General features: G+C 39.3%; 1 protein-coding gene across 2 annotated transcripts; it reads right to left on the reverse strand.

The window, feature by feature from the left end:
* Positions 1-29496: 29496 nt before the first annotated feature.
* On the reverse strand, positions 29497-82486 carry TMLHE (trimethyllysine hydroxylase, epsilon). 2 transcript variants are annotated; one of them, XR_003509653.1, is made up of 9 exons: positions 82311-82471; positions 70811-70992; positions 63385-63561; positions 48780-49059; positions 45230-45299; positions 44797-44916; positions 35255-35491; positions 32316-32454; positions 29501-31521 (listed from the first exon to the last, which is right to left on the reverse strand). XR_003509653.1 is itself a non-coding variant. In XM_027533958.1 (8 exons), exons 2-8 carry the CDS (start codon positions 70989-70991, stop codon positions 31390-31392), a joined length of 1266 nt encoding a protein of 421 aa, XP_027389759.1. In that variant the 5' UTR covers position 70992; positions 82311-82486; the 3' UTR covers positions 29497-31389. The 2 variants fall into 2 exon arrangements, 1 of the variants encoding a protein (XP_027389759.1); XM_027533958.1 differs by lacking the exon at positions 45230-45299 and having other exon boundaries at positions 29497-31521; positions 82311-82486.
* Between the last annotated feature and the right edge of the window lie 61693 nt (positions 82487-144179).

A 144179-nucleotide genomic window follows, 5' to 3' on the forward strand; every position in this document is an offset into this window, starting at 1 on the left:
CAGACCTACTCTCATAATTTACATTTTAAGATAACACTGTCCTCAGGCAAGATACATCCTTGTAAAGACCAGGTCTACTCCCATAATTAACATTTTAAGATAACAGAAGGTTGAATCCAAAGACTGTCCTTAGGCAGGATACATTATTTTTATATAATCCTAAGGAATGTAGAGAAAGAAAAAAAAGTTTGTCCTTTCTTCCTCCTTGAGAATTCCAGACCCCTCTCTCCTTGGGGACCCCTAGACTCCCTATCAACCTGCCTAGGAACTGACTCTCTCAATAGCAAGTAAGTAACAGAACTGTAATTCAAGGCCTTACTTTTTATGTCTAATCCATCACTGTATATATATTCTCTTCTCAAAGTTCAATAAATAGAACATCTATGTGTCAGGGGTAAAATAAACATTTTATTGGTAAGTTAAAGAATTAAACTTTTTAAAATTTTGTAAAATTCATTAGTGGAAATGATAACACATTTATGTGAACTTCTATTCAGTAATTTCTCTCTTTTCCTTCTTCACAAGAAACTCCAGGATGAGTGCAAGGACAAACGCTGGTGTCAGATATCTGTGAATAGTCAAATGTTTTGACAAGATCCATGTCCTGGGATATACAAGTATCATATGCTGCTGCTGCTAAGTGGCTTCAGTCGTGTCCGACTCGGTGACCCCATAGACGGCAGCCCACCAGGCTCCACCGTCCCTGGGATTCTCCAGGCAAAAACACTGGAGTGGGTTGCCATTTCCTTCTCCAATGCATGAAAGTGAAAAGTGAAAGTGAAGTCGTTCAGTCGTATCCAACTCTTAGAGACCCCATGGACTGCAGCCTACCAGGCTCCTCCATCCATGGGAATTTCCAGGCAAGAGTACTGGAGTGGGGTGCCAGGGCCTTCTCCACAAGTATCGTATAGTATCTTATAAATGTAGATCAGGCAAGTTTTACAGTGGTGTTTAAAATCAAGAGGCAATTTACCAAAAAGGATGGGACCTATATAGTTTGTGGGCTCATTTCTAAGTGTTGTGTCTTTGTTTTCATGCTTAGCAATTTTAAAACACTGTATAATATCTTAAGCTGTATTAACCCAGAAACACAAAATACTTCTTGGTGATAGAGGCCTATTTCTATTCTATAACTCAAGATTTGAAATTTACCCAAAAGTAAGAGCTACTTCCACTTTAACCCTCCTCTCATTTAAAAATTTTTCATGGAATCCAAAATTTGGATTGCAGTTCTTCTGACAGCTGATTTCTACAAGTTCAGATGACTTTATTATATATTTTTCCTCATTTTAAGGAGGTTTAAACTATCAGTGCTTTAAAACAGTTTAAAAATATACATATTGGAATATAATGTTGAGTTTGAAAGGGAATCTAAAGTATCAGCTTTGTTTCCTAGTGAACTACTGAATAAAGACAGTGTGTGAGAATGGTACACTGAGGCTTCGATGCAGAAATAAATTTGTCTTGACAATTTTCTCTGCAAGTTATGGCAAATTCATGGAAGGAAAACAAGAATGTGATGTAACGAATAAAAACGGACCTGTCATAGGTATGTTGGAAATAGAAGACACACAAATCTACAGTAGAAATTTCCAAATTCTCTGAACTTTAAATAATTGATTAATATATTCCAGATCACCATGGTATTAAAATACTAGCACTGAGTATATAATATGAACATTCTCAACTGGTTGCAACTATTTTATGAACAAGAGTATAATCATGATTAGCTAGTGCAGAGCCACAGAAATGTTTCTTTTGAAGGCTATGCCTTATATGTTTTCCAGAGACAGCGTAGGTGTAAAACTAAACAATGCTTAGCTTTAAAATGTGCAAACTCAGTAGCCTCTGCCTACTCCAGTTTATCCGGGAGTATGTGCCACAAAAATTAACATCCTTAAGAATTTGATTGGAAAACTCTCTTACATTGACATATTCTCAGTTAATAATGCAACACTGTATCACATTATTGCTGAAGTAAGCTGTAACTTTAGTACAAATAAATAGGGTCTGTGTGCAATTTCCACTGCCATAATTTCTGTCTTTGGCCTAAACTGATCTCAGTTTCAGTGCTGTTGCTCTGTGATTATTGCTGCATTGTGTTGCTTTCTGGTATATTTATGGTTCTGTAGAAGACATGCCTCTTGAATGCTTCAGATCAAAAAAGCTTTGAATAACCTTTGTTGATTCTCATAAACCTTGGCATAGTTCAGGGAAAATCATCATAAACCTTTTTCTTATTAAACATTATTATGCACAGGATTATTTAGCTTAACCTCTGTCCAGTGATTGTCAATCAGCAGTGATTTTAACCTCTTCCACAAAGACACTGTGTCTAGAAACATGTTTGGTTATCACAACTGGGGTCAGTTGTTCCTGACGTCTAGTGGGTAGAGGTCAAGGATGCTGTTAAACATTATACAATGTACAGGACAGCCCCCTGCAACTGAGAACTATCCAACCTTTAAAGTAAATACTTCCAAGGTTGAGAAATTCTGCTCTAGTGATAGTGCATGCTTGTGCTTAGTCATTCAGTCGTGTCCAACTCTCTGCGATCCCATGGACTAGAGCCTGCCAGGCTACTCTGTCCATGGGGATTCTCCAGGCAAGAATACTGGAGTGGGTTGCCATGCCCCCCTCCAGGAGATCTTCCCAACCCAAGGATCAAACCCAAGTCTCCTGCATTGCAGGTGGATTCTTTACCGTCTAAGCCACCAGGGGAGCCCAGTGATAGAGTACAAGATACCTCTAACTTGGCTCCCTCATCTACACTTCAATTACTTCTTCCATAAAAGACAGAAGAAATTTAGTATTTGTAAATTTGTATTTTTCAAAGTCACTAAGCTGTACTAATATCTTTAATTGCCAACTACTCATAGATACTGAAAATCTAAAATAATACATTGTAAACTACATATTTAGAGCAGTAAAAAGAATTTGAGCTGTTAGGAACTTGGAGAAAATTTTAAATCTTTATAACTCTTGGCAAACAAAAGTTGTATTGCATTTTTTTTCCAAGTACAAAAATGACAAATCTCCTTCATGCATTTCAAAGGAAAGAAGACCCAATATTCGGCAGTATTTGATATCTGCCAAGAACTTGGGAGATCTTATGGTATGGTTTTCTAGGGAAGATAAGACAAGACGTCAGCTTCTTTCTAAGTTAAAGACAATTCTGGACCTGGTGTGCTGTTAAAGCCTGCCAGTATGATGTGATAGGAAAAAAAAAAGAAAATCAAGATTGCTCTTTCCATCCAAGAATAGTGTGCATTTGTAGTGTTTACCTAAGATCTATTTTCCCATCCTACTAACATCCTGAATTTCCTGTTAGGAAATTATTAACATTGACTATAGTCTAAAGGGACAATGCTCTTCACTAGCCAAGGAGTGGGCATGCTAGCCAAGTCAGGCCAAGGTAATAGGTGTTCCTTCCGTGATTGTTTGTATCTCAAATAAAATGACAAAGAGTATAACAGTATTCAGGTTCATTCACCCCAGTGAAGGCATCCTGAATAGACTATTTTGACTGCAAGACCACCCTTTTAGTTCTATTTCCTTGAGATCTTAAAGTATTTTGCATATTTTAAAAAACTCTCAAGCCTGCATTGCAGAAATACCTATTCTGGTTCTTCTATGCATTCTACTTCTTTTTTTCTTCCCCAACTCAAATCATTTGTTTGTTTGAATCATAACCAACAGAGTGCTTAGCTCCTGACGCTCTACAAGGAGTCTTGAGACAGTGTCAAAAGAGAGAAAACTGTACATTGTTTGCAGATACAGCTACTTTTGGTGAACCTTGTTTCCCAGGAGTGAAGAAACAGCTGCAAGTTTCCTGTATATGTAGTAATAAAAAGAGGGTGTCCCTACCAATTAATAAATTACTGTGGAAAGCTACAATATTATAACTCTCATCCTACAATTACAATAATAGCTAAAATCTTTATAGCACTTTTCAGTTTTCAATTTTTTTATATCCATGTTTCTCATTTGGTCATTACAATAATCCTGTGAGGCGTTGCTGTTATTGTTCAGTTGCCCAGTCATGTCTGACTCTTTGCGACCCCCATGGTCTGCAGTACAACAGGCCTCCCTGTCCCTCACCATCTCCCGAAGTTTGCCCAAGTTCATGTCCATTGCATTGGTGATGCCATCCAGCCATCTCATCCTAGGACATCCTTTTTTCCTTCTGTCCTCAACAGATGAGTCGTCTATTCGCATCAGATGACTGAAATACTGGAGCATCAGCTTCAGCATCAGTACTTCCCAAGAATATTCAGGGTTGATTTCATTTAGGATTGACTAGTTTGATCTCCTTGCTGTGCAAGGGACTCTACGGAGTCTTCTCCAGCACCACAGTTCAAAGGCATCAATTCTTTGGCACTTTGCCTTCTTTATGGTCCAGCTCTTGCAACCCTTATGTGACCACTGGGAAGACCATAGCCTTGACTTTACAGACCTTTGTCAGCAGAGTAATGTCTCTGCTTTTCAACACGCTGTCTAGGTTTGTCATAGCTTTCTTGCCAAGAAGCAAACGTCTTCTGATTTCAGGGTTGCAGTCACCATTTGCAGTGATTTTAGAGCCCAAGAAGAGGAAATTTGTTGTTACTTCCACCTTTCTCCCTTTCTATATGTCATGAAGTAAGGGGGCCAGATGCCATGGTGTGCTCAGATGCTCAGTCATGTCTGACTCTTGTGATCCCATGGACTGTAGCCTGCAAGGTTCCTCTGTCCATGGGATTTCCCAGGTGAGAATACTTGAGTGGGTTGCCATTTCCTTCTCCAGGAGATCTTTCCAAACCAAGAGGATTGAGCCAGCATCTCTTCAGTTTTCTTCATTGGCAGGTAGATTCTTTACCACTAGTGCCACCTGGGAAGCCCACCTTTTCCCTTTCTATTTGCCATGAAGTAATGGGGCCTGATGCCATGATCTTAGTTTTTGTAATATTTAGTTTTAAGCTGGTTCTTTCACTCTAAATGTTGCTTCTTGACTCATACAGGTTTCTCAGTAGACAGGTAAGATGGTCTGGTGTTCCCATCTCTTTAAGAGCTTTCCACAGTAAGTTATGATCCACACAGTCAAAGGCTTTAGCATAGTCGATGAAACAGAGGTAGATGTTTTTCTGGAATTCCCTAGCTCTCTATGATCCAATGAATGTTGGCAATTTCATCTCTTGTTCCTCTGCCTTTTCTAAACCCAGCTTGGACATCTGAAAATTCTTGGTTCCCATAATGCTGAAGCCTAGCATGCAAGATTTTAAGCATGACCTTACTAGCATGGGGGGCTTCCCTGATAGCTCAATTGGTAAAGAATCCACCTGCATTGCAGGAGACCTTGGTTCGATTCCTGGGTCAGGAAGATCTTTTGGAGAAGGGATAGGCTACCCACTCCAGTATTCTGGCCTGGAGAATTTCATGGACTGTATAGTCCATGGGGTGGCAAAGAGTCAGACATGACTGAGCAACTTTCACTTTCACTTTACTAGCAGGGGAGATGAGTGCAGTTGTCTGATGGTTAACATATTCTTTGGTACTACCCTTCTTGGGAATTGGGATGAAGCTTGACTTTTTCAGTTCTGTGGCCACTGCTGGGTCTTCCAGATTTGCTGATATATTGAGTGCAACACATTGACAGCATCATCCTTTAGGGTTTTGAATAGCTCTACTGAAATTCTATCGCATCAAATAGCTTTACTGACAACAGTGCTTCCAAAGGCCCACTTGACTTCACACTCCAGAATGTCTGGTTCTGGGTGACTGACCACACCATCACAGTTATCCAGTTCATTAAAATCTCTTTTGTACAGTTCTTCCATGTATTCTTTCCATCTCCTCTTGATCTCTTCTGCATCTACTAGGTCTCTACCATTTCTGTCCTTTATTGTGGCCATCTTTGGGCAAAATGTTCCCTTGATATTTCCAATTTTCCTAAAGGGATCTCTAGTCTTTCCCCTTCTGTTGTTTTCCTCTACTTTTATGCACCGTTCATTGAAGAAGGTCTTCTTGTCTCTCCCTGCTACTTTGGAACTCTGTGTTTAGTTTGATGTAACTTTCTCTTTCTCCCTTGCTTTTATTCCATTCTATAGAAAAGAAAACAGAGATTCAGAAAGGAAAAGTAACACGTTCAAGATTATACAGGTATTAAGTGACTTTGATTCCATGCCTGTGAGATATTCAGGAGAAAATGATAAGTTAGCATATATATATACACACATATATGTGTGTGTGTGTGTTGATTTGAGTATGGGGCCAGTACTGAAGGTATTAGGAGCTGTATCAGCTGGGATGGTTAGATACCTGCAGTAGAGGTCAATCTAAGCTGTTTTAGCATAAAAGTAGTTTATTAAAAGGGCAGTGGATATCTCATAGAAGTTGCTGAGAGGGATGTATAACCTGGCTTAGCTATATATCTAAGAAAAATGCCCCAAACTGTACTTTGGAACTTTCTGTTAAGAAAAATGCTTCTTCCATTAAACAGCTGCTGCCACTAAAGAGAGAAAAGTTTTTAAGTCATTAGCTTCCAAGTCCAGGTGTCACAGACACATCTGACTGGGCGAGCTTAGATCATGTTCCAAATCCCTAGTTGTAAGGGAGATTGGGAAAGTCAGCACTTGAATTTTCATCCCCTGTGATAGGAGGTAAAGTTTTCTTCCTACAAAAACCTATAATGTGGGTTAATACTGCAGTCATATTAACCCACTGCAGAAAGGGGCTAAGGCTTTGAGTAGCCAAAACAGCATAGTTGTCATTTATATTTAAAATATGATTATATTCTTCCTAAAAGGTTAATGATACTTATCCTACTAATATTTGTAGAATGGAGAAATCTCCAAACAAAAAGTTGACATAGCAGGATAACTGCTGTGTATAGTTTGAAGAGGGGTTAGAACAAAGTCCAAAGGAATGTTAGCACTTAAGAGACTTGCAGAGAAGAAGAAAATTTCAAAGGGGACTCAGTTCAGTTCAGTTGCTCAGTCATGTCTGACTCTTTGCGACCCCATGGACTGCAACACTCCAGGCCTCCCTGTCCATCACCAACTCCCGGAGTTTGCTCAAACTCATGTCCATCGAGTCAGTGATGCCATCAAGTCATCTCATCCTCTGTCCTCTCCTTCTCCTCCTGCCTTCAATCTTTCCCAGCATCAGGGTCTTTTCCAATGAGTCAGTTCTTCGCATCAGGTGGCCAAAGTACTGGAGTTTCAGCTTCGGCATCAGACCTTCCAGTGAATGTTCAGGACTGATTTCCTTTAGGACTGACTGGATGGATCTCCTTGCAGTCCAAGGGACTCTCAAGGGTCTTCTCTAACACCACATTTCAAAAACATCGATTCTTTGGTGCTCAGCCTTCTTTATGGTCCAACTCTCATATCCATACATGACTACTAGAAAAACCATAGCACTGATTAGACAGACCTTTGTCAGCAAAGTAATGCCTCTGCTTTTTTATATGCTGTCTAGGTTGGTCATAGCTTTTCTTCCAAGGAGCAAGCGTCTTTGAATTTCATGGCTGCAGTCACCATCTGCAGTGATTTTGGAGCCCCCCAAAATAACATGTGTCACTGTTTCCACTGTTTTCCCATCTATTTGCCATGAAGTGATGGGACTAGATGCCATGATCTTAGTTTTCTGAATGTTGAGTTTTAAGCCAGCTTTTAAACTCTCCTCTTTCACTTTCATCAAGAGGCTCTTTAGTTCTTTGCTTTATGTCATAAGGGTGGTGTCATCTGAATATCTGAGGTTATTGAAATTTCTCCCAGCAATCTTTGTTCCAGATTGTGCTTCATCGAGTCTGGTATTTCTCATGATGTACTCTGCATATAAGTTTAGGTAAGCAAGGTGACAATATACAGCCTTGATGTACTCCTTTCCCAATTTGGAACCAGTCTGATGTTCCATGTCTGGTTCTAACTGTTGCTTCTTGACCTGCATACAAATTTCTTAGGAGGCAGATAAGGTGGCCTATTATTTCCATGTCTTGAAGAATTTTCCAGAGTTTGTTGTGATCCACACAAAGGCTTTGGCATAATCAATAAAGCAGAGTAGCTGTTTTTCTGGAATTCTCTTGCTTTTTTGATGATCCAATGGATATTGGCAATTTGATCTCTGGTTCCTCTACCTTTTCTAAATCCAGCTTGAACATCTGGAAGTTCATGGTTGACATACTGTTGAAGTCTGGCTTGGAGAATTTTGAATATTACTTTGCTAGCATGAGAAATGAGTGCAACTGTGTGGTAGTTTGAACATTCTTTGCCATTGCTCTTCTTTGGGATTGGAATGAAAACTGACTTTTCCAGTCCTGTGGCCACTACTGAATTTTCTAAATTTGCTGGCATTTTGAGTGCAGCACTTTAACAGCATCATCTTTTAGGAATTGAAATAGCTCAACTGGAATTCCATCACCTCCACTAGCTTTGTTTGTAGTGATACTTCCTAAGGCCCACTTGATTCCACATTCCAGGATTAATTCAAAGGGAACTAAGAAGAGGTGAAGTATGAAGAAGATGAGAAGAATGTGGTGTGAAAGCAAAAAGGGAGAAGACTGATGGAAAGGAAGAATTAATCAGCTGTGTCTATAATGTTATGAGGAACAGTAAGATGAAAACTCAGAGATAGTTCTAGGGGGATGTGAGATTACAGATATCTTTTTATTTTTGATTTAAAATATGCCAACATTTTTCTAAACTGAGAGGAAGGAGCCATTCCATACATTAAAACAATGGCTTCATCTTCTTTGGTGTTTGGTAAATCCTTATTTTGAAATTGCTTTAATTCAAAGTCTTCACTACATTCCATTTCAAGCATCCTTAGTACTTTAGTGTACACTCCTTGCTTCTGTGCTTTGAAATCTCCTTAGTTCATTTATTCCTTCCTCTGTTCTGTGACAATGCCTAGACCATTACTTGATTCAATACTCAGGATTTATTCCATGGAAATAAATAGGTATGATAAGGCTGTCACTTTAAAACTTAGATTAACACTACTTTAATTTAGTCTCTCACAATATATTACTTTAAATGAAAGTATGCCAAATATCAACTTTTTAACCATCCCAGTTGTATGAACAGTAATTGGAATTCCCATGCCAATTTTCAACTCTTTGATGTTTTGCATTTCAGTGCCTGTAAAGCTGCTGCAAAAAATTGACCATAGCTCACTGGACCCATTTACACTGTCTGATTATATATATATGGTAAGTATCAGAAGACACTCTGCATAGTATGCCTACAGGTGAATGATTAGAAACAGAATAGCTAAATAGTCTTATTTAATACTAAATATTCCTTTCTTCATCCTTTCCCCTCTTAAAAACTTGGGTCTAATCTGATCTACATACTGCCTTCCTATAAAATATCTCTTTCATTCTCACACAATCATGGGAATTTAATCTAAACTAAGACTAGGCAGTTTTAGGTGGAAAAATAAAGTCTCATAAAAATGGAATTTAGTATTTGAAATGGTGCTTTATTGTCTAAGTCTATTGGAAAGCTTGCTTAGAACATCTAATGGTGGAGAGCATCTTCCATACATACAGTCTCACAGAGTCAGATTTTGTACCATAACTATATATATTTAAATTAAAGAGTTAAATTATAGAGTTAATATATAATATCAGAGTCTAAGGTGATTAGTCCAAACTCCGTTAATCTTTGACTCATTCTCAAATGGCAAACTTCCTTCAACAAGTTTTATCTCTTTTTTTTTTTTGCAGACTTTTGAAGGTATAGTTTATATATCATAAAATTCATCCTATTAGGCATACAATGAATGCTTTTTAGTATATGCAGAGAGTTGTGTAACCATTACCATGGTCACATTTTAGAACATTTTATCACCTCTCCCCAAAGAAATCTTGTGCTCATTAGTAACTTACATTGGATTCACCAGAGATCTGTTGATGCAAAAATAGTTAAGAATGTAGATATATTATCAGTCCAATGCAGTTTTCAAATTATGCTAAGTACTGTTGCTCTTTTTGGTGAAAGTATGTGTAGAAGGATAACTTTTTGAGCAGGTCTCTTATAGATGGTCCTAGGTGACACTGCCTTGCCAATATGCCAAAGCAGGCCAACAAACTGGTGAGAAAGAATAGGTTGCCACTCTCTTGAGACCTATTTCCCATAGGGTTGACATACTTTCTATATGGTCATTAGGAAAAGAAGTATGACTGCTCCATCTTATACACATTACTCTCACAAACATACATTTAGCCTCATTTCTTGAGGTTTGTGGCACATGGGTGACTATTTTCCTTTCTATAGTAATGGGTGAAGTTTTCTGTTTGTGACTATTAGATCAATATTGTTAATTGTGTTAAACCAATATTTCATATCTTCATTGCATTTATGACTGTTTTTACTGGGAAAAAAAAAAAGTGAAATGTTAGTCCTGCAGTCATGCCTGGCTCTTTGCGACTGCATGGACTGTAGCACAACAGGCCCCTCTGTCCATGGGATTCTCCAGGCAAGAATACTAGAATGGGTTGACATTCTCTTTTCCAGGAGATCTTCCAGACCCATGGATCTAACCCGGGTCTCCTGCATTGTAGGTGGATTCTTTATCATCTGAGCCACCTTGCTTTCTCCATTAGTTCTTAAAGGAGGTAATATAGTGCTGAATTTTCACATTCCTTCTTTACTCCTGTAAATTTTTGATTATGGATGTTGAAGCTATGTTATCACTTGCCTACGATGTTATATCATCCTGGCATATTGACCTTTTCATTTGAATGTTGTGACCATTTAAATCTTCAGTAAGTTTTATTACCTTAATATCTATTGTGCTTGATGCTAATAGAGTTATACCAACATTTTATGGTTTGCATTTTCCTGTTGTATCTTTAACCATCCTATTGATTTCTACTTTTGGGACTGGCATTTTTTCATCTTTATTCTCTTAATTGGAACATAATTGCTTTACAATGCTGTGTTAATTTTTGCAGTACAACAACATGAATCAACTATATGTATAATCAACTATATAAATCTTCTCCCTCTTGGATCTCCCTCCTACTCCACCTCCATCCCGTCCCTCTAGGTCATCACAGAGGACCAGGCTGGGTTCCCTGTGTCATATAGCAGCTTCTCACTAGCTATTTTACATATTGTCTTATATATATGTCAATGCTACTCTCTCAATTTGTCCCACCCTCTCCTTCTCCCCTCCCCATGTCCACAAGTCTGTTCTCTACATGTGCATCTCTACTCCTGCCCTGCAAGTAAGTTTATTGGTACCATTTCTCTAGAGTCCATGTATATGAGTTAATATACAATATTTGTTTTTCTCTTTCTGACTTACTTCACTCTGTATGACAGACTTTAGGTTCATCCACATCACTACAAATGACCCAGTTTCATTCCTTTCTATGGCTGAGTAATATTCCACCGTATATGTGTATCACATCTTCTTTACCCATTCATCTGTCTCACCAAATAGAGAATTTCAATAAAGAGAAGCTATAAAAATTAAGCTTGATATAAATTCTGGAGTTGAAAAATATAACTAAAATGAAAAGTTTACTAGAGAGCTCAAAATTATATTTGAGCTGATAGAAGAAAGAATCAGTGAAATTAAAGATAGACCAGTTGAAATAGAGGGACAGGTTCTCTAAAGAAAGCAAGTTGAGAGAGGAATAATAAAATAGGTGTAGGTATAGATTAATTCAGATTTAGGAAGATGAGGGAGTTTCTGTCAGATGGATTCTGTTCTTTTTTGAGAGTGGAGATAAAGATGAATAGGTGGGGCACAGGGCAGTTTTAGAGAAGTGAAACTAATATATATATATATAATGGTGAACATAGAACATTATGTGAAGTGAAGTGAAAGTCGCTCAGTTGTCTGACTCTTTGTGACCCCATGAACTATACAGTCCATGGAATTCTCCAGGCCAGAGTACTGGAGTGGGTAGCCTTTCCCTTCTCTAGGGAATCTTCCCAACCCAGGGATTGAACCCCAGTCTCCCACATTGCAGGCGGATTCTTTACCAGCTGAGCCACAAGAGAAGCCCAAGAATACTGGAGTGGGTAGCCTATCCCTTCTCCAGGGGATCTTCCCAACCCAGGAATCGAACTGGGGTCTCCTGCATTGCAGGTGGACTCTTTACCAACTGAGCTATCTACATGTATCAAAATCCACAGAACTGTACAACAGAAAGACTGAATCCTAATATAAACTATGGACTTTAGTTAATAATAATATATCAGCATTGATTCATCAATTGTACCAAATGCATTGCACAAATTACACAAATGCAAAATGTTAATAATAGGAGAAATTGTGTGTGAATGGGGTGGAGGGAGTAGTGAGGGGAGGTACATGGGAAGTCTCTGCTTTCTGACAATTACTCTGTAAACTAAAAACTTGTTCTAAAAAACTTTAAAAGTCTTCAGTCTGTTAAAAATAATAAAAATATAAAGGAAAATATGGATGTTGATAATCTAAAATTTTTCCTTTAGAGGCATAAGAGCAATAGAAATTTTCAAAAGGAAAAAGAACTTATCCATTTGGCTATTCACAATGGAAGTGAAATATATTGTGGTGGGAAATAAATCTCTAATTATTATTATTATGATTCAAAAACAGGAGCCACAAGGAAAAGAGTTCTAGATTTGAGTAAATTAATAAAATTAAGCCTATGGACATCAAAAATTGCTACAATTAATGTTGAGGCAAATTACAAAAACTGTTTGTAATAATCCTGACAAAGAGCTAATAATAACAATGTATAAGAGCTCTTTGAAATCTATAACAAAATCACTTCTTTCAATTAAGCAAAAGATAGTAATAAAAAAATTGACAGAAAGGAGAAACATAAATGTCTAATAAAATTGTCAAAATGTTTAACATTACTGGAAATCAGAGTCATACATAATTAAACATTGTGATAACGTGTCTTGTTAAAGTGGTAACATAGAAAGTGCAATACTCCATGTTGGTTAAAATGCCAGTGGTGTGTATTATTGGTATACCATTGAAAGGGAGTTTGATAGTATCTACTTAGAGTTTTAACAAGTTTAGGTCCTATAGACTATAATGCCATTAAAAGAAATTTAGAAAAATATTTGAAAGATCTAAATCAAACAGTTAATAGCATTCCTAAGTGATGGTATTGTTGGTGGTTTTTTCCATTTTCTGTATTTTCTAAGGTTTTTTCATAATATATCTCACCTTTATAATAAAAACATACAAAGAAAAAATTTAATCCAACTCTCAGAGGGAAAGAGAGGCTATCTGGTCATTTCATGAAAAAATCATAATATTGTGCCCATAACATTGCTCTAAAAAATAAAGTCATTTAAAAAAACAAAAGAAAAAGAGATAATATTGTACATAATGTCAACTGCTTTTTTCCAAGTAAACTCTCATTAGCAGTTTCCCCTGTCATAATAAATAATTTTTAAACACCCAAAAAGACAACTAGTGATAGGTAAAGGTCATAAAAAAGATAAATTCTTCTTTCTGAATTGATAGTAAGGGGAGAAATAGCGATAGTTAAAGCAACATTGTTATTTTAAAAGAGTAAATGTCATAACATTAAATACAAGGTGATAGAGATTGTTTTTATATGATGATAACTAGCTTGTCATCTCAACCAATACAGAGTTTTCAAGGGAATTTTTTTCACTGGATGTGTTTCTCTGGTGCAGTATGTTGCATTTAATACAGAACTGGTGTGAAATAAGCCCATAGTTTGAAGGTAGGAATAGGAAGTGTAACATTTTATTCTCTGTATTTTCAAGTTTGACAATGGAAAATGCATATACAACTACTATTTTTTGCTTGAGACGTTAGAAAAAAACCCACTAAAACATGCTTGGGCTTCACATTTATAATGATTAAACGAACACAAAATTCCAGTCCAATTCTCATTCAATGTCTTAGTCTGCTCAGGCTTCCAAAACAAAACAACATAGACAAGTTGGCTTAAACAACAAAAATTTATTTTCTCACAGATCTGGGGACAAGAAGATTCAGATTAAAGTACCAGCATAGGAGGTTTCTGGTGGAAACTCTCTTCCTATATTGTAGACATCTGCTTTTTCACTGTATGTCCATAAACGGGAGAGAGAGAGACAGAGACAGAGACAAGAAAGGGAGGGAGGAGGAAAGAGATACCCTTATGCTGTCTCTCCTTATAAGGGCAATAACCCCATCATGAAGGCCCCACCATCATGACCTTTTGTAAACTTCTTTTCCAAAGGCCTCATCTCCAAATACCATCATATTGAGGTTGAGTGAGGTTGTTGTTGTTGGGAGAGGGTACACAATTCAATCCACAGCATTCAGGGATATAAAAATCACCAAGACACTAAAGAACTGGTTTGTCATTTGGCATTTATTCTTTGTTTGTTTTAGTATTTCTCATTTTGACACCATTATAGAGTATGGGTTTATTGTTTATTGTTTTCCTCACAGGCATCCCTGAGAAAATGGGCCTGTATTTCCTGTGTGGTGTCTCTGGAGGCCTTATCTTTCTATTACGCATCTTTACTTCCAAAATGATCTTTGTCCAAGAAATGAAAGAAGTTTCTGGGTGTATAAATTCCAAGTTGGGCAAGAAAAAGCTACAGGATCAGGAAGAAGAAGAAAACCACAATGATGACAGTTCTTCTGGTTCCTCTTTCCATCACTTTACGTACACCTATCCATCCTTGAATAGCATGTTTTGCCCTGAGCTGACTGCAGCTTTAGAGCATTCAGCTAACGGAAGAAAGAGATGAAATCTGGATAGCCAAAGAGCCTAGTCTTTATGCTATTTACAAAATCAAAACTGCCACAAAATAAAATGAAACACAATGTGCAACTTACCTAGTTTCCAGGTGTAAAGACATAATTCTATACGTTAAATACAGAAATGCCCAAAAGTACTGGGTAATATGGATGGAAACGTATTATTGTTAATATATTAGTTTTCAATTGTCTCATTTAGACTATGAGTTTTCAGTTTATAGTAAGGCCCCAGAAGCTATGTTGCTGTTCAGTCAGTCAGTCACATCTGATATTTTGCCACCGCATGGACAGCAGCACGTCAGGCTTCCCTGTCCTTCAGTATCTCCCAGAATTTGCTCAGACTCATGTCCATTGAGTTGATGATACCATTCAACCATCTAATCCTCTTTCATCCTCTTCTCCTCCAGCCCTCCATCTTTCCTAACATCAGTATCTTTTCCAATGAGTTGGTTCTTCGCATCAGGTGGTCAAAGAATTGGAGCTTCAGCTTCAGCATCAGTCCTTCCAATGAATATTCAGGGTTGATTTCCTTTAGGATAGACTGGCTTGATCTCCTTGCAGTCCAAGGGACTCTCAAGAGTCTTCTGCAACACCACAGTTTGAAAGCATCAATTCTTCCACACTCCCCTTCTTTAGGGTCCAACTCTCACATCTGTACTACTGGAAAAACCCACAGCTTTGACTATACATAGGACCTTTGCCAGCAAAGTGATGTCTCTGGTTTTTAATACACTGTCTAGGTGTGTCATAGCTTTTTGTTCAAGGAACAAGTGTCTTTTAATTTCATGGCTGTAGTCACCATCCAGAGTGATTTTGGAGCCCAAGGAAATAAAATCTGTCACTGTATCCATTGTTTCCCCATCTATTTGCATGGAATGATGGGACTAGGTGCCATGATCTTAGTTTTTTGAATGTTCAGTTTTAAGCCAGATTTTTCACTCTTCTCTTTCACTTTCATCAAGAAGCTTTTTAATTTCTCTTCGCTTTCTGCCATTAAAGTGGTATCATCTACATACCTGAAGTTGTTTATATTTCTCCTGGCAGTCTTGATTCCAGCTTGTGACTTATCCAGCATGGCATTTCGCATGATGTACTCTGCATAGAAGTTAAATAAGCAGGGTGACAATATACAGCCTTGATGCACTCCTTTCCCAATTTAGAACTAGTCCATTGTTCCACGTCCAGTACTAACTGCTGCTTCTTGTCCTGCATACAGGTTTCTCAGGAGGCAGGTCAGGTGGTCTGATATTCCCATCTCTTTAAGAATTTTCCATAGTTTGTTGTGATCCACACAGTCAAATGCTTTGGCATAGTCAATGAAGCAGAAGTAGATTTTGTCTTGGAATTCCCTCACTTTTTCTATGATCCAGTAGATGTTGGAAATTTGATCTCTGGTTCCTCTGACTTTTCTAAATCCAGTTTGTACATCTGGAAACTCTTGGCTTGTGTACTGCCGAAGCCTAGCTTGAAGGATTTTTAGCATAATCTTGTTAGCATGTGAAATGAGTGAAATTGTATGGCAATTTGAACATTCTTTGCCATTGCCCTTCTTTGGGATTGGAATGAAAACTGACCTTTTCCAGTCCTGTGGCCACTGCTGAGTTTTCCAGATTTGCTGGCATAGTAAGTGCAGCATGTTAACAGCATCATCCTTTAGGATTTGAAATAGTTCAACTGGAATTCCATCACCTCCACCAGCTTTGTTTGTAGTAATGCTCCCTAAGGCTTATTTGATTTCACAATCCAGGACACCTGGCTCTATCTGAGTGATCACACCATCGTGGTTATCCAGGTCATTAAGGCCTTTTTGGTAAAGTTCTGCTGTGTATTCTTGCCACCTCTTCTAAATCTCTTCTGCTTCTGTTAAGTCCATACAGTTTCTGTCCTTTATTGTGCCCATTTTTCCATGAAATGTTCCCTTGGTATCTCTAATTTTCTTGAAGAGATCTCTAGTCTTTCCAGTTATATTGTTTCCCTCTATTTCTTTGCACTGTTCACTTAAAAAGGCTTTCTTATCTCTTCTTGCTGTTCTCTGGAACTCTGCATTCAATTGGGTGTATCTTTCTCCTCCTTTGCCTTTTGCTTCTCTTCTTTTTCTCACCTATTTGTAGGTGAGACAACCTAGACAACCAGACAACCACTCAGACAACCACTTTGCCTTCTTATGTTTCTTTTTTGGGGGGGATGGTTTTGGTCACCACCTCCTGTACAATGTTATGAAGCTCCGTGCATAGTTCTTCAGGCACTCCGTCTATCAAATCTAATCCCTCTCTATAATCATAAGGGATTTGATTTAGAGTTTTTTCCTACCCTCTTTATTATTATTGTTGTTATTATCTTGTGATGATGCTTAGCAGAAGATCTACCCTTTTAGTAAAATTTAAGTATATAGTGCAGTATTTTTAATTATAGGCTATATGCTCTATAGTAAATCTCAAAAACTAATGCATTTTGTATGGCTGAAACTTTGTATTTCTTGTCCTTTGAGACCCATATGATGTGAATGTTAGAACACTTGATGTTGTCCCAGGGTTCTTTTACACTATCTTCATTTTATCAAATTCCTTTTTTCTCTGTTTCTCTTCAGTTAGATGATTTCCACTGCTATGCCTTCCAGCTCATAGATCCATTCCTCTGTTTCATCTACTCTTCTGTTGATTCCTTCTAGCATATTTTAATTAGGTTTTCCTGGTGGCTCCACTGGTAAAGAATCTGCCTGCAATCCAAGAGACCTGGGTTTGATTCCTGGGCCAGGAAGATCCGCTGGATAGGGATAGGCTACCCACTCCAGTATTCTTGGGCTTCCCTGGTGGCACAGCTGGTAAAGAATCTGCCTGCCATGTGGGAGACCTGAGACTCTGTATCATTTACTCTTCTGCTGATTCCTTCTAGAGTATTTTAACATTTCAGTTATGGTATTTTTCATCTTTATTTGGTTCTGCTTTATAGTTTTTAACTCTGTTAAAATTCTCACTATGTTCATCAATTCTTCTCTCAAACTCATTGAGCATCTTTATGATCATTACCTTGAAATCTTTACTGGATAGATTGTTTATATCCAGTTTGTTTAGTTCTTTTTCTGATATTTTGTCTTGTTCTTCATGTGGAACACATTTATCTTTCTTTTCACTTTGCCTGAATCTCAGTGTTTGTTTCTATGTACTAAGTAGGTCAGTTACATTCCCTGATCTTGGAGAAGTGCTGTCATGTAGGAGACACCTTATGGGCCACAACAGTACATTACCTACTAGTTATCAGTGATAAGAGGTATGGAGGTGTCCCCTATGTGTACTTCATGGATGCTTCTGTTGTAACAAGGTGGATTACTGTGGGTATAATTGTAGGCTGGGCTGTCCTGGGTTTCATTTAATAAAGGCTGTGTTGTATAGAGTGGCTGCTAGCCCACTGATCAGTGGAACACATCCAGGAAGCTGGGAACAGGGCACACAGGGTTCCAGTGTCTTTCAAAAGAGGCTTCACTGAAAGTACTTACACGTATGATTCCATTACTTGAAGTTCTAAAACAGGAAAAACCAACATGTGGTGAAAAACATAAGAACAGTGGTTGCCCCTAGGGCATGAGAATGAGGCTAATTGTGAAGAGAACTGAAGAACCTTTTTGTATGATTCAGTCGGCCAACTCCTGGGTATACACCTTAGAGAAATGAAACTTTATGTTCATATAAAAACTTATCCATGAATGTTCATATCTGCTTTATTCAACATTGCCAAAAACCTGGAAACAACCAAAATGTCCTCCAATAGGCCGAGGGTTAAACAAACTGTGGTATGTCCACACAATGGAATACTACTCAACAATAGAACATAACTATTGATACACACAACAATCTTGATGAACCTCAAAAGAAGTATGTTTATTGATAGCAGCCAGCCTCAAAAGCTGACAGACTTAATGAATCTACTTACAAGACACATGGGAAAGGTAGTTTTTTAAGAGATGGAGACAAGAGCAGTGGTTGTCAAGGATTAGGTCTGAAGAAAGAGTTTGACAACTATTGAGAATTTCAAGTACTCTATAATATCATGTTCTTTTTGCAACCACAGGCTGGTCCCTCATTGGTTGGGCACACCTCTGTGATGGGTAGACTCCCTGAGGTCACTGTTTTCCCATGCCCCCCACCCCACTCCTCGCAGGCCTGGGCCTGTGAAGAAATGGTCTTTGCAGAATCCTGCTCACACTGCCCATTGGACGCTCTCTTTATTGGAACTCTCCCTTTCCACTGGATGGGACCTTTGTACAGAGAAGGCAGCAGACCACCCAGTGGCACCAAGTATACACTGGCAGTGCTGGGCCACCATCACCACTGTGTCTAGTTCCAAAACATTGGCACCACCACAAGGAGAAACCCCTGTACCAGCCAGGCAGTCACTCCACACTGCCCCTCCTGCAGTTTCCCCTACCCTTCCCCCATAGACCTCAGGCAACCTCTCATCAGCTTCCAGTCCACAGCCCTTTGCCTACTCTGGAGACTTGGGAGGCATACAATAAATGGCCTTCTGTGTCTGACTGCTGTCACTGAGCATAGGGTCTATGCCCGTGGTAGCACAAATCAGTACTTCTTTCCTTTTCCTGGCTGAATAGTATTCCGCCGTTTGGCTAGACCACACATGTTTTGTTTCTGCTCAGCAGTGGATGGACATTAGGGTGCCTTCTCCCTTGTGCCTACTGTGGTGGACATTCCTCTATGGGGTTCTGTGTGAATGCCTGTTTTCAACTCTTTGGGATGTATGTCCATGAATATATTTATGGGTTTCTTTCCAGACTCTTAAATCTATTCCACTGATCTATGTGTCTATCCTTATGCTAGTCCACACAGTTTTGATAGCTGTAGTTTTGGAGTAAGTTTTGAAATCTGGAAGTAGGTGTCCATCATGCTTCGGTACACTGTCCCAAAATATATATTGTTAGTCTGTTTCCTGGCCTTACTGAAAGGGACCTAGAGGTTTTTAGTGAGTGTGATTTTAAATTATGAGAATACCTTTTGGGGCCTATTGGACACTGGCTCTGATCTCACACTAATTCCAACATGCCCCAAGTGTCACTATGATCCATCAGTCATAGTAGGAGCTTATTTTAGGTCAAGGGATCAATGAAATTTTAGCTTAGGCCCACCTCCATTTGGTGCAGTGTGAACCCAAACCAATCCTGTGCTTGTCTACACAGTTCTAGAATGCAAAATTAGGATAGACATATTCAGCAGCTGGCAGAGTCCACAACTCATCTGTTCCCTGACCTGCAGAGTGAGGGCTATTTTGGCATGGATGGCGAAATGGAAGCAATTAGAATCTCCTCTGTCTAGAAATATAGTAAACCAAATCGTTGCACATACCTGAGTGGATTTCAGCGATTTGCAGTACCATCAAGGGCTACAAACATGCAGGAGTGATGATTTCCTCCATATCCCCATTAAAGTAGCCTATTTGGCCCATGCAGAAAACAGATGGTCTTGGAGAATGAGAGTGGGTTTTCATTAGCTTGATCAGGTGGTGATTTCAATTTTAGGTACTGTACCAATGTAGTTTCATTGCTTGCACAAATTGACATCTCCAGTGCCTTGCTACCTGCCCCCTTCATGGATCACAGCCTTGTCATGGTGAAGGTGCTTGCATAACTCAATGAAGCTATGAGCCATGCCATGCAGGCCCACTGAAGACAGATCAGTCATATTGGAGAGTTCTGACATATCATGGTCCATTGGAAGAGGAAATGGCAACCCACTTCAGTATTCTGCCTTGAGAACTCCATGGACAATAGGAAAAGATAAAAAGATGACACTGGAAGATGAGCTCCCCAGGTTGGAAGGTGTCCAATATGCAACTGGCAAAGAGTGGAGGTCAATTCAGATACCATTATATCTACTATGTGGCCAAGAATCCCTTAGAAGAAATGGAAGAGCCCTCACAGTCAACAAAAGAGACTAAAATGGAATTCTTGTGTCCAATCTCAAAAATGACAGAATGATTTCAGTCTGTTTCCAAGCAAACCATTCAACATCACAGTAATCCAAGTCTATGTCCCAACCACTGATGCCTAAGAAGCTGAAGTTGAATGGTTCTATGAAGACCTAAAACACCTTATAGAACTAACACCAAAAAAAAAAAAAAAAGATGTCCTTTTCATCATAGGGGACTGGAATGCAAAAGTAAGAAGTCAAGTGACACCCAAAATAACAGGCAAATTTGGCCTTGGAGTACAAGATGAAGCAGGGCAAAGGCTAACAGTGTTTTGCCAACAGAATGCACTGGTCATAGCAAACACTCTCTTCCAACAACACAAGAGACAACTCTACATATGAACATCATCAGATGGTCAATACCTAAATCAGATTGATTATATTTTCTGCAGCCAAAGATGCAGAAGTTCTATACAGTCAGCAAAAACAAGACGTGGAGCTGACTGTGGCTCAGATCATGAGCTCTTGATTGCAAAATCCAGGCATACAGGTAGAATGGAAGGGAAGAAAGTAGGGAAAGAATGGGAAGAAGAATGTAGTGAATGAATGTACAGGAAGAATGTAGGGAAAACCAACAGGCCATTCAGGTATAACTTAAACCAAATCCCTTATGATTATACACTGGAGGTGATGAATAGATTCAAGTGATTAGATGTAGTAGAAAGAGTGCCTGAAGGACTATGGACAGGGGTTCATAACATTGTACAGTAGGCAGTGACCAAAATTATCCCCCCAAAAGAGGAATGCAAGAAGGCAAAGTGGTTGTCTGAGGAGGTTTTACAAACAACTGAGCAAAGAAGAGAATCAAAAGGCAAATGGGAAAGGGAAAGATATACCCAACTGAATGCAGAGTTCCAGAGAATAGCATGGAGAGATAAGGAAGACTTATTAAAAGAACAATGCAAATAAATAGAGGAAAACCACTGACTGTGTGGATCACAGCAAACTGTGGAAAATTCTTAAAGAGATGGGAAACCATACCAGATCACCTTACCTGTCTCCTGAGAAACCTGTATGCAGGTCAAGAAGCAACAGTTAGACTGGGACATGGAACAAAATACTGGTTCAATATTCAGAAAGGAGTATGACAAGGCTGTATATTGTCATCCTGCTTATTTATCTTATATGCAGAGCAGATGGTGACTGCAGCCATGAAATTAAAAGACACTTACTCCTTGGAAGGAAAGTTATGACCAACCTGGATAGCGTATTGAAAAGCAGAGACATTACTTTGCCAACAAAAGTCTGTCTAGTCAAGGCTATGGTTTTTCCTGTGGTCATGTATAGATGTGAGAGTTGGACTGTGAAGAAGGCTGAGCGCCGAAGAATTGATGCTTTTGAACTGTGGTGTTGGAGAAGACTCTTGAGAGTCCCTTGGACTGCAAGGAGATCCAACCAGTCCATTCTGAAGGAGATCAGCCCTGGGATTTCTTTGGAAGGAATGATGCTGAAACTGAATCTCCAGTACTTTGGCCACCTCATGTGAAGAGTTGACTCATTGGAAAAGACCCTGATGCTGGGAGGGATTGGGGGCAGGAGGAGAAGGGGACGCCAGAGGATGAGATGACTGGATGGCATCACTGACTCAATGGACGTGAGTCTGGGTGAACTCTGGGAGTTGGTGATGGATAGGGAGGCCTGGCTTGCTGCGATTCATGGGGTCACAAAGAGTCGGGCATGACTGAGTGACTGAACTGAACTGATTCATGCCAAATGCTGAGCTGAATCAATCACAAGCTGGAATCAAGATTGCTGGGAGAAATGCCAACAACCTCAGATATGCAAATGATACCACTCTAATGTCAAAAAGTGAAGAGGAACTAAAGAACCTCTTGAGGGTGAAAGAAGAGAGTGAAAGATCTGGCTTAAAACTCAACATTCAAAAACGTACATTCATGTCATCCAGTCCCATAACTTCATGGCAAATAGAAGGGGAAAATGTGGATGTAGTGATAGATTTTGTCCTCTGGGGCTCCAAAGTCACTGTGTATGGTGACTGCAGCCATGAAATTAAAAGATGCTTGCTCCTTGGAAGAAAAGCTGATGACAAACCTAGACAGTGTGTTGAAAAGCAGAGAAATTGCTGACAAAGGTCTATATAGACAAGGCTATGGTCTTCCCAGTGCTCATGTACAGTTGTGAGATCTTTACTGTAAATTTAGCAGAACACCAAAGAATTGATGCCTTCAGACTGTGGTGGTGGAGACTCCTGAAAGTCCCTTGGACAGCTAGGAGATCAAACCAGTAAGTCTTAAGGAAATCAATCCTGAATACTTGTTGGAAGAACTAATGTTGAAGCTCCAGTATTTTGTCATCTGATGGAACAGTCAACTCATTGGAAAAGCCCCTGATGCTTGGAAAGATTGAGGGTAGAAGGAGAAGAGGACGTCAGAGGATATGTCTGGATGGCATCACCAATGCTATGGACATAAACTTGGGCAAACTTCAGGAGATGGTCAGGGACAGGGAGGCCTGTTGTGTGTCACTCCATGACTGGGTGACTGAACAACAACACAATGGTAATTTTATGTTTCTTTTATTGAGGAACTGCCCACCTCACTGATTTCCACAGTGGTCTGCCATTTTTGCATTCTCAACAAGCAGTGAATTAGGGTCCCAGTTTGTCCACATCTTCTCCAAAACTTGCTATTTTTTGTTTGTTTTGCTTGTAATAACCATTGTAGTGGGTGTGAAGTGGTATCTCATGGTGATTTTTATTTGCATTTCTTTAATGGCTAAATATCAATAACCTCAGATATGCAGATAATACCACCCTTATGGCAGAAAGTGAAGAACTAAAGAGCCTCTTGATGAAAGTGAAAGAAGAGAGTGAAAATGTTGGCTTAAAGCTCAACATTCAAAAAATTAAGATTATGGCATCTGGTCCCATCACTTAATGGCAAATATATGGGGAAACAGTGAAAACAGTTGTTGACTTTATTTTGGAGGGCTCCAAAATCACTGCAGATGGTGATTGCAGCCATGAAATTAAAAGGCACTTACTCCTTGGAAGGAAAGTTATGACCAACCTGGATAGTGTATTGAAAAGCAGAGACATTACTTTGCCAACAAAGGTCTGTCTAGTCAAGGCTATGGTTTTTCCAGTGGTCATGTATGGATGTGAGAGTTGAACTATAAAGAAAGCTGAGTGCTCAAGAGTTGATGCTTTTGAAGTGTGGTGTTTGAGAAGACTCTTGAGAGTCCCTTGGACTGCAAGGAGATCCAACCAGTCCATCCTAAAGGAGATCAGTCCTGGGTGTTCACTGGAAGGACTGATGTTGAAGCTGAAACTCCAATACTTTGGCCACATCATGTGAAGAGCTGACTCATTTGAAAAGATTCTGATGCTGGGAGGGACTGGGGGCAGGAGGAGAAGGAGATGACAGAGGATGAGATGGCTGGATGGCATCACTGACTCAATGGACATGGGTTTGGGTGGACTCTGGGAGTTGGTGATGGACAGGGAGGCCTGGTGTGTTGTGGTTCATGAGGTCGCAGAGTTGGACATGACTGAGCGACTGAGCTGAACTGAATGGCTAAAGATATTGAGCATCTTTTCTTGTGCTTCTTGGACATTTGCACCTCTGCTTTGGAGGAAGGCCTACTCAAGTCCTTTGCCTGTTATTTAATTAGGTTGCTTATCTTTTTATCATTAACTGGTAATGGTTCTTTATGCATTCTGGAAAGTACACTCATCAGATTTGCAAATGTTTCTCCTATCGTGTGGATTGTCCTTTCAATTTCTTTTATTTTTAAGCCAGACAGAAAGGAGAAATACTGTATGACATCCCTTATAGGTGGGATCTAAAAAGAAATGACACAAACGAACTTACTTTTAAACAGAAAGAGACTCACAGACTTAGAAAATTAACTTATGGTTGCCGAAAGGAAGGGATAGTCAGGGACTTTGGGAAGGTCATTTACACACCGCTATATGTAAAATGCATCAGTAATAAGGACCAATGGCATAGCACAGGGAACTCTGCTCAATGTCATGTGGCCACCTGGATCAGAGGGGAGTTTGGGGGAAAATGGATACATGCATATGTATGGCTGAGTTCCTTTATTGTTCACCTGAAACTACCACAGAATTGTTACTCAGTTATCCCAATACAAAGTAAAAAGTTTAGACTTTGGGTAAAAAAAAAAAATGTTAAAAACAGATTTTTCTATTTTTCATACCCTCTCCTGATTTCCCCTCTTTTTTTCCGAGTTTCTTCTATATCTACATTGTCAGTATATAGAGATATTACATACTACACACTATCTACTTTATAACCATAATTTAGCCTCAGTTCTTAATTGTAATTTTTTCTTTATTTACTTTTAATTGGAGAATTGCTTTACAATGTTGCATTGGCTTCTGCCATACATCAACATGAATCAGCCGTAAGTATACATATGTCCCCTCCCTCTTGATCCTCTGATCGTCCTTCCCACTTCCCACTCCATCTCATCCCTCTAGGTTGTACAGAGCACCAGATCTGAGCTCCCTTTGATATACGGTAAATTTCCACTGGCTATCTGTTTTACATGTGGTAATGTATATATTTCTATGCTACTATCTCAATTCATCCCACCCTCTCCTTTCCCCACTGTGTACACAAGTTTGTTCTCTATGTCTGCATCTCCATTTGTCGTTGTTCAGTCAATCAGTGGTGTCCCACTCTTTGCGACCCTATGAACTGCAGCACAACAGGCTTCCCTGTCCTTCACCATATCCTGGAGTTTGTTCCAACTCATGTCCATTGAGTCAGTGATGCCATCCAACCATCTCATCTCTGTCATCCCCTTCTTCTCCTGCCTTCAATCTTTCCCAGCATCAGGGTCTTTTCCAATGAGTCAGATCTTTGCAAAAGGTGGCCAAAACACTGGAGCTTCAGCTTCAGCATCAGTGCTTCCACTGAATATTCAGGGTTCATTTCCTTTAGGATTGACTGGTTGGATCTCCTTGCAGTCCAAGGGACTCTCAAGAGTCTTCTCTAACACCGCAGTTCAATGGCATCAATTCTTTGGTGCTCAGCTTTCTTTATAGTCCAACTCTAACATCCATACATGACTAGTGGAAAAACCATAGACTGACTAGACAGAACTTTGTTGGCAAAGTAATATCTCTGCTTTTTAATACACCATATAGGTTTGTCATAGATTTTCTTCCAAGGAGCAAGAGTCTTTTAATTTCATGGCTGCGCCATGAAAATATAGCAGTCACCATCTGCAATGATTTTGGAGTCCAAGAAAATAAAGCCTGTCACTGTTTCCATTGTTTCCCCATCTATTTGCCATGAAGTGATGGGACTGGCTGCTATGATCTTAGTTTTTTTGAATGAAAAAACTGGAGATCCTCTGTCCCTGCAGCAGGTCACTGCTGACTCATGCTTCTGCAGGAGACCCTCAGACACTCAAAGGCAGTTCTGGCTCAGTCTCTTGTGAGGGTCACTGCTCCTTTCCCTTAGTCCTGGTGCATCTCTATTGCTGCCCTGCAAATAGGCTCATCAGTACCATCTTTCTAGATTCCATATGCATGCATTAATATATAATATTTAGTTTTCTCTTTCTGATTTACTTCATTGTGTAATAGTCTCTAGGTTCATCCATATCATTAGGACTGACTCAAATGTGTTCTTTTTAATGGCTGAGTAATATTCCATTGTATATATGTACCACAACTTCTTTATCCGTTCATTTGTTAATAGACATCTAGGTTGCTTCCATGTCCTAGTTATTGTAAATAGTGCTGCAATTCACATTGAGGTACATGAATCTCTTTCAATTATGGTTCTCAATTTCTAGATAGAATTCTTTGATGCACCAAAGTTTTTGATTTGGATAGTGTCCAATTAATTTTTTTTGTGCTTGTGTTTTTGCTGTCATATTTAAGTAACCATTGCCTAATTCAAAGTCATGGAGATTTACATGTTTTATTACAAGCATTTTATAGTTTCATTTACATTTTCATTTACATTCTTTACATTTCAGTCTGTGATCCATTTAGTGTTAATTTTCTTTTACATAATGTGAGATTAGGGGTCCAAATTAATTCTTTTGTTTATGGATATCCTCTCATCTCACCAGCATTTTTTGAGGAGTTTAGTCATTCCTCCACTGAATGATCTTGGCACCCTTATTGAAAATCAACTATTTACAGACACATGGGATTTATTTTTGATTCGAAATCCTGAAACATTGGCCTATATGACTGCCATTATGCCAGCACCACACTTTTTAGAATTGGTATAGTCTTGTTGGAAGTTCTTAAATTAGGAAGTGTGTGTTCTCCAACTTTGTTCTTCTTTCTCAAGATTGTTTTGGCTATCTGCCTTCCTTGCATTTCCATATGAATTTTAGGATCAGCTTTTCAGTTTTTACAAATAAGCCAGGTTAGATTCTAACAGGCATAGGACTGAATCTGTATATTGCCTGTGGGATTATGGCCATCTTAACAATGTTATATGTTCATCCACTTACATGGGATGGGTTTACATTTCCTTTAGGTCTCTTTCATTTCTTTCAGCAACATTTTGCAGTTCTTAGAGTACAAGACTTGCACATTTTCTGTTAAATTTATTTCTCAGTATTTTATTACTTTTGACAATACTGTAAAATGAATTACTTTCCTAAACTCATTTTTAGTTGTTCATTTCTAGCATATAGAAAGAAGCATAATTGATTATTGCACATTGGTCTTGGATTCTGCAGCTTTGCTGAGCTCATTGCATATTTGAATAGGTTGTTGTGGATTTTTGGTGGATTCTTTATTGTTTTATGTATAAAATAGAGATAGTTTTCCTCATTCCTTTCTAGTCTGGATCCCTTTATTTTTCCTGCCTAATTATCCTGACTAGAGCTTTGAATACAATATTGAATAGAAGTGACAATAACAGACATCCTTGTCTTGTTCCTGATGCTAGAGGGAAGCCATCTACTCTTTTACCATTAAGTATGATGCTATCTTGGAGAAGGCAATGGCACCCCACTCCAGTACTCTTGCCTGGCAAATCCCATGGGCAGAGGAGCCTGGTAGGCTGCAGTCCATGGGGTCGCTAAGAGTCAGACATGACTGAGCGACTTCACTTTCACTTTTCACTTTCATGCATTGGAGAAGGAAATGGCAACCCACTCCAGTGTTCTTGCCTGGAGAATCCCAGGGATGGAGGAGCCTGGTGAGCTGCCATCTATGGGGTCGCACAGAGTTGAACACGACTGAAGCGACTTAGCAGCAGCAGCATGGTGCTATCTGTGACTTCTCCATTAGGTGCTCTCTATTAGGTTGAGGAAATTCCCTTCTATTCCTATTTTGTTGAATTCATTTTTATAAAACGGGTGTTGGATTTTGTTGAATTCATTTTTATGCAACTGGTGTTGGATTTTGTCAAATGCCCTCCCTACCCCCACACACATCTATGAGATGATCATGAGTGCCTTCCCCACATTCTATAAATATGGTATATTACATTGATTTCCATGTGTTGAACCAACATTATATTCACCCAATAAATCTCACTTGATCATCATGTATGTGCTGTACTGTGCTTCGTCACTCAGTTGTGCCCAACTTTGTGCAACCCCATGGACTGTAGCCTGTCCAGCTCATAGGTCCATGGGGTTTCTCCAGGCAAGAATACTGGAATGGGTTGCCATGCCCTCCTCCAGGGTATCTTCCCAACCCAAGGATCAAACCCAGGTCTCCCGCATTGCAGGTGGATTCTTTACCGTCTGAACCACCAATTCTGATTCTTTTCTTTCACCACCTGAGAAGTGTCGTGCCAGTTCCTTCTGGCCTCAGTGGTTTCTGATGTGAAATCCATGTAACTCTGTTTTCCTCATACGTGGAAGATATTGTTTCTCTCTTGCTGCTTTCAAGACTTTTTTCTAGGCCTTTAGTTTTCAGAAGTTTGACGGTAGTATATCTTGATGTGGATTTCTTTGGGCTTATTCTATCTAGGATTCACTCAACTTCTTCAATCTGTAGGTTTATGTCTTTTGCCACACAGAAAATTTTCGGCCATTTTTTCTTTGAATACTTTCCAGTCCCACCTTCTTTCTCCTGTCCTCTAGCACACCAATGAGAAAAATCTCAACCCTTTTGTTATATGCCCACAGGTCCCCACGGCTCTGTTTATTTTTTCCCCCACTCATTTGGGTCCCAGCCACATGTTGTGACCAGCCCTGTATGGTTCGTGGTCTTAATGTAGTTCTATTTTCAAAGGCTTTGCAATGCTATTTGGTTTGGATTCTTTCCCATTATAGTTTATTGCAAGATATGGAATATAGTTCCCCGTGCAGTTAGTAAGCTCATATATGGTAGTATGTATCTGTTAATCTCATACTTTCAACTTATTCCTCCTCCCTTTCCCCTTTGGTAACCATAATTTTGTTTTCTATGTAATTCTGTTTCTGTTTTGTAAATAAGCTCTTTTTTTTTTTTTTTTTTTAAAGATTCCTCATATAAGTGATATCATATACTTGTTCTGGAGAACAGAAAAATGGAGTCTTTGCCAGCAGAGCAAAGTAGATACTCTACACTATTACCATAATGATTTAGACTAGATGTCTTGTGAGTGGGGGACAGATTGTAACAGATGTGGAGGATTTTATAATTATAGTAAAGGGCTTCCAAGGTGGTAAAGGATCCACCTGCCAGTGCAGGATACATAAGATATGTGAGTTTGTTCTTGGGTCAGGAAGATTCCCTGGAGGAGAGCATGGCAACCTACTCCAGTATTCCTGGAGAACCCCATGGACAGAGGAGCCTGGTGGGCTACAGTCCATGGGGTTGCAAAGACTCAGACACCACTTAGTGACTAAACAACAACAAATACTCTTTAATACATGAACTTAATCATCAATCCTTTGACTTAAGAGGAAAACACTTTTCATGGAAGACCCCTAAGGATTCCTATGTAGTACAATTAAAATGCAGAAATATTTGAGAACATAGTTTTGTGCCCTGGATGGGTCAATAAAATAATGTATAAATTGTTAAATGTGAATTAAGAACTTTCTGTAAACATCAGATTAGGCTCTATTCCCTGTCAGAGAATACTGACTTTGATTTGTGACTTCTATCCTCACTAATAATGCTTTTTTCCTCTTACATACATCCTAGCCTGGATTGTCTTACATCATTCTATAGCAGTCAATGTGGTTATTGTACAACTTCATTTTCAATGAAAGCCAAGAGAAAATAAATCTCACATCTATCCTTCTGTCTCTTTTTCCCTCTCTCTCTCCACATATAAAGGAAAATCATTAAAAATAAATAACAAAGTATACTTAACCCAGCCAAATCTTGGCAGTTGATATGTATAATATTTTAAGACAGAAAAAGAGAGCAGTAGAAATGGAGGAAAATATTGCATCCTAAATTCCTTCAAAAATTAAAATGCAAGTTTGGATAGTAATCTCCACTTACTGTTTTGTGTGCATGTGGGCATGCACATGTATGTGTGTATGTATGTGCATATGTGAATTATCATATGGAACCTCAGAAATCTCTAAAACCTTTGTGCAATTATCCCTCACAGAATTACCAAACTGATGGGTTTGTTCCACAGGAACTATTGTGATTTCTTAGTTTTACTCCTCGAGAGATGATTTAGAAGAGATAATTCTTCTCACAAGATAAAATACTATGTATTCAGTTCCCACCTTATCATTGAGCTTGTGCTATGAAGCAATTCCTACAATATCTATAGTTCTAGGAGACCACAGAGAAAAATTTAAGGTTTCAGTTAAACCAAGGGGTCCCTAACCAGGTGAGGAACCAGGCCACACAGCAGCAGGTGAGCAGTGGGTGAGTGAGCGAAACTTCCTATTTACAGCCTTTGCTCATTGTTGTACTTGAATTGTCTCGAAACCACACACCCCCCACTCCCGCCACCCTGGTCCAGTTCTTGGAAAAACTGTCTTCCATGAAACCAGCCCCTGGTGCCAAAAAGCTTGGGGACTGCTGCTCTGGGCCACTGGTTCTCAAAAGTGTAGTCTAAAGACACCTGGAACAGTCCCTGAGATTCTTTTAGTGGGTCTATGTATTATCAATAAAATATTTTTAATAACAATATTAAGATGATATTGCCTTTTCCATTTAATTATCTAATGAATGTACAGAAGACTTTTCCAGAGGCTATATGACATGTGATAAAGTCATCTCTCTGATGGATGTATGCTTTTTTATTCTTAAATTTTAAATATTTCTAAGTCTTCATATCTAATATAATTAGTAACAATAGATATAACCCACATCTAAGCACCTTTTGGTGTCCTCAATAACGTTTACGTGTTTAGATGTCTTAAGACCAAAAAATGTTGCAAATTTCTGCTCTAGTTAGACTCTGTTATTCCTATAATGCTCTTCTTTCTGACAGATCCTGTTGAAACAAATTTTTACCTAGTGACTATTATTGATTCTCATCAATGTGATGATTATATTTCTGAAGAAGATTGACCAAAATTACATCAAAAGATCTAAAAACCAAACGAGTCCATGTTGTAACTTGGGGAAGAGAGATACCATACGAGATGGCCTATCTCTAAGGTTTTCCTTACTAGAAAAAGGGGAGGCTTTAGTTTCACATGATGACATGAGACAATTTGAAGTCGGTATTGACATAATATTATTCTGCTGATATGAAATGAAATTCTGATAGCCAGGGTGTCAGGTATGTTCATAATCTCAATGCCATCAATTTTAAGCCTGAAGGCCCAAGAGACGAGCAGTGTTTAATACATCATCCCTTGTTAAATAGCAGCCACAGAGTTGGCGGTAGCCTGTGAAGGATTCCCTGCCATGTAGGACACGCCAGTTGTCTATAAATAGTACCTGTGAATGGGGGAAAAAAAAAGAGAAAGAAAAAATACTCAGAACAAACACAGACCATAGGAATCATAAATCAGAAAAGATCATTTAAAATAAAAACTTTAGGTTGTTCTCTGATTACATTAAATGAGATTTTTTTTTTCTTTTAAGTAAACATTTGACTCCAGTACTCTTGCCTAGAAAATTCCATGGATGGAGGAGCCTGGTGGGCTATAGTCTATGGAGTCACAAAGAGTCAGACACGACTGAGTGGCTTCACTTTCTTTCTTTCTTTAAACATTTGACAACTAGGAAGTGCATAGCTCTGTATTAGGCTAAATGGAAATAACAAAGGCAACAGTAGGTAACAGGCCCTGTATCTGAGGAGGTTATATTTCTTGAGTAATTATTCTTTTATCAAAGCAAACCAGATCATTGGTTTCTTTTGTTCTTTTCTTTTAATTCTCTCTCTCTCTCAAAGAGTTAAACTGTTTCACTGTCTTACACTAAGCTAGAAATATTCTTTATCCAGAGGAAATATGAAGAGCAAAAAAAAAAAAAAAAAAAAAAAAGGAATCATGAAGCCAGATGGACTCTTAGGGACTATCAAGTTCAACTCCTTCATTATACAAATAGAATCATTGATGGGTAGATACTCGGGGGAGCCTGCTTCTGGGTCATTCGGTAAGTAAGTGGTAGGACTAGGGCCAGTACCCAGGACTCTCTTCTTTTTTTTCCTTTGTAACATTTTGACTCACATATTCCATAAGTCCTCACTCTTCACTGCTTAAGTGACATCTATTGAGCTTGGCACCCACCTTGCCAGGCTTGAGTTTGACCCAAAACTCATTCTCAGGCCTCCTCAACTCTCTGGTTAGAGTCCGGTGTGCTGTATACCAACGATGGACAACATCATAAGGTACAGTATTTATGACAGCCCGGTCATAGTTGTTGTACCTAAGGTGAAATTGTGAGAAAGAAAGATTTTCCCCAAAACATGTTAAAACATCTGTTGCTGATGGGGCAATTTTATATAAGGCTTTCCCTATATTCATTAGTTGTCCCATGATGATGTGGCAATAATAAGCTAATGTTCTCTCAAGACTATATGATTTTAGAGAAGAGTTCCATTGCCTGTTGACCATATTTTTTTTCCTTTGAAAAATCTGAGGGTAGGGGATAGAAGAAAGTTCTAGCTGGTTTCTACTATCTTAGAATATTATGTTTTGTTTGTTTTAATATATTTTTGGGCCATGCCACATGGTATGTCTCTCACCTCATCCAAGGATAACTGTTATACCATCATGACTTCTGTAATCACAGGTTAGTTTTGCTTATTTATAAAACTTTATATAAATGGAATACTATAGTATGTACTCTTTTGTGTCTGGCTTCTTTCATTTAATGTTATATTTATAAGATTTATCATTATTGTACCACATGTAAATAGTTCATCCTTCATGTTGAACAGAATTTTATTGTGGGACTATACCACAATGTATTCATCCATTCAAGGTTTCCCTTGTGGCTCAGCTAATAAAGAATCTGCCTGCAGTGTGGGAGACCTGGGTTCGATCCCTGGGTTGGGAAGATCCTCTGGAGAAGGGAACGGCTACCCACTCCAGTATTCTGGCCTGGAGAATTCCATGGGCCCTATAGTCCATGGGATCACAAAGAGTTGGACACAACTGAGGGACTTTTGGACATGACTGAGGGACTTTCACCCATTCATCCATTCTATTGACAGATGTGTAAGTAATTTCCAGTTTGTAACTATTACAAATAGTGCTGGAGGTTCTGGTCCATGATAGAAACAAATCTAGTTACACAGAGAACAATTCCCTATGAAAGAAATCTGGAAACTGAGTAACTCCTACATATTGGTGAATGAGAAATAAAAAACATATCAAAATGGATAGGAAAGGCTGAGACAACTCAATAATGAAAAGACAATCCAGTGAAAAAGTGGGCAAAAATCTAACTAGTTACTTAGCAAAAGAAGATATATGAATGGCCAATATGCACATGGAAATAAGCTCAACATCATCAGTCACCAAAAAATACACAGTAGAACACCAAGGAGATATCCAATATAATGGCTATAATTAATGACTGAAAACACCAAGTATTAGCAAGGATGTGGAGAAGCTACAACTTTTGTACATTGTTGACAACTGTAAAATGGAACACATTAGTAGTTGCTAATGAAACTAAAAAGTCACGTACTCTATGATCCAGCGGTTCCACTCTTAGGTATTTATATGTGTGAAATGAAAACACATATCTACAACGATAGTTTTACATGAACATTGATGGCAGCTTTATTCATAATAATCCCAAACAGGAAACAGCCCAGGTGTTTATTCATAAAAGAATGGATTTGTTCCAGGATGTGAATTTCTAGAACAGGCAAAACAAATCTATGGTGGTAAAAAATAAAAACAGATGTTTCCTCTGTGTGTGTGTGTAGGGTTGGGCTGAAAAGGGGTATAAAGGTACTTTCTATAGTGATGGTAATAGTCTATATCTTGATAGGCATTTGGGTTACATAGGTGTATGCAGTTCTAAAAACTCAGCAAGTGTATATTCAGTATTTATACCAACATTGTATGTATATACATTGTATGTATATTTTATATCAAAATTAAACATCTGTAAACAAATAGTGAATGTTAGACTTAAAGTTATAAATGTTGAAGTATATTGGGAGACATATACCTTCAATGTTCTGTGCAATGTATCAAAAATAAGATTAATTTATAAACAGAAGGATAGAAACATAGATATATAGGTAATAAAGCAAGTATGTGCTGTGCTGTGTTTAGTCGCTCAGTCATGTTCGACTCTTTGCAACCCCATGGACTGTAGCCTGCCAGGTTCCTCTGTCCATGGGGATTCTCCAGGCAAGAATACTGGAGTGGGTAGCCTATCCCTCCTCTAGGGGATCTTCCCCGCCCAGGAATCAAGCTGGGGTCTCCTGCACTGCAGGTGGATTCTTTACCAGCTGAGCTACCAGGGAAGCCCAAAGCAAGTATAGTAATATCTTAATGGTAGAATCTCAGTGGTAGGTATACAAGTTTTCCTTGTAAATGCTTTCAACTTTTTTGTATTTAAAAGTTTCATAATAAAATGTTGGGGAAAATATTGAGCACCTACTCATTGTTCTAGGCAATTGAGATACAAGAAATGATGGAGGGAGAGTTTTCCAGTGGGCGCTTATCCCAGGGAAGTGATTTAGGATTTATGTAGTTCCTACTACAATACAGGGGCAACAATTTATTTTTATCTTCATAATTGTGTGTGAAGGAGCAGGCTTGAAATGAGTGGAGATGACAAGTTCAGTTTTGGATATGATGTGCTTTATGACTGTATAAGATACTAGGTGGCAATATACACAGGTCAGGAGAAATGCATAAATCTGGACAAGAGTCAAATGTGGTTATCATGCCTTTAGGCACCCTAGCTGCTTGATCACTGAGCACAATTTAATAACTGGCTTTTTTTTTTGTTTTGTTTTAAGTGTTTTCATTTTTAAATGCCATGTGAAATATCTACCCCTCCAATCTAGTGTTCCTTGGCTGTTGGCCTATTTATTATTCCATGGGAATTTTAATAAGAATAGAAATTGTACTAATAAAAAGCTATGGAATACCAATATTAAAATGTGACAGATATAGGATCTTAGGAATTTTCATTACATTAGAAAACTAATATCTGGCAAATATATTACATTGAGGGATAGTTCTTTGGTACTCACCTGATCAAATAGAGCTCTTTATTCCATGGGTAGATATTTAAGACTGGCCCAACCCCAATCATGTGGTTTTGACATTCTCCAACATTTTCAATATATTCATGCTTCAATGGCACTTTACTGAGGAGTTCAAATTCCTCAGGTGCCTTTTGAAGTACTTGTTCTGCTGCATAGAATCCATCAACTAGCAGTGTCCTGCCACCTGTTCCTTCATGCTTAAGACAGTGAAACACTTGAATGCTAAAGAAAGGAAAAATTAAATTACTCTGTTCAGTGGAGAAAAGAGAATACATAAAACTTTTAGAAAAAATATATAAAATGATTACTGATTCTACTTGTGTCATTTTCTTTTCATTAAGAAATAAATCTCATTTCCCAATTGTCTTCCAGTTGTACTTTTTTGTGTACTTTGCCATATTAATGTCACTAAGGTTTCCTTCTAAACATATTTAACATGTACTGAAACCTGTATGTGTCAGACTTGGGCAATACAGGTATGAATAAGATATAGTCTCTCTTTTAAAGAAGCCCATAGTCTATCTAGAAGAATGAACCAAGTAAGTACAGATAAAATATGATAGGCACTATAATAAAGTTGTATACAAGACAGTGGAGCCACAAAAAGAGGAAATTATTGTAGTGGAATGTTGTATAAATAAATTTTTTGAGATGTGGATGAGAACGATTTTGCTTAGTTTTAAAGAATGAGCAAGGCTTGGGCTGGAATGAGATTGAGGTGAGGAGAGGGCATTTCAGGCAGGAAAAAGGTATGACCAAACATATCAATGTAGAACAGCAAGGTATATTCAAGGAAGAGAGTGATAAGTTTCTGTTGGCTTAGCACAGAGAATCACAGGATTTTAAACTAAGATGAAAGATTAACTGGTGAGAAGCAAGATGACAAAAACATGAAAAACAACATGGATAACTGAAACTGGAGAGAAAAATACTGAGAACTTGAGCTTATAGAAAAGAGGACACATCTAAGAAATAAATGATTAGATGTGGAGGATGAAGAATAGGCAAAAATCTAGAATGACTGTAGGTTTTTCCCCTGGGCAACTTGACAAGTAATAATGCCCATTTGCCAAGAGAATGAGGCAGATGCATAATTCGATGGTAATAAGGGGCTGTGAAGGGTTGAGGAAGTCGTTCAGTTTAGGGACATTTTGAAATAATTAAGTTACATATGACTGAAAAATTAATAGGAAAAGGCAAGTCAATTATTAATGGACTGGAAACCTAAAGTAATAATTTCCAATTCACAAGGGAAAAATAAAATCAATAGTAATTTAGGGAAAAAAACAAAAATAAGGAAAAGTAAACAATGAAGTAAAATAAGTGATAAACATAAATAAAGGTAGAAGGAATAAAATCAAGGAGAATATAGGGTAAATATAATTAAAATGAATAAGGTCAGTCCTGGCTATGTTGAGCTTTCTGCAAAATTTCTAGGTTAGGATTATTTAGTAAGTGGAAGATGTTTATCTTAGAAGAGAGGTAGATTTTGTAGCTGTCTGTGAAGTGAAGTGAAGTCACTCAGTCGTGTCTGACTCTTTGCGACCCCATGGACTGTAGCCCACCAGGCTCCTCCGTCCATGGGTTTTCCAGGCAAGAGTACTGGAGTGAGTTGCCGTTTCCTTCTTCAGGAGATCTTCCTGATCCAGGGATTGAACCCGGGTCTCCTGCATTTTAGGCAAATGCTTTACTGTCTGAGCCACCAGGGAAGTCCTGTCTGTAGCTATCTGTAGGTGATGGCTAAAGCCAAGAGCACAGCAGTCATTTGGAGAGATAATTTCAAGCGAGAAAAGAAGGAGAAGGAGAAAATTTTGAGGAACAACAATATTTATGACACAGATAAAAGAAAATAAGACAGCATAGGAGACTGAGGAAAACTGACTATAGATGTAGAAGGAAAACTAGAAAAGAAAGGCTATTCAAGAAGAGGTAGAGGTTAATGGCCCCAGGATTCAAATGAGATAAAGACTGAAAGGTACACACTGGAGATGGCAATAAGTTACTTGCTGGTGACTTTGGACAGAGTAATTTTAATTGAGAGGGGGTTGGATAAACTAGCTGACTATGGGTTTGAAGAGTGAATAAGAAGTGAGAATGAAAAGATACCAAATGTAGATAATTATTTTAATAAGTCTAGCTGTGAGGGTGAGTAATAAGGTGGGGCTGTAAGTAGAGGAAGACAGAGTCAAAGGAAGTGTACAAAAATAGAGATTTAAGAACTGAGAAGTTGATAGGCAGGAGAAATCCCCAAGGAGGTTGGAAAGAATGAGATCCTGAGCAAAGGTAACTTTAGAAAGTATAAGGCATAAAACGATGATGATGATGACGACAAAGGCTAAAATGATAAGAATAATAACCAGCATTTATTGAACACCTCATATGTTCCAGAAAGTATCCAAGTGCTTTAAATATATCATGTAACTTAATCCCTGTGTGTGTGCTAAGCCGCTTCAGTGGTGTCTGACTCTTTGTGACGCCATGGGCTGTAGCCTGCCAGGCTTCCCTATCTATGGGATTCTCCAGGCAAGAATACTGGAGTGGGTTGCCATTCTTTCCTCCAGAGAATCTTCCTGACCCAGGGATCGAACCCATGGCTCTTACGTCTCCGGCACTGGCAGGTGAGTTTTTTATCACTAGGGCCACCTGGAAGCCCAAGTTAATCCCTAAGCAATACTAATTGGCAGGTTTTATTACCAGTTCCATTCTACAGATGAAAAAACTGAGGTACTGAGAAGTTCTTTTCCAAGATCACAAAGCTAATGTATATTTCAGCTGGGATGCAAATCCAGGTCTGGTTGATGCCATAGCCTGAACTCAACCACTCTCACTGTACTGCTAATGTCTTGTCTCTCCCCATTGACCAGAAAGGGTTAAATTAAAGGCACAGCTAACTGTGTATCTACAGTAGTGGTCAGAGAGAAAAGAGCTAGTCAATATTTGGACCTCAACACCTGTCCAACTGTTTCTTATCCCATTTCCTCATATTCTTCTTTCTGTGTCCCAGAGAATGAGAATGCAGGGCTGTGGGTGGTTTTGTATATTGATGACATTGAGCCAGACATCTAAAACACGTTTTATTCTACCTTTTCTGAAGCAAACATTCTTAGGTTCCAATCCTCAAAGGAAATCGGAGTAACTACAATCAACTGGATATTATCATCCTCTCGTATTGTCTTTATGAATTCATGCGTGCGTGTGTGCTAAGTCATTGCAGTCATGTCTGACTCTGTGCAACCCCATGGACTGTTGCCCACCAGGCTCCTCTGTCCATGGGGTTTTCCAGGCAGGAATACTGGAGTGGGTTGCCATGATCTCCTCCAAGGCATCTTCCCAACCCAGGGATTGAACTTGTATCTCTTATGTCTCCTACATTGGCAGGTGCATTCTTTACCACTAGTGCCACCTGGAAAGCCCTTATGAATTCATACTTATGCACGTTTTACTCATATATTTGTGCCTTGGGTTCATTATCTATATGTCGAAGATCAACAAACAACAGCAATAGCAGTAACAAAATAACCACAGAGGTACCTCTAATAAGTGGCAAATGGTAGGAAAGTTAAGTATGGTATCTATCACATCAAGTAATTACCATTTCTTCTCTGTGATGAGAAAGATCTAGTCTCTGTTAGCTACTAGTGGTGATCATACTGCAGTACATAACTATCAAATCAACACAAGTACACCTCATATTTACAAAATGTTATACATCAATTATATCTCAATAAACATGGATAAAAAGTATGGCATATATTATCTTTGGCTCAATACCTACTAAGTCCACACAAGAAGGTTATTTTTTGACCAAGAAGAAATAAAGAAGAGTCAATGTATAGTGAATAATGCAACAAATGAGATCAAAAACACTCTGGGAACTAACAGTAGAATAACGGAGGCAGAAGATAGGATAAACGAGGTAAAAAATAGAATGGTAGAAATAAATGAAGCAGAGAGGAAAAAAGAAAAAAAGAATTAAAAGGAATGAGGACAACCTCAGAGACCTCTGTGACAATGTTAAATGCCCCAACGTTCGAATCATAGGAGTCCCAGATGAAGACAAAAAGAAAAACCATGAGAAAATAATTGAGGAGATAATAGTTGAAAACTTCCCTAAAATGGGGAAGGAAATAGTCACCCAAGTCCAAGAAACCCAGAGAGTCCCAAACAGGATAAACCCAAGGCGAAACACCCCAAGACACATACTAATCAAATTAACAAAGATCAAACACAAAGAACACATATTAAAAGCAGCAAGGGAAAAACAACAAATAACACACAAGGGGATTCCCATAAGGATAAGAGCTGATCTTTCAATAGAAACTCTTGAGGACAGAAGGGAATGGAAGGACATACTTAAAGTGATGAAAGAGAAAAATCTACAACCCAGATTACTGTACCCAGCAAGGATCTCATTCAAATATGAAGGAGAAATCAAAAGCTTTACAGACAAGCAAAAGCTGAGAGAATTCAGCACCACCAAACCAGCTCTCCAACAAATGTTAAAGGATCTTCTCTAGACAGGAAACACAGAAAGGGTTTATAAACTGGAAATCAAAACAACAAAGTAAATGGCAACGGGATCATACTTATCAATAATTGCCTTAAATGTAAATGGGTTGAATGCCCCAACCAAAAGACAAAGACTGGATGAATGGACACAAAAACAAGACCCTTATATATGTTGTCTACAAGAGACCCACCTCAAAACAAGGGACATACACAGACTGAAAGTGAAAGGCTGGAAAAAGATATTCCACACAAATAGAGACCAAAAGAAATCAGGAGTAGCAATACTCATATCAGATAAGATAGACTTTAAAATAAAGGCCATGAAAAGAGACAAAGAAGGACACTACATAATGATCAAAGGATCAATACAATAAGATATAGCAATTAAAATATATATGCACCCAACATAGGAGCACCGCAATGTGTAGGGCAAATGCTAACAAGTATGAAAGGGGAAATTAACAGTAACACAATGATAGTGGGAGACTTTAATACCCCACTCACACCTATGGATAGATCAACTAAACAGAAAATTAACAAGGAAACACAAACTTTAAATGATACAATAGACCAGTTAAACCTAATTGATATCTATAGGACATTTCACCCCAAAACAATGAATTTCACCCTTCTCTCAAGTGCACATGGAACCTTCTCCAGGATAGATCACATCCTGGGCCATCAACCTAGCCTTGGTAAATTCAAAAAAATTGAAATCATTCCAAGCATCTTTTCTGACCACAATGCAGTAAGATAGATGTCAATTACAGGACAAAAACTATTAAAAATTCCAACACATGGAGGCTGAACCACACGCTGCTCAATAACCAACAAATCACAGAAGAAATCAAAAAAGAAATCAAAATATGCATAGAAACGATTGAAAATGAAAACACAACAACCCGAAATGTATGGGACACTGTAAAAGCAGTGCTAAGGGGAAGGTTCATAGCAATACAAGCTTACCTCGAGAAACAAGAAAAAAGTCAAATAAATAACTCTACACCTAAAGCAACTAGAAAAGGAAGAAATGAAGAACCCCAGGGTTAGTAGGAGGAAAGAAATCTTAAAAAGTAGGGCAGAAATAAATGCAAAAGAAACAAAAGAGACCATAGCAAAATCAACAAAGCCAAAAGCTGGTTTTTTGAGAAGATAAATAAAATTGACAAACCATTAGTCAGACTCATCAAGAAACAAAGGGAGAAGAATCAAATCAAAATTAGAAATGGAAATGGAGAGATCACAGCAGACAATACAGAAATACAAAGGATCATAAGAGACTACTATCAGCAACTATATGCCAATAAAATGGGCAACGTGGAAGAAATGGACATATTCTTAGAAAAGTACAACTTTCCAAAACTGAACCAAGGAGAAATGGAAAATCTTAACAGACCCATCACAAGCACAGAAATTGAAACTGTAATCAGAAATCTTCCAGCAAACAAAAGTCCAGGACCCAAGCCTTCACAGCTGAATTCTACCACAAATTTAGAGAAGAGCTAAGACCTATCCTACTCAAACTCTTCCAGAAAATTGCAGAGGAAGGTAAACTGCCAAACTCATTCTATGAGGCTACCATCACCCTAATACCAAAACCAGACAAAGATGCCACCAAAACAAAACTACAGGCCAGTATCACTGATGAACATATATGCAAAAATCCTTAACAAAATTCTAGCAAACAGAATCCAACAACGTATTAAAAAGATCATACATCATGACCAAGTGGGCTTTATCCCAGGGATGCAAGGATTCTTCAATATCTGCCCGCAAAGCCATCAACATAATATACCACATTAACAAATTGAAAGATAAAAACCATATGATTATCTCAATAGATGCAGAGAAAGCCTTTGACAAAATTCAACATCCATTTATGATAAAAAAAAACCTCCAGAAAGCAGGAATAAAAGGAACATAGCTCAACATAATAAAAGCTATATATGACAAACCCACAGCAAACATTATCCACAATGGTGAAAAATTGACAGCATTTCCCCTAAAGTCAGGAACAAGACAAGGGTGCCCATTCTCACCACTACTACTCAACAGAATTTTGGAAGTTTTGGCCACAGCAATCAGAGCAGAAAAAGAAATAAAAGGAATCCAGGTTGGAAAGGAAGAAGTAAAACTCTCACTCTTTACAGATGGCATGAACCTCTACATAGAAAACCCTGAAGACTCCACCAGAAAATTACTAGACCTAATCAATGAATGTAGTAAAGTTGCAGGATATAGCATTAACACAGAGAAATCCCTTGCATTCCTATACCCTAACGATGAGAAAACAGAAAGAGAAATTAAGGAAACAATTCCATTCACCATTGCAACAAAAAGAATTAAATAGTTAGGAACATATCTACCTAAAGAAACAAAAGACCTATATATACAAAACTATAAAACACTGATGAAAGAAAGCAAAGAGGACACAAATAGATGGAGAAATATACCATGTTCATGGATTGGAAGAATCAATATAGTGAAAATGAGTATACTACCCAAAGCAATCTATAGATTCAATGCAATCCCTATCAAGCTGCCAACGGTATTTCTCACAGAACTAAAACAAATAATCTCACAATTTGTATGGAAATACAAAAAACCTGGAATAGCCAAAGCAATCTTGAGAAAGAAGAATGGAACTGGAGGAATCAACCTGCCTGACTTCAGGCTCTACTACAAAGCTACAGTCATCAAGACAGTATGGTACTGGCACAAAGACAGAAATATAGATCAATGGAACAAAATACAAAGCCCAGAGATAAATCCACGCACCTATGGACACCTTATCTTCGACAAAGGAGGCAAGAATATACAATGGAGAAAAGACAATCTCTTTAACAAGTGGTGCTGGGGAAACTGGTCAACCTCTTGTAAAAGAATGAAACTAGAACACTTTCTAACACCATACACAAAAATAAACTCAAAATGGGTTAAAGATCTAAACATAAGACCAGAAACTATAAAACTCCTAGAGGAAAACATAAGCAAAACACTCTCCGACATAAACCACAGCAGGATCCTCTATGACCCACCTCCCAGAGTAATGGAAATAAAGCAAAAATAAACAAATGGGACCTAGTTCAACTTAAAACCTTTTGCACAACAAAGGAAACTATAAGCAAGGTGAAAAAACAGCCTTCAGAATGGGAGAAAATAATAGCAAATGAAGCAACTGACAAAGAATTAATCTCAAAAATATACAAGGAACTCCTGTAGCTCAATTCCAGAAAAATGAGCGACCCAATCAAAAAATGGGCCAAAGAACTAAACAGACATTTCTCCAAAGAAGACATACAGATGGCTAACAAACACATGAAAAGATGCTCAACATCACTCATTATCAGAGAAATGCAAATCAAACCACAATGAGGTGCCATTTCACACAAGTCAGAATGGCTGCTATCCAAAAGTCTACAAGCAATAAGTGCTGGAGAGGGTGTGGAGAAAAGGGATCTCTCTTACACTGTTGGTGGAAGTGGAAACTAGTATAGCCACTATGGAGAATAGTGTGGAGATTCCTTAAAAAACTGGAAATAGAACTGCCTTATGGCCCAGCAATCCCACTGTTCAGCATACACACTGAGGAAACCAGAATTGAAAGAGACACGTGTACCCCAATGTTCATCACAGCTCTGTTTATAATAGCCAGGACATGGAAGCAACCTAGATGTCCATCAGCAGATGAATGGTTAAGAAAGCTGTGGTACATATACACAATGGAATATTACTCAGCCATTAAAAAGAATACCTTTGAATCAGTTCTAATGAGGTGGATGAAACTGGAGCCTATTATACAGAGCGAAGTAAGCCAGAAAGAAAAACACCAATATGGTATACTAACACACATGTATCGAATTTAGAAAGATGGTAACGATAACCCTATATGCGAGACAGCAAAAGAGACACAGATGTATAAAACAGTCTTTTGGACTCTGTGGGAGAGGGCGAGGGTGGGATGATTTGGGAGAATGGCATGGAAACTTGCATATTATCGTATGTGACACGAATTGCCAGTCCAGGTTCGATGCATGGGACAGGGTGCTCGGGGCTGGTGCACTGGGATGACCCAGAGGGATGGGATGGGGAGGGAGGTGGGAGGGGGGTCCAGGATGGGGAATACATGTACACTGTGGCAGATTCATGTCAATGTATGGCAAAACCACTACAATGTTTTAAAGTAGTTAGCCTCCAATTAAAATGAATGAATTTATTTGAAAAAGGTTATTTTTCATTCACTTTTTCCCTCCAACTTCTTGTAAATTGGATTCAAATTCCTCTTAATACCATACCCAAAGCAGCTATGTTTAGACTCTTTACCCCTTTGCAATATAATTGCAAGGAGATCCTGCAACTGCAAGGAAATCCAACCAGTCTATCCTAAAGGGAATCAGTCCTGAATATTCATTGGAAAGACTGAGGCTGAAGCTGAAACTCCAATACTTTGGCCACCTGATGCGAAGAGCTGACTAATTTGAAAAGACCCTGATGCTGGAGAAGACTGAAGGCAGGAGGAGAAGGGGACGACAGAGGATGAGATAGTTGGATGGCATCACAGACTCAATGGACATGAGTTTGAGTAAACTCCGGGAATTGGTGATGGACAGGGAGGCCTGGAATGCTGCACTCCATGGGATCACAAAGAGTCCGACAAGACTGAGCGACTGAACTGAACTGAACTTGCAATATCATAACTAAATATGAAAAACTGTACAAATTCCCAAACCAACAGTTAATCAATACATTTTTTGTAAATTATTTGCAATCACTTTGATAAAAATGTAAATTAAACAAAATTAAGATCCATTCATGTAGTAAGGTAGATTTTCAATCATTTAAAAAATTTTTATTCCTATGAGACTTTAAAAATGATATTTCTAAGGAGAAAAGAGATAATTATGTAAGTAAGCAGCAGCAAGTATGATGTTAATTCAAATAAAACAGAAAATGATTAAGAAAGTATTCAAGACCATCACATTTAATGATCTCACTTTGGAAAATTCTAATCCACCTACCCACAGGGCTCTTGAAAATAGGTGGTGTCAGTGTGCCGATCCAGAGCTAGCTTGGTGTATGCAGTGTCACCTCTGGAGAAGTCTGAAGTGAAAAACCACATCCTTCCATAGATGGTTTCTCTGTCAAATGTAGCATAGGAAGACCTTTTAGCTATTTGAAATTTTCATTCTTGTAATTCAAGACTCTTTACAATACTTTTTTTATTTACAAATAAAAATATAATTTTTTTTTTGGTTCAGATATCCAACTATAAAGTAAAGAAATCAGTTGAACTCATCACCCATCTTAATGAGCCCACCACTGAGTAATATTCTAGGAAGCTGCGGGGAATTAGTGGAAGGATAATGTAGACAGAAAATAGGGAACCATCTCACTCTGTTTATGTGTCTGCTTTGAACAGCTTTCAGGTTCACATTTCTGTCCTGCACTCACCTTCCTCACATAGAAAAAGATGTTTTTGGGTAGCTGCTTTTAGAACTGATTAATGTAGATCTTCAGCCACCTTTTAGACATGGAAGAATAAAAAAAGAGAAAAGAATAGTTTATATTAGCAAGTATTTAGTGAGACTTGCTGTATCACTGTATCTCTCCTTGAGATATAGACATCATAGGTAAATGACCCAGCATACTATCTGCTACACAATGAGCTATATCTGCTTTTTATGAAATAAAAGGAAAATATTAACTATGACAAAGTCAGTTTATGTATCATGTAGTACTACAGAAGATAAACCTATATACTACCTAGAAATGCAATGGAAAAAACTTTGTACTTAAGATCAGAAAACCTGAGCTCTTTTGAATTCCAGTTCTACTGCTTACTAGCAGAGCAATTCTGGTCCAGGCACTTAACATATCTGATCCTCAAGTGCCTCATCAGTAGAACAGGAGATAAAATACATGCTTATCAGGACTACTATACTAAACAATTGAAATCATTGATGTGAATATGTTGGTTAAATGCTGTACAGTATCAGTTCAGTTCAGTCGCTCAGTTGTGTCTGACTCTTTGTGACCCCATGAATCGCAGCAAGCCAGGCTTCCCTGTCCATCACCAACTCCTGGAGTTCACTCAAACTCATGTCCATCGAGTCAGTGATGCCATCCAGCCATCTCATCCTCTGTCGTCCCCTTCTCCTCCTGCCCCCAATCCCTCCCAGCATCAGGGTCTTTTCCAGTGAGTCAATTCTTCGCATGATGTGGCCAAAGTATTGGAGTTTCAGCTTTAACATCAGTTCTTCCAATGAGCACCCAGGACTGATCTCCTTTAGAATGGACTGGTTGGATCTCCTTGCAGTCCAAGGGACTCTCAAGAGTCTTCTCCAACACCACAGTTCAAAAGCATCAATTCTCCCTCTCCCACAGAGTCCATAAGACTGATCTATACATCAGTGTCTCTTTTGCTGTCTCGTACACAGGGATGCTTGGGGCTGGTGCACTGGGACGACCCCGAGGGAGGGTATAGGAGGGAGGAGGGAGGAAGGTTCAGGATGGGGAACACAGGTGTACCTGTGGTGGATTCATTTCGATATTTGGCAAAACTAATACAATATTGTAAAGTTTAAAAATAAAATAAAATTTAAAAAAATAAAGCATAAATTCTTTGGCGCTCAGCTTTCTTCACAGTCCAACTCTCACATCCAAACATGACCACTGGAAAAACCATAGCCTTGACTAGACAGACCTTTGTTGGCAAAGTAATGTCTCTGCTTTTTAATATGCTATCTAGGTTGGTCATAACTTTCCTTCCAAGGAGTAAGAGTCTTTTAATTTCATGGCTGCAATCACCATCTGCAGCGATATTGGAGCCCCCCAAAAATAAAGTCTGACACTGTTTCCACTGTTTCCCCATCTATTTCCCATAAAGTGATGGGACCAGATGCCATGATCTTAGTTTTCTAAATGTTGAGCTTTAAGCCAACTTTTCCACTCTCCTCTTTTAATTTCATCAAGAGGCTTTTTAGTTCCTCTTCACTTTCTGCCATAAGGGTGGTGTCATCTGCATATCTGAGGTTATTGATATTTCTCCCGGCAATCTTGATTCCAGCTTGTGCTTCTTCCAGCCCAGCGTTTCTCATGATGTACTTACTCAGCATATAAGTTAAATAAGCAGGGTGACAATATACAGACTTGCTGTACTCCTTTTCCTATTTGGAACCAGTCTGTTGTTCCATGTCCAGTTCTAACTGTTGCTTCCTGACCTGCATATAGGTTTCTCAAGAGGCAGGTCAGGTGGTCTGGTATTCCCATCTTTCAGAATTTTCCACAGTTTATTGTGATCCACACAGTCAAAGGCTTTGGCATAGTCAATAAAGCAGAAATAGATCTTTTTCTGGAATTCTCTTACTTTTTCAATGATCCAGCAGATGTTGGCAATTTGATTTCTGGTTCCTCTGCCTTTTCTAAAACCAGCTTGAACATCTGGAAGTTCACAGTTCACGTATTGCTGAAGCCAGGCTTGGAGACTTTTGAGCATGACTTTACTAGCATGTGAGATGAGTGCAATTGTTAGGTCCATACAATTTCTGTCCTTTATCGAGCACATCTTTTCAGGAAATGTTCCCTTGGTATCTCTAATTTTCTTGAAGAAATCTCTAGTCTTTCCCATTCTGTTGTTTTCCTTTATTTCCTTGCATTGATTGCTGAGGAAGGCTTTCTTACCTCTCCTTGCTATTCTTTGGAACTCTGCATTCAGATGCTTATATCTTTCCTTTTCTCCTTTGCTTTTCACTTCTCTTCTTTTCACAGCTATTTGTAAGGCCTCCCCAGACAGCTATTTTGCTTTTTTTTCCTTTTCCATGGGGATGGTCTTGATCCCTGTCTCCTGTACAATGTCACGAACCTCCGTCTATAGTTCATCAGGCACTCTATCAGATCTAGTCCCTTAAATCTATTTCTCACTTTCACTGTGTAATCATAAGGGATTTGATTTAGGTCATACCTGAATGGTCTAGTGGTTTTCCCCACTTTCTTCAATTTAAGTCTGAATTTGGCAATAAGGAGTTCATGATCTGAACCACAGTCAGCTCCGAGTCTTGTTTTTGCTGACTGTATAGAGCTTCTCCATCTCTGGCTGCAAAGAATATAATCAATCTGATTTCAGTGTTGACCATCTGGTGATGTCCATGTGTAGAGTCTTCTCTTGTGTTGTTGGAAGAGGGTGTTTGCTATGAACAGTGCGTTCTCTTCACAAAACTCTATTTGCTTTGCCCTGCTTCATTCCGTATTCCAAGGCCAAATTTGCCTGTTACCCCAGGTGTTCCTTGACTTCCTATTTTGCATTCCAGTCCCCTATAATGAAAAGGACATCTTTTTTGGGTGTTAGTTCTAAAAGGCCTTGTAGGTCTTCATAGAATGGTTCAACTTCACCTTCTTTAGCGTTACTGGCTGGGGCATAGGTTTGGATTACTGTGATACTGAATGGTTTGCCTTGGAAGCGAACAGAGATTATTCAGTTGTTTTTGAGATTGCATCCAAGTACTGCATTTTGGACTCATTATTATTAACAACCAGTGTCTGAATCAAGCCTTAGGAATAATAGGTCAAAAGTAGATATCTTTAGATAACATCTTATTCAATCCTTTTACTGGTCAGATGGGAAAATAGAGGTAACAGGGACAGTGAATGTGGGTAGGAATGTATGTTTATCCAACTGCTTGATGGGAGAACTGAGACTACAGTCTGGTTCTCTTTATTCAAAGTTAGTGCTCTTTCTAGTGTACAATGAATGACTCTTACTTTGAGCGTCACTGGGCTTGAGAAAAGACAACAACTTTGAAGTCATCATATTTGAAGTCAACATGTAAGTGTCTTTAGAGATTAGAAATCTGGGCTTCAAATAAAGCACTATCAATGGTAATCTCCTTATTCAGGCCACAGAATATTCTGGTAAAACAAGGGTGACCATACCTGTCATATTATTTTACTCATATTCATGCTCTGGAAATTAACTTCTGCACATATAAGAAAACTAATGACTCACCTGATCAAGCTGATCCTTTCTGCCAGCTTCTCTGTGTGTTTCTGAGTAGGAGGGACATTTTCCACAAAAGCAATTCCATAGAGCAGAAAGTTCTGCAGAAAGTTCTTCAGTCCCTCCTTGGTTTCTAAGAACGTCTGGAAATCTACAGCTGGAACTTGGGCTTGCTGGTAGATTTCAGCATTCCATAAGATTCTAGGCTGGATGACCTTTTGTTTCTGCCCTTCATAGCTGTTTTTCATGAGCCAATCCAAATCATATCTAGTCACATGACCATCTGGCCCTTTTTAGGAAAAATAAAAGGTATTAAAAATAATAATTATATATACTGCCAATAATTTACTGGTTAAGAATATTATTTTCAGCAACCAATTACCCAGTATGGTATTGTTTATGGGGTTTCCCAGGTAGCACTAGTGGTAAAGAAACTGTGCCAATGCAGGAGACATAAAAGATGCAGGTTCGATTCCTGGGTCGGGAAGATCCCCTAGAGGAGTGCATGGCAACCCACTCCAGTATTCTTGCCTGGAGAATCCTATGGACAGAGGAGCCTGGTGGGCTATAGTACATGGAGTCACAAAGAGTCAGACACGACTGAAGCGACTTAGCACACATGCAAATATGTATTGTTTATGAGACCAAATTCAAATGAATGCCTAGAATGTTCCTGAGACAGAAATATTTGTCAGTTGAGTAGTATAAATTAATAAGTGAATGAATGAACAAATAAATCTTCCCAGCAGGTAAATAAGTTTATGAAACTTAGCTACATAGTAAAGGGCCTCGATCTCCCTCTTATAAATGAATTAGGTCAGTTTGGTCTAATGATATGATATCAGTACAACATGATAACTTCGCCCGCTGCTCTACAAAAAGTCAAAAAGCCAGCTCCTAAAATGTTTTAGAAAATATTCAGGATAAGCAAATGAGTAAGCAAAGGATACAGCAAGAGGAGTGAAAGGCTATCCTGACATTTTCTCTCTCCTTTTCTTTCTACCTCTCTGTCTGTTTCTCTCTTTCAAATTTCTATACCATTATAGTAAAAGTATCATAAAGAATTTGGAAAGCATAAAAAAGTATGAGGAAATGAAAAGGTCAGATATACTTATTCGATTATCTAGATGAAACCACTATCCACAGCTTGCAATCATCCCTTCTAGTTTTTTGTATGCATACTTTTACTTTACATAACATATTGTGAAAATATGTATTAGTTTGCACCCTACCTCTGTCACTTAAATTCTAAGAATAATTTTATCATTAAAAAATTAAGGCTTCAAAAAGTTAATTTCTATAATTTTCAGAATATGGACTACCAAGATTTACCTAAGCAGTCTGTTCTCCTGGGGCATGTAGTTGTATTTTTGGAAAGTTTCCCTATTATTTAATAGTGATCATCCTTGTCCATTTTTCTGATAATTTTCTTAAAATAGACACACAGAAGGTAGAATTGTTAAATCCAAAGACACAAACTTTTAAAAGTCTTGATACATATAACTAGATTACTTTCTAGAAAGTCTACCGATTTTCATCCCCACCAACAATATATGCATATATGCATGCCCATCAAAATTGAGTATTCTTATTTTTTAAACATATATTTTTCTAATTTGGTAAATAAAACTCATCTTATTATAATACATTTAAGTTATTTAAGGTGAAGAAGAACATTTGTTAGACATCTATATTTTTTACATGCAAGGGTTACCAAACTGAGCTAGTAGCCAAACCTGCCCAGAATTGTTTTTCTAACATCTGCTGTGTAGTATGTATTTTCTATAGCTGTTTCTACCCTACTACCAAAGAACTGAATCGTTGTGCAGAGACAGTGTTTCAAAAAAGATTAAAAATCTTTACCATCTGGCCCTTTAGAAAATGTTTCCTCACTTGTGGTTTAATGATCGTTCACTTCTTTCTCACATTTTTCTATTGGAACACTAATAGCACTATACACATGCACACACACACACACACACATATAATCATATATATTACAAATATTTTGCAAAGTCAGTTTTTTTTTAAACCTTTCTTTGGTATGCTTTCTTTCTTTTTTTAAAAGCTGTTATAGTCCAGTTAAGGTTTATTACAGTTAAAGAATACAGATTGAAATCAACAAAGGGAAAAGGTACATAGGGCTGAGTCCAGAAAAAACCAGGCACAAGTTTCTAGGTGTCCTCTTCTAGTATCAGTTCAGTTTAGTTGCTCAGTCGTGGCCGACTCTTTGCAACCCCATGGACTGCAACATGCCAGGTTTCCCTGTCCATCACGAAATACCAGAGCTTACTCAAACTCATGTCCATTGAGTCAGTGATGCCATCCAACCATCTCATCCTGTCATTCCCTTCTCCTCCTGCCCTCAATCTTTTGAACATCAAGTTCTTATTCACTGAGTTGGTTCTTTGCCTCAGGTGGCCAAAGCATTGGAGTTTCAGCTTCAGCATTGATCCTTCCAATGAATATTCAGGACTGATTTCCTTTAGGATTGACTGGTTGGATCTCCTTGCAGTCCAAGGGACTCTCAAGAGTGTCCTCCAACACTGCAGTTAAAGCATCAATTCTTCGATGCTCAGCTTGCTTTATAGTCCAACTCTCACATTCATACACAACTACTGGAAAACCATAGCTTTGACTAGACGAACCATTTTTTAAAATATAAATTTATTTATTTTTAGTAGGAGGGTAATTACTTTAAAATATTGTAGCGTTTTTGCCATACATTGACATGAATCCGCCACGGGTGTACATGTCTTCCCCATCCTGAACCCCCCTCCCCCTCCCTCCCCATCACATCCCTCTGGGTCATCCCAGTGCACCAGCCCCGAGCACCCTGTCCCATGCATCGAACCTGGACTGGCAATTCGTGTCACATACGATAATATGCAAGTTTCCATGCCATTCTCCCAAATCATCCCACCCTCGCCCTCTCCCACAGAGTCCAAAAGACTGTTTTATACATCTGTGTCTCTTTCGCTGTCTCGCATATAGGGTTATCGTTACCATCTTTCTAAATTCGATACATGTGTGTTAGTATACCATATTGGTGTTTTTCTTTCTGGCTTACTTCGCTCTGTATAATAGGCTCCAGTTTCATCCACCTCATTAGAACTGATTCAAAGGTATTCTTTTTAATGGCTGAGTAATATTCCATTGTGTATATGTACCACAGCTTTCTTAACCATTCATCTGCTGATGGACATCTAGGTTGCTTCCATGTCCTGGCTATTATAAACAGAGCTGTGATGAACATTGGGGTACACGTGTCTCTTTCAATTCTGGTTTCCTCAGTGTGTATGCTGAACAGTGGGATTGCTGGGCCATAAGGCAGTTCTATTTCCAGTTTTTTAAGGAATCTCCACACTATTCTCCATAGTGGCTATACTAGTTTCCACTTCCACCAACAGTGTAAGAGAGATCCCTTTTCTCCACACCCTCTCCAGCACTTATTGCTTGTAGACTTTTGGATAGCAGCCATTCTGACTTGTGTGAAATGGCACCTCATTGTGGTTTTGATTTGCATTTCTCTGATAATGAGTGATGTTGAGCATCTTTTCATGTGTTTGTTAGCCATCTGTATGTCTTCTTTGGAGAAATGTCTGTTTAGTTCTTTGGCCCATTTTTTGATTGGGTCGCTCATTTTTCTGGAATTGAGCTACAGGAGTTCCTTGTATATTTTTGAGATTAATTCTTTGTCAGTTGCTTCATTTGCTATTATTTTCTCCCATTCTGAAGGCTGTTTTTTCACCTTGCTTATAGTTTCCTTTGTTGTGCAAAAGGTTTTAAGTTGAACTAGGTCCCATTTGTTTATTTTTGCTTTATTTCCATTACTCTGGGAGGTGGGTCATAGAGGATCCTGCTGTGGTTTATGTCGGAGAGTGTTTTGCTTATGTTTTCCTCTAGGAGTTTTATAGTTTCTGGTCTTATGTTTAGATCTTTAACCCATTTTGAGTTTATTTTTGTGTATGGTGTTAGAAAGTGTTCTAGTTTCATTCTTTTACAAGAGGTTGACCAGTTTCCCCAGCACCACTTGTTAAAGAGATTGTCTTTTCTCCATTGTATATTCTTGCCTCCTTTGTTGAAGATAAGGTGTCCATAGGTGCGTGGATTTATCTCTGGGCTTTGTATTTTGTTCCATTGATCTATATTTCTGTCTTTGTGCCAGTACCATACTGTCTTGATGACTGTAGCTTTGTAGTAGAGCCTGAAGTCAGGCAGGTTGATTCCTCCAGTTCCATTCTTCTTTCTCAAGATTGCTTTGGCTATTCCAGGTTTTTTGTATTTCCATACAAATTGTGAGATTATTTGTTTTAGTTCTGTGAGAAATACCGTTGGCAGCTTGATAGGGATTGCATTGAATCTATAGATTGCTTTGGGTAGTATACTCATTTTCACTATATTGATTCTTCCAATCCATGAACATGGTATATTTCTCCATCTATTTGTGTCCTCTTTGCTTTCTTTCATCAGTGTTTTATAGTTTTGTATATATAGGTCTTTTGTTTCTTTAGGTAGATATGTTCCTAACTATTTAATTCTTTTTGTTGCAATGGTGAATGGAATTGTTTCCTTAATTTCTCTTTCTGTTTTCTCATCGTTAGGGTATAGGAATGCAAGGGATTTCTCTGTGTTAATGCTATATCCTGCAACTTTACTACATTCATTGATTAGGTCTAGTAATTTTCTGGTGGAGTCTTCAGGGTTTTCTATGTAGAGGTTCATGCCATCTGTAAAGAGTGAGAGTTTTACTTCTTCCTTTCCAACCTGGATTCCTTTTATTTCTTTTTCTGCTCTGATTGCTGTGGCCAAAACTTCCAAAATTCTGTTGAGTAGTAGTGGTGAGAATGGGCACCCTTGTCTTGTTCCTGACTTTAGGGGAAATGCTGTCAATTTTTCACCATTGTGGATAATGTTTGCTGTGGGTTTGTCATATATAGCTTTTATTATGTTGAGCTATGTTCCTTTTATTCCTGCTTTCTGGAGGTTTTTTTTTATCATAAATGGATGTTGAATTTTGTCAAAGGCTTTCTCTGCATCTATTGAGATAATCATATGGTTTTTATCTTTCAATTTGTTAATGTGGTATATTATGTTGATGGCTTTGCGGGCAGATATTGAAGAATCCTTGCATCCCTGGGATAAAGCCCACTTGGTCATGATGTATGATCTTTTTAATACGTTGTTGGATTCTGTTTGCTAGAATTTTGTTAAGGATTTTTGCATATATGTTCATCAGTGATACTGGCCTGTAGTTTTGTTTTGGTGGCATCTTTGTCTGGTTTTGGTATTAGGGTGATGGTAGCCTCATAGAATGAGTTTGGCAGTTTACCTTCCTCTGCAATTTTCTGGAAGAGTTTGAGTAGGATAGGTCTTAGCTCTTCTCTAAATTTGTGGTAGAATTCAGCTGTGAAGGCTTGGGTCCTGGACTTTTGTTTGCTGGAAGATTTCTGATTACAGTTTCAATTTCTGTGCTTGTGATGGGTCTGTTAAGATTTTCCATTTCTCCTTGGTTCAGTTTTGGAAAGTTGTACTTTTCTAAGAATATGTCCATTTCTTCCACGTTGCCCATTTTATTGGCATATAGTTGCTGATAGTAGTCTCTTATGATCCTTTGTATTTCTGTATTGTCTGCTGTGATCTCTCCATTTCCATTTCTAATTTTGATTTGATTCTTCTCCCTTTGTTTCTTGATGAGTCTGACTAATGGTTTGTCAATTTTATTTATCTTCTCAAAAAACCAGCTTTTGGCTTTGTTGATTTTTGCTATGGTCTCTTTTGTTTCTTTTGCATTTATTTCTGCCCTACTTTTTAAGATTTCTTTCCTCCTACTAACCCTGGGGTTCTTCATTTCTTCCTTTTCTAGTTGCTTTAGGTGTAGAGTTATTTATTTGACTTTTTTCTTGTTTCTCGAGGTAAGCTTGTATTGCTATGAACCTTCCCCTTAGCACTGCTTTTACAGTGTCCCATACATTTCGGGTTGTTGTGTTTTCATTTTCAATCGTTTCTATGCATATTTTGATTTCTTTTTTGATTTCTTCTGTGATTTGTTGGTTATTGAGCAGCGTGTGGTTCAGCCTCCATGTGTTGGAATTTTTAATAGTTTTTGTCCTGTAATTGACATCTATCTTACTGCATTGTGGTCAGAAAAGATGCTTGGAATGATTTCAATTTTTTTGAATTTACCAAGGCTAGGTTGATGGCCCAGGATGTGATCTATCCTGGAGAAGGTTCCATGTGCACTTGAGAGAAGGGTGAAATTCATTGTTTTGGGGTGAAATGTCCTATAGATATCAATTAGGTTTAACTGGTCTATTGTATCATTTAAAGTTTGTGTTTCCTTGTTAATTTTCTGTTTAGTTGATCTATCCATAGGTGTGAGTGGGGTATTAAAGTCTCCCACTATCATTGTGTTACTGTTAATTTCCCCTTTCATACTTGTTAGCATTTGCCCTACACATTGCGGTGCTCCTATGTTGGGTGCATATATATTTTAATTGCTATATCTTATTGTATTGATCCTTTGATCATTATGTAGTGTCCTTCTTTGTCTCTTTTCATGGCCTTTATTTTAAAGTCTATCTTATCTGATATGAGTATTGCTACTCCTGATTTCTTTTGGTCTCTATTTGTGTGGAATATCTTTTTCCAGCCTTTCACTTTCAGTCTGTGTATGTCCCTTGTTTTGAGGTGGGTCTCTTGTAGACAACATATATAAGGGTCTTGTTTTTGTGTCCATTCATCCAGTCTTTGTCTTTTGGTTGGGGCATTCAACCCATTTACATTTAAGGCAATTATTGATAAGTATGATCACGTTGTCAGTTACTTTGTTGTTTTGGCTTCGAGTTTATAAACCCTTTCTGTGTTTCTTGTCCAGAGAAGATCCTTTAACATTTGTTGGAGAGCTGTTTTGGTGGTGCTGAATTCTCTCAGCTTTTGCTTGTCTGTAAAGCTTTTGATTTCTCCTTCATATTTGAATGAGATCCTTGCTGGGTACAGTAATCTGGGTTGTAGGTTTTCCTCTCTCATCACTTTAAGTATGTCCTGCCATTCCCTCCTGGCCTGAAGAGTTTCTATTGAAACATCAGCTGTTATCCTTATGGGAATCCCCTTGTGTGTTATTTGTTGTTTTTCCCTTGCTCCTTTTAATGTGTTCTTTGTGTTTGATCTTTGTTAATTTGATTAGTATGTGTCTTGGGGTGTTTCGCCTTGGGTTTATCCTGTTTGGGACTCTCTGGGTTTCTTGGACTTGGGTGACTATTTCCTTCCCCATTTTAGGGTAGTTTTCAACTATTATATCCTCATGTATTTTCTCATGGTTTTTCTTTTTGTCTTCATCTGGGACTCCTATGATTTGAACGTTGGGGCGTTTAACATTGTCACAGAGGTCTCTGAGGTTGTCCTCATTTGTTTTCTTTTTTTTTCCTCTCTGCTTCATTTATTTCTACCATTTTATGTTCTACCTCATTTATCATATCTTCTGCCTCTGTTATTCTACTGTTGGTTCCCTCCAGAGTGTTTTTGATCTCATTTGTTGCCTTATTCACTATATATTGACTCTTTTTTTTTTCTTCTAGGTCCTTGTTAAACATTTCTTGCATCCTCTCGATCCTTGTCTCCAGTCTATTTATCTGTAACTCCATTTTGTTTTCAAGATTTTAGATCATTTTCACTATCATTATTCAGAATTCTTTATCAGGTAGATTCCCTATCTCTTCCTCTTTTGTTTGGTTTGGTGGGCATTCATCCTGTTCCTTTACCTGCTGAGTATTTCTCTGCCTTTTCATCTTGTTTATATTCCTGTGTTTGGGGTGGCCTTTCTGTATTTTCGCAGTTTGTGGTTCCTCTTTATTGTGGAGGTTCCTCACTGTGGGTGGAGTTGGATGGGTGCCTTGTAAAGGTTTCCTGGTTAAGGAAGCTTGTGTCAGTGTTCTGGTGGGTGGGGCTGGATTTCTTTTCTCTGGAGTGCAAAGAAGTGTGCAGTAGTGAATTTTGAGATGTCAGTGGGTTTGATGTGACTTTGGGCAGTCTGTATATTGAAGCTCAGGGTTATCTTCCTGTGTTTCTGTAGAATTTGCGTCGTATGTCTTGCTCTGGAACTTGTTGGCCCTTGGGTGGTGCTTGGTTTCAGTGTAGGTATGGAGGCTTTTGATGAGCTCTTATTGATTAACGTTTCCTGGAGTCAGGAGTCCTCTGGTGTTCTCAGGTTTTGGACTTAAGCCTCCTGCCTCTGGTTTTCAATCTTATTCTTACAGTAGCCTCAAGACTTCTCCATCTATACAGCACCGATGATAAAACATCTAGGTTAATGATGAAAAGTTTCTCCATAGTGAGGGAAACCCAGAGAGGTTCACAGAGTTACATGGAGAAAAGAAGAGGGAGGACAGAGATAGAGGTGACCAGGAGGAGAAGAGGGGGAATAAAAAGGGGAGAGAGCAAGCTAGCCAGTAATCGCTCCCCAATGTGCTCTCCCCAGTCTGGACCCTTCAGAGATGTTCACAGAGTTACACAGAGAAGAGAAGAGGAAGGAGACAGAGGTGGCCAGGAGGATAAAAGGGGGAATCAAAAGGAGAGAGACAGATCCAGCCAGTAATCAGTTTCCTAAGTGTTCTCCACAGCCTGGAACACACAAAGAGATTCACAGAGTTGGGTAGAGAAGAGAAGGGCGAGGGAGGAGATAGAGGAGACCTGGTGGAGAAAAAGGAGAGTCAAAAGTGGGAGACAGCAATCAAGCCAGTAATCTCACTCCCAAGTAAAAATGGGTACTGAAGATTGGGTTCTTAAAGGTACAAAATTGATAACAAATACCAAAAAGCAAAGATTAAAAATCTACACTAGAGGTTAGATTCTCAAAAGTACAATATTAAAAAACAAAACAAAGTCACAAAAATTATAAAATATATATATGAAGTTTGTTTTAAAAATAGGGTCTTTTTTTTGCAAGGTAATGGTAGGTTATAAAAATGAAAATTAAAGGAGTAATAGATGACTTAAAAATTAAAAAAATTAAAAATTAAAAAAATGATAATAGTAAAAATATATCTAGGACTTTCTCTGGAGCTGTTGTGGATAGTGTGGGGTCAGTTCATTTTCAGATAATTCCTTGATCCGGCTTATACTTCTCAATATCTATAGGCCATTTCCTATGTAGTTGGTGCTAACTACAGCGTCTTAATCTATTGCACCTGTCACTTCCAAAGCAGTTCCCTCTGTTTATTTTAGCTTCTTCTGTTTCCTGGTCTCTTCAGTGTCTGATTTCTGCCCTGACACAAGGGGGTTCTAATGGTCACTTTTTTCGGCTCACTTGTTCAGTAGTGCTGTGGGGAGTGAGGAACACTGCAAACAAATATTACTGGCATGTGTGGGGAGTGCTCGCAGTGTTTCAGCCGCACTGGGTTTGCCCCCGATCATGATGTGTGTGCTTTCCCAGTCTACACTGCTCAGACTCTAGGTTGCTCTGCTGGGAACTGTCTAATGTGGGCCCTGGTTTGCCTGCACTTCCCAGGTCTAAGCCGCTCAGATTCAGGTTCTCTGATACTCCACAAAGGCGCAGACTTCGTTGGGCCTGCGTTTTGCACTGTCCCAGGTCCGAGCACAGTTCAGGTGACCAGGTGCTTGGTGCATGTAGTCACCCCCAGTTGAAGGCTGCGACTTAGCCCTCCCCTGTCCCAGCCGCTCGGTTTTCTGGGTGTGTCTCTTCTGGGGAGCTGATCTCTGGCTGCGGCCCTCCTGGCAGATGTCGACCATCCAGAAACCCAAGAAGTCTTGGTTAGCAATGAAGCCTGCTTGCAGTTTGGTAGAGGATGCCTCTCTGGGGCCGCAATTGCCCCCTTCCGGCTCTGGCTGCTCTTGCCTGCCTGTCTCTTGCAGGGGGTGGGCCAGTCCACAGCCGGCTAGCTCTCCTCAGTCCTTTGCTACGACTAACCTATGTCTAGGTTAGTCATAGCTTTTCTTCCAAGGAGGAAGCATTTTTTAATTTCATGGCTGCAATCACCATCTGCAGTGATTTTGAAGCCCCCCAAAATAAAGTCTCTCACTGTTTCCATTGTTACCCCATCTATTTGTCATGAAGTGATGGGACCAGATGCCATGATCTTGGTTTTCTGAACGTTGAGTTCTAAGCCAACTCTTCCACTCTCCTCCTTCAGTTTCATCAAGAGGCTCTTTAGTTCTTCTTTGCTTTCTTCCATAAGGGTGGTGTCATCTGCATATCTGAGGTTATTGATATTTCTCCCAGTAATCTTGATTCCAGCTTGTGCTTCCTCCAGCCCAGCATTTCTCACGATGTACCCTGCATATAAGTTAAATAAGCAGGGTGACAATATACAGCCTTGACGTACTCCCTTCCCTATTTGGAACCAGTCTCTTGTTCCATGTCCAGTTCTAAGTCTTGCTTCTTGACCTGCACACAGATTTCTCAGGAGGAAGGTTACCTGGTCTGGCATTCCCATCTCTTGAAGAATTTTCAACAGTTTGTGGTTATCCACACAGTCAAAGGCTTTGACATAGTCAACGAAACAGAAGTAGATGATTTTCTGGAACTCTCTTGCTTTTTCGATGATCCAATGGATGTTAGAAATTTGATTTCTGGTTCTCGGCCTTTTCTAAATCCAGCTTGAACATCTGGAAGTTCACAGTTGACATACTGTTGAAGCCTGGCTTGTATAATTTTGAGCATTACTTTGCTAGTGCGTGAGATGAGTGAAATCGTGCAGTAGTTTGAACATTCTTAAGCATTCCCTTTCTTTGGGATTGGAATGAAAACTGACGATTTCCAGTCCTGTGGCCACTGCTGAGTTTTCCAAATTTGCTGGCATATTGAGTGCAGCACTTTAACAGCATCATCTTCCAGTATACTTGCTGGAAAAATTAAGTGTTATCTATGGTATGTTTTCTTTTCATTGTAGAAAAATCAGTAGTAAAATGTACTCAAATAAATATTTCTTCTTCAAATGCTTTTTTGTTATTTTGAAATACAGATTCACAGAAAGTCACAAAGAAATATATAAAAGAGGTCTCATGCACCCTTCCCTGAGCCTTCTCCAATGTTTAACATCTTGTACAACCACAGTACAATATCAAAACCTAGAAAGTGAAATTGATACAATCCATAGAGCTCATTCAGATCTCATGAGTTTTATATATATATATATATATATATATATATATATATATATATATAATTATTTCTGTGTGTGTGTGTGTGTGTGTATTCAATGCAGTGTTATTACATGTGCAACTTTATGTAACCAGTACTATAGTCAAAATACTCAAGTGTGCCATTACCACAAGACTCCTTTATGTTACCTCTTTAAAGCCACACCATTCCTCCTCTCTTCCTGGCAACTGCTAATCTGTTCACTATCTTTATAATTCTGTTATTTCATGAATGTTACATAAATGGAATCATGCAGTTACATTTTTCCTTCACTGTTATTCCTTTGTGGTTTTCCCAAGTTATCATGCTTACCAATCTTTCATTATTTTTTATTACTGAATGGTTTTTCATTATGTGGATAATTTGTTTAACACCTCACACATTGGAGGATATTAAAGTAGTTTCCAGTTCTTGGCTGTTACAAATAAGGCTGCTGTGAACATTAATGTACACATTTTTGTGTGAACATAAGTTCTCATTTCTCTGGAATAAATGCCTATCAATTCAATTGTTGGGTTGTATAGTACGTGCTTCCCAGGAGGCTTCACAGGTGGCTCAGTGGTAAAGAATTTGCCTGCCAATGCAGGAGACCCAGGTTCAATCCCTGGGTCAAGAAGATCCCCTGAAATAGGAAATGGGAACCCACTCCAGTATTCTTGCATGAGAAATTCTATGGACAGAGGAACTGGCAGGCTACAGTCCATGGGGTCACAAAGAGTCAGACACAAATTGAGTGACTGAGCACATACACATGGTTACTCACATGTTTAGTCTTTTTTTTTTAAGAAATGGGCAAACTATTTTCCAGAGTGTGTGTGAAAGTTGTTCAGTCGTGTCCAACTCTTTGCAACCCCATGGACTATACAGTCCATGGAATTCTCCAGGCCAGAATACTGGAGTGGGTAGCCGTGTCCTTCTCCAGGGGATCTTCCCATCCCAGAGATCGGACCCAGGTCTACTGCATTGAAGGCAGATTCCTTACCAACTGAGCCACCAGGGAAGCCTAAAGTAACCATACCATTTTATACTCTCAGTAGCAGTGTATAACTGATAGAATTTTTCCAAATCTTTTATAGCATTTTGTGTTATCAAGACTTTTTAAAACTTTTAGTCATTCTGCTAGGTATATAGTGAAATTTTACTGTGCTAATAACTTTTGTTTCTCTAATGGCTTATAATGCTGAACATATTTCAAATGTTTATCTGCCATTTGTATGTCCCATTCAGTGAAATGTCTGTGCATGTCTTTTATTCATTGTCTAATTGGATTGTTTTTCTTATATTGAGTTTTGAAAGTTATTTAGTTCTAGTGCCAGTCAGTACCTAGGTCAAGGTCTTGAAGATGTTCTCCTATATTCTTCTCTAGAAGTTTTGTAGCTTTATGTTTACATTTAAATCCATGATCTATTTTGAGTTAATTTTTGTATAAAGTGTGAAACTCTGGTTGAAGTTATTATTATTATTTTTTTTACTTTTGCCTCAGTTCAGTTCAGTTCAGTCGCTCAGTCATGTCTGACTCTTTGCGACCCCATGAATCACAGCATGCCAGGCCTCCCTGTCCATCACCAACTCCTGGAGTTCACTCAGACTCACGTCCATCGAGTCGGTGATGCCATCCAGCCATCTCATCCTCTGTTGTCCCCTTCTCCTCCTGCCCCCAATCCCTCCCAGCATCAGTCTTTTCCAGTGAGTCAACTCTTCGCAGGAGGTGGCCAAAGTACTGGAGATTCAGCTTTAGCATCATTCCTTCCAAAGAAATCCCAGGGCTGATCTCCTTCAGAATGGACTGGTTGGATCTCCTTGCAGTCCAAGGGACTCTTAAGAGTCGTCTCCAACACCACAGTTCAAAAGCATCAATTCTTCCACACTCAGCTTTCTTCACAGTCCAACTCTCACATCCATACATGACCACTGGGAAAACCATAGCCTTGACTAGATGGACCTTTGTTGGCAAAGTAATGTCTCTGCTTTTCAATATGCTATCTAGGTTGGTCATAACTTTTGTTCCAAGAGTAAGCGTCTTTTAATTGAGTGTCCAATTATCTCAGCATCATTACTTAAAAAGATTATCCTCCTTCATTGACTGGCTCTTGCACCTTTGTCAAAGATCAGTTGACTCTATTTGTGTGATTCTATTTCTTGGTTTCTTTTTCTGTTTTATTGGTCTACATGTCTATCCCTCCATCAAAACCACAAATATATAGTTTTATTTCTTCCATTCTAATATATATGAATTTTATTTCTTTTCTTGCCTTATTGTAATGACTAGAAGTTCCAGAACTGTGTTAAATAAAAACGAAAGTGAAATGTTAAATGTGTTCAGCCTCACCATTATAGATGATGTTAGTTGAAAAGATGCTAAATATCTATAATCATCAGGGAAATGCAAATCAGAGATACCATCTCAATCCTGTCAGAATGGCTATTATCAAAAAGATAACATAGGCAGAAATTAACACAACATTTAATTATCTTCAATTTAAAAATAAAGAAAAAAAAACCTCAAATGTCACTACCCTCCTCAAAAAAAGAAAGACAACATACAACAAATGTTGGTGAGGGTGTGGAGAGAAGGGACTTCTCCTACACTGTTGATTGGAGTCTAAATTGGTGTAGCCACTTTGGAAAAAATCAAAAATGAAAGAACCATATCATCCAACAATCCCACTTCTGAGCATATATCCAAAGGAAATAAAATCATTGTTTCAAAAAGATACATGCACCCTAATGTTCATAGCCACACAATTTATAATAGCCAAGACGTGGAAACAACCTAAGTGTTCATCGATGCATAAATAGATAAATAAAATGTGGTATATAAATACAGTGGAATATTATTCAGCCATAAAACGAAGGCATTCCTGCAATTAGCAACAACAATGATAGATAGACCTTGAGTGTATTATGTGAAATAAGTCAGACAGAGAAAGATAAATACTGTCTACAGAGAGTAGATTGATGGTTGCCTGAGGCTATGGGTTTGAAGAAATGGAAGATGTTCATCAACGCTACAATTTTCCAGTTATAAGATGAATAAGTTCTGGAGATCTGATGTATAGCACAGTGATATACTTAACAATACTGTATTGTATATTGAAAGTTACTAAGATAGTAAATCATTAATACTCTAGCCACAATGCAAATGTGCTAATTATGTGAAGTGATGAATGTGTTAACTAAGCTTATTGTGGTCATTTCACAATATATACAGATATGTCAAATATATCTCAATAAAGCTGGAAAAATATTTTTCAAAACTATGATGTTAGCTGTAGATTATAACAATTTCATTTAAGAACAAAAATAAAAGGTACACAAAAGAAATGCTGCCAAAGAAAGGAAAAAGGAAGAGTAACTAAAAGAATATCCTACTTTGTAAAGGGGCAAACCATTTTTTATAAAACAATTGTTCTTTAAAAAAGTACCCATAGAAGACCATGTCTCCTGTCCACTCACAAGTGAAAAAGAGTGTGGTCTCATCCAGATGAATGGTCTGTGGCTGGATACATAAATCCACGCTGGCAGTGTCTAGGCTGCGCTGGTGAGTCTTAGAGTTGTAGCAAGATGCTGAGCGGCAGTGGTCTCGAAGCCAGACATAATCAAAGCGCATCACATTGTTAGCATATTGCAGTTCTAGGGAAAAGATCACATTCTTTTATTAGTATTTATTACGTTATTTATTCTATAAAAACAATAAAATATTTAGGAAAACTAAAAAATCTGGATTCAGAAAACTCCCTTCAAAAAGTCTTCTACCAACAAATGAACAAGGGCAATGCGAGGGACACTGGCCCCCTACTATTAAAATATAGCATGGAACTTCTACAATTAAAATAGTGTGATGTTGGTATAGGAATAGGCAGACAAAACAACAGAAGAGTATAAAAAGTAAAAAAATATACATGAATGCACATAGAAATTTGGTTAGTAAAAACTGACACATATAATCACTGTGAAAAATATGACTTTTTAAATAAATGGTGTCAGGACAACTGATAATCATTTGGAAAACTATAAAATCGAGTCCATACCTCATATTGTCACCAGGTTTCCAAGATAAACTCAAAACAGATAAGAGTTCTAAATTTCGAAAATGAACATGGATAGAGGATATAAAGGAGGTCCTTGAACTATTCTTGCAACTTTCCTATTAGCTTGAAGATGTATCAAAAAAAAAAGTTACCAAAAAATATCAAACACTCTATCAGATTATTCATTTAGACAGGGTAAATAAAAATGATTTCAAATTTATAACAGGAATAAAAACTATAAAGTGTCTTGGAATAAATGAAAATGTGGAAGATAACTGTGGAGAAATTCTGAAGGACTTGAAGGAAACTTGAATGGAAAAATATGCTCACAGTTGGGCAGATTCAAAAATGAAAAGACAGAAGTTCTTCCATAAATTAATACATAAAACTCCATGTACTTCCAACCCAAATCCATGTGAAAATTTTCATGTACTGGACAGACTAATTCCAAGATTCATATTCAGAATTAACAAAGTAATACTTTTGACAAAGAAAAAGAGTGGAAACCTTATTGGCTAAAGGGTTTTAGCTTAACCTCTGTCCAATTGTTGGCTGGCCACTAAACTGTACCACCCATTCATGGATCATAGCCTTGTTCAGGTGAAGGGGCTTGTCTAACTCAATGAGCTATGCTGTGCAGGGCCACCCAAGATGGACAGGTCATAGTGGAGAATTCTGACAAAATGTGGTCCACTGGAGGAGGACGTGGCAAACTACTCCAGTATTCTTGCCTCAAGAACTCCATGGGCAATATGATAAGGCAAAAAGATATGACAATTAAAGATGAGCCCCCCAGGTCAGGAGCTGTCCAACAAGCTACTGGGGAAGAGTGGAGGGCAATTACTAATAGCTTCAGAAAGAATGAAGAGGCTGGGCCAAACCGGAAATGATGCTTAGTTGTGGATGTGTCTGGTTGGGAAAGTAAAGCCAGATGCTGTAAATAACAATATTGCATAGGAACCAGGAAGGTTAGGTCTATGAATCAAGGTAAATTGAATGTGGTCAAGCAGGAGATGGCAAGCACATCAAAATCTTAGGAATCGGTGAGCTAAAATGGACAGGAATGGGCAAATTTAACTCAGATGACCATTGTATCTACTACTGTGGGCAAGAATCCCTTAGAAGAAATGGAGTAGCCATCATAGTCAACAAAAGAGTCTGAAATGCAGTACTTGGGTACAATCTAATAAACGACAGAATGATTTCAGTCTGTTTCCAAGACAAACCATTCAACATCACAGTGATCCAAGTCTATGCCTCAACCACTAATGCCAAAGAAGCTGAAGTTGATTGGTTCTATGAAGACCTACAACACCTTCTAGAACTAACATCCCCCCAAAATGTCTTTTTCATCAGAGGGGATTGGAATGTAAAATTAGGAAGCCAAGAGATACCTGGAATCACAGGCAAGTTGGACCTTAGAGTTAAAGATGAAGCAGTGCAAAGGCTAAGAGAGTTTTGCCAAGAGAATGCACTGCTCATAGCAAACACCCTCTGCCAACAACACAAGAGACCACTCCGTACACAGACATATGTGGAGATCAATACCAAACTCAAATTGATTATGTTCTTTGCAGTCAAAGATAGAGAAGCTCTATAGAGTCAGTAAAAACAAGACGTGGAGCTGACTGTAGCTCAGATCATGAGATCCTTATGCAAAATTGAGGCTTAAACTGAAGAAAGTAAGGAAAACCACCAGACCATTTAGGTATGACCTTAATCAAACCCTTATGATTATACAATGGAGGTAAGGAATAGATTCAACAGATTAAATCTGATAGAGTGCCTGAAGAACTATGGACAGAGGTTTGTAACTATGTATGGGAGTCAGTGACTGAAACCATCACAAAGAAAAAGAAATGCAACAAGTCAAAGTGGTTGTCTGAGGAGACAAAGGAGAAAGGGAAAAATATACCCAACTGAATTCAGAGGTCCAGAGAACAACAAGGAGAGATAAGAAAGCCTTCTTAAGTGAACAATGCAAAGAAATAGAGGAAAACAATAGAATGGGGAAGACTAGAGATCTCTTCAAGAAAATTAGAGATACCAAGCGAATATTTAACATAAGGATAGCATGATTAAAGGACAGAAAAAGGTAAGGACCTAACAGAAGCAGAAGATATTAAGAACAGGTGCCAAGAATACACAGAAGAACTGTACAAAAAAGGTCTTAATGACCCAGATAACCATGATGGTGTGGTCAGTCACTTAGAGCCAGACATCCTGGAGTGTGAAGTCAAGTGGGCCTTAGGAAGCATCACAATGAACAAAGTGAGTGGAGGTGATGGAATTCCAGCTGAGCTCTTGCAAATCCTTAAGACAAAGCTGTGAGAGTGCTGCACTCAATATGCCAGCAAATTTGGAACACTCAGCAGTGGCCACAGGACTGGAAAAGGTCAGTTTTCATTCCAATCCCAAAGAAGGGCAATGCCAAATACTGTTCAAACTACCACATAATTTCACTCATTTCACATGTTAGCAAGGTAATGCTCAAAATTCTTCAAGCTAGGCTTCAGCAGTACGTGAACTGAGAACTTCCAGATGTACAAGCTAGGTTTAGAAAAGACAGAGGAACCAGAGGTCAAATTACCAACATGCGTTGGACCATGGAGAAAACAAGGGAGTTCCAGAAAAACATCTACTTCTGGTTCATTGACTATGCTAAAGCCTTTGACTGTATGAATCACAAAAAACTGTGGAAAATCCTTAAAGAGATGAGAATACCAGATCACTTTACCTGCCTCCTGAGAAACCCGTATGCAGGTCAAGAAGCAACAGTTGGAACCTTACATGAAACAACGGATTGGTTCAAAATTGGGAAAGGAGAGTGTCAAGGCTGTATACTGTCACCCTGCTTATTTAACTTATATACATATTACATTGTGTGAAATGCTGAGCTGGATGAATCACAAGCTGGAATCAAGATTTCTGAGAGAAACATCAACAACCTCAGATATGCAGATGATACCACTCTAATGGCAGAGAGGGAAGAAGAACTAAAGAGACTCTTGATGTGGGTGAAAGAGGAGAGTGAAAAAGCTGGCTTGAAACTCAACATTCAAAAACCTAAGATCATGGCATTGGGTCACATCACTTCATGGCAAATGAAAGGGGAAAAAGAGGAAGCAGTGATAGATTTTATTTGCATGGGCTCCAAAATCACTGTGGACAGTGACTGCAGCCATGAAATTAAAAGACACTTCCTCCATGGAAGAAAGACTATGACAAACATTCACAGTGAATTAAAAAGCAGAAACATCACTTTGCCTACAAAGGCCCATATAGTCAAAACTATGGTTTTTCCAGTAGTCATATACAGATTTGAGAATTGGACCATAAAGAAGGCTAAGCACCAAAGAATTGATGCCTTCAAATTGTGGTATTGGGGAAGACCCTTGAGAGTCCCTCAGATTGCTAGGAGGTCAAACCAGTCAATCCTAAAGGAAATCAACCCTCAATATTGGTTGGAAGGACTGATGCTATAGCTGAAGCTCTAATACTTTGACCACCTGATGCAAAGAGCTGACTCTTTGGAAAAGACCTGAAGATTGAAGGCGGGAGGAGAAGACAATGACAGAGGACAAGATGGTTGGATGGCATCATCGACTCAGTGGACGTGAGTTGGAGCAAGCTCCAGGATATGGTGATGGTAAAGGACAGGGGAAACCTGGTTTGCTGTAGTTCATAGGATTGCAAAGAGTCAGACATGATTGAGCAACTGAACAACAACAACTTAAGTTAAAGAATAAAGTTTTAGGTTCACAGCAAAACTGAGACAAAGGTTCAGAGAGATCCATATATCCTCTGTCCCCACCTCATCCCTTAACTTTTATTCTGAGTCTTTACATTTAAAGCGTGTTTCTTGTAGACAACATGTAGGTGAATATTTTTTGATTCATTTTGACAATTTTTGTATTTTGACTGGTATGATCAGACAATTTATATTTGAAGAGATTACCAATGTAGTTGACTTTAAATCTGCCTTCTTGCTGTTTTCTATAGTTTTATTTATTCCTTACCTCCATTTTTTTCTTCTTTCTCTGTCTTTCTGATTTTCATTGTATATTTATGATTCCATTGACTTATTATTCACACTATTTTTTAAAAACATTTAAAAATTATTCTTCCAAATGTTTACAATGTACATTTTAAATAATCTAAGCCCACTTTTAAATAAATCTAAAGTGTCACTCAAAGTTGTATAGTATTTTGCATACCACTAACTATGAAAAAGAGTTCTGATTCCTCATCATCCTAGTTAGAACTTGGTATTATAAATAGAATATTCCTAATTTCTTCCTCCTATCCTGTCATATTATTGTCACTTATTTCATTTTTATATGTGCTATGAACACCAAACACATTGCTATTACCATTTAAATAGTTAAAATTTCATGTAATTCAGAAGGAGAAAAGTTTGTTTTTTATCTTCATTCCTTTCTAACACTCTTTATTTTTATGTAGATCCAAGTTTGTTACCTATATCATTTTTCTTCTGCCAGAAGAAATTCTTTTACAATATTTTGAGAAGTTAGATGAGAAAGTCTATTTCTCTTATCACTTTTGAAGGATTGCTGGATATAGAATCATAGGTGGCAGTTTTTTTCCTCTCTTTAATGTCTTAAAATTGTCATTCCATTGTGTTCCTGCTTGTATAGTTTCTCATGAGAACTTTACATAATTCTCATCTTTCTCTGTAGGTAAAGTGTTTTTCTCTCCTTTGACTGCCTTCAAGATTTGCTCTTTGTTTTTGCTCTTTTGCCTAAGTGTGGGGTTGTGTTTGTGTGTGCATGGGTTTTTAAAATGTATCCTAAGCTTCTCTAAACTTCTTGGATATGTGGTTTGGTGTTTGTCATGCATTTTGGAAAGCTTTCAGAAATTATTTCATCAAATATTTCTTCCACTTAGTTCTTTCTTTCTTCTTTTAGTATTCCATTCATGTATATTATATACCTTTTGCTACCATTCCACATTTCCTGAATACTCTGTTATGTTTTTGTTTGTTTGTTTGTTTGTTTCCACTCTCATTTTCTCTGTTCATTTCAGTGTAGGTAATTTTTAATGACCTATTTTTACATTCACTGATTCTATTCGTGGGTGTGTCTGATAAGCCCCACAAAGTCATTCTTCATTCCTGTTACTATGCTTCTGATTTCTTTTTGATTCTTTCTTGTATTTTTCTATCACTCTGTTGACACTATCCATCTGGTCTTCCATTTTGTCTACCTCTTCCATTTAGAATCCTTAAAATATTAACCACAGTTATTTTAAATTTCCTGACTGAAAATTTCAATACATATGTCACATGTGAGTCTAGTTCTGATGGTGCTTTTTCTCTTCAACTTGTGTTATTTCTTGCCTTTTAGCATGTATGTTTTGTAATTTTGTGCTTGTTGTTGACAGCCAGACATATTGTATAGAGCAGTAGATACTGAAGTGAATAGGACTTCATGGTGACTATTTATATCAATCTGACCAAGAGTTGCGCTATGTCTGATGTTTGCTCTGTCTATGAGTCCCAGAGGCTTTAAATCCCTTTAGTGATCTTGTTTTTACCTCCCCTCTTGGCCTTGCCCCTTTTCTTGGTGCTTCATGTCTGAGACAGTGTTTGTAGCTGTCATCCACTGCTATTTTAACGAAGACTTATTAGCTTGCTGGAGCCAGGGGAGGAAAGGGAATTCTCTGATCTTGGAATTAAGTCTAAGTCTTTGGAGTGCATCGTGGGTCTGTGTCTTGGGAGTATGGTCCTCACAGTTGCTTTTGGCCCTTTCCAGGGTATTGTAAGTTGAACTGTATTCCCCCAAAAGATATGTTGAAGTTCTCACCTCTAATACCTGTGAATGAGACCTCATTTGGAAATAGTACCTTTGAAGATAATCAAGACAGGATGAGGTCATACTGGATTTGGGTGGGCCCTCAATCCACTGAAGGTGCCCTTATAAGGAGAGAGAAATTGGAACACACAGAAGAGACCCAGTAAAGAAGGTTATGTAATGATGGAGGCAAACAGTGGAGTGATGTTGCCACAAGCCAAATAATACCAATGAGAGGGAAGAAAGAATTCTCTCCTAGAGCCTTCAGAGAGGACATGGCCCTGCCAACAACTTCATTTCAGATTTTCTACCTTTAGAACTGTGAAAGAATTTCTGCTGTTCTCTGTTGACTAGTTCATGGTAAATTTATCATAGCAGTGCCAGGAAACTAAAACACAGGAGTAAAGCTTTTGGCCCCTCTGCCACCTAATACCTCCCCTGGCTGTAGAATTTCCAGTCTATGTCTTTGAAATTCTCTTCCCTGTAGAGTACACTCAAGCTCAGTCACTCAATCGTGTCCACCTCTCTGCAACACCTGCCAGGCTCCTCTGTCCGTGGGATTTCTCAGGCAAGAATCCTAGAGTGGTTTGCCATTTCCTCCTTCAAGGCATCTTCTCGACCCAGGGATTGAACCCATGTCTCCTGCATTGTCAGGCGGATTCTTTACCACTGAGCTCCCTCCCCTGTATACTGAGGCTTTGATTTTTTCTTTCCTTTTTCCTTAGATGACCCAGGGAGACAAAGTGGGGTGGACCATGGCAGACCTCCCTTCCCCTAGCTGGGATGAGATTTTACTATTACCCCATATTATTTCTGTCTTTCTCACAACCTGTAAAAGAATCCTGGAAATACATGGCTAGAAGTTGTCACAACTCCACAGAAAGTATTTTCAGTCCACATGAAAAGTATGTGTCATTGCACGATGATGTAAATATACTTTACACTTACTGAAGTTTATACTTAAAATGGTTAAGATGATATATTTTGTTACTTTTTTATCACAATTAAAAATAAAGTATCTGTCTCTACACGTCTTACCAAAATGATCTTCATGTTGCTGCCAAACACAATTCAGAGACTTGGAGGCTGTATGGTGCCAATAGATGGCTAGTGGAAATAAGCTTTTGAAGTTGGACTGTTGAAGGGCCCAACGTGTGACCCGTCCCCTCAGCAGGTCCTGGAGCCTGCTTTGTAGGTGGGACAACCTGTGACACCACATCCTAGAAAATTCAACAACGAGAGTGTTAGTAACAATATAAAACAAGGTTTATAAGGCTATAGGAATAACACTACATATGTAACTATGTAAAATAATTGATTTTCTTATCTCAACCACAGAGCATTAAAGGAGAAATTCTGAAAAGCTAACCATAAGTGGTCGATAACCATTACTTCTATTTTCTTACCAGCCACTCGTATTATGCACTGTAATCTTGCTTCTATCTCACTATCTAACTGAAGTGGTTCTTTAGAAAATCACTAATTCTAATCTTCCAACCACATGTAAGGGTTGCCTTTTTAGATCTTGTCCTTCTGGGACTCATCACTGTGACACTATTGATCACCCTCATCTTGACGCCTTGAAACTTTCTTTTCCACTGATTATGTGTAATTGTGGGAGTTTCTTAAACTTTCAGTGACTCTGTTTCCTGTTCTGTAAAATGAGTATAACAATAATACTTATCTCATGGGTTTAGTGTACTTAGAACTGTGTTGTCACATAGTAAGACCTATATATGTTAGCTGTTATCATTCTAACCATCCTCATCATTATTGTTATTAGGGATAAGCTATATCTACTGGCAAAAGTACCTTTCTCGGAGTTGATGACAACCTGAATGTGATGCTTTCATAAATATTAATAAAATGACACCATTTGCATATGATCTTAAAAGGAATTCATTCATCTTGTGGGAAAAAAAGAAGGTCATGCCACTGCAGAGAAGCAATATGGAGCTTGATGTGAACCTTCTCAATAACTCCTTGCAAAAATGCTTGCTTTGAGTGGATGTGTACATGTTACTATGTGGTAAAAGTTGATAAAGGAACTGAATTTCATGCGGATGGGGGATGAAACCAATCACATATACCAAGTCCATAGCTAGAGATATAAAATAATTTGCTGATGACTGAGGGAGGTTTCTGAAATAGGTTAGGGTTTTCACCCCTGGAGGAGGGCATGGCAACCCACACCAGTATTCTTGCCTGGAAAATCCCATGGACAGAGGAGCCTGGCAGACTGCAGTCCATGGGGGTCACAAAGAGCTGGACATGACTGAGCAACTAAGCACATGGTCTTCTGGGAAAAGCCCAATTTAGTCATCATATTAGGTAATGCCTCCAATTACCTGATCCTAGGCCACCTCTCAGCCTGACTTCCTATTATTTACTTCCTTGTACTTATTTTGTTCATAGTTTCCCAGACTCACTATACTTTCTAAATTTTGAGAAACTCTTGTTCATGCTATTTGTTCTTCTAAAGTGGAAGCCCTTCCTACTCTCTTCTATTCATCTTTTAAGAATCAGTGGAGATATATCATCTCATCTAAGAATTCTTCCCTAGATTCTCAGAATGAACTAGCAGCTTTCTTTAGTTCTCTCATAACAGTCTGTTTATGCCTCTGTCTTCCTTCTCAGTACATTTTGTTGAAATTGTATGCCTTTCTATTATGACATTGTTAATTGGCTATACTCCAATATAAACAAAAAGAAGTCAGACACAAAAGGCCATATGCTATATGATCCCATTTATATGAAATGTCCAGAAAAGGCAAATTCAAAGAGATAAAAGGTAGATTAGTGCTTGTCTCCAGCTGGAGCAGTGGGGAGGGAGGAATTGGGGAATGACAGCTAATATGTGGGCAGTTTCTTTTTGCAGGGATGTAAATGCTCTAAAATTAAATTCTGATGATTGCAAAAGTTAAAAAAAAATAAATTATATGTTTTTATGCTTTACTACCAGTAAGATCTGGATACATCTCAACAGGAAACCTATGGGTCATTCATGTTTGTACCCTAACATCTAGCATGGTTCCTAGTACTTAGGAGAATTTCATAAACATTTGTGGACATTGGATTGAATTGATTTTCTTCGAGTTTCATAGCATCTTTAAATCTGGTAAGGTGTCTGCTCTAAATCTTCACTTAAGTAATGAAAGTGTTGATGAGATCAAACCAAAGGTAGGGTTTGCAATAGGCCATCTCAAATTCTTCCATTGCTTATGGTCTGCGATCAGCACTCTTTGAGTATGGTTATTAATATATAATTGTATTAATTATATAACCCACCAATATGGATTCATAATTCTTGTTCCCAAGGGTATCATAAAAGACTTGTTAAAATCTTGCTGAAATTGCATTCATTCAATGTACATGTTATAGCTGTCATATTTCCATAAACACCTCTAATAAAATTAGATCTGTGTGGAATGTCTTTGTTGATAACTTTGCAATTTTCTAGGTATTCGTTTACTTGAAAACCTGTTCTAGAAGCTAACCAAGGACATATTTAGCTCATTGATTAGTAGATTGAAAACTTCCTCCTTCTTTGTTAGAAGTGGTAGTATACTTATATAAATTAAGTGTTAAAGCACCTTTCTTTATTCTTATTAATTCTTTTGATCATTGGGAATTGTTAAACAATATCAAGTTATAACTTATCCAACCCAGGACACATGTACTTTTTCCTTCTGAGAACATAGTTAACATTGTCCTGTCTTTGCAAATACATGTTTATACAAGCTCGAGATAATTTTGGGCCTTAATCCTTTCAAATACTAATCCTTTAGGAACGTGCCATCTGCTATAATCCTTCTTTTCATTGTTTTATATATTATTCTTTAAAAAGAAAAATAGCACCTATGAGGTCATTGTAAAACTTCCCCTGCAACCCATGGCTTCCCTCAGTTCTCCTTTAATAGGATAATTTGCTGTTTCATGGTCGAAATGATGTTTTTGAGAGCTTCCCAATCTTTAGAGTCTAACGCCATCGTAATGTAAATTAAGGTCCATCAAGTATCAATCATCCTAAGAGAAACTTTTGGAGAACAGCAATCGCTAGAAATTCTAGTCAGAGTAAGCAATTACATAATAGGTCAATCTGAACCTTTGCATGGTTATTGCTAAGGAAGAAGCATTCCCTCCTAAAAGGCTTAAAGCCAAGAGTCCATTTAGCCTCTGTCAATTTTTCCTTTCAAATGTCTCTCAGATTTGTTCTTCTCTTTCCATTCCTATAGATGCCTTCATCAGCTCATACCTGGACTACTGCCATAGACTAGATGGTTTCCTTGCCTCCATTCTATCCATATTCCAATCCACCTTCCATACTACTGCCAGATTAATTTTCTTAAAACACTTTAAGCATATCACTCTCCTGCCTGAGACCTAGCTCAAATGTCACCTTTGTAAAATCTTCCTAACCCCCCTAGGAAGAGTTAGGAGCTGCCTACCCAGTGTTCTCACAGCACTTTGTGCATATCCTTATGAGCTTACAACACATCCAATAATTACCCATTTAATTACTTCTCTCTTCCATTCGCTGAGAGCTCCTTGAGGGCAGACAAAACTATTGACGCATCTCCTGGCCCCATCTATCTTGCCCCATGCCTCAGTGCCTTCACATATGCGGTTTCCTCTGCCTACTGTATTTCTCCCTCTCATTATTCCTGCTCAATTCATTTAACACATATTTATTGGGGGTCAACTTTGTGCCAGAAACTATTTTAGGCACTTGGGATTTATCAGGGAACAAAACAAACAAAAATGACTGCTTTCATGGAGCTTATCTTCTAGTGGAAGGACAAAGATAAATATAATCAATAAATATTAGAAGGCAGTCAGAGCGATGCAGCAGGATAAAGGGGTGTGCTGAAGGAAGTAGGACTTTTAAACATGGTGATCAGGGTAGACTTTATTGAGAAAAATGACGTTTGAACAAAAAGGGAATTGTGCATGATGATATCGTTCTGGTTTAAAGAAGGCCAAAGCAAAAGCTCTAAGCTGAGATTGCATCTGTCATACGTATCTTTGTCTGGGTTTAACTAGTGCAAGAATATATTGGACTGCGTGAGTTAAGAGGATGCTCCTTTACATGAGGGTCTCAAAATTAAATGCCCACAGGGTCTAGGCAAGAAACATAAATAGGTGAAGCATAAGAGACAATAGGGGACTGTGGTGAGATGGGTGAATCGAAGAATGCTTGATCTGTCCAAAAATCCTAGCCACTACGTAGCTCTAGCTAATTATTGCCAGAGAGTCTTAATGTTGCCATATTTGAGAGGAGCCAGAAATGTATATTCTATGAGAAATATCCCAATCTGTAATGTTGACAACTGCATTAGTCCAGGCCCTTTGAAAAGGAGGTGCCATGACAGGCACAGATTGTGCAAGTGGTTTATCTGGGGAAACATTTGACAGAAAATAGAGACAGAGTCTGAGAAGTCCAGGATAGTTGTGTCATGATGTAGGTCTAATCTCTGTGGAAAAGGGTAAATGCAAATCTAAACCACAATGAGATACCACCACCTATCTGTCATAAAGGCTATTATCAAAAACCCAACAAGTAACAAGTATTGGCAAGGATGTAGAGAAAAGGGAGCCCTCCAACACTGTTGATGGGAATGTAAATTGGTACAGTCACTATGGAAAACAGTATGGGGGTTGCTTAAAAAATTAAAACCAGAGATACCATATGATCCAGCAATAACACTCCTGGGCATGTACCTTAAAAACCCAAAATAGTAACTTGAAAATATATATGTACCTGTGTGTTTCAATGCGGCGTTATTTTTTTTTAATGATTCTGATCGTTAGTTGTGACCCTCAACAAACATTTCCATGTGAATTTAGTTCATAAGCTAGAGCTATGCTTCCTAAAATCCTCCCTTCCATCTTCTCTGGTTCTCACACATCCTGCCACTGCTGTAGGGATGCTCAGACTCCATGCTAAGTTGCTTCAGTCCTGTCTGACTCTGTGCAACCCTATGGACTGTAGCCCACCAGGCTCTTCTGTCCATTCTCCAGGCAAGAATACTGGAGCAGGTTGCCATGTCCTCCTCCAGGGGCATCTTCCTGGCTGAGAGATCGAACCCACGTCTCTCACATCACCTGCAATGGAGGCAGATTCTTTACTGCTAGCATCACCTTGCTGACCATGGGGATGAGCCAATACATCCATGATTCTTGGGGATGTGAGGCAGCTAGGGATCACCAGCAGCCCACCAGGGAGGCCTGGCATGGGATATAGTAACACCTTAAATCTGTAGGGACTAGACGATGCACTGGCCAGCCCCAAAGTTCTCCAGGGAGCAGCCTTGGGAGATTCTGAACAGCAACAACCCAATGCAGGTATCTGTCCCAGGGCCAGGTGGGCTCGGTGACAAAGGGAGTGGCTCTGAGCCACTTTTATTAAACCAACAGGTGGCACAGCTAAGTGCAAAACTTCACATTCCAAACTGTGGGGGACAGGAAGGGGAGTTGTTGGGTCCTTCCCTGCCCTCCTCCCACTCTCAAGCATGTTACAACACAGCTCTAAAGTCTGGAGGGCCTACCTGCTGGGTGACAGCTTAGGAGTCAGGTGGGGGAGGACCCCAGCACCCTCTAATTAGCACTCTGTCTCTGAAAAAGGTCTGGGGAAGGAGTGAAAGCTCCCCAAGCATGCCCCTAGCCTCAACTGCTCCTCTGTAACAACGGGCCCTCCTCCATCAGGAGAAACACATGTCCCTTCCCGAGCAGCAGAGTATGATCACAGCCAGCTGTTCCTGAGTCCAGGCTCAGGAGAGGAAGCCTCAGCAAGTGTCAGTTCAACCACGTGCTCAACAGGTTGGCCGCCCACCTTGGCAGCTGGGCCCCACACTTCTGCAAAGGGAGGACCCCTGGGCCTTGGGGGAACAGGACCTCCAGACACTGATGCTGCTTATAGCTCCCTGGGTAGCCCTGGGCGCCACCCCCAGCCTTCCCTTCCCACCTTTTCAGCATCTGCTGAGTCTGTAACCAAGCCCATACCTTCCCCATCATCCTTGAGGATCACACACCTGCCAGCCACGACCCCTAAGTGAGCAAAGACCTGCCTCCTAAAATATATCACCACGTCCCCTCTAGAAAACACAAATCCTGAGATCTCACCTGGTGGTCAGTGCTTAAGACTCTGCACTCTCACTGCAGGAGGCAGGGGTCTGATCCATGGTCAGGGAGAACTAAGGTAGATTTCCCAGGTGGTGAGATGGTAAAGAATCTGCCTGCCAATGTAGGAGACTCAGGATAGGGTTCGATCCCTGGGTGGGGAGATCCCCGGGAGAGGGAAATGGCCACCCATTCCAGGATTCTTGCCCGGACAATCCCATGGACAGAGGAGCTTGGCGGGCTGCAGTCCATGGGGTTGCAAAGAGATGGACACGACTTACCAATTGAGCGTACAGGCACAGGCAACTGAGATCCCACCAGCTGCACAGTCCAAAAAGAAACCCACCATCAAACCCCAAAGACAATAGACCTGTGACTACAGGTTGGAGGGATCAGACAGGTGGGTGTATGGTCAGGGCAAAGGGAACTGGAATGACTTTTCCCTGGGAGCCCAGGGCCAAATGCAGAACCCCCTGTTTGCTCAGCTGGGCCAGAAAGTTCTAGAGAATCCAAGAGGAAGGTCAAGAGAACCAAAGTCTCCCAAAGCAAGCAGGCCTTGGGGGAAAGTTCCATGGTTTCCAAACACACTGAGGCCTTCACAGGTGTTGGGCATCCAGTGGGGGGCAGTCAGAGATGGTCACTCTACTGTATTCAAAGGGTTCCCCACTCCTACCCTACTGCCAGCGCCCACACCAGAAGTCGTCCTGGATTGCTCACAGCCGGCTCACCCACTCGGATGGGTAGGGGACACCATTCTCTCCTGCCTGCCCTGGGGCTGCAAGGAGGCAACAGGGCTCAGAGCTCGGGCCTCTGGCACATTTGCATGAGAATACAGCCCGGCTTGGAGAACTGGACTGGGGTGGCACAGGCTTTCCTCTGGGGCTGGTTGTCCTTGCACATGTGTGTGCAAGGATCTGGAGCAGCACTGTCCCATGGAACCTCCTGCCATGGAGGCAAGGTGGCCTCTCCACGCTGCCCAGTAAGGCGGCTGGCACGTCCACAGTGGTGGTTCCTAAGATGCAGCTGGTATGATGGGGGAACCGACTGTCTCCCTTGGGTTCAAGTCTGAATCACAATTGCCAGTGGCTGCCGCAGCAGATAGCATAGAATGGCGCTCTTGGGTCCAGGGGACTCGCCATGACCCCTGAGCAGGACTGATGTCTCTGTCCACCACCAGCCCAGAACGCTGCCCTGTCCACTCACGGAGATGACCACCGCCCACCAGGGCCCAGACATCACAAGGTGAATGGGTATCCAAGGGCCTGGCATGTCTCCCCAGGGGCCCAGTCAGGTAAGACATGGGAGTCTTACTCTGCACCTGCATGGTGCAGACTTTCCCAGGGGCCAGTTGCCTCAAGAGTGGACACTGAAGGTCCTCTCTCCAAATGCCCCAAAATTCAGCATTACTTACAATATCCAAAAGATGGAAACAACCTAAGTGTTCATTGATGGAGGAATGGACAAAGAAGATGTGATATGTATATATGATGGCATATTAGTCAGCCATAAAGAAGGATGAAATCTTGCCATCTTCAATAACACTGATGGGCCTAGAGAGTAGTGTGCTGAGTGAGATAAGTCAAAGAGAGAAAGAGAAATACCATATGATTTCAGGTATGTGTCAGATGTAAAAAACAATACAAATGAATAAATAAAACAGAAACAGGCTCATAGAAACAAAGAACAAACTGGCCGTTGCCAGAGAAGAGGGAAGTAATGGGGGATGAGAGAAACAGATAAGGGATCCTAAGAGGTACAAACTTCTGGATACAAAATAAATTAGCTGTGTGGGCATAATGTATACATAGGGAATATAGCCAATAACATTATAATATCTTTGTATGGTGACAGGTGGTAACTAGACTTATCATGGTGATAATTTCATAATGTATAGAAATATCCAATCACTATATTGCACACCTGGAAGTAATATGGTATTGTAGGTCATACTTCAGCTTAAAAAATAGGTGGCTTTAGACCGCCTACCTCACACCACACACACAAAAGAAGTCAAAATGGATTAGAAATAAATGTAAGATTAAACTATAAAACTTTCAGAAGAACATATAGGAGAAAATCTTCATGACCTTGGATTAAGCAAAGAGTTCTTAGATACAACATGAAAAAGCACAATTTGCAAAAGAAAAATGATAACTTGAGCTTAACCAGAATTAAAAACCTTTGCTTTTCAAAAGGCATCATTAAAAAATGAAAAAACTAAAAATATTTAAACAATGAAAAGACAAGTCACAGATAGGAAAAAAAAAATTCAAATGATATACCTGATAAAGCACTTGTATCCTAAATATACTTAAAAAATCTTACATCTCAATAATAGGAAGGGAAATAACCTAATTAAAAAAATGGGCAAAATATTAGATAGATATTTCTTCAAAGAACATTTACAAATGGACAAGACAGATGAAAGGATGTTCAATATCTTTACATTAGGGAAATGTACATCAAATCTAAAATGAGATATTACTTTACATCCACAAGGGCAGCTATACATTTTCTAAGAGGAAAAATGACAAAATATTGGTGAGGATGTAGAGAAATTAGAACTTTTATATGGTGCTGGTGGTGCATGTGAATGTAAACAATGTAAAATGATGTGGGTTAGTGGTTGTTAAGGGGGTTGGGATGGTAATGGGGACTAAGTGCACATGGGCAAGAGAGATGCTATTGAGGTGATAGAAATAGCTAACGTTGGATGCAGTGATGGTTGCACCACTTGATAAATTTACTAAAAATCCTTGAAAGTACATGTAAAAGGAGTCAAATTTATGGTGTGTAAATTATATCTCAATACAAAATTTTAAAAACACTTTGGGAAGGAGAGAAAAACAGAAAGTTTGTGTGTTTGATTATTCATTAGGGGTCATACACGCCTCATTGAGCTGCTGTATGTTGTTGATGTTGCTGTTGTGGTTATGGTAGGAGTGAAGATTTTCCCATGAGGACTGAGGGTCAAGCAAGGACTTGAATCCTTTAATACAGTTTTGTAATTAACAGAAAAAGAAAGAGTGTTGCTGGGTTGAAATTCTGAGTAACAGGGGAGGAAAGAGAAGTGAGTGGGTTTACAAAAAATTATTCAGGACGCAGAAGTGGCAAGATTTTGCACTGATCAGATATTAGGAATGAGGAAGAGGATGCCTCGGACTTAGCATGCTTCAAGTTGAATTTCTGTTGTCCTCTCAAACTTACTGTCCTCCTGTGCTGCTCATCTCAGAGTGGATCAGCATCCTGGCACAGAGGAAGTATTCACTGATTGTCTTCGGAGTGACAGTGTGAATGAACAGAGGAAAAATATGGCCAAAGCCTCCACGGGGTCCTGCCAAACAGCCAGTCCTATGTTCACCCACGAGGTCGGCTCAGCAGATGTCTAGCAGAAGTTCCCTCTCACCATGTTGATCACTTGGGAAATCATCAGGTCCCCCATCCTAAAGGACATTCGCATTCATAACCAGTGGCCACTCCTTGTTTAAACCCTGCGGGTGTGGCAGAGACCAGATTTTGCCCAAAGCCTGTAAATTGTCCTGCAAAATTATTTACATGTGGGCAACAGCAGGTGCATGTACAGCCCATATGAGCATGGGGGACATGTGGTGTTGTAGACAGAGGGTCGCAATGGTGCCCAGCTTGTGGATCCGTGTTCACTTTGGCTCCAAGCAGAAAGAGACTCTTCCCATCAGAAGGGTGTATTCACCCAGGGCCTGAGTCCACCCCACCCCACCTCATTGTGACAGGCAGAAAACACAGCTGCCAGAAACACTGCAGAGAATGAGTGATCAGTTAGGATATTTTACTGCTGTTTCCAAAGTTGACAAGCAGAGATACAGAGCTGCTTGTGGTTCCTCATACAGATACTAAAATCAGAAAGTGATCCCTCCCAGTCCACCATTCTTCTAAGAAACCGGGGGACATGCAAAAGACACCCCCAGACTTAACCCACCCTTTGAACATTCCCTTCATCATAATGGTTATGAGATAAAGTATAACATCTTTAAGTATCATGACAGATAAACACATTTACCTCTTGTGGTTGTGAAGATTACAGTGTTTTGCATAATATATGGTTGCCATTATCATTGTCACTAGTTCCTAAATGAGAAGGAATTAGAGGGATAGCATCATGTCCCTCAATAGTGTTTCTAATTCTTTGCCCTTATGCTGCTGCTGTCGCTTCAGTCATGTCCGACTCTGTGTGACCCCATAGATGATAGCCCACCAAGCTCCGCCGTCTCTGGGATTCTCCAGGCAAGAACACTGGAGTGGGTTGCCATTTCCTTCTCCAATGCATGAAAGTGAAGTCGCTCAGTCGTGTCCAACTCTTCGTGACCCCATGGACTGCAGCCTACCAGGCTCCTCCGTCCATGGGATTTTCCAGGCAAGAGTAGTGGAGTGAGTTGCCATTGCCTTCTCCTTTGCCCTTATAGTTAATGCAAAATCAAGTGTAATTTTTAATAGAGTGTTTCCTGAAAATACCAAGCTAAGAGGCAACCCTAAAAGACAACTCTACGGGAATGGCATATGAAAGCATTCCTCCATATGAGAGCTCAGGTCTGTCTTGCAGCGTTTGAGTACACAGCTAAGTCACCCAAATCTTTCCGATTAGACTTTTTGTCAGACCGTGTACAATGCTCATTCAACCCATAAGGTTTTGGAAAATGATTTATCATCTGGTTAAACTCTTTAATGGTAAAGCATTCAGAAGGGCATTCTTTAGAGTTAACATTCAACCAAGGCATTGAATTAATGTTGTTTCCAGTTTTCCCAGCAGGCGGTAAAGTAAGCCTCCTTGGGCTTTGCAGAATTGTTTGCATAACAGAGAGAGATCTGGCCTAACTTCCCCAAGGCCCTGCCCTGCCTCTTGCTAGGTTTCCTGCTCCGGAGGGGCTGAGAAAGGGTACTATCTGGGCAGAAAACATTAGCAAGAAAGAGTCGGTGCTGCAAGGTCCTGCAGACAACCGAATTCCAGCGTGCACTGCACTGCCCAGCCAGGCGAAGCATGGAGATGGGAGGGATTCGCTGAAAGCTGGTCACAGTGAAGGACAGACCCAGGGCGGGGAAGTCTGCTCGAGTTTGAGACTATGTCCTCTGGGCAGCAGTCCCAAAGCGAGGCTGCTGCAGCTCTGCAAGCTGTTCCCAAGCACTGGGTCCAGCAGACCACGCGCTGATCTCCGGGCTCTGGGTCGCGCAAGTGCCTCCCACCGTGTAACGGAAGCCCTGCAGCAAGGCACAAGTGGCCTTCTCCAGTGCCAGGGTGAAGGTAAGTACCACCGCCCTGGGGCCCAAGTAGCCAGGGTGGGGGCGGCCACTCTCTCACTTCCCCGGGCCTGCAAGCCAGCGCCTCGGCCACACCACTCATCGAACCCACCCAGTACACCCCTTCCCCGCTCCATGGGGCGGGACCCACCTGTGCCAGAGGTCGCGACTCCCGATTCAGCCAAGTGGACGAATCGCAAGCGAGGAGAGCCTCGGAAGGCAGCCCTGCGCCCGCCCTTTTGCTTTTGGCCCCGAAACCGGCAGCCCCACGTTCCCCCCTCCCGCGGCGCGAGGCCCCATTACCCGCCCGGAGGCCCCGCCCCTCTCCTTCCGGCCGGAGGGCGGTGCCTCGCGCCGGGCATGCAACTGGTGGCCGCGCGCGCTGGATCTTTGGAATCAGCAGGATGGAGACGGGTCGCTGAGGTCGATTCCTAGCAGATTGGGAACCATCAGTTGCAGACAGCAAAATAGATGGACCCATAAAATGATGCGTGTAAGACCCAGGTCGCCTTGCTTGCCTTTTCAGGACTCCGCCTCGGATGCTCCTATTTCCGGTAGTTTTATTGAGGTTCACTGAATTTACCTTCTTCCAATAGACTCCGCCGCTCTCTTGAGCTTACGTGAACACAGCACTCACTGCTGGCCTCCCACCAACTCTCTTGTTCAGGCGCTCGGTCGTGTTCGATCCTTTGCGACCCCGTGGACTGTGGCACGCCAGGCTTCCCCTCAATTTAGTTGAGCACTTTGAATCCAAGGTCCAGGTACAGTGTTAAGTACAGTGAGCGCTAGAATGGAACGAATCATTAGGAACACACATCTTAGGCACGCAAACACGGAAGAATAGTATACATATGACAAAGAAGGACAAATTAAGCTCACTGAAATACTATGTGTGATGGAAATTCAGGGCAAAGGGAAAAACTGAGAGCAACAAATAACAAATGTCATGTATAGACATTGAAAATGAGAGACTGAGCAGTCTCGTAGTTATTGAACATGCAAATTGTTATTCAAAATGGTAATAGAAAAGGAAAAGGTTTGTAGAAGTCAGGACCAACAAAGGAAAAAAACCCCTTCATACTTTTACCCTGGAATTCTTTCTGCCAAATGCTTTATCCCTAATTGTCTATTTTCAAAATTGCTACTCATTATTTTTGGCTCAATTGAGATACTACCTCCTCTATGAATCCTTCCTTTTCTTTCCTAGGTAAGTGTATATTCTGGTTTTTCATGAGTCCAATGTGACCAATGGTCTCAAGCACAGGCCTCAAGTATAACCACTTATCATTCTGGATTATAGTTTCTCTGTTTGCATGCCTGTGTCCCTCCGTGAGCAGGTAGCTTCTTGAAAGCTGGAAATTCATATTTTTCAAATTTATTTTCAGAGTCCCTAGCCAGAACCTAACAAATCTTGTGTGTAGTGAATATTTGGTGAGCATTATCTAGAACCAGTGAGTAGAAAGAAAAAAGGCTATAGCTAGGATGTGAATTAATGTACATAAGAATACTGAATAATGTGAGATGATAGACTCAGACTCGTGTTTACTCATGCAGCAAACATTACTGAGTGTCGACCAAACTCCAGGTGCAGTATTAACCACTGAGTGTAAGATAGTAAACAAAAACTGGAGAGAGTTCATGCCCTATGGAGTTTAAAGAGCAAATAGGAATTAGCCAGGCAAACAGGAAAAGGAACATTCCAGATGGAAGGAACAGTATGACCAAAGGTCCTGTAATAGGAAAGAGCATGACGATAGCAACTAGAGTGACAAGATCGATAAGGGGAAGTTGAAATCAACAGGTAGAAAGTACCCAGAAAGAGGCCAGAGGTTGATAGATAAAGCCTGTTTAACAGCTGGGGAAAAAGAAGCCATTTGCCTTAATAATAGTAACCGACATTTATTAAATTTACCACCATAGGCCAAAGGCTGAACTAAGTATTTATAACATTTAAGATAGATAATATTATTATCCTTGCTTTAAGGATAAGGATATCTTTGCTTTAAGGATAAGGACACTGGGGCTCAGAGAAATTAAGCAGTTTTACAAGGATCACACAGTAGTTAAGTGTCAGGGCTGACACTGAAACCTAGTTAATCAGGCTCCATGGAAACAGTGAGAGACTTTATTTTCTTGGGCTGCAAAATCACTGCAGATGGTGACTGCAGCCATGAAATTAAAAGATGCTTGCTCCTTGGAATAAAAGCTATGACCAATCTAGACAGCATATTAAAAAGCAGAGACATTACTTTGCCAACAAAGGTCCCTCTAGTCAAAGCTATGGTTTTTCCAGTAGTCATGCATGGATGTGAGAGTTGGACCGTAAAGAAAGCTGAGTGCCGAAGATTTGATGCTTTTGAACTGTAATGTTGGAGAAGACTCTTGAGAGTCCCTTGGACAGCAAGGAAATCCAACCAGTCCATCCTAAAGGAAATAGGTCCTGAATAGTCGTTGGAAGGACTTATGCTGAAGCTGAAGCTCCAATACTTTGGCCACCTGATGTGAAGAGCTGAGTCATTGGAAAAGACCCTGATGCTGGGCAAGATTGAAGGTGGGAGGAGAAGGGGACGACAGAGGACGAGATAGTTGGATGGCATCACCAACTCGATGGACATGAGTTTGAGCAAGCTCCGGGAGATAGTGAAGGACAGGGAAGCGTGGTATGCTGTAGTCCATGGGGTCACAAAGAGTCAGACAAGACTGAGCACAGAGTTAGTTAGTTATGATTCTGTTAGAATTACTTAATTGTTGTTTTCCCTTATTATGATATGTATGTGTTTATGTGAAGCAGCTAACATAGTGTCTAGGACAGAGTGGGAACTTAAAGAACATTTGTTGAATGAGTGAGTTAATGTCTGATTAGTAAGCAATGGTTGTAAATTGCTACAAAATAAGAAATGGAAAAACCAACGGTAATATCTGGGTTATTTTATGTTTTAACCACCCTGGCCTGCCTTCCCTTATGTTGCTAGAACTCACCAGGCTTGTTCCTTCTCTGACTCAAAAATATAATCTGCTCATCTATTTATCTCCACTTGTACTGCTAATATTTGAGGCCAAGTGTTGGCAATTTTTTTCAAAGGGTCAGATAGTAAATATTTTAGGCTTTGTGGGGCACACGCAGTCTCTGTCTGCCACCATTCAAATCCACATTCATTGACCAAAAGCAGTCACAGGTAATATTTAGATGATGAGCGTGGATATATTCCCATTAACATTTATTTATGAACATAGACAGGAGGCAGAATTAGGCCTGTAGGCCTTAATTTTACAGTTTAGCTTCCATGTGGTGCAGTGGTAAAGAATCCACCCGCAATGCAGGAGACACAGGGGATGTAGGTTCAATCCCTGGGTCAGGAAGATCCCCTGGAGGAGGAAATGGCAACTCATTCTAGTATTCTTGTCTGGGATATCCCATGGACAGGGGAGCCTGGCAGGCTACAGTCCATGGGTTTCCACAAAGTCAGACATGGCTTAGTGATTGAGCATGCATGCATGCTCTAGCCTAAAATGAGCTGTTGTATAGGAATGATGTATGGGAGCCATCATCTTTGGTCAACATCTACATCTTGGTTTTATCAGCATTTTAGTGAAGCCTTCATGCTTTCTAATGCTGTTCATAACCTTGAGAATTGTTGAAAAGTGAATCAAAGTGTGTATTGCAATTTTGAATTTTTGTTCATCAAAATGATCTCTAAAAGAATCAACCATTTTGATTCTTTGAAATAAATTTCTAATTGATTTCAAAGCTTTCAAATTTCTAATCTTTGAAAGGTTAGAAAAGAAATTTCTAATCTTTGAAAGGTTACAAAAGAAAGAAAATGAAGATTCATAATAAAAGTAACTTTTATTATGTAACTTAAAGTGACTTTAGCCAGAAAATAAATATTCTGTACACAGTGCAATGTTGAATTTGGTTGAGGCTTTGGTCTATAACATTAATTCTAGTCTATATACAGAAACACATGAATCCTAAAGGTTTTCAGAAGAAATCGTTTAGGCCATACAAAACTTCCCTCATCTACTGATGGATAAAAATTGGGTAAAAGCTGAAAATTATATTAATTTTGTGTATGAGAATATGAACAGGATATGGACATTTCTGACTCTCATCAGGAATACGGTTCAGCACAAACTTAGTAGCCTGTACAGTAAGTTTTGCACTGTAAAGGCATTTTAGTAGTTTAAAGGCATACATGGGATTCTCCAATGAGAATGCTGCAGTGGGTTGTCATGCCCTCCTCCAGGGGATCTTCCTGACCCAGGGATCGAACTCTGGTCTCCTGCATCTCCTGCACTGCAGACAGATTCTTTATTGCTGAGCCTCCTATATATACATGTTTTTAAACTTTGATGTCCTCCTCTTAATCTGTCTTATGTTGATTTAATTCTTTGTGCAGCCAGAAGAACCCAGAAGGGTAGAAGAAAATCTGTTCCTCCCTCACAACATAGTGATATTGTGCAGGGCCCTGTGGGATTCTGGGGCACAAAGCCTGTGTCCTCCATTTCTTTGATGATAGGAAGCAGCCTTCACTCACCCTCCTTGACCCAATGCGAGTTCCAATGGGCAGATTCAAGCAGTTCTTAATTAGGGAAGGGAGGGGATGCCAGACCAGGGAGAAACGAACAGTCAAGAGCAGCCTTGGGATAGGGTCCTGGTTCCCCTCAAATGGATACACACAACAATATCTTAGATTTGCTTTACAGATATTGAAACTCTCTCAATGTGGGAGCAGTTAGCAATTAACAATTGTATGCTGCCCACAAGCATGTAGACCCCAGGCCAGTTGGACCTGAAGGTTGATGATGCTGACTCCCACTTATTTCACCATCAACCCATCAGAAGAATGTCCACTAGCTGATCACAACCTCCTCTTTGAATAATTACTGTAAAACTTCTCACTGTCTCTCCAAAGTGAGGACACATGGTTTTGGGGGCAGCAGCCCACTATGTCTCCCTTTGCGTGGCAAAGGGATAAAGTTATTCTTTTCTAAAAAAAAAAAAAGAAAAAGGCACAAAAACCTACCTGCAACTAAAGTGAAAGAGAAAAATTTATGAAAAGATAATGGGCTGTCTCACAAAAAGGTAGGAGTGGAACATTCAGAACTTGGAAAGGACAAGGTACAGTTAGGCCTCAAGAATGATCAAAACCAAGGGTTCAAATGTTATTAAGATTCTCTATCATTCTTTAATCTATTCTTCCTCATACATTTATTGGTACACTCTCTTTCTCTCTCTCCCCCCTCTTTTTTTCTCTTCCTTTCTCTACCCCTCTGCCCCTTCTGCCAAAGTTCCTTTTGTTTCTCAAGTCCATGCAACAGGAAATATGATTACTGACACCTCCCTAAATTTCACCCTACAGCTTCAATCACTGGTTGGATCATCAGAGTGATGATCCTTGTAGAATGAGCTTGGGAGTGTTCCTCCCTCTACAAATATTCAGAAGAGTTTCACAAGTCTTCTCTAAATGTATGATAGAATTCACCTGTGGAGCCATGTGGTCCTGAACTTTTGTTTGTTGGAAGATTTTTATTCACTGTTTTTCAATTTCATTACTTGTGGTTGGTCTGTTCATACTTTATATTTCTTCCTGGTTCAGTCTTGGGAGATTGTACCTTTCTAAGAACTTGTCCATTTCTTCCAGGTTGTCCATTTCACTGGCATATAGTTGCTTGAAATAGTCTCTTGTAATCCTTTGTATTTCTGCAGTATCAGTTGTGACTTCTCCTTTTTAATTTCTAATTAGACTGATTTGAACCATCTCCCTTTTTTTCCTGGATGAGTCTGAAAATTTGTTATAAATCCTACAAAGTTTGCCTAGGTACTCAACTAGCACAATTGGCTATATAGTGCTGTACTATAATAGGTTTACAATGCTTTTCACACAAATAATATATTATTTCATTCTTTTTTATGGCTAAGTAGTATTCCATTGTCTATATGAAATACATGCACATCTTCTTTATCCTTTCATCTGTTGCTGGTAGAATATCCCTGTTCTAAAGTAATACACATTGAAGTATTTAAGGGGAAAAGAGGCATGAGGTCAGTGACTTACTCTTAGATGGTTTAGAAAGTAATAATAATACCAAAGATTAAATATATACATACAAATATATCTTTGTAAATATAAATATATACAGAAACATGTATAAACATTTGCATAGAGAGAGAGGAAGAGAGAGAGGGATGAAGTAATAAAGCAAGTATTTGCAAAATGTTAACAATTAGTAAATCTGAGTGAAAGATGTACCCAAGACCCTCATAACTGTTTAGCTTCCTAAATGAAACTTACCTTTAAATGTAAATTATTTCAAAGTAAAAAGTTAAAATTAAATATAATCAAGAAAAAAGTATGTGAAAATATTAGTATAAAATAATGATTCTTCAAGTGTGGTACTGGACTTCTAGGTCCTTATCTATTAGAAAGTTGTTAGAAATGCAAAGTCTCCCATCCTACCCCAGACCTATTGAATAAGAACTCTGGTGTTGGAACTCAGCAACCTGTGTTGTAACAGCTCTCCAGGAATTCTGATATATGGTAAAGTTTGAAAACCACCAGAATAAAAATATCATTAGAATAAAAATGAAACCTTTCTAAATAGCAAAATATATATCAAAAAGTAAAGTGAAATATTTTATGTGCATAATACACACTCACATACACACATATATTCATATGCCAAAACTGAGATCCTCCTCCCAAAGTTACTATTTATAATAGGAACAAAAATTACAAGGTCTATTAAAATAAATCCTATAAAAGATGTAATGTTTTTAGGAAAAGAATTTTAAAGCTTTAGAAACATTTAAAAGACCTAGGTGAATATAAGTTATAATATGTTCATAAGGGAAGATTCATTGTCATAAACTTAGTTACTTTTTTCAAATTATTCTACACATTAAATGAAAATACAATCAAGATATCAATAGAATTTTATTCTTATAGAACTTGACATGCTGATACTAAAATTCATATTATAATTCATGTAGAAGAGAAAATAGATAAAAGGAGTCATGAAACTTCTGAAGAATAAGTATAAAGAACTTATATTAGTAGATAGCAAAATTTACTACAAATCCATAATAATGAAACAGTATAGTATTAAGGCACACATGAGTAGACAAATAACTGATGGAGAAAATAATGAACTTATAAGCAGAATTATGTATAATCTAATCTTATTATATGACACATAGAGAACAATAAGTCAGTGGGTGAAATGATTGACTCTTCAATAAACAGAGTTAGGATAATTGGCTCTTAGGGAAGCAGATAAATGTAGATCAATACCTCACACCACTCACAGACATTTAAGAATTTATTTTCTGAGTTAAATCCTAATAAAAAGCATATATATGTATATACACACACACAAACACACACACATATATATAGTAAAAGTGAATGGGCTAGATCTATTTTTAACGATATAGATACATCATAAAAACATACAATTAAGTGAAAAAAGTAACTTTTAAAAGGTGTGTCCAATATGAAACCATTTATATATACATGAAGTTGTATATATACATTATATATTACAGTAAGTCTCCTACATATGAATGAGTTCTGTTCTGAGAGCATGTTCATAAGTCCAATTTGTAAGTCCAACAAAGTTAACCTGCTGCTAAGTCACTTCAGTCATGTCCGACTCTGTGTGACCCCGTAGACGGCAGCCACCAGGCTCCCCCATCCCTGGGATTCTCCAGGCAAGAACACTGGAATGGGTTGCCATTTCCTTCTCCAATGCAGGAAAGTGAAAAGTGAAAGTGAAATCACTCAGTCATGTCCGACTCTTAGCGACCCCATGGACTGCAGCCTACCAGGCTCCTCCATCCATGGGGTTTTCCAGGCAAGAGTACTGGAGTGGGGTGCCATTGCCTAGGTACCCAATTAACGCAATCAGCTATATAGTACTGCACTGTAATAGGTTTTTAATACTTTTCACACTAATAATACATAAAATGTAAACAAGCAAAAAAAAAAAGGGAACATTTTTAATCTATAGCACAGCACCTTGAAAAGTGCAGTAGTGCAGTACAACAGCTGGCATCCAGTGAACAGGCAAGGATTACTGACTAGAGGAGGGAGACGAAGTGGGAGATAGTAGAGCTGAAAAGTCAAGAGCAGTAGGAGACAGAGGGTGAGCTGCAATGTCACTCGTGCCTGCATTGATGGGACAGTGTCTGGCTCCTTGCTGGACTCAATTCTATCCACCCTCTTGAAGAAACAATCCATTGAAACATGTAAAATATCATGTAAGAAACGAGTTGCCAGTCCAGGTTCATTACACGATACTGGATGCTTGGGGCTAGTGCACTGGGACAACCCAGAGGGATGGTAGGGGGAGGGAGGAGGGAGGAGGGTTCAGGATGGGGAACACATGTATACCTGTGGCGGATTCATTTTGATATTTGGCAAAACTAATACAATTATGTAAAGTTTAAAAAAAAAAAAAAGAATCTTATCCAAAAAAAAAAAAAAAAAAAAATGAAGCAGGACAAAGGCTCACTGAATTCTGCCAACAGAATGCAGAGTTCAGTTCAGTTCAGTCACTCAGTCGTGTCTGACTCTTTGCGACCCCATGAATTGCAGCACAACTAGGACTCCCTGTCCATCACCAACTCCCGGAGTTCACTCAAACTTATGTCTATCGAGTCAGTGATGCCATCTAGCCATCTCATCCTCTGTCATCCCCTTTTCCTCCTGCCCCCAATCCCTCCCAGCATAAGAATCTTTTCCAATGAGTCAACTCTTCACATGAGGTGGCCAAAGTATTGGATTTTCAGCTTTAGGATCATTCCTTCCAAAGAACACCCAGGGCTGATCTCCTTTAGAATGGACTGGTCGGATCTCCTTGCAGTCCAAGGGACTCTCAAGAGTCTTCTCAAACACCACACTTCAAAAGCATCAATCCTTCCGCACTCAGCTTTCTTCACAGTCCAACTCTCACATCCATACATGACCACTGGAAAAACCATAGCCTTGACTAGACAGACCTTTGTTGGCAAAGTAATGTCCCTGCTTTTCAATACGCTATCCAGGTTGGTCATAACTTTCCTTCCAAGGAGTAAGCGTCTTTTAATTTCATGGCTGCAATCACCATCTGCAGTGATTTTGGAGTCCCCCAAAATAAAGTGTGACACTGTTTCCACTGTTTCCCCATCTATTTGCCATGAAGTGATGAGACCAGATGCCATGATCTTAGTTTTCTGAATGTTGAGCTTTAAGCCAGCTTTTTCACTCTCTTCTTTCACCTTCCTCAAGAGGCTTTTTAGTTCCTCTTCACTTTCTGCCATAAGGATGGTGTCATCTGCATATCTGAGGTTATTGATATTTCTCCCGGCAATCTTGATTCCAGCTTGTGCTTCCTCAAGCCCAGCGTTTCTCATGATGTACTCTGTAAATAAGTTAAATAAGCAGGGTGACAATATACAGCCTTGATGTACTCCTTTTCCTATTTGGAACCAGTCTGTTGTTCCATGTCCTGTTCTAACTGTTGTTTCCTGACCTACATATAGGTTTCTCAAGAGGCAGGTCAGGTGGTCTGGTATTCCCATCTCTTTCAGAATTTTCCACAGTTTATTGTGATCCACACAGTGAAAGCCTTAGGCATAGTCAATAAAGCAGAAATCTTTTGCTTAGGCCAGTGTTATCTACTAGCTCTAGGGTATTCTATTTTTACCCTCTTCCATGTTCCATGATTTAGGATTATCCATGTTATAAAGTTCCAGGAGCCCAGGCATACTTATGAAGAATTTGTTCTTTAAGTGTCTTTCAAATACAAAAAGTAGGGCATCATAAACAGTGAGCTATTAGGAACCCTAATGCAGTACTGGCTCCATTCCAATGATTTGCTTTTGGAGATAAACAACCTAGATCATACAAATAATAAAGCGATTCTTTTTGAGCTTTAAGTACCTACTGAATAATTTCTAATGTGTCTCTAAATAATCATCAATGGCTTTTATAGAGTTGTTGTTGTTCAGTAGCCCGTCATGTCCAACTCTTTGTGACCACATGGACTGCAGCATGCCAGGCCTCTCTGTCCCTCACCATCTCCTGAAGTTTGCCCAAGGTCATATCCATTGCATTATGGAGTTACCTTTAAGCTAATTTGCTTTTGTCTTCTTTTCTCATCCTTTCTCTATTTTTATATTTCTATTCCTTCACATAATGCAATCCATTTTAAATACTTATACTATTATACTCCTCAGTGATCTTCCACAAAACCTTTTAAATTTTTCCATGGACCTCCCACTCCCGACATTCTAAACCTTGAACTATTTAAGATGTGCAATTTATGTAAATCAAATTATTATTCTATATTTTTACCTGTATCTTAAGAAACTGACTTTAAACTCACACCCGCCAGAAAGATGAATCATAAGTATATTTATAATCCCTGTGCTGATACATAGGAAAAGAAATGCAAGAAAGCAAAATGGCTGTCTGAGGAGGCCTTACAAATAGCTATGAAAAGAAGAGAAGTGAAATGCAAAGGAGAAAAGGAAAGATATAAGCATCTGAATGCAGAGTTCCAAAGAACAGCAAGGAGAGATAAGAAAGCCTTCCTCAGCGATCAATGCAAAGAAATAGAGGAAACCTCAGTGATCAATGCAAAGAAATAGAGGAAACTTCAGCGATCAATGCAAAGAAATAGAGGAAAACAACAGAATGGGAAAGACTAGAGATCTCTTCAAGAAAATTAGAGATACCAAGGGAACATTTCATGCAAAGATGGGCTCGATAATGGACAGAAATGGTAGGGACCTAAGAGAAGCAGAAGGTATTAAGAAGAGGTGGCAAGAATACAAAGTACTGTACAAAAAAGAGCTTCATGACCCAGATAATCACGATGGTGTGATCACTCACCTAGAGCCAGACATCCTGGAATGCGAAGTCAAGTGGGCCTTAGAAAGCATCACTATGAACACAGCTAGTGGAGGTGATGGAATTCCAGTTGAGCTATTTCAAATCCTGAAAGATGGTGCTGTGAAAGTGCTGCACTCAATATGCCAGCAAATTTGCAAAACTCAGCAGTGGCCACAGGACTGGAAAAGGTCAGTTTTCATTCTAATCCCAAAGAAAGGCAACACCAAAGAATGCTCAAACTACTGCACAATTGCACTCATCTCATGCCCTAGTAAAGTAATGCTCAAAATTCTCCAAGCCAGGCTTCAGCAGTGCATGAACCATGAACTTCCTGATGTTCAAGCTGGTTTTAGAAAAGGCAGAGGAACCAGAGATCAAATTGCCAACATCCGCTGGATCATGAAAAAAGCAAGAGAGTTCCAGAAAAACATCTATTTCTGCTTTATTGACTATGCCAAAGCCTTTGACTGTGTGGATCACAATAAACCATGGAAAATTCTGAAAGAGATGGGAATACCAGACCACCTGATCTGCCTCTTCAGAAACCTGTATGCAGGTCAGGAAGCAACAGTTAGAACTGGATGTGGACCAACAGACTGGTTCCAAATAGGAAAAGGAGTATGGCAAGGCTGTATATTGACACCCTGCTTATTTAACTTATATGCAGAGTACATCATGAGAAACGCTGGCCTGGAAGAAGCACAAGTTGGAATCAAGATTGCTGGGAGAAATATCAATAACCTCAGATATGCAGATGACACCACCCTTATGGCAGAAAGTGAAGAAGAGCTAAAGAGCCTCTTGATGAAAGTGAAAGAGGAGAGTGAGAAAGTTGGTTTAAAGTTCAACATTCAGAAAACTAAGATCATGGCATCTGGTCCCATCACTTCATGGAAAATAGATGGGGAAACAGTGGAAACAGTGTCAGACTATTTTTTTGTACTCCAAAATCACTGCAGATGGTGATTGCAGCCATGAAATTAAAAGACACTTACTCCTTGGAAGGAAAGTTATGACCAATCTATATTGAAAAGCAGAGATATTACTTTGCCAACAAAGGTCCATCTAGTCAAGGCTATGGTTTTTCCAGTGGTCATGTATGGATGTGAGAGCTGGACTGTGAAGAAAGCTGAGTGTGGAAGAATTAATGCTTTTGAAGTGTGGTGTTTGAGAAGACTCTTGAGGGTCCCTGGGACTGCAAGGAGATCCAACCTGTCCATTCTAAAGGAGATCAGTCCTTGGTGTTCATTGGAAGGACTGATGATGAAGCTGAAACTCCAATACTTTGGCCACCTCATATGAAGAGTTGACTCATTGGAAAAGACTCTGATCTGGGAGGGATTGGGGGCAGGAGGAGAAGGGTACCACAGAGAATGAGATGGCTAGATGGCATCACTGACTCGATAGACATGAGTTTGAGTTTATTCCGGGAGTTGGTGATGGATAGGGAGGCCTGGTGTCCTGCAATTCATGGGGTCGCAAGCAGTTGGACACGACTGAGTGACTGAACTAAACTGAACTGAATGCTGATACATTATTTGCTAATCACAGTAAAGACAACACTACTGGTGTAACTAATGGCTAGACGTATTTAACATTACAAAAAATTTTCAAATGAAACTCCACATAAAACACTTAAATTTACAATGAGAATATCTAGACATTCCTCAGTAAATTGAATCACAGTGTGAATGCAAATGTGTAGATTATTATTCTAAATGAATTGGATATCACATATTTGCATGCTCAGTGAATTGAGTTCTCACACATACTAAATTAGTGAAGAAGGTAAAATAGCATAGTGTAGAAAGCACTTGATTAGGAGTCACGAGAATTAGTTCTCGTTTTGGCTCTGTTACTAACTAGCTATGTATTTTTGAGGAAGTACCATAATATCTGTTGGCTTCAGAATTATCTGTGAAATGGAGAAGTTATGGTAGAAAATTCCTTTTATTTGCATTTTGTTTCACAGTTTAAAAAATTCATTTGTAAGATCTATCTTGTCTGACCTCAAAACAATCTATGAATTAGGCAGAGTGGGTATGATTTTTCCTATTTTACAAATTAGGAGCGGTTTGGCAAAAAGACTTGGTCAAGGTCACAAAGAATCAGATCTAGAGTCTTTCTTTTTCAATGTTCTTTCCATACTACTATACTGGCCCTTTAAAGCCCTTTAGGCTTCCCAGGCAGCTCAGTGGTAAAGAATCTACATGCCAGTCTAGGAGACACAGGTTCGATCCCTGTGTCAGGAAGATCCCCTGGAGGAGAAATGGCAACTCACTCCAGTATTCTTGCTTGAGAAATCCCATGGACAGAGAAGCCTGGTGGGATACAGTCCATGGTATTGCAAAGAGTTGAACACTACTGAGTGAGCATGCTCATGGGGGCCAGATGCACTGATCATCCTCAAACAAGAGTTTCCTGAGGCAAGCTGTACCAATTACTAGTCCATGATCTTTGCTTAAAACATCTTGAGGAAGCTTCCATAAGCCACTTATCCTTATCCATCAGAGGGCAGACTGAATGAAAACCACAATCACAAAAAACTAGTCAAACTGATCACATGGACCACAGCTTTGTCAAACTAAATGAAACTACGAGCCATGCCATGTAGAGCCACCCAAGATGGACGGGTCATAGTGGAGAGTTCTGATAGAACGTGGTCCATTGGAAAAGGAATGGCAAACCTGATCAGTATTCTTGCCTTGAGAACCCCCTGAGCAGTATGAAAAGGCAAAAAGATATGACACTGAAAGATGAACTCCCCAGGTTGGTTGGTACCCAATATGCTACTGGAAAAGAGTGGAGAAATAACTCCAGAAAGAATGAAGAGATGGAGTCAAAGTGAAAACAATGCCCAACTGTGGATGTGACTGGTGATGGAAGTAAAGTTTGATCCTGTAAAGAACAATATCTTAGGAACCTGGAGTGTTAGGTTCATGAATCAAGGTAAATTGGAAGTGGTCAAACAGGAGATGGCAAGAGTGAACATTGACATTTTAGGAATCAGTGAACTAAAATGGACTGGAATGGACGAATTTAATTCAGATGAACATTATATCTACTGCTATGGGCAAGAATCTCTTAGAAGAAATGGAGTAGCCCTCATAGTCAACAAAAGAGTCTGAAATGCAGTACTTGGGTGCAGTCTCAAAAATGACAGAATGATTTCTGTTTGTTTCCAAGACAAACCATTCAATATCACAGTAATCCAGGTCTATGCCCCAACCACTAATGCCAAAGAAGCTGAAGTTGAACGGTTCTGTGAAGACCTACAAGACCTTCTAGAACTAACACCATAAAAAGGTGTTCTTTTCATCTTAGGGAACTGGAATGAAAAAGTAGGAAGTCAGCAGATACCTGAAGTAACAGGCAGGTTTGGCCTTGAAGTACAAAATGAATCAGGGCAAAGGCTAACAGAGTTTTGCAAAGAGAATTCACTGGTCATAGCAAACACCCTCTTCCAACAACACAAGAGACAACTCTATACATGGACATCACCAGATGGTCAATACCAAAATCAGATTGATTATATTCTTTGTAGCCAAATATGGAGAAGCTCCATATAGTCAGCAAAAACAAGACCAGGAGCTATCTGTGGCTCAGATTATAAACTGCTTATTGCCAACTTCAGACTTAAATAGAAGAAAGTGGGAAAACCATTAGACGATTCAGGTTTGACCTGAATCAAATCCCTTATGATTATACATTGGAAGTGACAAATAGATTTAGGGGATTAGATCTGACAGACAGAATGCCTGAAGAACTATGGATGGAGGTTCATGACATTGTACAGGAGGCAGTGATCACAACAAATTGTGGGAAATTCTTAAAGAGATAGGAATACCAAATCACCTTACCTGCCTTCTGAGAAATCTGTATGCACCTCAAGAAGCAACAGTTAAAACCAGACATGGAACAATATAAATTGGGAAAGAAGTACATCAAGGCTGTATATTGTCACCTTGCTTATTTAACTTATATGCAGAGTACCTCATGCAAAATGCCAGGCTGGATGAAACACAAGCTAGAATCAAGATTGCTGGGAGAAAAGTTAATAACCTCTGGTATACAGATGACACCGCCCTTATGGCAGAAAGTGAAGAGGAACTAAAGAGCCTCTTGATGAAAGTGAAAGAGGTGAGTTTAAAAGCTGGCTTAAAACTCAACATTCAAAAAATGAAGATCATGGCATCTGGTTCCATTAGTTCAGTTCAGTCGCTCAGTCGTGTCCAACTCTTTGCGACCCCATGAATCACAGCACTCCAGGCCTGTCTGTCCATCATCAACTCCCGTAGTTCACTCAAACTCATGTCTATCGAGTCAGTGATGCCATCCAGCCATCTCATCCTCTGTCGTCCCCTTCTCCTCCTGCCCCCAATCCCTCCCAGCATCAGGGTCTTTTCTAGTGAGTCAACTCTTCACATGAGGTGGCCAAAGTATTGGAGTTTCAGCCTTAGCATCATTCCTTCCAAAGAACACCCAGGGCTGATCTCCTTTAGAATGGACTGGTTGGATCTCCTTGCAGTCCAATGGATTCTCAAGAGTTGTCTCCAACACCACAGTTCAAAAGCATCAATTCTTCCACACTCAGCTTTCTTCATAGTCCAACTCTCACATCCATACATGACCACTGGAAAACACAGTTAATGGCAAATATATGGGGAAATGATGGAAACAGTGACAGACTTTTCTTGGGCTCCAAAATCACTGCAGATGGTTACTGCGGCCATGAAATTAAAAGACACTTGCTCCTTGGAAGAAAAGTTATGACCAACCTAGACAGCATGTTAAAAAGCAGAGGTATTACTTTGCCAATAAAGGTTCGCCTAGTCAAAGCTATGGTTTTTCCAGTAGTCATGTATGGATGTGAGAATTGGACCAGAAAGAAAGCTAGCACCAAAGAATTGGTGCTTTTAAACTGTGGTGTTGGAGAAGACTCTTGAGAGTCTCTTGGACTGCAAAGAGATCCAACCAGTCAATCCTAAAAGACATCAGTCCTGAATATTCATTGGAAGGACTGATGCTGAAGCTAAAGCTCCAATACTTAAGCCACCTGATGCGAAGAACTGACTCATTGCAAAAGACCCTGATGCTGGGCAAGATTTTACTCAGGAGGAGCAGGGGACGATAGAGGATGAGATGGTTGGATGGCATCACCAGGAGTTGGTGATGGACAGAGAACCATGACGTGCTACAGTCCATGGAGTTGCAAAGAGTCAGACATGACTGAGCAACTGAACTGAACTGAACTGATCTTTGCTTCCATAGCAACATTTTCCTTTCATATAACACACTTGACACACTCCATGCCAACCATATTCCCACCTTCTGTGGCCTTGGAAGCTGCAGAGATAACCTGCTGAGTGTGATACTTTAAAGCTTGGGGCTTTGGAATGTCGAATTAAGAGACAGAGAGAAATGATGGGCTGGGAAGAGGAAGACAGTTGCTTATTTTAAGTGGTTTTCACTCCAGGCTGCTCATAATTTAAGCAGTAATATTTTAGCCTGATAACGTTTTTGTTAATCACTCTCTCCCCTGAGTCATTCTGATCCCTGAGGCAGGGAGCCAGTTTCTTCCACAGAAAGGTTATTGCTTCTCTTAATATTCTGGGGAATGGGGATATCTTGAGGGCTGGTGAGGGAGAAGGAAGAGCATGCCAAAGAAAGAAAGTGAAAGTGAAGTCGCTCAGTCATGTCCGACTCTTTGGGACCCCATGGACTGTAGCCTACCAGGCTCCTCCTTTCATGGGATTCTCCAGCCAAGAGTACTGGAGTGGGTTGCCATTTCCTTCTCCAGGGGACCTTCCCGACCCAGGGATCGAACCTGGGTCTCCCGCATTCCAGGCAGATGCTTTAACCTCTGAGCCACCAGGGAAGCCCAGAGCATGCCAAGTGCTAGGACAAATAATTCTCTGTCTTCTAATGGGTGTCATTTCCAAGTCTTAACAATTATCCAACAATTTAATTCAAACGTTTGTTTTGAGCAGATATCCAGCGTCCCTATCCATCTGCCTATCCATATCTATGTCTCTATCTATCTATCTATTATCACTCTGCCTATCCGTGCTGTATTCTGTTAGACCATAGAATGCAAATATGAAACCTCAAGACAGTTTCTTTCCTTAAGGACCTCATGTCATGAGCACAAAACATGACGATGAGCATGATGTGTTTTCAAACTACTGCCTGTATAAAACTCTGTTTTCTTCTTTGCTCACTACATATGAAGTTGATTTGAAAAGATATTGGTATTGCTTCTGTGAAAAGCATTTGTTGGTTTTAGTAAATTCTGCATCGTATTTTCCAAAGGGAACATTGCAGTGGGAGAGGTTTCTGGCCGAAGTTTGTTAGAAGTGCTGCCAAAGTGTGAAATCAGCCAAGGTTTCTTTGGTGCCCTTCCAACCTCCCTTACTACTGGCTCTCAAATCTTCAGTGCCTTCAAACTGTCCCCCACTTTTCCAAGCCTTCTTCCAATTGCATCTCACCCAGATATGCCTTACTTAGGAGGTTCTTGGTTTGAGTTTTCCTATTTAGTCTTTTGCTGGTCAAAATGTATCTATACTCTTTTTCAGAAGACTTGGAGAGACTAACCCGCTGGAGATACACACTGGTTCAAGATATATTTAAGTAGAGGGAAGCGCTATTTGCCTCTGTTTAATTCTACTATCCATGCATGAAGGATGGGGTTTCTTCTCCTTGCACCAGATCATTAGAAAAGTAGCCTATCCCATTGGTTTTCTTTACCATCTTTCTCTAAGTCCAATTCCATAGTAGTTATGTTTATTAATACTTTGCTTCAAGTTTCTATATTCTGTTATTTTAGGTGCTGTAATTTAGAAAGAACACTGGATTCATTTGTAGTGACAACTCTAATAATGACCTACACAATTTATTTATCATAGTTGAAAGGAAACCAGAGTTCATGTTGTACAGTGGTTCCTAATTTTGTTTTGCATCATGATACAAATAGAAGATAATATTTGTATATCTGACTGGGGCATACAGGTAAGTCTTCTTGGAGCTAGAAGCAACCAAAGCCATGTCTGATCACCTTGAGAGTTGAAGGAATTTATGTCTTATTACATGCCTATAGTCTATTTGTGAAGAACCAGTGTTGCAAAAACAACACACCAATTGGGAGTTTCCAAGATTTCCAAGTAGATTTTATATTCTCTGAATATGTCCACTGTTGGGCAACTCACTGCCCCTCAAGGAAGGAAGTCTGTTTATATAGTTCCACTTGTTATAAAGCTAAAATTTGCCTCTCAGAACACATTCCTTTAGGTGGGATTTGGTAAGAGCAAATTTAACTAGAATTTTTACACCTCCCTATGTATTCCATCCTTTTATTAAAGAAGATTGAAATTTTACCAGCTTTTAAAAATTAACTATAGACTACTGACTCACAGACTTAATTTCAACTGAATCCCCTAAGTCTTTTTTTTTTTCACATATGAAGCTCTTAAGTCTGATCCATCCTGTGTATTTGAAGGATTTTTCCATTGATCATTATCACATTTCATTTTTTAAAAATATTGGCCCATTTTAGCTCTCTTCATCCCTATAAAGGTCATCAGCAAAATTTTTTTGAATAAGCCAAAAACTACATATCTCCCTATATTTGATACATTTTATCCCTTAATTAACTTTTCTTGATCACTTTTTATGTACTGAACAAACAAAACATCTACAGTTTCCATCCTCATGGATCTCATGATGAATCCTTAAACAGAACTATTTTGGTGTGATTGTTCAATTAGTCCTGATCTCATCTAATTGTCAGAGAAGGCAATGGCACCCCACTCCAGTACTCTTGCCTGGAATATCCCATGGACAGAGGAGCCTGGTAGGCTGCAGTCCATGGGGTCGCTAAGAGTCAGACACGACTGAGCAAACTCACTTTCACTTTTCACCTTCATGCATTGGAGAAGGAAATGGCAACCCACTCCAGTAGTCTTGCCTGGAGAATCTCAAGGATGGGTGAGCCTGTGGGCTGCCGTCTATGGGGTTGCACAGAGTCATGACTGAAGTGACTTAGCAGCAGCAGCAGCGTCTAATTGTGTTGTTACCTTCCTGTTGCTTTCATAAGTATATCACATGAAACTTTGTCAAGGCTGTATTGTTCAATACAGATATACTATTACTATGAATACAGCATTCATCTTATATACTAACCTAATAACCCTAGGAAAGAAGTGCAACATACGTGTAAGTATGCATGGAATTTTAAGTTGGAAGCCTGTCACTTACCAGTAAGTACACAGGAAGATTTACTGAAGATGTGTCTCTGGCTTGCTTGAGGAGAAGGGCTTAAAGGGAAACCTGAAATATGTTTCTTCATGGAAGTAGAAGAAGAAAATGAGGTGGTGTGTGTGTGTCCTAGAATGAGAAGGGAGAGGTATCAGAGTAATTGAGAATGATTAACACATAGCTTAAAGATATGCCAGTAACTCCAGAAGTAACAAGTAAAGTAATCAACTGAGGCACACCAAGGTGGGGAGGGCAAGATTTTAAAAGGCATTAGGAGACCGAGCAAAGATCGTGGTTCCCAAACAGCAATATTTTCTACAACTTTGGTCATTATGAGTGAGACAAGTATTGTGGTAGTCGCTCAGTCATGTCTGGCTCTTTGCAACCCCATTGACTGTAGCCCACCAGACTCCTCTGTCCAAGGGGTTCTCCAGGCAAGAATAATGGAGTGGGTTGCCAAGCACTTCTCCAGGGGATCAACAAATGATGTACAAAAGACTATGAATTAGGCAATGTGGGAAAGGCATGACTGGCCAGCTATATATGCCAGTTACTGACAATATTGTTATATATTGTTTTTTGTTAATTGAGCTTCTTAATGTAATATTGTGGCCAAGGGTGCACACCATGCAAATTATGATGTTTTGGGAAAAGAAAGCTGCTTGTCATGGTGCATCAGATATTTCTAGCTGTACCATATGCTACCAAAATAGAGTATTCATAGTAACTTAGGCCTTTTGTTCAATCAAAAATCAGCATGGAGTTTTCATTAGGAAATTTGAATATTCTATCTTCTAGTAATATATGTTGAGTTTCTAATGATCACTTGTTCTCCCTTGTCATCAATATATCTTTTTGATTCTTGTTGCTGTTCAGTCGCTCAGTCATGTCCGACTCTTTGCAACCCCATGGACTGCAGCACACCAGGCTTCCCTGTCCTTCACCATCTCCCAGAGCTTGCTAAAACTCATGTCCATTGAGTCTGTGATGCCATCCAACCATCTCATCCTCTGTCATCCCCTTCTCCTCCCACCTTCAATCTTTCCCAGCATCAGGGTCTTTTCCAATGAGTCAGCTCTTCTCATCAGGTGGCCAAAGTACTGGAGCTTCAGCTTCAGGATCAGTTCTTCCAATGAATATTCATGACTGATTTCCTTTAGGATTGATTGGTTTGATCTCCTTGAAGTCCAAGCGACTCTCAAGAATCTTCTTCTACACCACTGTTCAAAAGCACCAGTTCTTTGGTGCTCAGCCTTCATTATGGTCCAATTCTCACATCCATACATGACTGTTGGAAAAACCATAGCTTTGACTAGATGGACCTTTGTTGGCATCTTTTTGGTAATCAGTTCTAAAGCCCTGACTAAACTTTACATTGAGATCACATTTATAAGTTCTGAAATTTCCCCTTATTCTGTTGAAACTAAGGAGTATATTTCCTGGCCTCTATTTTGAATAGGCTTTATTTTTAAAGGCAGTTTTAGTTTCATAGCAAAATTGAGTATTAAGTATAGAGATGTACATCGCAGCACTGTTTATAATAGCCAGGACATGGAAGCAACCTAGATGTCCATCAGCAGATGTTTGGGTAAGAAAGCTGTGGTACATATACACAATGGAGTATTACTCAGCCATTGAAAAGAATACATTTGAATCAGTTCTAATGAGTTGGATGAAACTGGAGCCTATTATAAACAGTGAAGTAAGCCAGAAAGAAAAACACCAATTCAGTATACTAACACATATGTATGGAATTTAGAAAGATGGTAATGACAACCTTGTATGCGAGACAGCAAAAGAGACACAGATGTATAGAACAGTCTTTTGGACTCTGTGGGAGAGGGAGAGGGTGGGATGATTTGGGAGAATGGCATTGAAACATGTATAATATCATATATGAAATGAATCTCCAGTCCAGGTTCAATGCATGATACTGGATGCTTGGGGCTTGTGCACTGGGACGACCCAGAGGGATGGTACGGGAGGGAGGTGGGAGGGGGGTTCAGGATGGGGAACATGTGTATACCTGTGGCAGATTCATGTTGATGTATGGCAAAACCAATACAATATTGTAAAGTAATTAACCTCCAATTAAAATAAATAAATTTATATTAAAAAAAAAGAAAACTGAAAAAAGAAAAAAGTATAGAGATGTATTTTTCCTATATAGCCCCTGACCCTATACTCACATAACCTCCCCATTATCAACACCCTTCACCAGAGTGGAACATTTGTTACTATTCATGAGACAGTATTGATATGTTCTTACTAAAGTCCATAGTTTACATTAGTGTCCGCTCTTGTGTTGTACATTTGATGGGTTTGAACATAAGCCCTATGACATGTGTCTGTCATTATAGTGTCATACAGACTAGTCTCACTGCCCTAAGAATGCCCTGTGTGCCATATATTCATCCCTCCATCCCCTTCCTAACCCCCTGGCAACCACTGATGCCTTTACTGTCTCCATAGTTTTGTCTTTTCCAGAATGCCTTAAAGCCAGAATCCTACAGTATATAGTAGCCCTTTCAGGTTGGTTTCTTTCACTTAGTCATATGCATTAGGCTTTAGGCTTCTTGCATATCTTTTCATAGCTTGATAGATCATTTCTTTTTAGCAGTGAATATTATTCCATTGTCCAGATGGACCACAGTTTATTTCTCCACTTGCTTACCAATAGCATCTTGGTCGCTTCCAAGTTTGGGTAATTATGAATAAATCTGCTCTAAGCATTTGTGTGCAGTTTTTGTGTGGACCTGAGTTTTCACCTCCTTTGGGTAAATACCAAGGAGCATAATTGCTGGATCATATGGTAAGAATGTGTTTAGTTTTGTAAGAACCTGTCAAAACTGTCTTCCAAAGTGACTGTACAATTTTTCATTCCCTCCAGCAATGAATGAGAGCTCCTGTTGTGCCTCATCTTCACTGAATTTTCATCATTCTCATAGGTGTGTAGTAGTAGCTCATTGCAGTTTTGATTTGCATTTCCCTGATGACGTGTGAGGAGCATTTTTTCATATTCTCATTTGCCATCTGTATATCCTTGATAAGGAGTCTTTTCAGATATTTTGCCCATTAAAAAAAATCAAAATGAGAACACTTAACATGAGATCTACACTCAACAAAATTTTGAAGTGTGTAATACAGAACTGTTAACTCTAGGCACTATGTTGTACAGCAGATCTCTAGAACTTATCCATCTTGTAGCATTGAAACTTTACAGCCACTGAACACCATCTCCCCATTTTCCTCTCTCTTCAGTCCCTGGCAACCACCATTCCACTCTCTGATTCAGTGAACTTGACTATTTTAAATACCTCATGTAAGTGGAATCATGCAGTATTTATCTTTCTGTGACTGGCTTATTTCACTTAGCACAATATCCTTCAGGTATATCCATGTTGTCACATATGGCAGGATTTCCTTCTATTTAAGGCTGAATAGTATTCCAATGTGTTTATATATGACAGTTTCTTTCTCTACTCATCTGCTAATGGACATTTAGTTTGTTTCCATGTCTTGGATATTGCGAATAATACTGCAATGAAGATGTGAGTGCAGATACATCTTCATGATCCTGATTTCAATCCTTTTGTGTATATACCCAGAGTGGTAATCATATGATGGCTTTATTTGTAAGTTTTGAGGACCCCCCCATATGTTTTCCATAGCGACTATATAATTTTACATTCCCATCAACAGTGTACAAGGGTTCCAATTTTTCCACATTCTCTAAGCACTTGTTATCTTTTGATAATATCTATCCTAACAGGTGTAAGGTGAGAACTTATTATAGTTGAGATATGCATTTCTCTGATGATTAGCGATGTTGACCATCTTTTAGAATTCTTCTTCCATTTTCCATAAGTCTTTAAAGATCACCAAAAAAGGTCTCATCCATAACTTTTCTCACTACAATTATGAATTATTTGGTCAGGAGACTTGACCTATTGCATGAACTACATACTTTCCTCTGTTTCATCACTTATACTGGGCTTAAAATGTTCCTTTTCAAACTTTTAATATGTCCAGTATAAAAATCATTGTCTTTGACAGAAAGGATGGGGGCAAAATGATAGCTTATAAATTCTGATCTTTTTTTAAATCACATGTTAATGTAGCATATGGCCCAAGCATTTTCCCCATATTAATTAGCATATGTGAGGGATGGTCAAAGGATAAAGGTGGGATAACTTGTAGTGGGATCAAAAGCCTTGAATAAACCAATACAATATTGTAAAGTAATTAGCCTCCAATTAAAATAAATAAATTTATATTAAAAAAAAAAACCAAAAGACTTGAATTTTAAACCCACTTCCATCCCTATGCTTACATTTGCTGTTGTGATTTTTGGCAAGTTGCTTCCCTTCTATGAACCCTAGCATCAAATGATTTGAGACAAATGATGCCAATTATCTTCTACAGATTCTGTAATTCCAAGGGTCCATTAGATATGAAACTTCTGTAGTTTTGGCTGCCCACTGCTTTTATGTTATCCATTGTCCCTACAGATATCTTGGGCCCCTTTTGTGTTCTTCCTATGTTTTTCTTTTATTTTGTTCATTTCTAGATGGGCTTTAGCCAATTCAAATCAGTAATTATAGACGTTAATTGAATCATAGACTTGTATAGTTGCATCTTCCACAGCATGTTCACAGTGAGAAACACCAACAAATTATAAAGACTCACTTGCAAAGGTACCATAAAGTTGCTAGTAGCATCACGTTAAAAATGAACACTCATCAATAAAATACTGATGCAAAGTTTGGAAATATCTAATTATCTGTAGACATAGACTTTTAGAACATTCGATTTTGCAGGTGAAAAACTGATGTTCTAAAAGGTGAAGACCAAATTTTCCATTCTCCTATGGTTTCCATGAGGAAAGATTTTCCCTACACTCTCCAGGAATCTGTTTATTCCTTCATCTACTAATTCTGGTGACTCACTTCACTGAGAGCCTGAACTAATCATTTGTAACCGAGCTTCTTCCTTCTCCTGTTCCCTTGGTTGCCACTGCCTACAAGAAGCCTACTCCCCGCCCCCCCCACTTCTTTATTCTTTACATTTTATATGGACAGTCTTTCATATAAGGTTGTATAGTATTGCCTGTAAATGGAATGTGCAATATTAAGGAAGCCACATTCTCCAACATTTGCTTTATCAGTAATAAAGATGACATTTTTGATCTTCATGTGCATGACTTCTCCATCTTTCAATTGGTTTCAAACTTAGGAAAGAAATGAGGAGCTATATTCCAGTCCCCTAAAGCCCTTATAATCAGAAAGAAGAACTCCTATAAACCTAGAAGTCACATGCAACCTCTGGGAACTTCATCATGCTCCATTGTGTATCTGGGGACTCATTCCAACAAATGTCTTATCAGAACAAAAAGGTTGATTGGTTTCCTGGCCAATAATTTGTGGATCTTCTAATAGTAGACTCCTGTATTACTCCCATTAACAAACTGAAATGCCTACTGAATGAGTATTTTCTTCTGGCCAATCCAGTAGCTTTGGAAAACTCCCACCAGAAAGATAACGCACAAGATCTGGTTCTTTGAAAAACCCTTATACTTGTGGCTTGGCTATACTGGTACCTTTCATATAAACCTGTAAGCTTTCTGAACAGGCAAAGGAAGATATCCCTGGGGATATCTCAGCACTGCCACATTGAATGAAATGGCCTGGACTGAAATGTGAGGATTCCTACAGACTCCAGTGATTTTACTTCTGGACTGAATGAGCTTGTTATCATATGGGACTTCCCCTAGTGTAGCAGAATTTCTTCTCTCCTTATCTTTATTGGGGCTTCTCAGATGGTGCTAGTGATAAAGAATCCACCTGCCAATGCAGGAGATGGAAAAGAAACAGGTTCAATGCCTGGTTCAGGAAGATCCCCTGGAGGAGGAAATGGCAACCCACTCCAGTATTCTTGCCAGGAAAATTCCACGGACAGAGAAGCCTGGTGGGTTTCAACCCTGGTGGGTTGCAAAGAGTTAGACACAACTGATCACAGTGTTAGTTACCTTTATTGTATGTGCTCTGAATTTAGGAGAAAATCATTCTACCTCCAACCTTCTAAAATGTAGAAGAAAATTCCTATAAATCTTATTTCAAGAGGGAAAAAAAAAAAAAAAAACCTTTGACAATTGCAATAGAATGACTCTAGTATCCTTCAGCAGGGAGAGGAAAAACCATGCTGAGTAAGATACTGGCCTGTCTACTTGTGATTCTATTATGTTAATCTATAAAGTATCCACTTCTAATGTCCTATTTTTCTGGCTGGAGAAATCCCTCAGCAAATACTTAGCAAATTAACAGTCTGTGTTTCTTTGCCAGAGCTTCCAAAACAGCCCTTTCCCTTAGAGCAAAAAAAGAGGACCAAAAGTAGCAGAGGAGAAAATTACACGATTAAATAATTGAAAAGAGTGGCTTTTGGATGATGTTTTTATTTCTTTATTTTTATTTTTTTGGATGATTTTCTAATATACTTTGTTAAAGCAAGGGAAAGAAATAGGAAATTGTGATACCTTTCAAACTGGATGAACCAAGTCACTCTAGGCTAGATTTTATTTAAAGACTTTGAAATTTATAATCTATATATCACTTATTATTATGTGTTTTATTTTTCCTTATTTTCTTAGCAAAGTTTAACTTTTGGAAATTCTGTTTTCAACTGAAATAATAGTCTAGTGAGTTTTTTCACACTCCAGTCAATATTGAGATAGGATAGACTCAGTACACAAATGAATAAAATGAGTTGCTACTCTGTGTCAGGCACATATAAGGCAATAAAGTTTTCATTATGAGCAAACAACAGATATGGTCCCTATTTTAGCTGAGCTTTCAAATATGAAGGGGGATATTTATGAAATAGTCACATAATAGTAGCCTGTATAGCATTTATAAAGAAAAATTACAGAGAACTGTAAGAGCATATACAGCTGATCTTGTGTAAGCTGAATAATTTGCAAAAATTTACCTGTGAATGGGATGTTTACACTGAAAGCTAAAAGGTAGATAAAAATGAGGTAAACATTTGTATGTGAAAGGAGCAGAGAGATATTTAGGGCAATGGGAGCAGCATATGAAGAGGCCCAGAGTTATTAGTATCTAGAACTAATGAATAATTGAAAGAAAGACAGTGTGGCTACAAGGTAAAAACCAAGCAAGAATACCAAAAAGTGAGACCAAAATGGTAAATATGGGACAGATCTTGCAGGGTTCATAAACTATGTTAAAGACTGGACTTTATTTTAAGGGCAGTGGGGAACCACTGAAAGGTCTTAAGTGATACCAGCGTGTGTATGTATGTGGTAGGAGAGGGAGGGAAAGTCAGTCACATTTGTATTGTATAGAGTGACTATTCTGGCTCTAGTATGGAGACTAGAATATAAGGGATTTATAAAGAGAACAAGGAGACATGTCTAGAGACTACTAAAATCACCATGTGAGACATGATGGTGACTGAGTTAGAGCGAGGTGAAAGTGAAAGTGCAAGTCGCTCAGTTGTGTCCGACTATTTGCAACCCCATGGACTATACAGTCCATGGAGTTCTCCAGGCCAGAATACTGGAGTGGGTAAGTAGCCTATCCCTTCTCCAGGGGATCTTCCCAACCCAGGGATTGAATCCAGGTCTCCCGTTTTGCAGGCAGATTCTTTACCAGCTGAGCCACCAGGGAAGCCCAAGAATATTGGAGTGGGTAGCCTATCCCTTCTCCAGCGGATCTTCCCGACCCAGGAAGTGAACTGGAGTCTCCTGCATTGCAGGCAGATTCTTTACCAACTGAGCTATCAGAGTTAGAGTAGAAATGGTAAATTGTGGAGATGAGGAAAACAGTCAAATTTCAGGTGTTTTGGTCACTTAGTGCTAGGTTGGACACAGGATTTGGGGATTCCCCAATGTCATTCTGCACTGTTTTCCCTTGCCAGACTGTATGAATGGAAGGATCGTTTACTGAAAGATAAAATACTGGAAGAATAGAGTTTGCATATTTGGGGTAGAAGAGAGAAGATATTTAGTTCAAGACACCTGTGAAATATCCAAATAGCAGTAGTAAAGTAGCAGATATGGCTCAGAAGAGAGGACAGAACCAGAGCTATACGTTAAGGACAATGAGAATGGATGACATGATCCGGGAAGAGTCCATGGAAGGAGGTGAGAAGGCCATGTGGGACAGGAATCAGGACAAGACCAGCTCTTCAGGGCAGAGTCTTGGAGGACAAGAAGGGTGAGGAGCATCCTATGGGCTTCTAGGGTGCCAGCCCAGAAGGGTTTCTGCAGGAGGGCTTCAGCCTGGCATGGCCAGCTAAGATGAGAGACAAGGAGGGCCCACAGGTAACCCCGGGATGCTGACCCCAAGAAGGTCCCAGGCTGGGGACCTTGGTGACAGGCTGTCCTGTGGGGCTGATGGAAGCCCAGGCTGAGTGGAGGAGATCGGGAGACAGAGAGACCAGGAGGGAAGTCTATGTGAGGAGTAAGGAGTCAGCATATGCAACTCTGGAGGGGCCTGCAAGGAGAGGACGGGAGCGGACAGAGGCCAGCGACTGGCTGGGGACATGATTCCCAAAGAGGCCTTTCCTCCTGTGCCTTTGGAAAATGGGGAATGTTGACAATAGAGGACCAAGAGTGAGACAGAGTGAGCTATTCCAAGAACCCCAAGCAGGGTGGGGAGCTGGGAGCCCAGCTCACAACAGGATACGGGAGGGCTGCCTGGCCTTCTAAAGGGGTAAGAGCCTTCTCCTCCATCATTGCAGGAGAAAGGAGGGCAGGGTTGTGGGGACTCAAATACATGGGGACCTCAGGGGTTAGGGGGCTTCTCTGTCGGCACGGGAGGTGGGTAAAGCCCTCTCCAGCAGGGGCTCTGAAGGCCCCTCCACACTGCCAGGGAGAACCAAGCCAAGAGCCTTCCAGTTGCAGTGGCTTTTCCTCCTTCACCTGTCAGGAGCTGGTCCCCTTCTCGTGCCTGGTGGGCACCGCAGATGTTCACCTTTCTGTTCTCCCATCCCTTCCTCCCCAGCGGATGGGGAGATCCGGTCATGAGGAGGCCTGGGGTCGTCTGGGAGCTCGCTGCCCTTGAAGGTGGCCTCGTTCACGTCTGTTCTGCCTCCAGGACCCCTTCACATTGTGGCCCTGGTCATCACTGTGGGTGTCACCTGGATCGTAGTCAGCATCCTCCTCAGTGGCCTTGGCTTTCCTCGGATCCAGCATCTCTTCACCAGTGAGTGTGGGACTTTCCCTCACCCTGCTAGGAGGGTTGCTGGCGGCAGGCAACCGGACCTGTGGGCTGAGGCTCAGGACGGGTCTGGCAGCGGTCTGGTTTGTCTGTTTCCCCCTGGCAGGACACCGGGAGCTGTCCTCGCTGGTCTGCCTCTTGGTGTCGGGCACAGCCTGACCCTTACCATCCAGTTGCTTTGGCTGGACACACCAATCCCCACTCATTAGAATTCATTCAGTTCAGTTGGAGTCACTGGGCCCTGAGTAGGGGGCAGGGGGGCTTTGGCTGAATCTTGGGGATGACGCCCTCATTGGTCCCTGGAGGCTTTCCACTGGGTTCTGAGATGGGGAGGGAACTCAGCCCCTCCTTGCTGGGGACACCTCACCTACATACTTTTATTTTTGAATGAATGAAGTCGCTCAGTGGTGTCCAACTCTTTGCGACCCCATGGACTGTAGCCTACCAGGCTCCTCTGTCCCTGGGATTCTCCAGGCAAGAGTACTGGAGTGGGTTGCCATTTCCTTCTCCAGGGGATCTTCCTGACCCAGGCTTCGAAACTGCATCTCCTGTATTGCAGGAACTGGTATGTAAACTGGTATGTAAATCACTGACTTCTTTCACTTAGCATAATGCCTTTGAGAATTGGTCAAGCTTTTCTGTTGTATCAATAGCTGTTATTTTATATTAAGTAATATTTCATTGTATGAATGTATTACCATTTATCCATTCACTCACTGAGGAACATTTTAATTGTTTAACTCTTATGAACAGAATATATTTGAGTCATGTTTTCTTCTATCCAACTTGATAATCTCTCTCTTAATTGGTGTTTTTAGCTTATTTACATTTAGTGTGATTATTGAGATGTTTGGATTTAAGTCTACTATTTTATGTTTCTTTTATTTTGAACATGTTTCTGGTATTCCATTATAACTTATTTATAGTGTTTTTGAGTATTTCTCTTTATACATTATCTTTAGTGGTTGCTGTAGGGATTAACTTTTCACAAACTATTTAGAATTAATATATCTATTTCAGATAAATATCTTACTATTCAACTGAAATGTAGACACCCTATTGCCATATAAATACCTTTACCTTCCACATAGTTATGCTATAGGTATTGTATATTATATCTATGTGCATTGAAAATTCTATCAAAGATCATTATATTTTTTGCTTTCAACTATCAAATATGCTATAAAGAACTCAAGAGGAAAGAAGTCTACTATATTTACCTAGATATTTACCATTTCTCTTGAATTTTTTTTTATTCCCAATGATGTAACTTTTCTTCTGGTATCATTTCCTTTCTATCCTAAGAAATTTTTTAGTAATTCTTTTAGAGCAGGTTTCTGGTTTCAAATTCTTTTAGTTTTTCTTCATCTGAGAATGCATTTATTTTACCTTCATTGTGAATGATATTTTTGCTGGATTTAGAATTCTGGATTGACAATTCTTTTTTTTTCAGTACCTGGAAAATAGTATGTACTTCCTTCTTGATCCCATGGGTTTTGACATGAAAGCTGTTTTCCCCTAATATATTATTTGTCCTTGGCTGATTTCAAGACCTTTTCTTTCTGTTTAGCTTTCAGCATTTGATTATGATATATCTAGGCATGGATTCCTTTGTGTATATCCTGTATGGGGTTTGCTCATCTTCTTGAATCTGTAGATTTATGTTTTTTTCCCTAAAACTTGGGGTATTTTTAGTCATTAGTTTTTCAATACAGCACTCTTCCTGCTCTCCTTCTTGGATTCCATTGATTTGATTTTTAGAATTTTTGTTATTGACCCACGGATTCCCAAGCTCTGCTCATGTTTTTTACAACCTCTTTTCTCTCTGTTCAGATTGAATAATTTCTAGCATCCTATCTCCAAGTTCATTTATTCTTTCCTACGTCATCTCTATTTTACCATTGAGTCCATCTGAAGATTTTTTCTTAACTGATTGTTTCAGTTCTAAAATTTATATTTGGTTCTTCTTTATATCTTTTATTTCTTTGCCGATCCTTTCTATTTTAATATTTGTTTAAATAGTATTGACAGTTGTCCAACAGAGACTTCTTATAATAGCTGCTTTAAAGTTCTCATCAAATCACTGTCCTCTCATTGTTGCTACTATTGATTGTCATTTAGCAAGTTGATATTTTCTTGCTTATTTTTATGCCAAATATATTTTGGTTTGTATCCTGGACATATAGAATGTTACATCATGAGAGTCTCAGATTTGTTTACATCCTAGGAAAATGCTGATATTTTTGCTTTGGTCTTTGGTGAGCTGTGGGTTCGTGTCAGTTCAATTTTCAGGTTTTGCAGTACTAATTGCAACTGTCCAACATATGCACCATCCTGTGGTCAGCCTGACACCTGAGTGAAGATCTACCTGTTAGCTCAATTCTTAAAATCTTTGGTATATAAATCACTGTCAAATGCATGCATGAGTGTGTCACACTGGTTCAGGAGTTCATAAACAACTTTATGGGGGTCACTCTTCCAAAATCTCCCCCGCCCATTATCTCCAAAATGTTTTTTTAGCTCCCAAGTTTCTTCTTTTTATTCTTCCACCCAAAACTGCCCACTTCTGTGATTACACCATGTCCAAAGTCAAGCAGAAAGAAGACAAAGAAAGGGGGAAAAAGCAATGGGATATGTTCCTGCCCTCTTGGAGTGATGACTCCATTCAATGGAGGGAAATGTAACCCTCTCTGAGTTTTGGCTCCCACATGTCTTTGACTGTGTGGATCACAACAAACTGGAAAATTCTTAAAGAGATGGGAATACAAGACCACCTGACCTGCCTCCTGAGAACTCTGTATGCAGGTCAAGAAGCAACAGTTAAAACCAGACATGGAACAACAGACTGCTTCAAAATTGGGGAAGGAGTATGTCAAGGCTGTATATTGTCACCCTGCTTATTTAACTTATATGCAAAGAATATCATGGGAAATGCTGAGCTGGATGAAGCACAAGCTCAAATCAAGATTGCCAGGAGAAATACCAATAACCTCAGATATGCAGATAACACCACCCTTATGGCAGAAAGCAAAGAGGAATGAAAGATCTCTTGATGAAAGTGAAAAAGGAGAGTGAAAAAGCTGGCTTAAGAATCAACATTAAAAAAATTAAGATCATGGCGTCTGGTCCCATCACTTCATGGCAAATAGATGGGGAAACAATGGAAACAGTGACAGACTTTATTTTCTTGGGCTTCAAAATCACTGCAGATGGCGACTGCAGCCACAAAATTAAAAGATGCTTGCTCCTTGGGGGAAACAATGGAAACAGTGACAGACTTTATTTTCTTGGGCTTCAAAATCACTGCAGATGGCGACTGCAGCCACAAAATTAAAAGATGCTTGCTCCTTGGAAGAAAAGCTAAAACCAACCTAGACAGCATATTTAAAAGCAGATACATTAATTTCCTGACAAAGGTCCGTCTAGTCAAGGCTATGGTTTTTCCAGTAGTCATGTATGGATGTCAATAGAGTTGGACCATAAAGAAAGTTGAGTGCCAAAGAATTGATGCTTTCGAACTGTGGTGTTGGAGAAGACTCCTAAGAGTCCCTTGAACTGCAAGGAAATCAAACCAGTGAATCCTAAAGGATATGGAATCCTGAATATTCATTGGAAGGACTGATGCTGAATCTGAAGCTCCAATACTTTGGCCACCTGGTGCGAAGAACTAACTCATTGGAAAAGACCCTGATGCTGGGAAAGATTGAAAGCAGGAGGATAAGGGGATGACAGAGGATTAGATGGTTGAGTGGCATCACTGACTCGATGGACATGAGTTTGAGCAAGCCCTGGGAGATGGTGAATGACAGGAATGCCTGGTGTGCTGCAGTTCAGGAGGTTGCAAAGACTTGGACATAACTGAGCAACTGAACAAGAAACAACAAATAACTCCATTGCCAGCCAGTATTGCTGCCACAGGATTGTTTGGAGGTTGGAGCACAAGAAAATGAAAATAATGGAGAAAAATTAGAGATTCCCTACACATGACCTTTAGGTTTTACCTTTTCTTTAGGTTGAAATCTAAAGAAAACTATGGACAGAGGTTTGCAGCATTGTACAGAAAGCTGTGATCAAAACCATCACCAAGAAAAAGAAATGCAAAATGGTTGTTTGAGGAGGCCTTACAAATAGCTGAGAAAAGAGAAGCTAAAGGTAAAGGAGAAAAGAAAAGACATACCCATCTGAATGCAGAGTTCCAAAGAATAGCAAGGAGAGGTAAGAAAGCCTTCCTTAATGATCACTGAAAAAAAAATAGAGGAAAACAGTAGAATGGGAAAGACTAGAGATCTCTTCAAGAAAATCTCCTCAAGGAAACATTTCATACAAAGACGGGCACAATAAAAGAGTAATGGTATGGACCTAACAGAAGTAGAAGATATTAAGAAGAGGTGACAAGAATACACAGAAGAACTATACAAAAAAGATCTTCACAGCCCAGATAATCATGATGGTGTGATCACTCACCTAGAGCCAGACATCCTGAAATGCAGAGTCAAGTGGGCCTTAGGAAGCATCACTATTAACACAGCTAGTGGAGGTGATGGAATTTCAGAAATCCTAAAATGTGATTCTGTTACACTCAATAGTGCTACACTCAATATCCCCAGCAAATTTTGAAAACTCAGCAGTGGCCACAGCACTGGAAAAGGTCGGTTTTCATCCCAATCCCCAATAAAGGGAATGCCTAAGAATGTTTATAAAACTGCACAGTTGCACTCATCTCACACACTAGCAAAGTAATGCTCAAATCTCCAAGCTAAATTTCAACAGTACATGAACCAATAACTTCCAGATGTTCAAGCTGGATTTATAAAAGGCACAGGAATCAGAGATCAAATTGCCGATAGCTGTTGGATCATAGAAAAAGCAAGATAATTTCAGAAAAACATCTACTTCTGCTTTATTGATTATGCCAAAGTCTTTGACTGTTTGGATCACAACAAGATCCAATCTTTTGGATCACAATCAAGAGATGGGAATACCAGACCACCTGACCTGCCTCCTGAGAAATCTATATTCAGGTCAAGAAGCAACAGTTAGAACTGGACATGGAACAACAGACTGGTTCCAAATTGGAAAAGGAGTATGTCAAGGTTGTATATTGTCACCCTGCTGATTTAACTTATATGGTAAGTACTTCATGTGAAATGCTGGGCTGGATGAAGCATAGGCTGGAATCAAGATTGCAGGGGAAAATATCAATGGCTTCAGATATGCAGATGACACCACCCTTACGGCAGAAAGTGGAGAAGAACTAAAGAGCCTCTTGAAAGAGAAAGAGGAGAGTAAAACTACTAGCTTAAAACTCAACATTCAGAAAACGAATATCATGGTATTTGGTCCCATCATTTCTTGGCAAATAGATGGGGAAACAATGGAAACAGTGACAGTCTTTCTTTTCTTGGCTCAAAATCACTGCAGATGCTGACTGCCACCATAAAATTAAAAGATGCTTACTCCTTGGAAGAAAAGCTATGACCAACCTAGACAGCGTATGTACACTCATGGCTCATTCATATCAATGTATGGCAAAAACCACTACAATATTGTAAAGTAACTAGCCTCCAATTAACATAAATAAATTGATTTAAAAAAAAAAGCAGAGGCATTATTTTGCCATCAAAGGTCTGACTAGTCAAAGCTATGGTTTTTCCCATAGTCATGTACGAATGTGAGAGTTGGACTATAAAGAAAGCTGAGCGCTGAAGAATTGATGCTTTTGAATTGTGGTGTTGGAGAAGACTCTTCAGAGTCCCTTGGACTGCAAGGAGATCTAGCCAGTCCATCCTAAAGGAAATCAGTCCTGAATATTCATTGGAAGGACTGATGTTGAAGCTAAAACTCCAATACTTTGGCCACCTGATGCGAATAGCTGACTCATTTGAAAAGACCCTTATGCTGGGAAAGATTGAGGGCAGGAGAAGAAGGGGACGACAGAGGATGAGGTGGGTGGATGGCATCACCGACTCAGTGGACATGGGTTGGGGTAGATTCTGACAGTTGGTGATGGACAGGGAGGCCTGGTGTGCTGTGGTTCATGGGGTCACAAAGTGTCGGACATGACTGAGTGACTGAACTGGACTGAGTTGAAGCCAGGATATACCAAAATGAAAAACATGGTACTTCTTTGGCGTACTTCAAATTATGGTGTTCTTCCATTATATATTTTCAATTCAACAGCATTTCTAAATTGATCAAGGAATGTTCCAAATTAAACCTGGCTTAGTGAGTCTCTGACCCACTTGCCTTTCATTTATCAATGTAGGCCAGGCAGACTTGCAGTCAGTATACCTCCATACTAAAAGAAATAATTCTTGACTGATATTTCAGTTAAGACTTATATTTGCAGTTGGTGAAAATTTCAATCTAAATCAGCTTTATAAAAAGGGCAGTGTGCTGGCTCACTAACAGAATAGTCCAGGGACAGATCTAGTTTTAGATAATATGACCTAATCCAGGACTTCAGAATATCATCAAGACATGAACTCTCCATTTCTCAGTTGTGCTTTCCTCAGTATTATATGTATTTTCATATAGTTTCTTACCTTATTATGACAATATAGTTACTGATAACTCCTGATTTACAACTTTATGACAAGTCCAACAGAAAATAGAGAACATCTTTTTATTGCTCAAACAAGATTCCTGGTATTATCTCTGATTGGATCAAAATGTTTTACTTGAATCATCTGCCCATATCCTAATCATATATTATGGCCTAGTAGTGACCAGACCTGTGTTACATGTATACTCTTGGAACCAGAGATAGAGTCAACTTTACTCAAAGCACATAAACAAAGCACGTTTCTGATCATCAGTGATGATCTTCCCAAAGTAAAATCACAGTGGTGCTACCAGATGAAGAGGCAATGGATGATGGGAGAAAGAATTAACAAATGTATACTATACTGAGAGAACTCAATAACTTCCATTAGGGAAACACTTAAGTATAGACCTAATAAATTATGTCCAGTGTCAGTATGCTGACAACTACAAAATGCTGTTAAAAGAAATCAAAGACCTAAATAAATGGAGAGATATACTATGTTCAGAGACTGAAGATTCAATATTGTTAACATGTAAGTTCTCTTCAATTTGATCTTTAGATTCAGTGCAATAAGGCTTTATTTGAAGATATTAATATTAAATTTAATCTCTTAAATTTATAGGGAAGGCAAAGAGACCATGAAAACCAAAACAATTTTGGAAAAAGACAAAGTTGGAAGACCCACACTATCTGATTTCAAGACTTACTGTAATGCTACTGTAATTAAGATAGTGTGATATTTATGAAAGAATAGACCCATAGCTCAATGGAACAGAATAGAGAGCCCAGAAATAAATTCACATAAATATAGGAATATGATCTTTGGAAAAAGTGAAAAGATATTTCAAAGGAGAAATTAGAGCCTGTTCAAGAAAATGGTGCTGAAACACCATGGTGCAAAAAAACATCTGTTCTATCTCATGCCTTATAAAAATGAATTTGACAGATTAATCAACAGATGAATGGATAAAGGAAATGTGGTATATACCTACAATGGAATATTACTCTGCCTTAAAAGGAAGGAAATCCTGTTACATGCTACAAATAGATGAATCTTGAGGATATTATGCTAAGTGAAATGAATCAAGTGCAGAAAAACAAATACTGCATGATTCCATTTATACGAAGTATCTAAAACAATCAAGATGGATGGGCCATGCTGGAGAGTTCTGACAAAACATGGTCCACTGGAGAAGGGAATGGCAAACCACTAGAGTACTGTTGCCTTTAGAACCCCATGAACAGCATGAAAAGGCAAAAAGATAGGACACTGAAAGATGAACTCCCCAGGGTGGTAGGTGCCCAATATGCTACTGGAGATCAGTGGAGAAATAACTCCAGAAAGAATGATGAGATGGAGCCAAGGCAAAAACAGCACCCAGTTGTGGATGTGACTGGTGATGGAGGTAAAGTCCAATGCTGTAAAGAGCAATATTGCATAGGAACCTGGAATGTTAGGTCCATGAATCAAGGCAAATTGGAAGTGGTGAAACAGGAGATGGCAAGAGTGAACATTGACATTTTAGGAATCAGCGAAATAAAATAGACTGGAATAGGTGAATTGAACTCAGATGACCATTTTATCTACTACTGTGGGATAGAATCCCTTAGAATAAATGGAGTAGCCATCATAGTCAACAAAAGAGTCCGAAATGCAGTACTTGGATGCAATCTCAAAACGACAGAAGGATCTCTATTCGTTTCTAAGGCAAAGCATTCAATATCACAGTAATCCAAGTCTATTCCCCAACCAGGAATGAGAAGAAGCTGAAGTTAAACAGCTCTATGAAAACCTACAAGATCTTCTAGACCTAACACCCCCAAAAGATGTCTTTTTCATTATAGGGGACTGGAATGCAAAAGTAGGAAGTCAAGAGATAACTGGAGTAACAGGCAAATTTGGCCTTGGAGTACAGAATGAAGCAGGGCAAAGGCTAATAGAGTTTTTCCATAGCAAACACCCTAATCCAACAACGCAAGAGAAGACTCTACACAGGGACATCACCAGATGGTCAATATGAAATCAGATTGATTATATTCTTTGCAGCCAAAGATGGAGAAGCTCTATATAGTCAGCAAAAACAAGACTGGGAGCTGACTGTGGCTCAGATCATGAACTCCTTATTTCCAAATTCAAAAGTAAATTTAAGAAAGTAGGGAAAACCACTAGACCATTCAGGTATGACCTTAATCAAATCCCTTAGAATTATACAGTGGAAGTGAAAAATAGATTCAAGTGATTAGATCTGATAGACAGAGTGCTTGAAGAACTATGGACAGAGGTTCATGACATTGTACAAGAGGCAGTGATCAAATCATTCCCCCCAAAAAGAAATGCTAAAAGGCAAACCAGCTGTCTGAGGAGGCCTTATACATAACTGAGAAAAGAAGGTAAGCTAAAGGCAAAGGAGAAAAGGAAAGATATACCCATTTGAATGCAGAGTTCCAAAGAATAGCAAGGAGAGATTAAAAAAGCCTTCCTCAGTGATCACTGCAAAGAAATAGAGGAAAATAATAGAATGGGAAAGACTAGAGATCTCTTCAAGAAAATTAGAGATAACAAGGGAACATTTCATGCAAAGATGGGCACAATAAAGGACAGAAATGGTACGAACCTAACAGAAGCAGAAGGTGGTAAGAAGAGGGGAAGAATACAGAGAAGAACTGTACAAAAAAAGGTCTTCATGACCCAGATAACCATGATTGTGTGATCACTCACCTAGAGCCAGACATCCTGGAATGTGAAGTCAAGTGGGAAGCATCACTAGGAACAAAGCTAGTGGAAGTGATGGAATTCCAGTTGAGCTATTTCAAATTGTAAAAGATGATTCTGTGAAAGTGCTGCCTTCAATAAGCCAGCAAATTTGGAAAACTCAGCAGTGGCCACAGGACTGGAAAAGGTCAGTTTTCATTCCAATTCCAAAGAAAGGAAATTCCAAAGAAAGTTCAAACTACCACACAATTGCACTCATCTCATACACTAGCAAAGTAATGCTCAAAATTCCCCAAGCCATGATTGAACAGTTTGTGAACCGTGAGACATTCAAGCTGGATTTAGAAAAGGCAGAGGAACCAGAGATCAAATTGCCAACGTCTGTTGGATCATGGAAAAAGCAAGAGTTCCAGAATAACATCTACTTCTGCTTTATTGACTACACCAAAGTCTTTGACTGTGTGGATCACAGCAAACTGTGGAAAATTCTTAAAGAGATGGGAATACCAGACCACCTTACCTGCCTCCTGAGAAATCTGTATGCAGTTCAAGAAGCAACAGTTAGAACTGGACATGGAACAACAGACTGGTTCCAAATCAGAAAAGGAGTACATCAAGGCTGTATATTGTCACCCTGCTGACTTAACTTATATGCTAAATACTTCATGGGAAATACCAGGCTGGATGAAGCACAACCTGGAATCCAGATTACTGGGAGAAATATCAGTAACCTCAGATATGCAGATGATACCACCCTTATGGCAGAAAGTGAAGAACTAAAGAGCCTCTTGGTGAAAGTGAAATAGGAGAGTGAAACTGCTGGCTTAAAATTCAATATTCAGAAACCTAAGATCATGGCATCTGGTCCCATCACTTCATGGCAAATAGATGGGTAAATAATGGAAACACTGACAGATTTTCTTTTCTTGGGCTCTAAAATCACTGCAGATGGTGACTGCAGCCATGAAATTAAGACGCTTGCTTCTTGGAAGAAAAGCTATGATCAACCTAGAAGCATATTAAAAAGCAGAGACATTACTTTGCCAACAAAAGTCCGTCTAGTCAAAGCTATGGTTTTTCTAGTAGTTGTGTATAGATGTGAGAGTTAGACCATAAAGAATGCTGAGCGCCTAAGAATTGATGCTTTTGAGCTGTGGTGTTGGAGAAGACTCTTGAGTGTCCCATAGACTGCAAGGAGATCCAACCAGTCCATTCTAAAGGAGATCAGTCCTGGGTGTTCTTTGGAAGGACTGATGCTAAAGCTGAAACTCCAATACTTTGGCCACCTCAAGTGAAGAGTTGACTCATTGGAAAAGACTCTGATGCTGGGAGGGATTGGGGGCAGGAGGAGAAGGGGACGACAGAGGATGAGATGGCTGAATGGCATCACCGACTTGATGAACTTGATGAACTTGATGAACTCCGGGAGTTGGTGATGGACAGGGAGGCCTGGTGTGCTGCAGTTCATGGGGTCACAAAGAGTCGGACACGACTGAGTGACTGAACTGAACTGAACTGAATAACATATGATGTTGAGCATCTTTTTTATGCTTATTTGCCATCTGTAATTTTCTTTTCTGAGTGTCTGTTCATATCCTTTGCTTATTTTGTAAATGAGTTGTTTGGTTTTTATTGTTGAGTTTTAAGATTAGTTTATATGTTTTTAATACAAGCCCTTTATAACATATGATGTGTTTTGCAAGCATCTTCTCCCAGTCCATGGCTTGTCTTTTCATTCTCTACAGTATCTTTTGCAGAGCAGAAGTTTTTAATTTTAATGAAGTTCGGCATCATTTTTTTTTTCCTTTTCATGGCTTTTCCTCCCTTTCATGGATCATGCTTTTAGTATTATATCTAAAAAGTTATCATCAACCCCAAGGTCACCAAGTTTTCTCCTATATTATTTATCTAGAATTTATATAATTTTGCATTTTAAAATTTAGGACTATGATCCGTTTGGTGTTAGTTTTTGTGAAACATATAAATTTTGTGTAAACTTTAGGACAAGTTTGTCAGAATCTACAAAATAACTTGCTGAGATTTTTGACTGGGGTTGTATTGAAGCTATAGATCAAAGTGGGAAGGATTGACATCCTTCTAATAGTAAGTCTTCTAATCAATAAACATAGAATATCTCTTCAGTTATTAGATCTTTTTAATTTCTTTCATCAGAATTTTGTAGTTTGCTTTCCCCTAGCTTTCAGTTCTGTAGCTCAATCGTGTCCGACTCTTTGTGACCCCATGAACCACAGCACTCCAGGCCTCCCTGTTCATCACCAACTCCTGGAGCCCACCCAAACCCATGTCCATTGAGTCAGTGATGCCATCCAACCATCTCATCCTCTGTTGTCCCCTTCTCTTCCTGCCTTCAATCTTTCCCAGCATCAAGGTCTTTTCCTCCAGTTTTATTGAATTATAATTGACAAATGAAGTTGTATATATTTAAGATGTACAGTGTGATGTTTTGATACATGTGAACATTGTGAAATGATTACCATAATTAATTCAACTATCATATTCATTGCCTCACCTAGTTGACATTTTTGTGTATGTGATAAGAACACTTAAGATCTACTCTCAGTAAATTACAAGTATAAATACAGTATTATTAACTATAGCCATTAGAATGCCTATATCTTATTCTTCCTGTGTAATTTAAACTTTCTATCCTTTGACCAACATCTGCCCATTTCTCCCACACCCAGCTTGTTGCTACCACCATTCTACTCCTCCACCCCTCTGGGTTATCTCAGAGCCCCAAGCTGATCTCTTTGTGCCCTACAGCAGTTTCCTACTAGTTATCTATTTTACACACCGTAGTGTGTGTATGTCAATGCCATTCTCTCAATTAGCAATTGAATTTTGTATATTATTAACCTTGTATGCTGAAACCATGGTATAATTACTTATGAATTTCACGTGTTGTTTCCTTGCTTTTTTGGGGGGAGGGGATTTTTCCATGTAGAAAGGGATATCATCATGTAAAAAAAAAAAAAGGCAGTTTTATTTCTTCCCAATATTAGTTCAGTTCAGTCACTCAGTTGTATTTGACTCTTTGCAGCACCATGGACTGCAGCATTCCAGGCCTCCCTGTCTATCACCAACTTCTGGAGCTTCCTCAAATTCATGTCCATCGAGTTGGTGATGCCACTGAGTTGGTGATGCCATCCAACCATCTCATCCTTTGTTGTCCCCTTCTCCTCCCACCTTCAATCTTTCTCAGCATCAGGGTCTTTTCCAATGATTCAGCTCTTTGCATCAGGTGGCTAAAGTATAGGAGTTTCAGCTTCAGCATCAATCCTTCCAATGAATATTCAGGACTGATTTCCTTTAGGATGGACTGGTTTGAAATCCTTGCTGTCCAAGGGACTCTCAAGAGTCTTCTCCAACACCACAGTTCAAAAGCATCAATTCTTTGGCACTCAGCTTTTCTTAAGTCCAACTCTCACATCCATACATGACTACCGGAAAACCATAGCTTTGACTAGATGGACCTTTGCTGGCAAAGTAATGTCTCTGATTTTTAATATGTTGTCTAGGTTTATCATAGCTTTTCTTCCAAGGAGCAAGCATATTTTAATTTCATGGCTGCAATCACCATCTGCAGTGATTTTGGAGCCCCCCAAAATAAAGTCTGACACTGTTTCTACTGTTTCCCCATCTATTTCCCATGAAGTGATGGGATCAGATGCCATGATCTTAGTTTCCTGACTGTTGAGCTTTAAGCCAACATTTTCACTCTTCTCTTTCACTTTGATCAAGAGGCTTTTTAGTTCCGTTTTGCTTTCCGCCATAAAGGTGGTGTCATCTGCATATCTGAGGTTATTAATATTTCTCCTGGCAATCTTGATTCCAGTTTGTGCTTCTTCCAGCCCAGCATTTCTCCTGATGTACTCTGCATATAAGTTAAATAAGCAGGGTGACAATATACAGCATTGCCGTACTCCTTTTCCTATTTGGAGCCAGTCTGTTGTTCCATGTCCAGTTCTAACTGTTGCTTCCTGACCTGCATACAGGTTTCTCAAGAGGCAGGTCAGGTGGTCTCTATTCCCATCTCTTTCAGAATTTTCCACAGTTTATTGTGATCCACACAGTCAAAGGCTTTGGCATAGTCAATAAAGCAGAAATAGATGTTTTTCTGGAACTCTCTTGCTTTTTCCAAGATCCAACAGACGTTGGCAATTTGATCTCTGGTTCCTCTGCCTTTTCTAAAACCAGCTTGAACATCTGGAAATTTTTGGTTAACATACTGTTGAAGCCTGGTTGGAGAATTTTGAGCATTACTTTACTAGTGTGTGAGATGAGTGCAATTGTGTGGTAGTTTGAGCATTCTTTGGCATTGCCTTTCTTTGGGATTGGAATGAAAACTGACCTTTTCCAGTCCTGTGGCCACTGCTGAGTGTTCCAAATTTGCTGGCATATTGAGTGCAGCATTTTAACAGCATCATCTTTCAGGATTTGAAATAGCTCAGCTGGAATTCCATCACCTCCACTAGCTTTGTTCGTAGTGATGCTTTCTAAGGCCCACTTGACTTCACATTCCAGGATGTCTGGCTCTAGGTGAGTGATCACACCATCATGATTATTTGGGTCATGAAGCTCTTTTTTGTACAGTTCTTCTGTGTATTCTTGCCACCTCTTCTTAATATCTTCTGCTTCTCTTAGGTCCATACCATTTCTGTCCTTTATTGAGTCCATCTTTACATGAAATGTTCCATTGCATCTTCAATTTTCTTGAAGAGATTCCCATTCTATTGTTTTCCTCTATTTCTTTGAAGTGATCACTAAGGAAATCTTTCTTATCTGTCCTTGCTATTCTTTGGAACTCTGCATTCAGATGCTTATATCTTTCCTTTTCTCCTTTGCTTTTCACTTCTTTTCTTTTCACAGCTATTTGTAAGGTCTCTTCAGACAGTCATTTTGCATTTTTGCATTTCTTCTTCTTGGTGGTGGTCTTGATCCCTGCCTCCTGTACAATGTCACAAACCTCCATCCATAGGTCTTCAGGCACTCTGTCTATCAGATCCAATCCCTTGAATCTCTTTGTCATTTCTACTGTATAGTCATAAGGGATTTGACTTAGGCCATACCTGAATGGTCTAGTAGTTTTCCCTACTTTCTTCAATTTAAGTCTGAATTTGGCAATAAGGAGGTCATGATTTTTTTTGCTGACTGTATGGAGCTTCTCCATCTTTGGTTGCAAAGGATATAATCAATCTGATTTTGGTATTTATCATCTAGTGATGTCCATGTGTAGAGTCATCTCTTGTGTTGTTGGAAGAGGGTGTTTGCTATGACCAGTGTGTTCTCTTGACAGAACTGTGTTAGGCTTTGTCCTGCTTCATTTTGTCCTCCAAGACCAAACTTGCCTGTTATTCCAGGTATCTCTTGACTTCTTTCTTTTGCATGCCATTCCCCTATGATGAAAAAGACATCATTTTTTTCATGTTAGTTCTAGAAGGTCTTATAGGTCTTCATGGAACCATTCAACTTCAGCTTCTTAGGCATAAGCGGTTGGGGCATAGACGTGGATTACTGTGATATTGAATTGTTTACCTTGGAAAAGAGCATAAACTTCCCAATATGTGTATTTTTATCTTCCCTTCTTGTCTTATTGCATTAACTATTACTTCCAGTACAATTTTGTATAATGAGCAGTGAGAGAGACCATCTTTATTTTGTTACCAGTCTTAGGAGTGTGCTTCCCAGATGTTGCTAGTGGTAAGAATCTGCCTGCCAATGCAGGAGAGAAGACACGAGTTCCATCCCTAGGTTGGAAAAATCCCCTGGATGAGGACATGGCAACCCACTCCAGTATTCTTGCCTGGAGAAATCCATGGACAGAGGAGCCTGCCAGCCTGCAGTCCACGGGGTCACAAAGAGTCAGACATGACTGAGCACACTCACACATCTTAGTAGTAGAGCATTTAGTTCCTCATCATTAAGTAGGTTTTTGAAGATGTTCTTTATAAAGTTGAGAAAGTTCCCCTTTAAACCTAGTTTGCTGAAAGTTCTTATCATGCATGGGTGCTGGACTTTGACTTGTTTTTAAAATTTACTGAATTGTATGATTTTTATTCTTCAGCCTATTAATGATGAATTTAATTGATTTTTGAATGTCAAATCAGTCTTCCATACCTGGAATAAATATCATTTGATTGTGGTGTCTAATTCTTTTTATACAGTCTTGGATTGAATTTGCTAATATTTTCAGAGAGTTTTTGCTAATATTCTGGGAGGATTTCTACATCTATGTTCATCTATGTTTTTACATCTGTATTTGTTTGTAATCATCTTTTTCTAGTTTTAGTGTTAGTACTGGCCTTCTAGAATGAATTAGGTGTGTTATCTTTATTCAATTTTGGGGGGAGAGATTGTAGAAAAAATGATATAATTTCTTTAAATGTTATGTAGAATTCACCAGTGAAATCATCTGGGTGCTTTCTGTTTTGGAACTTTATTAACTGCTGGTTCAACTTCTTTAATTGGATATAAACCAATTCAGATGATTTATTTCTCTTTGTGAGTTTTGGGATATTGTGTCTTTCAAGGAATTAGTCTATTTCATTTAAGTTATCAAATTTGTGGGCTGGTGTTGCTCACAATATAATGTTATTATCCTTTTAATGTCCATGGGATCAATTGTGATGGCCCATCTTCCACTTCTGATATTGGTAATTGCTGTTTTCTCTCTATTTTTCTTGGTTAGCTGGGCTGAAGTTTTATCTATTTTATTGATTTTTTTCAGAGAACTAGCTTTGGTTTCATTGATTTTCTCTATCAGTGTCCTGTTTTCCATGTCACTGATTTCTGCCCTATTTTTATTGTTTCATTACTTTTGCATTACTTACATTACATTTGTTCTTTTTTTCTTTCCTAAGTTAGAAGCTTAGATTATTGATTTTACATCTTCTCTTCTAGTGTATACATTCAGGGTTGTAAATTTTCCTCTAAGCACTACTTTTGTTGTATCCCACTTAGTTTGATAAGTTGTATTTTCATTTTCATTTATTTCAAAATATTTTTAAAATTTCTTTTGAGACCACATTTTAAACCCATGTGTTATTTAGAAGCGTGTTATTTAATCTCCAAATACTTTGAGGTTTTTCTAGTTATCTTGCTGTTTAATTCCATTGTGGTTTAAGAGCATACATTGTATGTTTTTTTAATTCTTTTTATTAAGGTGTGTTTCATGGCCCCAAATGTGGTCAGTCATGGTGAATATTCCATGTGAGATTGAGAGTGTGTATTGCTATTGCTGGATGAAGCATTCTATAAATGTCAATTATTAATAGATCCAGTTAGTTAATGGTGCTATAAGTTCAATTATTTCCTCACTAATTTTTCTGTCTTCTGGATCTAATTTCTGAGAAAGGAATGTTGGTCTCCAACTCTAATAATGAATTTGTCTATTTCTCCTTGCAGTTCTGTCAGTTTTTGCCTCATGTATTTTGATTGTCTGTTTTTAGGCATATATATACATACAAAGGATTGTTGTGTCTTTAGTATTGACCCCTTGATCATTATGTAATGCTCCTCTTTATCTCTGAAACTTTTTCTTGCTCTGAAATCTGCTTTGTCTGAAATTCACATAGGTAATTCAGCTTTCTTTTGATTGGTTTTAGCATGGTATATTATTATCCATCCTTTTACTTTTAATGTAACAATGTCTATATTTAAAGTGGATTTCTTGTAGACAGCATGTTGTTGAGTTTTGGATTTTATTCATTCTGATATTCTCTGCCTTTTAATTGGAATATTTGGATCATTTACATTTAAAGTCAGTATTAACAGTTGATTAATAAATATTTACCTTATTTGTGACAGTTCTCTAATCATTGTCTTTTTTCTTCGATTCTTTGTTTTCCACTCTTGTTTTACTTTCTTTGATTTAGTTGTGCATTTTATGATTCCATTTTGTCTCCCCTCCTAACATTATACTTTAAAAAAATGTTATGTGTTTACCTTGGAGTTTTCAATATACATTTTCAACTAATCTAAATCAACCTTTATATAATACTATACTGCTTCACGGGTAGTGTGAGTACCTTACAATAACAAAATAGTTCTAATTTCTCTCTTGCATGTCTTATAACATTGCTGTCATACATTTTGCTTATTTATAAGCAATAATCATCCAATATATTATTGAAATTATGATTTTGAATAAACTTTTAGGTCATTTGACTTCCTTGGTGGCTCAGATGGTAAAGCCTACAATGCGGGAGACTTGGGTTCAATCCCTGGGTTGGGAAGATCTCCTGGAGAAGGAAATGGCAACCCACTCCAGTATTCTTGCCTGGAAAATCCCATGGACAGAGAAGCCTGGTAGACTACAGTCCGTGGTGTTGCAAAGAGTCGGACACGACTTCGCTTTCACTTTAGATCATTTAAGAACAATAAATATGAAATACTTTATTTCACTTTCATTTATGCTTCTTGTTGTTGTTCAGTCACCATGTCATGTCTGAATCTTTGTGACCCCATGGACAGCAGCACTCCAGGCTTCCCTGTTGCTCACCATTTCCCAGAGTTTACCCAAGTTCATGTCCACTGAATTGGTGATACTACTAACCAGTCAATTTTTCCATACAGGGTTCTAACTGTTGCTTCTTGGCCCACATACAGGTGTCTCAGGAGACAGGTAAGATAGTCTGGTATTCCTATCTCTTTAAGAGTTTTCCACAGTTTGTTAAAACTTGGTATCTCTAATTTTCTTGAAGAGGTCTCTAGTCTTTCCCATTCTGTTGTTTTCCTCTATTTATTTGCATTGATCACTGAGGAAGGCTTTCTTATCTCTCCTTGCTATTCTTTAGAACTCTTCATTCAGATGCTTATATCTTTCCTTTTCTCCTTTGCTTTTCACTTCTCTTCTTTTCACAGCTATTTGTAAGGCCTCCTCAGACAACCATTTTGCTTTTTGGCATTTCTTTTTCTTGGGGATGGTCTTGATCCCTGTCTCTTGTACAATGTCACGAACCTCCATCCATAGTTCATCAGGCACTCTATCTGTCAGGTCTAATCCCTTAAATCTATTTCTCACTTCCACTGTATAATCATAAGGGATTTGATTTAGGTCATACCTGAATGGTCTAGTGGTTTCCCCAATTTTCTTCAATTTAAGTCTGAATTTGGCAATAAGGAGTTCATGATCTGAGCCACAGTCAGCTCAAGGTCTTGTTTTTGCTGACTGTATAGAGCTTCTCCATCTCTGGCTGCAAAGAATATAATCAATCTGATCTCAGTGTTGACCATCTGGTGATGTCCATGTGTAGAGTCTTCTCCTGTGTTGTTGGAAGAGGGTGTTTGCTATGACCAGTGCATTCTCTCAGTAAAACTCTATTAGCCTTTGCCCTGCATCATTCCGTATTCCAAGGCCAAATTTGCCTGTTACCCCAGGTGTTTCTTGACTTCCTACTTTGCATTCCAGTCCCCTATAATGAAAAGGACATCTTTTTGGGGTGTTAGTTCTAAAAGGTCTTGTAGGTCTTCATAGAACCATTCAACTTCAGCTTCTTAAGCATTACTTAATATGCTCAGTGTCCAGCAATTAGCCAATTATCCTTTAAGTGTTTCTAATCCATACTGGCTTCAGTGCAGTTTCTGCTCCCACTAAGCTATGACCCACCTGTCTTATCTGCCTCTCCAGTTTTTGTGGAAGTGGCTTGCCCTGTAACCTCAGTTCTCTGAAGAACCTAAGAAGAGTTGTTGATTTCAAGTTTTTCAGCTTTCTTCTTGTTGTGAGGACAGTTATGTTGACTTTAAAGCTCTTTACATGTCAGATCAGAAAACAGAAGTGAATTTAGCTTAATTTTCATAATTTTTAATAGTTGTTGCATTTTAAGAATTGCTTCAGTCCAATATATTTAAAATGAGGTTGAAAAATTTCCAAGTGTTTACATTTTAGTTTTTATTTAATTTTTACTTTAATTAGTGGTCAGAGAATTTGTCCTCTAAGTTTGCTATTCTTAAACATTTTGTTTTCTTTATAGCATATTACACAAGGAATTTTATAGCATTTTTATAGACATTTGAAAATAATTTCTAATAATATGCTAAATGTGATCCACATTGTTAATTATATTATTCATATATTCTATCTTTCTTATTCAACAAATACTTGAACATGAATATAATTCAGACACTGTGTTAGTGACCTATGAGACAATGATGAGCAAAATAGAAACAATTCTTGTTCTTGTGAGACTCAAAGTTAGGAGGTAAGATATAGACGAGTAAATAGACAACTACAATGCAAAGTGAAAAATGCCATAATGTGGGTGATACAGAACTCTATGTAGGAACATAGGAAGGGCACCTAGTATAGATAGACTGGAAAGTCAGGTAAAGCTTTCTTGAAAGAAATTATGACCAATCTGAGACCTAAAGGATGAATAGGAGCTAACCAAGAAAAGGAGAATTTTTAAATGTTCCAAACATGTTTGAAGAACTGGAGGTGATAGTTAGCAATGGTTTGTAGGAACATAAAGAGTTCACTGTAGCTGGATTGTGCAGTGTAACTGGGGGAAGGGAAGAGGGCAAAGTGTCAAAATGAGACTGGAGAGTTCCCAAATTATGTGAAGCTTTTGCTCATATTAAGGAATTTGGAATTTATCTTAAGATAAGTGAGGACCATTGAAGACACTTAAGCAGGTGAGCAACACAATATGAATTATATTTTAGAAAGATTCTCTAACTTTAAAATGGAGAATGAATTGGAATAGTGAAATATAGGAGTGTGTTTAACCTTATATTATTACCACCTCTAATTTCTGGAAAAGGTCAGTTTTCATTCCAATCCCAAAGAAAGGCAATGCCTAAGAATGTTCAAACTACTGAACAATTGCACTCATCTCACACAGAACAATTGCACTCATCTCACACACTAGCAAAGTAATGCTCCAACTTCTCTAAGCCAGGCTTCAATAGTATGTGAACCATGAATTTTCAGATGTTCAAGCTGGATTTAGAAAATGCAGAGGAAACAGAGATCAAATTGAAAACATCTGTTGGATCATAGAAAAAGCAAGGGAATACCAGAAAAACATCTACTCCTGCTTTGTTGATTACGCCAAAGCCTTTGACTGTGTGGATCATAACAAACCTTGGGAAGTTCTTAAAGAGATGGGAATACCAGACCACCTGACCTGCCTCCTGAGAAATCTGTATGCAGGTCAAGAAGCAACAGTTAGAACCGGACATGGAACAACAGACTGATTCCAAATCAGGAAAGGAGTACATTAAGGCTGTATATTGTCACCCTGCTTATTTAACTTATAGGCAGAGTACATCATGCAAAATGCCAAGCTGGATGAAGCACAAGCTGGAATCAAGATTGCAGGGAGATAAATCAATAACTTTAGACATGCAGATGACACCACCCTTATGGCAGAAAGTGAAGAAGAACTAAAGAGCCTCTTGATGAAAGAGAAAGAGCAGAATGAAAACATTGGCTTAAAATTCAGTATTCAAAAAGTAAGATCATGGCATCCGGTCCCATCACTTCGTGGCAAATAGATGGGGAAACAATGGAAACAGTGAGAGACCTTATTTGTGAGGGCTCCAAAATCACTGCAGATGGTGACTGCAGCCATGAAATTAAGAGACACTTGCTCCTTGGAATAAAAGCTATGACCAACCTAGACAGCATATTAAAAAGTAGAGACATTAATTGCTGACAAACATCTGTTTAGTCAAAGCTATGATTTTTCCAGTAGTTATGTATGGATGTGAGTTGGACTATAATGAAACTGAGCGCCAAAGAATTGATGCTTTTGAAGTGTGGTGTTGGAGAAGACTCTTGAGAGTCCCTTGGACTGCAAGGAGGGCAAACCCATCAATCCTAAAGGAAATCAGTCCTGAAACTGAAACTGCAATACTTTGGCCACCTGATGGGAAGAACTGTCTCCTTGGAAAGGACCCTGATGCTGGGCAAGATTGAAGGCAGGAGGAGAAGGGGATGACAGAGGATGAGATGGTTGGATAGCATCACCAACTCGATGGACATGAGTTTGAGCATGCTCTAGGAGTTGGTGATGGACAGGGAAGGATGGCATGCTTCAGTCCATGGGATCACAAAGAGTCAGACATGACTGAGTGACTGAACTGAACTGACTGAAGACCCATAAGAAGGTGAGCAACACGATATGAATTGTATTTTAGAAAGATTCTATATCTTCAAAATGGAGAATTAATAGGAATAGTTAAATATAGGAGTGTGTTTAACCTGATATTATTATCACCTCTAATTTCAATTAAATTTGAATTATCCAAATAATATATGAATCCATTCACCTAAAAATGAATTAGCATCTAAACCTCACACCTTATACAAAAATTTATTTAAAATAGAGCGTAGATTTAAGTGTAAAGTGTAAAACTGTAAATATTTTTAGAAGTTAACATAGGATAAATCTTTGAGACCTAGAGACAGACAATGTATTCTTAGACATCACACCAAAAGTACAATCCATAAAATTAAAAAAAAAATGATATATTGGACTTTCATCAAACCTAAAAACTTTTGCACTGTGAAAATAGTATTAAATGCAAGGTGCAGATTGAGACAAAATATTTGCAAACCACACGTCTGATAAAGGATTTGTATGCGTAATATATAAAGTGGGCTCAAAACTCAGCAATAAAAGCAATAAAAAATCCAGTTAGAAAAAGGTCAAAAGACATGAACAGACATTTTACCAAAGAGAATGAATAGTACACAGATGATAAATAAACACATGAAAAAAGGTTCAACATCATTAGCCATTAGAGCAATGCAAATTAAAAGCAAATGTGATATCATCACAGATGTATTAGAAAAGTTCAAATGAAAAACAGTGATGATACTAGATGCTGGTGAGAACACACAGAAACTGAATGTCTAATGCATTCTTGGTGGGAATTGTAGTTGTTTACTCACTCAATCGTGTGCAACTATTTGCGACCCCATGGACTGCAGCACACCAGGCTTCCCTGTCCTTCACCATCTTCAAGAGCTTGCTCAACTTCAAGTCCATTAAGTTGCTGATGCCATCCAACCATCTCATCCTCTGTTGTCCCCTTCTCCTCCCACCTTCAATATTTCCCAGCATCAGGATCTTTTCCAGTGAATCAGCTCTTCGCATCAGGTGGCCAAAGTATTGGAGCTTCAGTTTCAGCATCTGTCCTTCCAATGAATGTTCAGGATTGACTTCCTTTAAGATTGACTGGTTTGATCTCCTTGAAGTCCAAGGGACTCACAAGAGTCTTCTCCAACACCACAGTTCAAAAGTATCAGTTGTTCAGTGCTCAGCCTTCTTTATGGCACAACTCTAACATTCATATATGACTACTGGAAAAACCGTAGCTTTGACTATACGGACCTTTGTTGGCGAAGTAATCTCTCTCCTTTTTAATATGCTGTTTGTGTTGATCATAGCTTTACTTTCAAGGAACAAGTGTCTTTTAATTTCATGGCCACAGTCACCATCTGCAGTGATGTTGGAGCCCAAGAAAATAAAATCTGTCACTGTTTCCATTGTTTCCCCATCTATTTGACATGAAGTGATGGGACCGGAGGCCATGATCTTTGTTTTTGGAATGTTGAGTTTTAAATCAACTTTTTCTCTCTCCTCTTTCACCTTCATCAAGAGGCTTTGTAGTTCCTCTTTGTTTTCTGCCATAAGGGTGGTGTCATCTGCATATCTGAGGTTATTGATATTTCTCCCGTTAATCATAATTCTGGCTTGTGCTTCATCCAGCCTGATATTTCGCATGATTTACTCTGCATATAACTTAAATAAGCAGGATGACAATATACAGCCTTGACATAGTCCTTTCCCAATTTGGAACCAGTCTGTTGTTCCATGTCCGGTTCCCCCTGTTGCTTCGTAACCTGCATACAGGTTTCTCAGATGGCAGGTAAGGTGGTCTGGCATTCCCATCTCTTGAAGAATTTTCCACAGCTTCTTGTGATCCACAGTCAAAGGCTTTGGCATAGTCAATGAAGCAGAAGTAGATGTTTTTCTGGAATTCTCTTCCTGGCAGGAATGACAAATAGTAAAGCCACTTTGGAAACACTGTTTCAGTTTCTTATAAAACTAAGCATGTAATTATCATAAAACCAAGCATTTACCTTCCTGGACATTTATCCAGAGAAATGAAGGCTTGTGTTCATATAAAAACCTGTGTATGAATGTCAATAGCAACTTTACAAATAATAGAAAAATACTGGCAACAATTCAAGTGCTATACAACAGGGGAATGGTTGACCAAACTATTTTATATCCATGCTGTGGAATACTACTCAGCAATGAAAAATAATGGACTATTGATACATCCAACTAGCTCAACTAGCTTGATGGAGTTCAGGAGTATTATGCTTAATGAATAAGCCAATCCCCAAAAGTTACACATGGTATTATTCCATTTATATAACATTCTCAAAATGACAATATTACAGAAATTAAGAAAAGATAAGTGATTGCCAGGAGACAGGGATGAAGGTGGGGTGTTGTAGGAGGTGAGTAAGAATACACAGAGGTAGCACAAGGGAGTTCTTTTGTGATGCTGAAACAGCTCTGTATCTTGACTGTGGTGATGATTACACAAATTATATATAGCATAAAATTACACAGAACCAACATACACACAGAGATGCAAACTTTAAAACGGTAAAAACAATATAATCTGTGGTCTGCTTAACAGTAATGTACCAATATCAAATTCCTGTTTTTGATATTATACTACACTATATAAGATATTATTATTCAAAGAAGCTGGAGGAATGGGTCACAGGATTTTATAGACTGTTTTTTTGATTTTCTATCTCAAAATTAAAAGATTTTTTAAAAAGAATTAAGACATTACAGATAAGCCTAAACCCTTTGGTCACTATCCCTGACTGCATTCACTTCTTCCCCACCCCAGAAGCCACTAATGCTATGAGTTTAGTGTGTATCCTTCCATAATTCTTTTTTTTTTTTGTTCACACATATGTGTAGTCACAAAATATACATTCAATATATTTTGTGACTACATATATATATACACATATATATAGTGTGACTATATATATATATATATATATATATATATATATATACACACACACAGTATTTTGTGTGCTTCCTTCTATGTGAATATTATATGGTGTGTGTCATTCATTAACTTGTTTTTTTTTCACTCATTGTCACATTTTTAAGATATATCCTTATTGATATATATATATATATATATATATATATATAGCTTTAATTCATTTATTGTGACTGCTTTATGGAAATCTATTGAACATATATTTTTTATTTAACTTTCTGTATTGTTAGACATTCAGGATGTTTTAAAACTTTTGCAGTGTTGTAGAGAGTTTTCTTGTACATGTCTCCTAATGTGTTTTCTCTAAGGAAGAAATGGAATTGGTGTATCCTAGGTTGCTAACATTTTCAGTTTTAATTAACTGCCAATTTATACCTCAATTGACTGTACCAATTTACACTCCCACCATTTTCATATATCCTTGATAAAATTACATCTTATATTCAAATATAGCATATAAAATCAATCCAATTATGGCAGTCCCAGCATGGTGTCATGTCCAAATAAACATTTGTCTAAAGTCAAAAATAAAATAGTTACTTTTGTGTGTTGCTTTTTCTTTAAAATATAATTTTCACCCATTTTCTTCCCCAAATTCCCACTCATTATGGCATAGCAGATGCTTCCCAGGTGGCACAGTGGTAAAGAATCTGCCTGCAATGCAGGAGATGCAGGTTCAATCCCTGGGTCAGGAAGATCCTCTGGAGAAAGAAATGGCAACTCACTCCAGTAATCTTGCCTGGAAAATCTCATGGACAGAGGAGTCTGGGGTCAGTCCATGGGGCCGCAGACTCAGACACAGTTGAGTGACTGAGCACACACACATGACGTAGCAGATACTCTAATCTCTTTCTGTCTCTCTGAGGATTACCTAAAACATTCATATCTAGCCCAAGTTAATATTTTATTCTGTTAGTAATTGTCTATTTTTTCCAATGTATATCAAACAAATCCTGGATTGTTTCATTTCTCTTAACCATTATTCTGATCTTTGGAACAAAGTCCAGGAACAGAGTGTGCCAGGGAAAAATTCTCTTTGGTAGATGTGTGAGGAGTAGAGGTTGTACATATTTTTAAGTCTTTTCTTATCATACATGCTTATGTAAAATGCGAGATTAGGTTTACATTTGAACTTTAAGCAGGAAGAATGTCTTCCCATAAGTGGAGTTTAAAAATTCCTCCCCTATGTACACAGTGCACAGTGAAAAAGAAAACATAGCTTCCAGGGAGAAAACAGATAAGAAGTGCTCAGATAAGAACAGCTGCAGCAAGAAGTATTAATAAAATCCTTTCTAGTTATGATTACTCTACTCGTGCAGTTTCTGTTTCAATAATTCTAAGCCCTTCAGCAGGGCTTTAAATATTCCCATGATTGGTTAACAGATATTTCTAGAGTTCCTGCTGTGTGCAAATTCAAATATTATCTAGTTTGTGAGAAAAGTGGAGCATGTGAAGATTAGGAGATATGGTGTGTGCTCTTAGGGACCTTTTAGTTTAGTTTTGGAGTGTCCTTGTGGTTAAGACACAGAAACTGAGGTCAAACTGCATGGGTAACATGAGTTCACTACTTATTTGTCTGATCTTGAGTAAGACATTTTACCTCTCTGAGTCTCCAACTACTACTTTATAAAAGGAATGATAGTATCTATCTCATAGATCTGTTGTGAGGGAAACAGTTCTTTCTGTTCCTGGTGTATCTTATGTGAAGAGTAAATAAAAACATATCTATCTTTTTCTTGATCCTCACTAACTTCTCTATCAGGGAAATGCAAGTCAAAACCACAGTGTGATATCACTTCACACCCACTTGAATGGCCATAATGATTTTTTTTTAATGGAAAATTACAAGTATTGGCAAGCCTATGGGAAAAACTGGAATCATGATACATTGCTGGTGACAAAATAAAGTAGTTCAGCTGCGGTGGAAAACAGTTCTAGAATTCCTCAAAAAGTTAAACATAGAATTGCCATATGACCTCTTGATGAATGTGAAAGAGGAGAGTGAAAAAGTTGGCTTAAAGCTCAACATTCGGAAAACTAAGACCATGGCATCTGGTTCCATCACTTCATGGGAAATAGATGGGGAAACAGTGGAAACAGTGGCTGACTTAATTTTGGGGGGGCTCCAAAATCATTGCAGATGGTAATTGCAGCCATGAAATTAAATGACGCTTACTCCTTGGAAGGAAAGTTATCACCAACCTAGACAGCATATTAAAAAGCAGAGACATTACTTTGTCAACAAAGGTCCATCTAGTCAAGGCTATGGTTTTTCCAGTAGCCATGTATGAATATGAGAGTTGGACTATAAAGAAAGCTGAGCGCTAAAGAATTTATGCCTTTGAACTGTGGTGTTGGAGAAGACTCTTGAGAGTCCCTTGGACTGCAAGGAGATCCAACCAGTCCATCCTAAAGGAGATCAGTCCTGGGTGTTCATTGGAAGGACTGGTGTTGAAGCTGAAATTCCAATACTTTGGCCACCTCATGTGAAGAGCTGACTCATTTGAAAAGACCCTGATGTTGGGAAAGATTGAAGGCAGGAGGAGAAGGGGACAACACAGAATAAGATGGCTGGATGGCATCACTGACTCAATGGACATGAGTTTGGGTAAACTCCGGGAGTTGGTGATGGACAAGGAAGCCTGGCACACTGCGGTTCAAGGGGCCACAAAGAGTCGGACATGACTGAGTGACTGAACTGAACTGAACTGCAATTGTACAAACTTGTACATGGGAGTTCATAGTATTTTAATTTATTTGTAGTAGTAAAAAGTTGTGGTGGAGTGCAATCTAAACAAAATGTGCTCTATCCATACACTGGCATATTATTCAGCTTTAAAAAGTATAAAATTCAAATATATGCTGGAATGGTTGAAAACTGGGAAAGGAGTAGGACAAGGCTGTATATTGTCACCATGTTTATTTACATTATATGCAGAGTGTATCATGCAAAATGCCAGGCGGGAAAACTCACAAACTGGAATCAAGATTGCAGGGAGAAATAACAATCTCAGATATGTAGATGACACTACCCTAATCAGTTCAGTTCAGTCGCTCAGTCGTGTCCGACTTCGCTACCCGATGAATTGCAGCACACCAGGCCTCCCTGTCCATCACCAACTCCCGGAGTTCACTCAAACTCCTATCCATCGAGTCAGTGATGCCATCCAGCCATCTCATCCTCTGTTGTCCCCTTCTCCTCCTGCCCCCAATCCCTCCCAGCATCAGAGTCTTTTCCAATGAGTCAACTCTTCACATGAGGTGGCCAAAGTATTGGAATTTCAGGTTCAACATCAGTCCTTCCAATGAACACCCAGGACTGATTCCTTGAGAATGGACTGGTTGGATCTCCTTGCAGTCCGAGGGACTCTCAAGAGTCTTCTCCAACACCACAGTTCAAAAGCATCAATTCTTTAGTGCTCAGCTTTATTCACAGTCCAACCCTCACATCCATACATGACCACTGGAAAAACCATAGCCTTGACTAGACAGACCTTTGTTGGCAAAGTAATGTCTCTGCCTTTTAAGATGCTATCTAGGTTGGTCATAACTTTCCTTCCAAGGAGTAAACATCTTTTGATTTCAGGCTGCAATCACCATTTGCAGTGATTTTGGAGCCCCCCAAAATAAAGTCTGACACTGTTTCCACTGTTTCCCCATCTATTTCCCATGAAGTGATGGGATCAGATGCCATGATCTTTGTTTTCTGAATGTTGAGCTTTAAACCAACTTTTTCACTCTCCTTTTTCACTTTCATCAAGAGGCTCTTTAGCTTCTCTTCACTTTCTGCCATAAGGGTGGTGTCATCTGCATATCTGAGGTAATTGATATTTCTCCCAGCAATCTTGATTCCAACTTGTGCTTCTTCCAGTCCAGCGTTTCTCATGATAGTTTCTCAAGAGGCAGGTCAGGTGGTCTGGTATTCCCATCTCTTGAAAAATTTTCCATGGTTTATTGTGATCCACACAGTCAAAGGCTTTGGCATAGTCAATAAACCAGATATATGCCGGGACCTGGTGTGAGGACCTCCACCCATGGCAAAGGTCATGAGGAAGGAGGCTTGACATATGCGAAGGCAGGATCGAGCCTCAGGAGTCCCCCTGGAAATTCTCGAGCATCTACCCCCACAACCAGAGTCTGCCTACTTTTCTGCTTTGTGCTCTCACCTACACCTCTGACTTTACAGGGGGCTGTCCCCCACTACCTCTCTCTGAAAAAAGAGTTAAATTACAGCTCCAGTTAATAATTCCTGGATGTGACAATGTTTCAACCTACAAACTCCTTTGGAAGTTCTCTAGCCTGCCTGAATAGGTTCTTCCAGCCACATGTGATTGTTCAGAGCCTCCCAACTGTGAGAGGCATGAGATGTTCTAAACTGTCTAAATACAGATTCCTTTGAGCAGTTAAAAGATTGATTAGAAATTGTATTGGTGAAGGGTTTTTCACTTATTGGGCCAATGTTTGCTGCTAAGTCTCCATATCCCTTACCTACTGTGTCCCTGGCAGTGTATTGATTAATATAATTGGTGTAAGTAGTAGTTTTAATGTTTGTAACCTTGGACCCTTGAGTTAATTCTTTTTCTTGTTATAGCCCACCACACCTTTGCCCTGTAGGAATGCAACTTTATCTAATGCTTTTGGAGGGTGGCGCCTGACTAATCACCTTTAGAGAAAAATAAATTTTCTGAAGAAAGGGTCTTAAAATGTTAGCAGGCCTCCGGGCCAGAAGATGATGCAAATCACCTAAACTTTTGCATATGATAAATTTGCAGGAAGAAATCCTGGCTTACTGCGTGACTCTACCCCTTCCCCCATTATCCTCTATGCATAACTTAAGGTATAAAAACTACTTTGGAAAATAAAGTGCGGGCCTTGTTCACCAAAACTTGGTCTTCCCATGTCATTCTTTCTCTCACCTTCTGGCTGAATTATTTAGCCTCTTTTCTCCACTAAATTTTCTCACTGAGCTATCCTTATTTAACCACACTTTATATCTTTAATTAACATTTAAATAAGCTGTTGTTTCCCGATCACTGAAGCTGTCTCCCCTTCGAATTCCCTGGATCCACTGGGGCTGGACCCCTGTCAGCTCAGTCGTGAGCTTCTGAAGATATAGATGTTTTTCTGGAACTCTCTTGCTTTTTCCATGATCCAGCGGATGTTGGCAATTTGATCTCTGGTTCCTCTGCCTTTTCTAAAACCAGCTTGGACATCAGGAAGTTCACCGGTTCACGTATTGCTGAAGACTGGCTTGGAGAATTTGAGCATTTGTGCAATTGTGTGGTAGTTTGAGCATTCTTTGGCATTGCCTTTCTTGGGGATTGGAATGAAAACTGACCTTTTCCAGTCCTGTGGCCACTGCTGAGTTTTCCACATTTGCTGGCATATTGAGTGCAGCGCTTTCACAGCGTCATCTTTCAGGATTTGAAAGAGCTCAGCTGGAATTCCATCACCTCCACTAGCTTTGTTCATAGTGATGCTTTCCAAGGTCCACTTGACTTCACATTGCAAGATGTCTGGCTCTAGGTGAGTGATCACACCATCATGCTTATCTGGGTCATGAATATCTTTTTTGTACAGTTCTTCTGTGTATTCTTGCCACCTCTTCTTAATATCTTCTGCTTCTGTGAGGTCCCTACCATTTCTGTCCTTTATCGAGCCCATCTTTGCATGAAAAGATCCCTTGGTATCTCTAGTTTTCCTGAAGAGATCTATAGTCTCTCCCATTCTGTTGTTTTCCTCTATTTATTTGCATTGATCACTGAGGAAGGCTTTCTTAGCTCTCCTTGCTATTCTTTGGAACTCTGCATTCAGATGCTTATATTTTTCCTTTTCTCCTATGCTTTTCACTTCCCTTCTTTTCACAGCTATTTGTAAGGCCTCCTCAGACAGCCATTTTGCTTTTTGGCATTTCTTTTTCTTGGGGATGGTCTTGATCCCTGTCTCCTGTACAATGTAGTGAACCTCCGTCCATAGTTCATAGGCACTCTATCTATCAGATCTAGTCCCTTACATCTATTTCTCACTTCCACTGTATAATCATAAGGGGTTTGATTTAGGTCATACCTGAATGGTCTAGTGGTTTTCCCCACTTTCTTCAATTTAAGTCTGAATTTGGCAATAAGGAGTTCATGATCTGAGCCACAGTCAGCTCCTGGTCTTGTTTTTTTCTGACAGTATAGAGCTTCTCCATCTTTCGCTGCAAAGAATATAATCAATCTGATTTCGGTGTTGACCATCTGGTGGTGTCCATGTGTAGAGTCTTCTCTTGTGTTGTTGGAAGAGGGTGTTTGCTATGACCAGTGCGTTCTCTTGGCAAAACTCTATTAGCCTTTGCCCTGCTTCATTCCATACTCTAAGGCCAAATTTGCCTGTTACTCCAGGTGTTTCTTGACTTCCTACTTTGTATTCCAGTCCCCTATAATAAAAAGGACATCTTTTTTTGGGTATTTGTTTTAAAAGGTCTTGTAGGTCTTCATAGAACCATTCAACTTCAGCTTCTTCAGCATTACGGGTTGGGGCATAGGCTTGGATTACTGTGATGTTGAATGGTTTGCCTTGGAAATTAACAGAGATCATTCTGTCGTTTTTGAGATTGCATCCAAGTACTGCATTTCAGACTCTTTTGTTGACCATGATGGCTACTCCATTTCTTCTAAGGGATTCCTGCCTACAGTAGTAGATATAACGGTCATCTGAGTTTAATTCACCCATTCCAGTCCATCTTAGTTCACTGATTCCTAGAATGTCGATGTTTACTCTTGTCATCCATCTCCTGTTTGACCACTTCCAATTTGCCTTGATTCATGGACCTAACATTCCAGGTTCCTATGCAATATTGCTCTTTACAGCATCGGACCTTGCTTCTATCACCAGTCACATCCACAGCTGGGTATTGTTTTTGCTTTGGCTCCATCCCTTCAGTCTTTCTGGAGTTATTTCTCCACTGATCTCCAGTAGCATATTGGGCACCTACCGACCTGGGGAGTTCCTCTTTCAGTATCCTATCATTTTGCCTTTTCATACTGTTCATGGGGTTCTCAAGGCAAGAATACTGAAGTGGTTTGTCATTCCCTTCTCCAGTGGACCACATTCTGTCCGACCTCTCCACCATGACCCATCCATCTTGGGTGACCCCACAGGGCATGGCTTAGTTTCATTGAGTTAGACAAGGTTGTGGTGCGTGTGATCAAATTGACTATTTTTCTGTGATTATAGTTTCAGTGTGTCTGCCCTCTGATGCCCTCTCACAACACCTACCATCTTACTTGGGTTTCTCTTACCTTGGATGTGGGGTACCTCTCATGGCTTCCCCAGCAAAGCACAGCTGCTGCTCCTTACCTTGGACGAGGGGTATCTCCTCACGGCTGCCCCTCATGACCTTGAATGTGGAGTAGCTCCTCTCGGCCCTCCTGCCTCTGCGCAGCTGCAGCTCCTTGGATGTGGGGCTGCTCCTCTTGGCCACCGCCCCTGACCTCGGGCGTGGGGTGGCTCCCCTCGGTGGCCACCCCTGAACTTGGGCATGGGGGAGCTCCTCTCGGCCACGCTTCTGCAAGGTCTGTCACAGCTGGAGGGCTTCTGCATGGTCTGTCACAGCTGGCCTAATGGCAGATAGCAGAGAGGCACTAAGAGCCTCTTGAGGGTGAAAGAGGAAAGTGAAAAAGCTGGCTTGAAATTCAAAACTCAAAAAACTAAGATCATGGCTTCCAGTCCCATCCAGTGAGTGAAAGTTGCTCAGTCGTGTCCGACTCTTTGTGACCCCGTGGACTATACAGTCCATGGAATTCTCCAGGCCAGAATACTGGAGTGGGTAGCCTTTCCCTTCTCCAGGGGATCTTCCCAACCCAGGGATCACACCCAGGTCTCCCACATTGCAGGTGGATTCTTTACCAATTGAGCTATCAGGGAAGCCCAAACAGAAGGGGGGAAAGGGGAAATAGTGGCAGATTTTATTTTCTTGGGCTCCAAAATCACTGCAGATGGTGACTGCAGCCATGAAATTAAAAGATGCTTGCTTCTTGGAAGGAAAGCTATGACAAATATAAACAGCGTATTAAAGGGCAGAGACATCACTTTGCTGACAAAGGTCCTCGGTTCAGTTCAGTTGCTCAGTCGTATCTGACTCTTTGTGACCCCATGGACTGCAGCACGCCAGGCTTCCCTGTCCATCACCAACTCCCAGAACTTGTTCAAACTCATGTCCATCGAGTTTGGTGATGCTAAAGGTCCTATGTATAAGCTATGGTTTTTCCATTCTTGCTTGGAGAATCCCATGGACACTACATTCCATGTGGTCACATAGAGTTGAACACAACTGAGCAACTAACATGTTTTTTCCAGTAGCCATGTATGGATGTGAGAGTTGGACCATAAAGAAGGCTGAGCACTGAAGAATTGATGCTTTTGAACTGAGGTGCTAGAGAAGATTCTTGAGCATCCCTTGGACAGCCAGGAGATCAAACCAGTCAATCCTAAAGGAAATCAACCCTGAATTTCATTGGAAGGACTGATGCTGAAGCTGAAGCTCTAATACTTTGGTTACCTGATGTGAAGAACCAACTCATTGGAAAAGGCCCTGATGCTGGGGAAGATTGAGGACAGGAGAAGGGGTGGCAGAGGATGAGATGGTTGGATGGCATCACTGACTCAATGGACATGAGTTTGCGCAAACTCTGGAAGATAGTGGAGGACAGAAAAGCCTGGAGTGATGCAGTCCATGGGGTCACACAGAGTCGGATACAATTTAGCGACTCAACAACAACAACAAGTAACATGGATGAACAATGGAAACAGTATGTGAAGTGAAATAAGCCAGACACAAAAGGAGAAATACTGTATAACTCCATTTATGTCAATATTTTATATATGTATATTACAGTAAGAAGGCAAGTGTGTACCTATTATACAGGGTGAAGTAAGTCAGAAAGAAAAGCATCATATTAGCAAATATATATGGAATTTAGAAAGATGGTATCAATTACCCTATATGTGAGATGGAAAAAGAGACACAGATGTAAAGAACAGAATTTTGGACTCTGTGGGAGAAGGCGAGGGTGGGATGATTTGAGAGAATAGCATTGAAACATGTATATTACCATATGTGAAATAGATTGCCAGTCCAGGTTCGATGCATGAGACAGGGTTCTCAGGGCCAGTGCACTGGGATGACCCTGAGGGATGGGATGGGGAGGGAGGTGGGAGGGAGGGTCAGGATGGGGAACACATGTACACCCATGGCTGATTCATGTCAATGTATGGCAAAAACCACTACAGTATTGTAAAGTAATTAGCCTCCAATTAAAATAAATAAATT

This window comes from Bos indicus x Bos taurus, chromosome X (genome assembly GCF_003369695.1).
Source record: "Bos indicus x Bos taurus breed Angus x Brahman F1 hybrid chromosome X, Bos_hybrid_MaternalHap_v2.0, whole genome shotgun sequence".
Taxonomy (NCBI): Eukaryota; Metazoa; Chordata; class Mammalia; order Artiodactyla; family Bovidae; genus Bos; species Bos indicus x Bos taurus.

What these genes read in the sequence shown, in the direction of transcription:
- TMLHE (XM_027533958.1), bottom strand. Translation starts at nt 70,991, where the DNA reads ATGTGGTGTCACAGGTTGTCCCACCTACAAAGCAGGCTCCAGGACCTG. An exon ending in AAAGAGCTCTATTTGATCAG is followed by an intron (nt 32,455 to 35,254) that starts GTGAGTACCAAA and finishes ATTTCACCTTAG; the next exon opens with GTACAACAACTATGACCGGG. An exon ending in TCAAACTCAAGCCTGGCAAG is followed by an intron (nt 31,522 to 32,315) that starts GTGGGTGCCAAG and finishes CCCCATTCACAG; the next exon opens with GTACTATTTATAGACAACTG.